At 42.9% G+C, this 140,879-nt stretch overlaps 1 protein-coding gene across 1 annotated transcript; it reads left to right on the top strand.

Moving 5' to 3' along the window:
• The first annotated feature begins 51,566 nt into the window (after nt 1-51,566).
• On the top strand, nt 51,567-128,747 carry LOC137881511 (spondin-1-like). The gene is made up of 16 exons (XM_068723488.1): nt 51,567-52,126; nt 52,956-53,062; nt 63,110-63,243; nt 78,911-78,984; nt 79,903-80,025; nt 81,280-81,428; nt 112,958-113,022; nt 115,669-115,870; nt 117,726-117,866; nt 118,657-118,732; nt 120,874-121,056; nt 124,229-124,399; nt 124,739-124,906; nt 126,410-126,568; nt 128,212-128,493; nt 128,565-128,747. The coding sequence occupies exons 1-16, from the start codon at nt 51,901-51,903 to the stop codon at nt 128,726-128,728; spliced, it is 2,424 nt and encodes an 807-aa protein (XP_068579589.1). The 5' UTR covers nt 51,567-51,900; the 3' UTR covers nt 128,729-128,747.
• Nucleotides 128,748-140,879: the final 12,132 nt, after the last annotated feature.

Raw genomic sequence — 140,879 nt, 5'->3', positions numbered from 1 at the left:
GTGACCGTGGTATTTAACTGTGACACTATTGTACTTTTTAACACACGACTTTAGTATTTAACTGTGACACTATTGTAGTTTTTAACACGTGACTGTGGTATTTAACTGTGACACTATTGTACTTTTTAACACACGACTTTAGTATTTAACTGTGACACTATTGTAGTTTTTAACACGTGACTGTGGTATTTAACTGTGACACTATTGTAGTTTTTAACACACGACTTTAGTATTTAACTGTGACACTATTTGTAGTTTTTAACACGTGACTGTAGTATTTAACTGTGTGAAACTATTTCAGTTTTAAATGTGACTTTTCTATGAAACATTATGAACGTTGAGGCAGCTTTAACCTTTTAAACACTTGACCGGTGAAACAGTCAAAGCTTTAAACACGTGGTTTCTCACTGTTGCTCATCGCTGTTTACTTCCCCACATGCTCACACACTTATTGATTTGCCCACTTTCTTACAAAAGCCCTTCACAGTTCACTTCCTATTTAATGCAGCTTTCCTCACATACTCTTTTACTTTCTTACTTACTTTTCTATCAACTCACTGCCACAAACACTCACTTCTGTGCCTACTTACCATATTTACCTTCTAAACAGCGGGTTTATTTACTTCCTGAAGTTAAAGCTTGTGTGACAGAATTTGCAAAACAAAGGGAACGTCACATTGTCTGAGCGTTGTTTCCCTTGTGACACAGTCTTTTTTCCTAATGACATTTACTCACTGGCATACATTAAGGCAGACGATGTTAACGTTGGGTGAGAATATAGCGATGGAGCGTTGACGCTGGTGGAGCTCAGCTGGAGGTGGAGCGAAGGAGCAAGCAGAAATGAGGCGACAAGATGACTGCATTTAACAGAAGCAGCAAGTAGGTAATTGTTTCTAAAGAAAGCATGACAATGTGAACAGGATAATAGAACCCTGAAATGAAAAACCCTGAGAAAATGAGCGGGTAGCAGCAGTCATCTAATTAAATTTCACTGTGGCTTCATTTCCACCACAACACAGTGGTGCCTTGTTAAAAGAAAGAAAAAAAGAAGCAGGAAGACGGGCTGCTGAGAGAACAAGACACAACAGAAATCTGGCCTTTTAATTTTTCAAGAGTTGAGTGGCTTGGATTCATTTCCCTCTCTGCTGCTTCAAAAGCTTATTAGCGCTGCCATCTCTGCAGCTTTTCACAAGAGGAAACAGAGAGTTGCTCTGCGGGGACCATGAATACGATACTCAGAGTTTTAATCTCACTGTAGTGAATAAACCACATAACAGAATAGTTGCCTCCACATGGATGAGTATGAATATATGATTGAATAGAATAGTGTAGAAAATGTGAAAGATTAGTAGGTTAGACTACAAGCTTCTCCTTCCGTCTTAAACTAAGTTTCTTCTAATATAGATGACCCAAACAGTAATATAAGTTCTATCAGCCAGCAAGGAAAGGAAGGATGAGTGAGCATGCGTGAGGAGTGATTGGCAGATGTATGAGAACGACAACGGGCTTAAGCATGCAAGAGTATCGTCTTCCTGACTGAACTTACGCTAGAGCTTCATATACATTAACACTTATCGCTTTCGGACGCATAGCTGTTTTGGAAACGCACAGTTGTCCGGTCCAACAAAAACCCAGCAACTTCAGTCCCAAAGCCGTTTCCCCGGCGCTGCCCTCCACTGCATCGTGGAAACCTCAGGCGGGTACGTATTCACATACAAGTCAGCACCAGGTATTCACAGGGCTGCTTCCAGGCAGGAGAAGGACACATTTCTTTTCTCTGTGAAAAAGTGAGCCAGAGGATCAAAGGTGAAGCTCGAGGTGAAGTAGGCTGAAGAATGAATATGAATAGGATGGAGGGAATAAGGAGGAACATGTATTCAGCTGCATCTCGCTCAGCAGTTTTCATGAAAACCTTTCTCCTGCCTCATTTCCGTAGACAAGTGACTTTTTATTTCATCCGGCATGATTTATGTGCACTGCAGACTTTACCGTCAGGCGATCATGCCATCAGCTGCTAGAAGGTCAGATTCAAGAATGGAATTCGACTCCTTTTTTTTTCTCCATTCGCTATTTCTTATTTACTAGCGTTTTTAACAGTTTTTCTCAGAGGGCTAATGCAGCCAAATGGAGAAAAATGATCGTCCTGCTGGTCATTGAGTGAATAAATCACATAGCATAGCCTTGGGTTTTTTGCTTCCTTACTTTTTGCGCTGTGTGTGTGTGTGTGTGTGAGTGTGAGTGTGTGTATAAAGTCAATAGACAACAACTTCATAGTGAATACTTTGTGGGACGCCTTTAGTTATTCATGTCTAAAGATGAAATACTGAGTGAAAGGATGTGTCGTTTTGCTCTGAGGTTATCACTTCTCGATAATCCCCAGGAACACTTTCATCATGTTTAACAGCAGCGGCCGCCGAACAAACATCAAACAGTGATGTAAATGTCAAGGTCTGCCGTCTGTCCCCCACAATCAAAGTCTATGAAGATGTTCGTAGTCCATCACAGAGGAGAGGGAAAATAGCCTCACCACCCACAATGCAATGCAGCCTGAAGACATATTGTGGTCCGTGTTCGCAATCAAGTTGGAGTGCATATTTACATTATAACGCACCCAACTTTGAATGAAACTCGGGCTAATTAGAGGTTGCCAAAAGACATTGTGGGAAATGTAGGAAGTTGGGATGTTTCCTTTGTGCAAGTTTCAGGTCATTTCTGCCAAATGAATCATGGCATGTAAACTGTTGATTTTGTGTTTTTACTGATGAATGAATTATTTTCTTGATCCCTCTGTAAACTGTTCTTGAACCAGGGACGTTGTGGTTATGTACAACCTCAAAACTTGTATTATTCAGTAAAACTTCATTTCAAAAGCTTACTCTTCGAGGAAAGATCCCGGGAAGTGCAATATGACTTAGTACTAATTATAGGGACAAGGAGGATGAGCAGTCTGAATTTGTACGCTTCCAATTAATTCCAACGTATTGTCAGTGTAGCACCAAACTCAAGCTGCCACATCGCCGTAAAGTTGTGAAAGGCCCTCTCTAGAGCCGGTGTTTGGTTTGTCCGTTCTGGGCTTCTGTTGAAACACGGCGGTGCAACATGACAGACGAAAAACAAAAAAATTATTCTTGAAAGTGATAAAAGTTCATATTATATTCCATGTCTGCCAATAAATCCTCCTAAATCATACACATAAAAAAAAGAAAAAGAAAAAAAGAATTGAGAAAAATGTTTGTATTGAAACACGCTTATTGACAAAAGCGCTGTAAAAGTAGCATAAAGGTATGTTTACCGTGGTTCCAAAGTTTACCCGTTCATGTCCTCCTGTCCTGTCCATGTCCATTCAATTACTGATAGAACTACTGGCTCGCTCCTTGCATGTTTTACTCGCTCAATGTTTCTAGCAAGTCATATCAAAAGAGTGCTGTGCAGGACCTTCACTCAACATCAGCATCCATCTGTCAGGTGATTGACATAAAGCACAGTGTAATGTGATTTAGCGCGTACATGAAAACACGCAGAACTAGATGGGAAAACCTGACAAAGGTGTCATGTTTTGTGATCTCTCACTTTCATCAGGTACATCAGGTACCACCTGGACTACTGTGTGATCGAGGGGGAGCAGGACATGACTGCTGTACAATAATCACGGATGCCGTTAAGATCAGTGACCTGTTGTTGTTGTCTGCATATTTCGGAATATAATTGTGGTTGTCAGCGATAATGATGGATGACGGCAGATGCTCGGACAATGACTTGTGACAGCTCTAGTTGATTTAGCGTGGTAATTACATAGTTCATGTTAGCATTTGTTCAGTGTTATGCTAGCATGCTGAAATTAGCTGATTGGCACTGAACACAGAACAGCTGTGGCTGACGAGACTGTCATTAGTTTTGCAGGTATTTGGTGATGAACCAAAGTATGGAACAAAGGGAAATGTGTGACCGACTGATGAAAGTGGGGTTTTTTTTCTTGTTTTTTTTAAGCCAGGGGTTCATAAAAGTCATAACAATTCATATTTAGGGGGACATGCATATGTGTGCTACATGTCATGGTAATATCCACACGGCTCTCCAGACACCATGTGAATCAATACACGGGGTGTGACGGTGAACAAAGGTTCGGTTTGTACCTCAGTTTTGGGGATTTCGGTACAGCAGCGAAAACAAACGTAACAGCCTAATGATAAATACCCTTTTTCATTTATTTAAAACATTTAAACATTTAACAGTGGATCATTAGCCATAATTCTTACCGTTACAGTTCGGCAAATACATGCATATTGTCAATAAGAAAAATTAATATCACAAATGTCTGTGAAGTAAATGTGATGCTCCATAATAAGGCTCTGGTCTATTGTTAATGCTTGAACAGCATACATTTGACTTTTGATTATTTGCAGATTATTATTATTGCAGATTTTCCGTAGCAAACACAAGTTTATGACACGTAATGTTTTGTTCATCGAGATACTTTTTTAATGTGTGAATACAATCGTGATACGTGAAAAGCTAACGTTACAAACGCTTAGAAATCACAAAAAAACACATAAAAGCTTCAAACTTCTCCAAAGGGGTATTTATTGATGTGTTCCATGTCATCGAATAAAATGTGATGAATAAGCTTGTGTTAACCACAGACCTTATTTCAGGCATTTAACCAAAAAAAACATTTAAAAAACCCATTGACTTTGACTTTGAGCTCTGGGGAGCATGATTGTTAACTTCATGTCAAACTGCTGACTACATTTACATAATTCTTTAATAAAATCATGTAAAATTGACCTTATGGTAGCACTCAGAAGACCATGTATAATACACACACATTATCTTGGAAACTTTGACTGGCAGTGGTCAAAAGGCCAGCGAGTCACCAAGATGATCCACCTCAGGGGACAATGAATACACATCGAAAATCAGCCCAGCTGATGCTGAGATATGTTTCTCTGGACCCAATCATTGGATAGATTGATCGACAGATCAGACCTCACCATAAAATCCCTGCCGGCAACGAGGCAAAATAGCCCCGTTGCTTCCTCCCTCTCTGAGGTAATTTGAGCTACGGCTGTGATATCAGTCGTATTTCAGCCAAAGTCAAAGCTCAGAGCATCCATCCTCTGTATCAGTGCAGCCTTACCTCAGTGGGCTCACTCTCACGCAGTAAGGCCTCGATCCGACAGAGCGCGTTTTACTTTTTGCACTTGTTTTCAACGAGAGAGAAGAGTTTTGCGCTCTGCTTTTGCGTTGTGTTTTACCACACACCCCCGAACGCTTTGAGTTGACAGGAGTTCAACGCAGAGCATAAAAAGCGCTCGACGGCATTAGAAGTTTTTGTCATTGTGGTGACTTTGGCTGGATACCCAGAGCTATATGGCTTTACCAACCGTAGTTAAGATCAGGGCCATCAAAGCACTATTAGTGATGCTGGCTGGTTTCTGGCTGGCTTTACTCGCTCAGCAGCGTTTCAGCAGATTCAAATGAAAAAGGACTCGGCAAGCTGCTGCGGCCTCTATAATTACGACAGTAATTATTTGAATCGTTCAGTGGCTGCAGAAACGCGTTCACACTTTCCATACGGATACAGAGCTGGGTGTTAGTGGCTACAGGCTAAGGAATTTTGAAAAATGGTCAAACCCAGCCCCCCGTGCAGCAGTCTTGCATAATTTATGGTGTTTTGTGGTGCTGGTAATTTAATTTAAGGCATTGTATGGAAGAAATGGTAAATGTACACTATGTGCCTCAAGACACGGACACAATTGTTTACACACCAGAAAAGGCCTCGTATGTGCGTATTACATTATTTTAAAAGATTATATCTGTGCAATTACTATCTGGTGACAGTGTTCTTTAAAAGCTGAAGAAGAAACTTGCAGAAAGCAATCATTTAACCCCCAGGGCAGGTGCCGCTACCCATTCACCTTACTGTGGCTATTACTTTTCTGTGCGGGCTTCGCATCAGCTCAGAAACAAGCAGCTTCTACCCGGTCCTTACTGCCTTTGAGGGCTGGTTCAATACAAATTAATTTGGTCATGTCATTTGGAGTTTAGCTCGGGGTTGAGTTGTGCATCAGAATGACACTTCTGTTTTGAGAATAATAAGACTTCTTACTGGGAGCGAAAGAGATTTTTCTTGTGAGATCTTCCATAGTCAACGACTAGCAGCAACAAATCCAGAACAAACAGACGATACCTTCGTAACAAGACAGTTTTAGGAGATGCCCACTCACTGCACTTTCAAAAGATGGAAAATCAATCAGTGTTAAGACTTAGCAGCTGACACACACATTTGAAGTGAGAATGTTTGTGACAGCAATGATGTTCATGTGATCTTAGTTGTGTCAACTGTCATTTTGTCCACTGTAATTTCATTAAAAAAAACAGTAATCACACAAGAGAGATTAAGCAGCCTTGCCGTTTCTTACAGCTACGCTAATTAATATGAGTAATCAGTCATGTGACAATGTAAAACTTAGTGGCAGCTTAATAATTTGGTTTTCCAGCATGCAACGTTACAGTAACTTTACTGTTGTTACTGACCTCACCTCACTTGCCCAGCATCTAACGCAGGGAAGTACACTTAGCCACTAGCTAGTGTTGGTGAACATAGCATCTAGCAAGCTATCAATCCAGATACATTACTCAGGAGTTGATCAAGACCAAAACAGAGCTAAAAGGAGAGTGAGTATTGGACTTACATGTGTCAAGTCCAACTCATTCTAACACCAAAGCATCAAATAACGCAGCTTGTTCAGTGGCGCTAAGCTTCAAGCTAACTACGTATTCTGCTAGCGCTGGTTTTGGACGTCTTACGCCTTCACAGGTTTGGGCAATTAAAACCACTTAGGTTTAGGAAAAGAGGGTGTTGGCGTTAACTTGACTGACTAGCGAGTGACATACGGGTCAGGTGAATGAAGTGACTTTACTTTTAAACACAGGACACCAAGAGCCATCTCCTTGACGAAAATAATATGTCAAATGTGTGGATCTGGAGTTCTGCCCCCAAGTGGCCCAAAAAAAACGAATGCAGCTTTAATAACTTCTCAATTACACATGTCGCTACTGCCGAAAACATTTTTGTATAATTTTTTAATATGCAAAAAACCTTTATAGAAAATCATATCATGTGTATTTGAGTGAGAGAAAACAGCTGTGCTAACTGTATTTTTAGAACTCGTATAATTGAGGTAATCCACAGGTATCAGGTATTCTGACAGGAATTACAAAGGCTGTTACAAACAATATTTAATTTAAATGATCATATCATATAAACCAGCATTAGATGGTTATGAAGCACATTTATGAGTTTGTAAAGGTTCAGATTTATTTTTTTGTTCCTTAGATAACCAGCCATGAAAAAGATGAAATATATTTCACTGTAAAAATTTAACGTGAAGTGAACAAGTTACTGCATTTGATCACTGTTGGAAGTATTACTTTATTAACCACAAATAATCTCACTAAAACCTCCTGAGAGGCCCACACTGCATGTGGAGAACTTGCTCTTCCACAGTTCCACAGCCTGTGCTAGTTGACTTTTTAACATCTGCAGGCAACAACAAGCGGACGTCTCTACAGAGAGGCACACAGACACACAGCCAGAGGGGAGAAAAGTCCATTAGCATGACATGATATGAACCACTGCACTTTACTGGCTCATCACACAACCAAGTGTGTGTGTTTGCACTTTGAATGCCTTGTGCAGTGAGTCACAATAGAGCGTGAGCATGTCAGTGCAAAACTCCTCTTCGCGGCGTGTTGATCAATACGGTAGCTTTGTGGTCTTCATCGGAACCGGGAGTCGGTTTGCTCTCTCCCTCTTCTTCGCAGAGTCAACTCGAAGGAGATAGTTGCAGGGAAGGATGAATGTTTTAACTGAGTTGACACAGTTTGCTTAACAATCTGTAAAGCAGGACGATCTGAATAAGAAATGACTTGGAAAGTTGTACACAGTTAAAGACGGATTGAACATGGTTATTGCTCTGTCAGACTGTACTTTCTCCACATTCTTATCTTTAATTCAACAATCATTGACTTCATGAGGAATCATTTCCCCTTTCAGTAGTGTTTGTCCCATATAGAGGCAAATACATGTTTAGATGTTGATGATTAAGCATATCTGAGTAGCTTGTACTGCATGAATAGCATATACTGCCTAATGCCAGTAACCTCTAAATGAAGAATCCCACTCTAAAGCAGATTTGGAACATTTCTGACATCTTGAAAAGAGGTGTAGATTACTACCTAAATGTGATATGTAGATCTACATATATTTGAATACTAAAGGTTCTATAATGTGGGTCAGTGACCTCATAAAATCCCCTCTGTAATTTCAGTCGGTAGTACATGTTCAGTGTAATCACTTCCAGTTCAACGTGAAAAAAAATGATTTATTATATCTGGCACTGTGACAGCTAACAACAACAAACTGCAATCTATCAGCCCTGAGTACCCTGGGTAAGGTAATACATGTCAAAACAAGCTCGTACATTATTTTGTATGGGTGTGTTATATTGGAGAAAGTAGGGAAATAACAGATGTGAAAAATGACCAAAGAGGTAAAGTGCAATGTCTATTTTCTAATCTGTTTGGGATTGAAAATGTAATCCTTGAGCTCAGCTAAGGCACTCTGTTTCAACAGGACTCCAGAGGATGAGCGGCCTTTTCAGTCTTGTGAGGAGATGCTAGGGCCTCCGCGGAGGTGCTGGGGCCTCTTATGGCTCTTAAGGAGGTGGAGGGGCCTATGGAGGCTCTTTAAGAGGAGCTGGGACCTCCTCGGGAGATGTTCGGGGCTCTGTGTCCTTCTGAAGAGGTTCTGGGGCTTCTGGGGGCACCTGAGGAGGTGGAGGGGCATATGGAGGCTCTTGAGAAACTGCGATCTCCAACTGATCCCTCCATCACAGGGCTTTTATAGATCTGTGAGCTGTCAGTTCCCCATCTGTTGTTAGGCGACGCTTGAACCTCTTCATTCAGAAAATCATTCTCTTCATGTTGCACAATTGGCAAGGTCTTGTGATAAAAGTTCATCCGACAGTTCACGTTGAATCAAGGATGGGGTCAGTGCAGACGTAGACGGGTTATCCTTTGTGTATCCTTCTCTGAGCGAGATGTATATATAGTATATTCTATGTCTTCCTCTCAACTCTTGTTCATTGCACGATTGCAATATCTTCCCACAGACAGCTTTTAGGCCTCTCCTCTGGACATCCACCTTCAGTCATTCCTTAGCACCCAGTGAAATGGCCTCAGGCATTATGAATTTTGAGAGTGACTCTCTGACCAGGACCGCCATCTCCACATACAGCATACTGGCTTTTTATTTGTGCTCAAGCTATTTCAGGAATCCCTGAGAGGTTGGATAGCTATAAAAGAAGAACAAATTCATTTTTTTTATGCTAGTTCAATAAAAATAACTGTGAACAAGTTGATCAGGGCTGTCAACTCGTCAAACTCTGAGAACAGAGCGGAGATCCTTGCCTTGGACGAGGTGTGTGTTTGTACATAAACGGCAATTGGTGGAAAAAGTTAATGGCGAGAAACACTGCGAGCACTCCTAAAGTTTCACCAGGGCCCACATGCAGCATGTGGCATGGGAAATTGGACAGATTTTTGTGACTATTCTAAAGTATCAATAAGTACTGTTCTACGCTATTGCAATAATAAGACCAGTAAACCAATCATACCACCTTGTTTGCTACCATCCCACAGACCATTCACTGAGCTGGGTTCAACCACTTCAACCACTGTTGTTCAGAAAAGTCGATGATTTTAATCATAAAGAAATGGTCATTGCTTTAGATGAAACTCCTCGCTGGGTGACAAGATAACAGGGGAACCGATGTGCAGTTTGTACACAACAATCCAGTAGATCATGAATTCAGCTTACAGGATCATAGCAGATCCAGTGCACCCTCTAAGGCCTGAACATGCACTTTAATCTCTGGGACAATGTGAAGGCCGTAGTCACCACTGAGGCCACAACTCAAGACCAGGACAGTTTACTGGAAGAGGTTCGGTTCACAGGTAGGCAATCAGTTCAGGTAAACAAATCCAAAACAAGGGTGAGGCAGAAAAGCAAGTAAAGCTGATCTGGGCGGGGAAAGGTAATCACACTGGCAGGAAACACACATGGGCAGGAAGTAAAGTTATCTTAGACAAGAGGAAAGGGAGTGTCAAAATAAAACAGGAAACTCAAAAAGGACATTTCAAAACAAGGAGAACATAAGTTAGGGAATGGCGAGGTGTTACAGACTCAGGTATAGCATGCCCAGGGAGTAACCTAAAAGAGGCTGAACATCCTTTGTCCCTCGCAACATTCAGCCTCTTAACAAGCTTTGAACATGTGGCCTGAACATCTTTCAAAATTGCATCGGAGGTCCTCTATCGATTTCCCAAACGATTTATGTCATGTCACATGTTTGTTGACGTTCTCTTGGTGTTCTTTCTGATATTCTCACGCTCTTCGTGTAAAGCAAACCCCCCTGGGGGCAATAACGGTTTCATTCATCCGTTCATCATTACGACGTTCAACACCCAGGCCTTGTTCTTCTGATGTTGGTGAGTGCCTCGATCAAAGTTGAAACCTCAATCATGTATATAACTGGTCTTACCTGTATTTATGTTGCTTGTGACTCCACAGTCTTCTTGCCCCTCAACACTGCACAGTTGTCCACTAGAAAAATGATGACTTGCTTCCAATTCATACCATTAGTTTCTGGTCTTCTAGTTCTCCTAGTTCCAGCACAAGGGCTGATGCATCAGCAATATTTACTTTCCTGCTGGCTAGATGCTGTGTTATAACTCTGCCCAGCTCATCATCATAAAATCGAAGCAGAACATTAAGGATTCTATCCAGGTTCAGGCCTGTAGACTCATCAGCATTCAAGGAAAGCATTCCTTTTTCTTTTTTTTTTTTTCTTTTTTTTAAACCTATCAGATAAGCAGTGGCTGCATTGATGGGCGATACCGTGGCTGTTAACACAGCATAGGGTGTTGTTGTTCGCTGGGTTTTCCCCTTTGCTTCAGGCACTTGGTCGGCGGAGCTGAGACCTCGACACTGACGCGGCTCACCTGATTAGGCTGGGCTAAGTAGGCTACACAAAGCAGACCTGCAAGATATTCTTGGCCTCTTCCCTTGGCCTGCCTACTGAGATCGTCATCTGTTTTGTGCTTTGAGTTTCACACTCATGCATGACAGACATACTTACTTAATAGTATCACTTAGACTGTGTGTGGTCTCCCTCTCTTGTCACATACTTTTGAGCACATGCTAAGTAAAGTTATTGTTGCAGTCACAACAACTAACACAATTAAACATTGTTGAGAGATTGTAGAAAAGTATGAAAGCATAAAAGTATAACCATCATAACCTGTAACCTTTTTGATTCAAAGTATAACCATTAAAACATATACACTTTTTAAAATTTTTGATAGATGTGATTAAACCATATAAACTGCATATGTGCCTTATATAAAGTAGTCACTCAAAGACTTATACAATTCTTCCTCTTTAGAAGAGGATCAAACCAGTTGCATTCTGTGTCTGCTCGGAAAACAGGAGGACTCATGTGTGAGTGACATAGGAACCTGAAGGAGGTTCCAGCCTTAGAACAGAATAAAAGCAGCAGAGCAGACATTTAGAAGAGGAGGGGGAGATACCAGGAGAGACTTGGATTATGGACCTGGATTTGCTATGCTATAGCATAGCAAATCAGTGAAAAGTGAGTAGAAGAACGACACCTTCAGAGTAGGAGTGTTAGACTTAGTTCTTGTAGCACAGAAACTGTTTCATTGACTTGAAATTGTTATATGTGACTGTTGTGTGAAAAACTTGAATAAAAACACAGCCTTACCATTTGTAAGTGTCTGAAGCCAAACAAAGTATTCTGGTTCTTTAAAACAATTTAACCCTCTTCCCCTGTCTGTTAATGGTGTGAAAAGAAGTGACGACTGAAACATGCAGAGGAGCTTAAGGTAAGTTCCCTGGGTGAAGACTTGGCTAGTTAGTCATAAAATGGTGAGATGTTCACAATAGGCAATAGTAAAGTACAGACGAAGTACATAACTATTACATACAGGGTGCTAAGGTTGCATCCCATTAAGAGCGCCTAGGGCTTTGCCGTAAGAGACTCTTAAGAAGACAATAATTCTGAAATCCTAACGATTTAGCCACGACACCAGAGAGAGGAACCTAATCCTTGCCGGTGGGACAGCCGACGGAGTGACCATCGTGTTAGGTGCAAAAGACTTCCCCGCTTAGACACGGGGCAGGAGCCGCTCGCGCTTCAACATGCTAGCAAAAAAGAAATGATACGAAAATCATCCCAAACCACCAAATAGAATTAAGCAAGTTTAATCTTGTTAAGTCTCTGTGTGATTTATAAGTTTAGGTCAGAGAAAACAGTTTTTAAAAAAAAGACAAACCATCGCAAATCATGACATTTATAGAATTTCTTGAGCGTTGGTGACCGCACGTCACGTAGATCCCTCGATGGTGACTGTATCACTTGTCGCACCCGCGTTGGTGACCGCACGTCAAGAACAAGAGCAAGAACAACTCCACAAAATAATTTTTGTTACAAAGTGTTTCTTGGGAAGATGAACACAAGAGAGACCTTCTTCCAAGGCGTACAGGTGTCTTTACAGTAACAATAAGAGATGTTTAAACATAAAACATAAAAATGTCTGATATGACACAACTCTCTAGTGGGCAAGAAACAGGACAAAGTCATAAATTTGTTACCAAGTGTTTCTTGGGAAGATGAACACTAGAGAGACCTTCTTCCAAGGCGTACAGGTGTCTTTACAGAAACAATAACAGATATTTAAACATAAAAACACACCAATATTTGAATAAAGGGAGAACTGTCACTTTTTTCCACTTCAAGCACTGAATATAACAAAATAACAATAAAAGAAAATCAAAGAGGAAAAACTTACCCCAATAGGTGTGTGTACCTGTGAGAGAGGAGAGAGAGAGACCTATACCTACCGTACACCTGTTGCAAGACTTGAACTAATCTTTACAGCTAAGCTAACCAACAAAAGCTATTCATGAAAGTCATTAAACGCCAGTCATAAAGAAAAGTGGCGTCGTCTTCTCCTTCCACGAACGATGGACATTTCACGATGTTTCTTGATGATCCACTGGTATCAGAAAGTTAGGTATAATGAGAAAAAACTCTAAGTGGTACCTCTAATCCCATCAGCTCCAGAAAGTATTTCTAGAGAGGCAGACGGCTCGAGCGCCGTTAAATTAAGAAACATTACAGTAAACAGTGAATTTGACACAAAACTCTTGCCTCCCTTTAACAAAAAGCAGATGGCTTCACAAGTGTAGAAGCCATTTGCATCTCTCTCTGGTTCTGCTCAGTGGTTTTGTTCATCGCTACTCTCAAATGTTTATGAGGACAAAAACGTCTAGTCGGTATTAATATAGACTCTTCAAAAGGCAAACGTTAAAGCGCTTCGCCATGGGAGTCCACCATTGAATGACATGGAAGGACTCGTTGTTATGGATACCAGATTGAATGTTTTTGTTTATGTTTGAATATAGTGATTTCTGATCTATATGTTTATGTTTGAATATAATGATTTCTGATCCATAAAATATGGAAAAGAATAAAATAGAAAACATATTTCTATTTTATTTCTCAACCTTTTAAAAACTTTTCTTTCTTCTGATCGAGGCCATAGTTTCAACAACCTTCTGTACCCGAGAGCCCCCACCGGCGGGGGCACAAGCGTTCATCCAAAAATTCACCCGCTCATAATGCCAAACAAGTGCACTCATCAGTAACGAATATAATGATGTCGCATAGCTGCTCAAACTGCAGCTCCTGCTCTACAAAGTCATCTCAGCTGTTTGTACAAACTCCAAACACAACTCTATGTATATTACCAAATATCAAAATCCATATAGCGCCCCCTAAGCAGGCCCACTCGCCACATTTATGCCAATAACTTTTTGAAAATGAATTCAATGCTAACAGATTAAAAGATCGCTAGCAACCTGACGATCGCAGCCATATTGATCATATTCCGCTACGACACAGCATTGCCGAGTTACTTACAAAAACAAAGCCATCATCACAATCCACATGATCGACTCACATCAACAACAACACCTGTTATCAGTTCTCCATGTTGAATTAACCTGCTAGTCGATCGGTAATCACCGCTCCTACAACCAGAATGTATAGTTCACACACCTCAGCACTTTATGCAAACCTTCCTGTCTGGCTGCTACTGTTGATTTCAGGTTGTTTAGGCATCCTGTAATATATCTAAAAGCAAAACTACAGGCTACAAATATCACAGGAAGTCACTTTAAGTATTCACACTATGGGTCCATTTACAAAGGTACCACCTGAACCCTCCAATGTTACAGTTATTATTGGAGTGTTACAGGGCTGCTATAGAAGATGCATAGACCAAGTATAATCATATAACGATAAAATCTCAACATGCTTATGAACGAGGCAGAAGGCTAAAACATGCTTAAAGAAAGAATAAATGAAGTAGAGAGATAGTAAAAGATAGCTGAAACCGGCCAGTACACACACCAACATTTGAATAAAGGGAGAACTGTCACTTTTTTTCCACTTCAAGCACTGAATATAACAAAATAACAATAAAAGAAAATCAAAGAAAAAATGTTACTTACCCCAATAGGTGTGTGTACCTGTGAGAGAGAGAGAGACCTATACCTACCGTATACCTGCTGCAAGACTTGAACTAATCTTCGTTCTTCTCCTTCCACATACGATGGACATTTCCCGTTGTTTCTTGATGATCCACTGGTATCAGAAAGTTAGGTATAATGAGAAAAAACTCATTTTTACTACAAAAAAGTAGTACCTCTAATCCCATCAGCTCCACTGTGTGACTGCCAAGTGGTTTGTCCAATATGTAGAGAATGTGTAGAGAATTCTAGAGTGACGTCACTGACATCTTGAGTGACAGGACTCCGCATAAATTAGAACACGGAACAATTGTCACACACATACACACACACACACACACACACATATACACATATACATACACAAAACTTCAGATACAATAGCCAATCATACATATAATAATCATACATGTATGTATACACATATGTATATATGTGTATATATATATATATATATATATATATATATATATATATATCTATTGTAAAAAATACAGTGCCTAAATAAAATATATATATATATATATTTTATTGTTGAAGTTTTGCTAAAAAATAGATACTATTAAGTTAAAAGTTTATTCCATTGGTGAACTAATTTACTGAGTTTCTTCAAATGGCACTAAAATAATGTTATGAGTTTAAGATTGAGAATAAGTAGCCTGACTGTTACAACCAGAGCCTCCTCATTACACTCACTTGTATTGACATGTTGGCCGTGTCATAACATTGAAAAGGTCTTTGTTTGGTCATGTGGTATTTGCTTTTTGAGGAAAAGGAGAGGAACGTGGTCGGTCATTAATCTGTATGTAACTGTCCGCATTTGTGGAATGTGCATAATGACGCATTTAGTCCTGGCTATATCTCAGCATTATACACAGTTCAATGTGAACCATAGGCAGTATTGAACACGGTTCACTCAAATAAAAGTGGAAAATCTGTGATTAAAATAGACATCTGGTCGTGAACAATTACAAAGTGTCATCAAATTATTTCGTGTGAAGATGAACACTAGAGAGACCTTCTTCCAAGGCTTACAGGTGTCTTTACAGTGACGATAACAGATTTCCTCATCTAAAAACACAACATAAAATTCATTATATTACATTCACTATATCACCACTCTCCAGTGGGCAACTAAATACTCCCAAACATCCTTTTGGTCAGACACTCTCCAGTGGACCAGAAGTTTGGCCAGTGTGGTTGAAACTTGCATCACCTTCATTCAAGAAAAGTCTCTCGGGGCCATGCTCTAAACCATACCGGAAGTCGGCAATGATTTAGATTTTTGTGTCATTTTTTTGATAGATTTTTGTCCATTTGTAGTCGCTATACTTTAACAAACTCCTCCTAGGGAATTTGTCTGATCCTCTTCAAATGTGGTCAGTAGCCTACAATCTGAGAACCTTTGTGATTACAAATGAGTAAAAGCTTTACGTTGGGCGGCTGCTTTACGTGATTCCCCATCAAAAAAGCTGATGTAACTTGTTCCAAACGCTCCTAAACTTCCCATGCTTGATAAAACTCATGGCCTGAGGATGTCTACAAGCTAATTTTCACTAATACTCACAGCACCACCTGCTGGCGAAAGGAAATCTGCGTTTCTTTGACAACCGGCATCTACATGACTTTTACACGATGTCGTCTGCAGTTGTTATAGAGCAACGTAATACATGCTTGCGCATGTTCTGTAGCGCCACACAGCGGATTCAGGAAGCGGTGGACTATTTGCAAAAGCATCATTTCCTGCGTCACGTGGTCCAAGCAGAAAAAGAAGCATCGGACTGATAGACGCATCATCCAACTGTCGCAGACGTTCTCAGTCCCACCAGCACCCCCAACGTGTGGGAGGATGCGAGGGCCCGCTCATCGCTGCTCGCAGCTTTAATTTGAGCTGATTTTCCCTTAAATTTTCTAAAGCATTGCAGAGTAAAATAACTGTTTTTACAAACATTAAAACGTTCAGCATACCTCTGAAGGAAAACGTCTATTCGTTTAATTCATGAGAGTTTAAAAATTGGACAATTTCACTGTTACAATATTTTGAGCGCAAATCTATCGCACTTCTCAGCAAACCCAGAATGGAAACGTTATGTTTTTTATCATATAAGGACTTTTTTGGTGACGTTACATTTTCACGCTTTGCTGATGTTATCGGCTATAAATCTGTTTTTCAGTAAATTGAGAGTGTGTGAAAAGTGTCAATTCCACGAAAGTTAGCAGCCCTGCAATTACTCCTACCACACACATGCAGGCGGCGTTTCGCTGTGACGTCATGACATTTTTTTAATCGTCATTTTTGTTGCCAAGCTGCCGATGATCAACGCACGTTTGATCAGTCTGCTTCTTTTCTAGCATCCAATATGTCAAGCGGCGATAACGGTCTCCCGCCGCGCGGGCCTTATCTGGATCACTACGGATCGAAAGTTTAAAAAGGGGCAGCCCTCACTGCGAGACAAAGACAATCAATTTCTGTCCCAACCGCAGATAAGATTCACATCCGAGGTGAGGTATTCAAAGTTTGCGTAGCGGCGGGCTCACGTCCCGATTATGTGTTTTTCTGTCCAGAGATAGTGAAGTGGTTAAATGTCCTGCATCATTCTTCCGTCCATGACTTCCTCTCCTCTGTCTCCCACTCGATTGTCCCCACTCGATTGTCCCAGGTCTGAATGAGGAACTCTTTATGGACAAAATGAGCCACTTGATTATAAAATGGCACCAGAGCAGAATACGAAATAGGATTGCAGTAATCTGACGAAAAAGGGCTGACTGCTTGTGTTTCTGTCTCGCTCGGACCAGTATTATGCCTGAGACCGTAGGTTAACCGTTACGTCTTTCTTGAAGCATTTAGACCGTGGTTTACCTTTGAGGCTGAAATAAAATCATAAGCTGCACTTACGGGGAGTAATTTGTGACGTGATGCGAGTGCTAATGTCCTTTGATGTGGAGATGTTTGTCTGAGCATTAGATCAGGATGATCCCTCAAACCATCACACACATCTACATTACACGCACACAAACATTGCATCATCTTTATTTATTTTTTGACAGTCAATTATAGCGCAATCAAGCCATCTACACTTTTTTTTAATGAAAAATAATTGCTACTTTCTATGCAAAGTTGTTTCTGTTCGATGCCAGAATGATAGTAAATTCCGGCCCTTAAAAATGAATAAGAGCCTTTGAATCTGTTGAGGAGTTAAAACGGAGGACAAATATCCAAAAAGAGAAAAGAAATTAAAGAGGCGTAAAAGTGTGAGAACACTGTCCACGAGCAAGGCAGCGTGGACGTAATGCCAAATGAATCCATCTACCGCCGTCCTGAAGAGATGAAAGACTGCTGTGCTCATCAAAAAAATCTCTCTTCTTACCATCTCAAACCTCCTTCTTCCTCTATCCCTCCGTTTGTGTCTCCCTCTCTTTGCAGGTTGCGTTAACGCTCATCGGCTTCAATGTCCCCCACAAGGCCAAGAAATGTCCCACGATGAGAGACTCAAAGTTACACACGTGAAAATACATTTATGCGCAACGATTCACGCTCTTTGGAGATGTTCTGCCTTGGAAGCATTTTTTTCTCTCTTAGATTGCAACCAGAACGTTTTTTCCTCTTACAAGCAGCTTTACGTATCGTATGTTTTGTGACTACTTGGAAGAGGAGAAAGAGGAAAAATGCAATAAAATGGAAAGCTTCTTCTAACATTCATTATACAGTCTATTACAGTCAAATGATGCTTAAAGGGAAAAGGCAGCTGAATGTATTTGTCATAACTTGGCTGATTTCCAAGCGCTCTCCTCTAAGTTCCACAGTCCGGTTAAAGCAATAGCTTGAGTGTTTTGAAGTGGTTGCATGAGGTTCTTATCCATAGTCTGTGCAGGAGATGACAGAAGTACCACCATGCAAGCAAAGCACTATATTGCTGTGAATGGGGGCGGCAGCAAAATGTATTTTAGACCTTCAGGGCAAGTGGAATTGTGTGCCAAATTTTGAAGAAATTCACTCCAAGCATTCGTGGGATATTATGAGAACCAAAAACTGATCAGCTCAATCTTTATTCCAGGTGGGCGCTTGTGCCAAAACTTGAAGATATTTCCTCCAGGCGTTCCTTTGAGTTTGTGTTTCCTTGCAGAACATGGGAGTTGCTGGTCTACGCAGCGGCGTGGTAACAGGATCACTTCCCTATTGGAAACATTGACTGTGTAGCTGTCTAATGGTAAAGTAAATAGGTGAAAATATCAGCTGTCTAAAGGATGTTTTGCGTCCCACAGTAGTACATTGCTTTGCTCCCCTGCTGTCCTTGATGAACCTCATACTTCAAAACATCCGAACCATCCCTTTAAATGCAGTTTAGCAAACAACTGAAGATGTAGTTTGTCTGTGATGCCAGGCCTTTTCTTAGCATTTAGAGGATTGGAACGGATCTTTTCTGACAGATCTTCGTCACGGTCCTACATCTGCGGAGACGTGTTTGTTTGTGGGCATAAGTTTGCATGTATATCTTGGCATCAAAACTCTCCCTAAGTGCCTGAGCGGCCTTTTACACCACTCTCAGACACTAACTACGCCCCAGATGTTGCAACAGCTGTGCCACACTGTGCTTTTTTTTCCATGTTCATATATATATTTGCCAGCATTTATGACTCAAAGCATCTCTATGTTACAGACCTTTTTCAGACACAGGTATAAGCAATAAGATTAAGAGGACTCTGAGCCAGGGTCCTGCTATTGTGCGTGATGGCTCGCGGCCACGACTGGCTGGCACACCTGAATGGAACAGAGCCATGGACGTTACTGCTTAACAGATGTGCTTTTTCCTGCAATGACATGTCAAAATATCCAGAGTGAGAAAGGTTTGTTCTGCGTGTTCGATGTGAAGGCAATTCATTCCAGCTGGTCAGACCGTTGTGATTTCCCAGCTGGGATTGTGATAAGACCTCAGGAGAGAGGAGTTTAAAATAATGTGAATATAATTCTGGATAAAAGTTATCCAAAAATGTTCAATATCAGATAAGACTTTTTTTTTGCTTTGAAAGGTTCCTAACTAAAGTGGCAGCCATGAAAAGAGCTGTTCCAATCCTCTCAATGCTAAGGAAAGGTGCTTTACTGCCTCCTTTCTCATCTCCTTTAGCACAGCATACATCCTTTACGAAAAGGAAAGAAGATAATTCCGTCCCAATGTAAACATTGTTGTTGCTGAAAATTGCTTTCAAACGATCAATTTGTTTTGCTTATTTCTTAATTTTGAGCGTAATGTCAGTCTTCAGGAATATCATTCACTTATTACACGTCAATCACCGATGCCTTGATAAAAGCAAGAGTTACAGTGGATCAGCTCTTCAGTGGGAGGGGGATTGCGGGTACATCAGGTTGGGAGTAAGTAGACCTATCTTTTTTGGGGTAAAAATGTTGCTATCATGAATGGGTACGGTCTCCACTGTGTTAATAGATTACAGCCCGCTAGCACAGGTACAACAGTATTGAGGCAACAGCAGCTGCTTGGTTGAGGTTGGATGTCATCAGCCCCCCACCCTTGCTGCCTCATGCTCAGTGTCAAACAATGGCCAGACTGCATCCTACAGAGTTCGTAATGTCCCTCCTGTCTCACACAGACAGACATTGAAAAAGAGTCCATGCCCTCCACCTCCTTCCAGGCACCCACTGAGAGGAGCAGGATCCGGGTAGACCGGTTACCGTCTATTCATTGAATTCAATCCATTTACCTTTTTTTTTTACGGAAGGGAGCATTTCTTAGATTATTCAATATCAATGGATAGAAGCTCTTCAATACAAATGTAAGTATTTGAATAAAAAGATGCATGCTCTGACACACACAGCAATACATTCAAAAAGTGAGGCTTTTAACCAAAGAGCGTGGTTGAAGTCATGAGTTCTTTGAGAAGGACAGTTTCATAACTCTTCATCAGTCTTCAGCAGATGTTGGATAAGTGGATGCCAGATGACAGCTGAGGGAGCGAAGACAGGTTTCAGGTTTGCTTAAGGTGTACACACAAAAGCCTCACTTTCTGCTTCAAATTAGGTTGGACGTTGAATGCTGAATATGTAGGCAACGGGGCAAGAATTTGGTCTCGGAAGGCTTGTTGTTTCCTCATTGTACGGCGAGCAGTATTGACCGATCACTTGATTTGAGACGGCTTTGGTTGCGTCCAGGTCGAAGAGGGCAGAACGCATTGGCCGATATGCAAGCTTTTGATTTGCATTGAAACATAAAACTATGTGTTTGTAGACACCCTTCATGACGTCTCTGATACGAACACACTGTTCGAGAGGCAGTGATGGTTGCATAAGATCGCCGTCTAATGCGATGCATAAAATGATCACTTTTAGTGGGCCTTGGGTTTCTTTCTGCAGAGACAGGAACGCACAATTGGTTAAAAGTGTCCTTGAGTGCACTAATGCATCGATCTGTTTGGGACTGTGGATAATCCACAACTAGGAAGTCGTCTAAATGTACGCTAATTGATAATGCAGCTTTGACGCTATAAAAAAACACGATAATGTTGACATGCACGTTTCTACGGAAGTTTATAGGAAATATTTGGTTCAGAAACTTTGATATTTAACGTATCCGTGGTTTGCGGAAACGTACGAAACCGACATTTTCTTCTGCCGACTGGGTTGAAACGAAAGGTCATGAATCTGAATTATTGCCAAAGTGGAAAGAAAAGATTTTCCATTCTTGCAGCATGAGTCAGAACCTGCTCAAATATGCCACACTGTTGTCAAAGGACAACATTCCAAAAACACAAGGTAGATAGACTTGAAGGACAAACCTTTGTTGGAGAAGTATATAAATACAGCTGCAGAAATGGAAATGTGAGGAAGTCATTAAATTAGACGTGCACACGGTATATAGTAACCTACAAACAACTTTGCAATTTACACAAGTTGTCATTATCAGTATATTGTAAGGAATGAAATTAATTGAAAGGCTTATACACTTTAATGTTAAAGCTATAATTAATATGTCAACACAAAAGTAAAAGTGGTTGCCTGTCATAATGAACCGACAGGACACTACCACCCACATCTGCAGCGCTCCTCAGCTCTACCAAGCTTTATGGCGTAATAAATGTAAACTATCCCTTCGCAGACAGCGTGGGTTTCTATTTCCATATTAGCCGTCCAATCAGCCAGGTATTGAAAATGACAGAAAACTCTTCTTTATTCCAGTCTGGTCTCATTGCATCGTCCTGTCAGTGCCCTGTCGGTGGTCTGTCACAACAGTTAGTTACGGCTGCGGTGCAATACAAACCAGCGAGCGCATCGCATGTCATGTTGACTGCTTTGTAGAGATACCTTGTTGCATAGAGTGCTAATTAGCTGCTTACTTTGGCATCAAGATGGATAATAAACTGGCAAACTTGGGTTTAAACAAGCAAGAGATGTAAGAAAGAAGAAGAAGAAAGAAATGTATTATATTGTCATATACATTTACACATATACGAAATGTTGCTTCTGCTTTTAACCCATCACCAGCTTATTGGGAGCAGCGGGCTGCCGAGAAGCGACCCGGGGAGCGGTTAGGGGTCACATGACACGTGCCAGCCGAGGATCGAACCGACGACCCTCTTGACCCAGTGAGCCCACGGTCGCCCCTCAGGGCCTTGACTTTTAAGTTCAGGAAACAGCAACACAATTACAGTTAAAGGGATCACTGCAATTCACCTCCTGCACCCTCGGATAGTCCGACTACCGTGACCCAGCCTTCCTTTTGTGAGACTAGTAGCTTTGGCAGAGGTTTAATCACGGTGCAATGTAGTGGTGGTGGTGGTCACACAAAGGAACAGACATCAAAAGTGCGTTGAAGGTGAGTTTGCCCACGCGTCCTTTGTCAGTCGGCATTGTTGCTTTCCGTCCTGTTGATTCCATTTTGCCATTTAAGTGGTTTAAACGTTGGAGTCCCCGTGTGTTTGACTCTACGCTAGCCGCACAATGCCGTCGGATGATTGACCGTAGAAACGTTTTTTGGGTTGAAGTATTGCGATAATGAGGAGTGAGGAGTTTGACTCTGCTGCACACTGAAGCCATGCAGCCATTATTGGTCACTTAAACAGAACACTTTCACGCCTGTAGTTTGGTTCAGTTGGTCGGGGACAAAAAGGGATAAAATGATACATTGTTGCTTTTAAGTTCTAGTTCACTTCCTGTTCATTCTGACAACGAACGAACCAAGAGGAGTAAACGTGAATCGTACTGCGTTGATTGGACAGTTTTGGTGATTGTCATTGGCATCGTCAGGACTTGGGGAAATTGTATTTGAAAAACTGACCGAAATGAATGCAGCACCTTAATGCTTCTAATGTGTAGATATATATATGTTCTTTGATTTATAACTGATTATAAGCATTATTAGTATTCTGAGACTGCGAATCGACCACATGTTCTGATAAATAGTGGTAGAGACAGGACTGGTGCGAACCCATATTGCGAAAAATCGGGACTGCGGGATTGCTGTCACCAACTTTTGAATGGGGGAGCTTTCGACCTTTAAATCATGGAAGATACTGGCGACGACGTGCTCATATTTATTGTCCTTAATACAGATAAATCACAAGATCGTTTCCTGAACAAATTAATTTATTGACTCTTCAAATCGTGCTTAAATCCCATAGCTGCTATCATCAAATCCTTTATTTGCTTTCAGACCACAAGCGAACCACGCCCCAGTACATTACAGTCATTTTTTTTTTTTTTTAACAGACGTTGTTAACAGATGCTTTTATCCAAAGCAACTTACAATTCCGTAGACGCAGCAACGGGAGCAATTTTGGGGTTAAGTGTCTTACTCAAGGACACGTTGACATGAGACTAGGAGAGCAGGAGCCGGGGATTGAACCGCCAACCCTCTGACTGAAAGGCGGCCCTGCTCTCCACTTAGCCACGGTCACCCACCCCAGTCCGCCCTTTTAGACGGTCTCAGTCAGGTTGTTTGGTTTGTGCCACAACCAAACCACACAAACCGAGCAAACTGACCCGAGTTTGTTATTGAACTGAAACCAAACCGGTTAGTTGTGAAAGCACCCTTGGATGCACAATATCATAGATACAAAGTTGCATTTCTCCAAATTCACAGATGTGATCTCTTCATGATCTGATAAAACGTCCTCCTCAGGCTGCAACAGGAAACTGAGATTTACCATTATTGCCTTGCGGAAAGGGAGGTAAACAAACCAACAAAAAAAAGGGACCAGACATAGCTGACATTTTATCGTTATCACCGCTTTCATTGGAACATCAGGCTGAATTAATCTGACGCTAGCCTTCAGTCAGATACTCCAACCGAGCTTTAATGATAGAAATCAGTCCAAAAGGTCTGAGCCGGGCCGAGGTAATAGCCAAGGTAACAGTCCGAATGAGGAGCAAGAGTGTGGGATATATGAAGTCGTCGGTGCAGGAAGGAGGACATCCTTTCACCTGAACATTTGGGCTCATACTTGGTATTTATGGTGATTATCTATCGACTCAGATAAAGAAGAGCCTATGAACAAGACACTGATGTCATTCCAGCACTTTGACTGCTGTTTTATAGCTCGCTGTCTCCGAAACCTTCTCAGCCAGCGGTGTAATGAATGATGGTACGTTTGAATCATGTTGTGACTCGTTCACGGCTCATTGCTTTTGGGCTACATCGCTTTTCACTGCAAAAAAATACAGTGCTTGGATTTCTTGAAAGGAGAACGGCTGGATTAAAGACCACCTCGAGTCTTTGATTACGAAACAGAAAAAGGAATATGATGAGAAATGACGTGAGCGATATTAATAGCGATATTAATGTAATAGCGTTCTGCAGGGATGACGTAGTTTTGTAAACACCGAAGTTAGCATCGCACTGATTCCCTCCACGAAAAGGCCAGTGAGATTTTTCCATTGGACTTTAGACAAACGTCTCTGATACTGTGAACGTTTTGTTCTGCAAGATTATCTTCAAAAATAAACACCACTTTTACGACTTTTGAAGTGTAAATCTTACCACCAGAAGTGAAAAGCGAACATTAGCTGTAAACGAGCACCACGGTCGCATGAGCTCCAGCACCAGGCCGTTTTTAAGACGCCTAAGATCAAAACGTGAACATCTCGTGTTAACCTCAAACCTTATTTCAGGCTTCTAACCAAATTCAGCCCATTCAAAGGACCCGATGACTTCGAGAAGAGGAATCCAGATGGGCATTTCTGACTTGACACTTGAAGGGAAACTTCACTTTGTGACGCGACAACTGCTGCTGAAAGGGCACCGCGGCGTCACGTTGGGCCTTTAAATGAAAGCAACTGCTTTGCTTTGCGCTCCAGATGAGGCTGAACAAGCTCAAACATTGGCACACTTTGCTCAAAATGAAGTGCGTATTGTGCCGTGCACCATTAGCCCCCTGTCATTACAAACATCTGGCCGATCCACTATTTTCAAAAACAAAAGGATTCATGATTTCCATTCAGTTAATGTCCGCCGAACACTTGGGAAATCATTCATTCTCTCATAATAACTCCCAAAAATGAACAGATGAACATTAATCTGTCTGGAAACTAATGTACAGCCGGTTTAGGGGGGGAAAAATGAACAAGTCCTTTGCTTGATAAATACTAATAACAATAAGACGAAAGCTCCAAAAGATAAATCCCAAGTACTTTGCCTTCCACCTGTCACTTTTCACATGTCGCTGTTGAGCAGTCGAGTAATTTGGAAGATCAGAGCGTGGATCGGGGAAAGTGCTTCACAGGTTATCGACACACAAACACGTGACGCCCCGCGGAATGATCAAACGTGGCGCCTTCGCGTCGCAAGATGATTTTCGGAAATGCCTTTTCTACCAGACTTCAAAATGACATCATCAGATGACGAGATGGGAACGGAAATATTGTGCATATCGTCTCTTTAACTGAGGCACATTTCACTGTTAGCACCATGTTGTGTGTGTGTGTGTGTGTGTTGCAGCTTTGGTCGGCTGCATGGAGCAAAACCCCCAGTGCAATCAGTTCGTTAATTTCCCTGAAATCAAAATTACATGGAAGGGCAACATCCGGAGCGCTGGACTATGGGCCACTCGTCCTGGAGGTTGTAGATGGACTCTGGGGTGCGCCGACGTGGAAGTGCACGGGCTCTGTGCTTTTCAACGTATGACCACATGCATGCGTGTGCGTGCAACGAACATCCAACAGTCAAATCAGCCACACCAGAAGCAGTCCGAATATCGACATGCGTAATAATTTGACGGAAAACTAACGTTGATAGCAACACACCAACCCTGCAGCAGTGTGCTGACTGTTTTCTGTAAACCTCTCACAGCGCTGTGCTGAATTAATTAGGTCATTGATATAAAAAACGAACTATTAGCAGGCGATGCCGTGCTCCATAATGTGTATCGATCTGCTACGGCGAGCTTATGCACGCTCTACTCAAAGTTGCTTCTCCCACTGCAGCAAAGTGGGGCACTGGATTCTAACGGAGTGCTTTGCGTATCGATATCGGGGCTCTTTTGCGGTTCGCTCCGTCACCTAACGTGTTTGTCCAACCAACCTGACCCGGCCCGGTATCATGGCAGGTTGTCAATCTAGTGCAAGTCTAGCAATGAAGTGCAATCTATTGGTTTTGTGTACATTGGACGAGAATAGTCCCATAGTTTCCCCATGTCGCTCAGGACAAAAACGAAGCCAATAGAAAGTCAATTAGGAGACTTTCTTTTTTTTTAGGCGGACACATGAATTACACATCCAATGGTCAGACCAAGTGACGGAGCGTTAACTATCGATAAAGAACGCTTATGGTGGGCGGATCGGGTGGTGGAAGGGTCCAACAAACACAGAACCTTCACCCACGAGACCGGTGTTGGACGTCGCGTGTCCCAAAGCATTGCTGCGGTTTTGTTGCCTAAACTTTCTGTTAAGCCCAACCATGATGTTTGTCCTATATCTAACTTCGTAATGTCGGAAAAACCTCATGGCTGGGCTTTGACTTCATGGAACACTATTGGTGTTGAACACTGGTCCCAAACACCGGTCTCTGGGTTGACCACCCACCATAAGTAGTCTTTAGGGATGCCCCCCCCCCCCCCCCCCCCCCCGAAACCCGGTTGTAAATGGGAACCGACAAGACAGTGGTAAATATCCGGGGTGTCGATCAGGTTAACAGCTACTGGGAAGGTTACGCAGGAGAGGCTGTCATGGAGGAGTGTCATATTTGAAATCCGTGTCATAAATAGTCAAATTTCAATCCAATACATGAAACATAAAGAATAAAAATGGGCTACAATAATCACTATAAGTGGCTTCCACTGTAGGAAAGCCTTAAAAGCAAAACCTGAACGATGCAAATGGTAGGTTTAGTGAGGACAGCAGACCCTTCCAAATTACCCGTATAGTCAAAGGTTCTATTGTTCTTTGAAAAAATATTGATTTGTTTAGCTTTAAGGATTGTAATTTACTAACCCCATAAACTGAGGTAGCATTTCACAATGCACCTCTTCTGTAAGTACTTTCACTGCATCTGTCACATAAAATGCTGACTTCTGTTTAACGAGACCTACAGAGCTCTAACACGTCAGATCAAAGCCCCGACACGGCCCACGAGTTCCCGTCTCACATTTGTTTTATTCTTGAAATGAAAGGTTTTGTAACTATTGAGAGAAAAAAAAAGGTCAAATCGTTCACATTCACTGCAGAGGGATGGTCTTTGCTCTCTAGTTTCCAGAGCTGATGAGGCTTTTAAGGGAGCGCCGTACATCACCCGAGAGCTTCATTAGGCGTTAAGACCCGCTCCCTACCTCGGATCACAGTGAAGCATAATGTTCATTTAACGAACGAGTGCATGTTTGTGGAAAGGAGGACAAAAGCGATCGAGTTAAAGAAGTTCTGAGAGGAGGTTTAAATCAATCAGCGTGTGCTCTGTGAGCAGATCCAAAGGAGACAGCTGACGAATGAATTAGGACCAAGATGTGTTCAGTGTGGGGGGGGGGGGGTTTTGTGTGTACGCCGTTTTAACCAAATCCCTCTGGCACACGCTCCGCCTGAGGGATTTGGTTCAACATTTAGGCTGTGACTTGCTTTGAACCCGGGGGAATTTTCATGCCATTCATCCTGGGCTCGGAGAAAAGCTTTTAATAACAATAATGAAAAGAAAATGTGTTTAATTGGCCTATAGGTTTCTGAGCTTAACAAAGCCACTGTCTGGGATTATTGGAGGACATAAAGGAAACTCTCTTATCCCCACGCAAAAGGCTGCGAGGCCACGAAAAAAACGCCTCGTCTTGGAAATTAAACTTTGTCGCGCAAATGAAATTCTCGTGACGGTATTTAGCGGCGTCGATGCTGAAGGCCGTGCAGACTGACGTCGCTTTCCGCTGTGATCGCAAAGGAACTCAAAGTCAAGTCCTGCATGCCTGTGAGAAATACAATCACAAGCTATGGAAAAAAACTCACACCTCACCTTCTCTTGTTACTCAGAAATAAAGTAATATTCTCTACCACTTTTAAAAAAAAAGGCATAACCGTTATTACGCGCAGGTTTTGTTTTCACCACAGCAAAATGTGAAACTTCACAGGTGTGCAGTTGAGATGTCCGGAGGTAGGAGGTAGGAGGTAGGAGGTAGTGAAGGGGCCATTGGCTTTACTTCCCCGGCCCGATTTAGTGTCGCATCTGGTTCGATCCCATCCGTTGATGCTCCCCAGGTTTACATAACGCCATCAATCCAGAATACAATTATTGCTTCAGCAGGCATGACAAAACATATTGCAATAACATCTGTGTGAATTCACCTTTTCCTTTCAAATCGTTTTAATCAAGGGGCAACTTTGGAAATCCGTCACCTGACATCGTAACACCTTTGATTATAAATCAGCTGTTAATACGCCGATTATAACAGCTGTCATAGGGCCTGTTGAATGCGTTCAGGGCTCCGGTCTGCAGTCTGAAAATCCACGACCAGCTGAGGAGGAACAAATTGTAGCAAACCAAGCTATGAAACAGTTAGTGCTGCACTAATGCGCAGTCACTTTGTGAACAAATGCCGTGAGCTTAAAAACAAACAAGATTAGATAGTTTAAACCAAATGCTTACAAGGAAAAACTCATTATGAGTGCTGCAAAGCCGCTCCTTTATTGCAGGGTAACTACAGCAGCGCTGACGATGGGCTCCACAAATACATTTGTCGATCAAACAGAACATAAGTGAGTGTGAGCTCGGCAAACACCTGCTTTCTCTCTGACAATACGAGCACCTGCGTTGGGTGCTTCACTCTTCGCCAAGATTTCAGGGTTTTTTTCCGCTAATTACATTTATGCGGCTCCATATTGCAACACGGATAAACACATTGAAGATTGAAAAAATCCCCACCTGTTCTCAGCAGAGCGGGTCCGACGCAATATCGGTTCCGGCATCGTGTTATCATGAGGACGTGTGCTGTGTGGGCCCAGAGCCTACAGGACTATAGAGGTGGGGGTTCGACAGGTGGGTCGGACCGATTGTTGTTTTATTCATTTAACAGCAGTGTTATTTATTAATATTCTCAGCTCTATTTCAACCTAACAAAGACTGTAACACGTTTCCCCTCTAATATTAAACGGCTCAATGTTTATATTTAACATTATATTCCGGATGGGTCAACAATCTGCTCTGTACAAAACCTATATAAAAAGGTAGTTTTTCATTTGTGCCTTCCAAAATGCATATGACCATTAAAAAAAAATATTCATAGGACTTTCTTCTGATCTACCACCATTGTACGCCATGTTTTACGACAAAAATGTATGTTTTCCGTGTTTTACATGTACACGTTGTACACGTTAAAACACGTAAAACATGTAAAACGTGTACAACGTGTTTTACATGTTTTACGTGTTTTATGACAAAAACTACAGGAACAATCATTGTTACAACAGACCAACATTGCTTGAGACCTTCTGCAGCACTGACATCTAGCTGCTTCAGATGATGCATAATTGTATCATAGGTCACACTAAGCATTTGAACCAACACATTTAAATCTAGTCCCGGGAAATGCCTTGCTAATCTGACTGTAGCCCTTTCTGTAGCTAGCTTAACTAATTGCACAGCAATAAGTGTGCCAAATGACCTCTTTCACAGCCATTGGTTATGCCACCAGTTATTTATTCTTTTTACCATCCGCATTCCACGAAGACACGCCCTACTATGCCTCTGATTGGCTGTAACCTGTTGCCTTTTTTTGCAGAATTTGTTTAGTCTATTGTTGCTGAACATGTCAGGTGGAAGTTTGGGAGGGTTTATGATTTGCATGTTTTTATAAGGATGTACTTCTTGTATAGTGCTTTCATGACCACAAAGAAATCTCTGCCAGGTGTGTCTGCAATGACCACTGCTGTCCTGTGTGATTGATGACTACAACCCACAGTTGGCTAACCCCCCGTCTACACACCGATGGGCTGTGAGGTGTCGTAAAAACACTTTAAACACTTTAAACAAGCGGAAATGCATGCAAGCACTCGACTTGAAGTCTTCTTGCCAAACTCACCAAGCTGCCCGCTCACGTATACCAGCAGCGGAGTTGCTGCGAGGTATAGCAGTGTGTGCACTGGTAGTTGTGTTAAACACCTTCCAAATGAAGATAAAAAAGCAAACTCTTTTTCCCCACAGTGTCGCCGGGCACAGAGTAATGCACTCAGCCGCGTTGTGCCGTTAAACTCAGTGAGTGAGCGGTCGTCAAGCGGTCGATGGCAGCATAAAACAGGCAATAAAATGTGTTTTGAGAAGGTGTGAGTCACCGCAACCATGAGCGGTCCATGAGCATTGCGGCCACGAATGGCCACCAAAAAGTATTAAGCAGTTTGCAGCAGCAGAATGCGAGATTAGCCGTGGACAGACACACGAGTGCACACTCACTTGCGGATGTACGCACGCAAACGATCGCATGATCCTCGTGGCGAGGTAACAATAACAATAACAATAACAATGTCCTGACAATGGGAGGAAAATGGATTTTACAAATGTCGCTGTGCGCAGACAATTTTGTTGTGCTGTCATAATTAAACTTAACCTCAATGTTCATACGACTCTCTGATTAAAAGGAACACTTCAGTTGTAGTCCACTGGCTTAGAGGCAGTTTCGCTCCTTCAACATATCAGCAGTAGCCAGGGAGGGTTGAGAATGACAACCTGCTGACAAATAGAAGATGCATGACTGAAGTTTCCAATTTGTCTCTTGTCTTCCCTATGACTATGTGAGCTTGAGTGAGTGTGTGTGTGTGTGTGTGTGTGTGTGTGTACAATATGTCAATCCTCAAAGCAATCCCTGACTGAAACAACACGATGACAAGAAAACAAGAAAACCCTGAAGGGTTCATGAAGGACTTGCGTTAAAATGTCCTGCGCCCAGATTTATTCCAGCAAGGCATCATCCATGTCTGATTTTCACCTGGCATTAGCATGCATCACCACTGTCTACCATGAAATCAGATTGCTCTTCCTCAATAAAATGCAAATAACTACCTCCAGCTTTACACACTCCTCTCATGTTTGATGCAAATTTAATTTCTTTGCCTGGCCTTTTGCAAAGATCTTGTAATCAGAGTAGGGATGGAACACAGCGTGCAGTTTCCTTAAAGTTGTCTCACTGATTAGAACGCTGCAGGTAATAATCTGGCCGCTCACGCGTTTTTTTTTTCAATTTGACTGTCTGAGTAATAACAGTTGATTTTGATGTTTGAAAAGTATCGGTAATAAAACATTTCTTGTCAGCCTTCAGAGGTGGTCGATGGGATGAATGTAATCTCAGTTTATTAATGCATGTCCAGACATTCATGGTTCCCAGACAATAAGTTCGATCCCCTGACGGGTCCTTGAGCACCGCCCTGACATTTGGGGCTTTTAATGAGATACCTTGAAAACTATTGGATGGATAACAGTGAAATGTGGTGCACACGTTCATAGAGGATGAATTAAGAAAACGTTGATCTTTGACACATAAACGGCTAAAAGAGATCATACAAAGATAAGAACAAAGGGGACACAAATAAACTGAGCAACACATCATGGATTCAAACTGATGGGTTTGTAGTTGGTAGCAGTACATTGCTTTGTGCCCGTTCTGGTACTGTGTTCTGTTTCCCCATCATGCTGACCGCTATCTGAAGAATGAGGCCAATGGGGGGGATGTGCTAAAAACTGCAGTTCCTCAAATGGCCACTTGAGGGTGGCTCCAAACATATGTCAACCTCCGCAGACTCCCATATTAAAATAGCCAACTTTGCAGCATAATGACACGTTTACAGCCTGTTATAAAACACATTTCGGTCTCTACAGTAAATATCCTCATCCATTACAATAGTGCAAGGGATCAATTTCTATATAACGCACCAGTTAAGGTTATACCAAGGCTTAAAGTTGTACATGTTGACAGGTGGGCTAGGCTTTCTCGTCATTGCCACAACAGCTCTTCAGAAAACGGTGGTTGACGTCACGGAGACTATATCCCAAAAAATATTGGACATTGGCCGGAATTTGTCTGTCGCCATCTTGTTTTTTTGCAACCAGTGACCAGAAGTGACCATATCTGGACTGTGGAGGAGAGCTGTAGAGACGCCGTATACGGCTCTGGTAGCAACCTGTCAATGACAAAGTAGTCCCGCCCTAAAGCATCCCCTGATTTATGGTCTGTCTTTCTCTAAATGGGGCCATCATTTACTGAATGAACATCAAGAAGACTTGAAAGTAAAGATGGAGACCATAAACTCATGTTTACAATGTTTACTGAGGTAATAAATCAAGAGAGAATTGTAATTTTCTCATAAATTTCTATACAATCAGACTTCTTTTTGCAATCAGAGGAGTCGCCCCCTGATGGCCATTAGAGAGAATGCAAGTTTAAAGCTCTTCAGCATTGCTTCACTTTACAGAACCGGAGGTTGCCGCCCAATACAACCCCACTTTGAAACATCTAAACTATCCCTTTAAAGGAAATCTCAACACACACACACACACACACACACACACACACACACACTATGGCAGTGTTCCCACTGAGGCCGCTGGCTACTGTCACACATGGTTCATTATCTTGAAGGATCATCTTTATTCTCCCTGTGGTTACAGTACAGGCTGCCTCCCTCAGCAGATGCGTATGTGCATGTGTTTATCTGCCCATGTGTGAGAGAAAAAGTTGGCAATATTAACATGATTCATTACACCTCTCATTCCAACTTGTGTTCAGCAGGCAAGAAACAAGTCGCTCTTGAACGCCTCTTTTGTTTCGGGCCCTTAAGGTGCAGTTTGCTCCCGCAGCACCAATCGGAAACATCTGCTGGGCTCACGTACACAGAGGAGCACCCCCACTCCAAGACCATCAAGACTGTCCCTGATCATTCAAGACACACAATTCACTTTTACTTCATCAGCACTCCGTGATGCCATAAAAATCATTTTGAATAGAGGAGATTCATTCATAATGGATAACGAACCCTCCCACTGTCCCTCTCCCATCCTCTGTCTTTCTTTCCTCTCCTTTCTTTTTTTTTTTCCATAAAGGATTAAACACGGTTGGGATGAATATTTGTAGCGTTATCCTTGTTTTATTGAGCAGAAACGGTGGAGATGGGCAAGAATTGTGCTGCCTCAGCTCCGAGCAACGCGGTGTGTAAATCAGAGCGTACAGCGGGAGGAGGCTCATTAATGTGGATGGAGTGGGACAGATGCGATACGCGAGGCCTGGGTGAGCGAGGTGGAGATTACTTCCTGAAGGTGGACAAAGAATCCTCGACAAGTTCAACAAATCAGTGCACCGAGGGGCGATTTCACAAAGAATACGGCTGCTGATAGCGCCGCGAATTGCGCATCATTTGCAACCGCTATTTACCCTCTCTTGGTCTCCTGATCTCCTGGTCTCCTGGTCTCCTGATCTCCTGGTCTCCTGATCTCCTGGTCTCTTGGTCTCCTGATCTCCTGGTCTCCTGATCTCCTGGTCTCTTGGTCTCCTGATCTCCTGGTCTCTTGGTCTCCTGATCTCCTGATCTCCTGGTCTCCTGGTCTCCTGGTCCGATTCACAAAAGATATTACAGGGCAAACACACCCACACAGAGTTCAATGAGCCTGTTTTTTGCATCTGATTGCAAATACTCATGTGGCAAACGTAGAAATAAGCTTGAGGCACAATTCGGTGGAGCGTTCACCTCCAACCTTATTTATGCATATTTTGACCACTTGGGGTGGATTATCAGCCTTATACTGTGGGCATTTGCAACACAATAATGTTCAAATTATCATCCAATTTTAAAATAAGTTTGTTATCAGTACTATAGTCCCGCTAGCTTCAATAATGAGCATTAAGTATGCTTTAATACTCAAGATGTCCTAATAAATGAAAATAAAGGATGGTATGCACATATTTCAAACTTTTCAAGTGTGTTTTAGACATTTTCAAACGGCAGCAATTGTCATGGAGCAACGTTAGCATTTCTTTTGGAGCCATGTCAGCGAATGAACCGTGAGGTCCAATACTCGCTGTACCTTTAGCTTAGTTTCGGTCTCCGTAACATTTTGAGGGAAACGTTTGCTCCTTCAGTGTTCCACGGTGTTCTCCGGCTGCAGTTGCTAACTTTGTCTTCCGTTCATTTACAGTGACTTTTTACAAGCTTTTGCACTGAATTTTGCCTGAATTATAATATTCAATATTTATCTAAACACGCCATGACTGATTGAAAAGAGGACCAAGTCTAAACTGCAATGAACGCTGCTATAAGCTGCTGCTTCAGCTGTTGCGATTGATCCAACCTGGCAACCGCGTATACAGGCACATGAAGCTTCACAAAAGTCCTATTAGCATATTCCCGTTATAGAGTTTTTGATGTGACAGACCCTTTATGAGAACGGACCGCTGGACGTCCGCTCGACTGCCAGCATCCCGCCGCCGTAACCTAGCAACACTGGGCTCGATCGACTGCTTTTCTGAGAGATTTGTGAAGGGCTTTGAAACTTTGCCAAATTCCCATGTGAGCGTACAGAACGGAGAACAGTTGGACGATTGGCTGACATTACCACACGTTTAAAAAGACATTCAAGCCACGCAGCTATGTGCTCAAGTATTCAGGGGTTTGGGTGACACCCTGTTAAAATAAATACATGCTGTAGAAACACAGAATCGCTTTTGTAAAAAACCAAGGCTGTTTTAAATATACTGTAGGTCTTAAACCATGCAATACAACACTTCCTCTTCCTAACACAATCAATCTGGTTTAACAAGCCAAGCTACATTGCCTGTAGCCTGAATATTATGTTACTGCTGCACCCTAAAAAGCATCATTAAAGAATGGCAAAAATAACAATGGATAGGAGGCAATGCGTCTTATTATTCCACTGACAGACCACTGATTGGGGATTAGGTTTATGTTAGTGTGTGTGTGTGTGTGTGTGTGTGTTCATGACTGCTTTTATGAGAAGCAAAAATAATTGCAGCTGTAATTGGTTTTTTTTGGGTCTACTTTGATAGGAATACGCACCGTGGGTCAGGTATGAGACAATGACAAACAGTGTTTTGTTGTTTACAGCGATGCCAAAGTATCGTTTTGCTTTAATGCATTCGTCAAGTGCTTTATGTGGAATATTGTACCACGAAAGCTTTTCTAATAAATGCTTTTCTCTGGTTTGGTTTGCAAGATCTCATTTATTCCACCGTTGTTTTGGAGGTTATCTGCAGCGCGCCGTGTTCCTCGACACCATCGCCCTTCCAAATGCGCTCCCTGGAGAGGAAAAAGAAAACATGAATATGCCTCAGGAAACTTGTCATGGTGATTGTTGTACATTATGGCGATTCGAGGGCCTAATTTACCCGCTCAGCCGCACACATGTCGCCCTCGAATGTCAGGTGCTGAGGTAAGGCAAACACCTTGTCACTGCGGCAATTTTTTACATTTGTTATGGAGCTAATTGGAGTGACCCGGTGTGACTTTCACACGCGTAGAATATGAGCCATTATTCACTTACCGGATGGCAATGGCAGCCAATTAAAAGCATTGCTTTGCATATCACTCAAGGCACAGAAATGGGGAAACGATGACACAATGGGGCTGTGTATCAGCCTCACTCTCCCTCCCTCTGTGATCTTGATGTCTCATCTTCTCTGTATCTCTTCGGGGGTTTCTTGCTGTTCAGATCAAGGCATCACCATTTCCTTAAAATAATTGTGGCATGATATTGTTTAATTGTCTCTCATGTTTCTTAAACTTGGCTCATTTCAGTTGAGTCTCTCCTGGCTGTAATGTTTGGGGTCACTCATGTTGGTCATTGCCAGAATCCCTTCATTTCTTTCAAGGCTTTTTCGTGAAGGGGAGGGGAGGACAAGATAATTTATAATTTTTCTGGGTAAAACAATTGACACTTGATAGGCAAATCAAGGCTTAAGGCCGCACACGTCCACATAGAAAAGTTTCAAGATACAATTTCATGAATTAAAACCTTTTGCCTCCTCTATGAGTAGAAATAGAGTCTGTATAGTAAGACAGTTGGGGCAAAGGAAGAGCAGGAAACAGTCCTTTGTCATTAACAAAACGTGATGCCAGCCTGCTCTGTTGGATGATGAGTGCGTCGAGCGATCATCCGAACAACGAGCATCATAACCAAGCAGCGCTGAAATCAAGCCTTTTGTACGGGGATAGAGGAAGTTCATATCTAAAGACACCCATCTGTAGCAGCAGATATCCAAATCTTAGTCAAACACGCATTTGCCGAAGCTTTTGAAGCGATGCGCCAAACAACAGCTGTGCGGCAGGATATGAAGCAGTGTGTAAAGACAAGGGTTATTTAAAAGGGATTGTGGGGAAAAGAACATTCTACTTAATGGTGCTGGTCGCTCATAAACAATCACTTAATCAAGCCGATTTCATTTCCTGCCACATGCTTCTTTTTTCTTGCCGGCTCTTTTTTTTTCTTCCCTTTTTCTCCTGCGGCATTTGACACTAATTAAAAAGAAAGCATTTGGCACAGAGCTCATACATTTCAAACTAGTCGAACTTTCTCCCATGCCTCGAGGGGATTGCTGTGTAATCAAATACAGGATCAACGATCTTAAAGGGTTACTTGTTTATTAGAACTTGGGTCGTATTTTTGTAATTGCAATGTGAGAATCTGGGAACATGTTTTAACGGTTTGGCCTACAAGATAGAATACATCAGTAGATACCCCTCTCATGAATGTTAAAGCTCTGCTGTGGCTAAATTAGACTACATTATGTCGTCAGGCTGACTAGTTCCATCCATCCATCCATTTTCCTCCGCTCATCCGGGGTCGGGTCGCTGACCCAGACTTCCCTCTCCCCCGCAACATTTTCCAGCTCATACTGGGGGGGGGGGTCCCGAGGCGTTCCCAGGCCAGCTGGGAGATTTAATCCCTCCAGCGTGTTCTGGGTCTTCCCCGGGGTCTCCTCCCAGTTGGGCGTGCCCGGGAAACCTCCAGTGGGAGGCGCCCAGGAGGCATCCTGATTAGATGCCCGAACCACCTCAGCTGACTCCTTTCGACTTGAAGGAGCAGCGCCTCATCTCCTAGTTCCCTCCTGAAGTCCGAGCTCCTCACCCTGTCTCTGAGGCCGAGCCCGGCCACCCTACGGAGGAAACCCCACGACGTTCACCAGCTGGTCACTTCCTGTCTCTGTCTACTGGACCCTCTACGAACAGAGAGGGCGGACTAAAACAGTTGAGGGCTGGACAACTAAATTATGATTAGAGAGCTGTTATAAAGAGCAGAGCGTATACATTTTCACATCACAGTGATGTATTAAGACATGTACTTTGCATGCAAAGCATGTATCACTTTGGAGACTATGTACAACAGGAAATGTGCAAAATCATTTTAGCTTTCCTTGTGTCCCAGGTCAAAACACATGTCCACTTTGAAATACTGAAATAAAAACCTGCATCTTTAATTACTAAAAATTCAAAAATCATTGAAAAATGCAAATACAAGTAAAATAGTGAGAAACTGGGAGTGTGTCTGCTTTCTATATTTGTCAGAGCATTAAAGAGACACAGATATAATAGAGACAGAGACAATGATAGGATCTGATGAGACGCCTTCAGGTGTCACAGCAGCTCAAGGACACGATAAGTAGAGACACACAGAATACATTACAAATAAAAATGACTGTACACATGATCAGTGCTTAGACTAACGGTGCAGTTTTGTTCCAAGTAAAGTGACAGTGGTGGTGCGTGATATGCAAACATAAAATAGATTATAAATAGTATGTCATATAGTATACGGTGATGTAGTAGTATACAACAATATGAAATACAGCACATTATTTGGATTAATAGTCTTGGTCAAGCAGTGGACAATTGGACCCTTGTAGGACAACCACCTTAAAAACAAGAGCCTCACTCTCACACATTTCATCGCCCACATCTAGAAATGTTTGGACTATTTGGGTTTTCGTAATAATGGGCTGTCAGAACAATGGGCAGTCCCCGCCCAAAGCCATTAAAAAGACATTAAAAGACAATACGCACCCTGCTGCCGTCTGGAAAGCAACACAGTATCCGCTTGTCGTACCTCCGACTTCTCAACTCATCCTCCAAACTCCACCATAAATGGTCTTTTACTTGCGTAGCATAAATGTGCCGCAATTTGCATTTCGTTTGCGACACCCTGTGTCGCAGGTAGAGCGACAATAAATTAACCTTGAGTTGGTAGCCTGAGGACACTATTGAAAAGTGTCACATTAAGTCTGCATCCCATCTGAACGTGTGAAGTGACAAAGCCCGGTCGCTCTACTCCTGGCGATAACAAGTTTCCCCGGAAAAAACTTTTTTTCCCGTATGGAGCGGTAAGGCGACGTTACGCTTAGCCGGCGTTATGCAAAGTGTGTCAGGTGTCAGTCACGAAGAAGACTCACACTCCAACAAAACACACGTCTATCCGCAGCCATTCAACACGGTCACCAAACAGAAAAAAAGCCACACATTGCCTCGGGCAGTTAGCGTTTGGACAAAGCCTGTTGCTTGCGAATGCTGAGGAATGAGAAAAGCTGTCTTAAGGAAAGCTTCAGAGCGGTGTGGGCAGACACGCCTTGAAAGGGGAATCTCTTGGGACAGTGAGGTTCATTCAGGGCCTCTGGTCTTTAAACTCCCCTGCTGCTGAGGGTGTGTGTTTTGCTGAGACAGTGATTCATTAACATACATATGAGGGACGTCTGCTCACCAGAGAATTTAGAAGATTTTAGGCTTCAGCAGATCTGTGTGTGTGTGTGTGTGTGTGTGTGTGTGTGTGTGTGTGTGTGTGTGGACGAGCATGTGTGTATGGGTTCTTGAGGCCATACCGAAAGTGTTCACGGACATTAGAAGAAGGGGGTCTTGGTGTGTCCTTGATGCTTCATTTCCACAGAAAGTGGTCAATTAGTTCCAAAAGTGTATCGGGTAGATTCTTTTTTTTTTGAAATATGATAATACATGCAGCAAAATGGATGAGTTTGTTCAGGGACGTCGCCAAGCAATTTAGGGCTGAACAGCTATTGTAACAGCCTTAAGCCTGGAAGGCCTCGGGTCCTTTACAGAGGTAATAACAGACAGACAATATGCTGCAGCATTTCAGCCTCACACACACACACACACACACACACACACACACACACACACACACTACAACGCAGGTACTTAGCTGTGAGGATTTAAATGGGATCTTCAAGGACATTAATGTCCCCGCAAAACTTTAAAAACATTATTATCTGATGATATTACCTTGCAACAAAACACCTTGGGGTATAAAAAAGATCCTGTCACAAGTGGAGGAGTTTATTTGTGGCATTCCTCAAGGACGCGGCACCCGCTAAATGATTAGCAGGGACATTTTGACATATTTGACATTTGACATCTACTTTTCAAGGGTCACGGTAAAGGCTTGGAGACGCTTAACACGTGTTTACAAGAGGGATGAAATTGGTTTGAAATCAAACGAGCATTAAACAGATTCAGGTTAACAGTGAATCCATTGGATCATGTCTCATTCCTCATTACAGCTCCAATGGTGTTGTGTTGTATAAAGTGACTGTATGAATGAAAGCAGAAGTAGCTGGAGAAGGTTATTTGTGTCTGAGGTGAATGAGTCATGCCTCCTTCTTCATGAGTCTACAGCCCCGCCAGCACCTCCACTGTGGCTGCACCAAACCACGGTGGAGTTTTTAAAATCATGTCGTTGTGCTTGAATCTATCTATTAAGTACAGTAGATAGTGAGATATTTTTACTGGGCTAGGGGAAACTTTGACCTGCTTGTGACAATAGATCAAAACTTGGGATCTCCAGAAGTCACAAAGACTCAACCTCTGGGCGCCATGGACAATTCATGGCTGTCGATCTGGTAGCTCAGGTTAGCAGTTGGCCTAAACTTCCCAAGAGCCACACTACAAGACATTGCTGCCAACTTTTCAGTTTAGTTTGGAGTGACATTTACCATCAACTGTAGAAGAAGTGGACATAGTCGCCGTGACGACATCTATTGGTTTGTGGACTGCCGATTTGAAACCTCGAGTTCGGCGCTTTGGCCATCGGCTATAGTCTCCATCTTGGCTTTTTGCAACAAAAGAACAGTAGTGACCATATTTGGACTGCCAAAGAATGACTTGGAGGCGACGTACAGGGCTCTGGTAGCGGCAGCGACCTGTCAATCACAGTAAGCCCCGCCCCTAAAGCATCCCCTGCTTTATGTTCTGTTTGACTCTTGAATGGACCATAATGTACTAAATTAACATCATGCTGTATTGAAGATATTTTTCTCATAGACTTCCACACAATTGGACTTCTTTTTGCAACCGGAGGAGTTGTTTAAAAATTTTTTATCAGGTCATGAATAAACTGATAATTAAATATATTTGTAATAACAAATAACTTCTGCGTACAATGTCCAGAATGAAGAATGCAGTCTATTTCTACCAGGTTGATTCATATTAAATGTTTGATTTCTGTCTACAAAAAAGCTGACACGCCCAATTCATTAGCCACAACAGCAGGAGCAAAAGCCCCAAACATGCCACCATCTGCTGCCACTACAAGCTCTTCACCTGTAGGCAATGCCGGGCTGCCGGTTGCGAACAGTTTAATGAAGGTGAAGGACTGCCAATTAAACAGCCTTGTGAAACTATAATGGGCAACAGGGAGAGGGGCAACAGCTGGTGCAACAGTGAGACAAGGCTAACACCTTGCTGCAGCTCCTACAAGCTGTAATGTTCATTAGAGAAAACAATATGAAATTGAACAAACAACGTACTGAGAAATTATGTGATTTATGATGGTATGGATCATTAAAACAATGACAGGTTTATTCTCATGGGAACACACGACAAACACTCGTACTATCTCTTTTATGTACCCGGAATATATCTGGAAAGGATCTTTAAAGTAACGAGTTTCAATGTGAACTTCACAGCGCTATTTGTGGTCTACTCAGATTAGGACCAGTCTGCACCAGTATTCCCTTTTCAATGCTTTTAGAAATGTAACAACGTCAAAGGATTTCAACCCAGTCCTCAGACAAAAGTTGTCCCTAATGGACAATCCTGAAAACCTCAGAATACATCCAATGTCAATGTTTTGCTCACTGCAATGTCTTCGCATGGAGGATACAACAGGGGTTAACATGAGGGAACGTGTTATTTGCAGGTGTGTAACAGGATGGGAACACAGAGTCACACAGAGACACATTACATTGGTCAAAGTAACACAGCTAGCTTCCATGTGTCGTCGGCGTAGAGTTCATGTAATCTGTGGCTTTGTGCCACTAGTGACCCATTATCGCCCCCTCGAGGTACAAGCGGTAACAACACAGGCTGGGGCTGGGGCTAGCTGGTTAGCATGCTGATTTCTATTGCTATCTCTGCAACACAATACAAAGACTCTTTGACACGGTAACCTCTTCATTCTCCTTGATTATTTCACTTCATTTTATGAACGTTATGAGCTAACATTCTGGCTAGATCGTACAAATTGCACCTTTTAAATTCCAATGCACATCATCATTTTGGGGTTATCAAAACACACAAAATGCAATCCTCGTACAAACTAATATGACATATACTGTAGTGTACATATACAGTAATACTCTATACTATCTATATTTATCTACATGTATCTACATACCCATTGACCCCACAGCACCTCCGCCTGATACCTCGTCCTTTTTCTCTAATGGGCGCAAGAGAGAAACTTCCAGCTTGAGAAAGTTTACTGACTCATCTCACAGATTGCTGACTCAGTCCTTTTTCAAATTATTTCCAAGCATGGCTCTCCAGAACCTGCCCCCCCCCCCCCTCCCCCCCTCGGGACGATGCTGCTGCAACACATGTCTGATAAAGAGGCTCAGCCTGCCTACCAAAGCAAGAAATATGAATGGAGACATCCGTAACAGCTTAGTGTTGTTGATAAAACACAATAATCCACAATGAGGAGGGAGCAGTTTATTGTTTTATGACATACAGTGCCTCTCACGGAGTACAAAATACAACTGACGCACGTACACAGTATGTTCTTCAGAGACACCACTACAAATATATTCAAATAAGCTTCTGCTTCTATGTTTTTGCAACTTTTAGTTTTTCGCGTGGGGGGGTTTTCTGTTCCATTCATCATGCGACAATCCCAGCCAGGTTGAGGGCATTTGTTTGCTATTCCTGGTTCCAAGCTGTAATGTGAACTATTCAACCGAACTGCGGCAAACGCTACCCAGAAACCAATTATGTGCTGTTAGTTGCAAAAAATCTTTACATTCATTCTTGCAGGAAATGTAGATTAGAAAATCATGACCAGGCAAAAAGAAATGCAATGTGTGAGTGAGAGAGAGAGAGAGAGAGAGAGAGAGAGAGAGAGTGAAACGGTGCTACAAATGTTTGTGCGTCCACGTGTCTGGTTCTGTGTGTGCGTGTATTAGTGTGTGTGTGTGTGTGTGTCAGCTGTAGTTCTGCTGATGAAGTACACGCTCCGTGTTCCCCCTGGATGAACTCAGCAGCACTCTGCGATGTAGACGAACCCAAGAACTCCAGAGACGCTGACCCACCCGGTGAACAGCTTCATCTCTACCTCTCAATCATCCGTGCTATTCTTTCACGCGGCACTAAGAACAAAAGGTCCATCCAATGCCCTGAAGCACGTTGGCGACAAATACAATCAAAAAAAAAAAAAAAAAAAAGTCAGCACGGCCATCGGCATGCAGCTGACTTCGTCCCAGCTTTCTTCTGGGGTCAAGAACACTTATGACGAACAATAGTTAGGGATGAATGAAAAACCTTTTGGACACAAATGCAGTTGAGAAATCACGTGTCTATAAGCCAATTGACATCAGCTGGTTCATGCATGTTCTGCATCATTTAACTAAACATCATTGGCTGTTTGGCTGCCAATCGCATTCATCCAGGTGTGCAGCGCAGACAACAAGACCCTTGTTGCTAGGGGAGACCCTGAATCTGATCAAAGGAGCCCAATTCATCAATCTCACAGTCCAATAGTCACAGCAGCTGAAACATGTGCTTACGTAGCAAAGGATCATACTATGATGGCTGTATTACTGAATATCTGGTTTCTCCCAATAAATCATAACGTAGCCCTGTTTGGTACGAATATCACCCTGTCACCATGTAGACCAGGTTTGACCATCGGAGCGCCATCTTGGCAATAACATAAGAAAGGCTAAAGAAGGCTCCTCTTTTAAAATCAAAGAATAAATGTACGAATAAAAGCCCTCGCATATGAATTAAGCACTATCAGAGCGCTTAATATTTTCTGAATTTATGAACGACCTACACCGTCGCAGTAATGACCACTTTACTTTTATGGTATGCCATACCTTAATTTACATGAGAACTCTTTCTGCAGGGGCCAGGAGAATTACATTTCATAAAGGGTCAGTTTACCCAAGTTACCAAAAACATAACTTACTCCTGGTCTCCTCCAGCTTATTGTTCCTCTTACTTGTGTTGTGAGACCCTGTGTCGCAGGTAGAATGACAATAGATTAACCTTGAGTCGGTAGCCTGAGGATACTATTGACAAGTGTCACATTATGTCTGTGTCCATCTGAATGTGTGAAAGCCGGTTGCATCAGTGCATCCGGGTATTCTGGGTAATCCTTATCTATAGAGCTCGCTGTGTTCCATTGTCAATGGAAATACTGTTTACTGAATTAAATCTGAAATTGTTGCAAATTGCTGCTTTCCCCCATTTTGTTTAGGCCGACTAGATGAACACAGAATTATTTTTGTTTAATACAGCTTTGAATGGATCTCAGAAGATCTCATTAGATCTAACTAACGAGGTGAAAAATACCATATCCTTAAAGAAGAATGGAGAGTAAGGTCTTCCTTAGAAAGCAAAAGAACATTTCCATTTGACTGACTCTGTTATGATGTAAAATCTCACCAGAATGAAAAGGCGAACGCAACGTTCCAGACACGGCTGCACCGTATTATAAGTTGTGTTCAGAATTGAGCAGCAGTGGTACTCAGCGCCACAGAGACTGACACAGTGGAGAAGACACTAGAGAGAAGAAGACACTAGAGACTAGAGACAATGGCACTTGTCAACGATGGGAAGCAATTTCTGCAGAAAGACGCTCCACGTGTCCGTCAGCCCGCTCTTCCAGAGCTAAACGGGAGTTAAGGTGTTAAATGGGCGGCATTAATTCCAAACTATAACTTCTCCAACATGTCACTGAGATGAGCTCTGGTCTTATACACAAAGCATGGTTCCACATGTGGGAAACCTTTTTTGCTTTGTTGAGAAGCTGTACGGTTATCGTGTTCCGCATCTCTCTTTAGCAATGCTAACGGTATGGCTCCAGGGATGGCAATGCTTGCCGGTCAACCTGTCCGCCATTTTTGGTCCAGCCGGAGCTATCGATCTGACTGCTATTGGAGGCATGACCGTGACATTATGTACACACGTTCGTGGTCTCAGAGGATGTCTCCTGACATTTATTTCTACACCACCATGGGGTTGACATTTGTGGTTTTGAGTGAAATATGACTCAATAACTGTTATTACGCTTTCATGTGGCCCCATCATCAGGTCAAAATATTCACAATGTGTCCATATATGGGTTTAGTGCCAATTGGTAAATGTTAGCATGCTACACCAAACAGTAAAACGGTAAACAGTACACCTCTACAATACTGGGGACTGCTCATTGTTCCAACTGTCTCTTATTCCAAAACCCTAATAGTCTAAAAAAAAATGTCCCATTGGACCTAAAGCCCATCCGTCTGACGGCCCAGTAGCACCGAAAATAAGCGTCCTTTATTCAGAAGGCCCATTGTTCAAACCATACACACTAATAATAAATAAATGTTCCTCTCATTTCAAGTAAATAAGGGTCTGGATTAAAGAATAAAATACAAAACAGAAAGCTTTTGAAAAATGTTAAAATAAATGACTTCATTAAAAACAAAATGTTTCACTGAATCGCTCTGCAGCTTTAAATTCAGTTCATTCAGATGTAAAGGGCAGCGACTTTATCTGTGGTTATTAAACCACTCTTTCCTGCTCTAGTCGCTCAGTTGACATCATTGTGCTTTGTCTCATAGTGGCGCTTCACATTGCTGCTTTTAATAATCCTCACGGTCTCCCATGGTGGTCCACCAAAAGGTGCAGGACTTTGCCTCTCAGTTGGACCAAATAAATGGAACCACATACGTCACCCTCATGGTGGCACGACTTGTGAAGTCAGGGATCAGCGAAGTCACTGCTATTCACCCTCTGGATTCATGAATCGGATTGGTCAAAAAAAAAAAATCGGACAGATATTTCAGTCCGGACCAAAGTGGATGGACAGATCGACCGGCACTGCTGTCCATATGGCCACACTTAATAAGTGCATTTTAACAGAAGAGCGAGGCGAGGCGAGGGAGAGGACGCCAAAGTGGAAGAAAAGAGGAAAAAAAGAGAGAGAATCTCATTCGCTTAGAATGCGTTAATAGGAGTGCAGTTTAGTCCAAGGTAAAGGTGCAGCAGACAGAACACAGAGGAGCTGATCGCCTGCTTCCTCTCCAAATGTCAGCTCAATTATTCCATCCTGCTGTGGATTTGCAGGACCGACACCGTTTCAAGATTTGATGAGGTCGAAGTACATTTGAAACATTGCGTTTCCTTCTCATTAGGAGAGTGAGCTGGATGATTATTTTCTCCACCCCAACTTAGCATTTCTTCCAGCACAGTGACTCGACTGTGTGGTACTTTGCTCCTGGCTGCCCCCCCCTTAATTGGCGATCAGAAGACTTGGACAACCTGAAGTGAAACCTTCGGCGCCGTAGATGCAGAATGTAAGCAGCTGGGTGTCATTATGCGCCGCTCCACCTGCCGGTACTTTAATTCTCTGTGGCTCCTCTGAATCTGAAATCTCTTTACTTCCACTCTGGTTCTGAGAGGCTGCAACTACCCTCCCCAACCCCCACCCCCACCCCGACACCGCCTCCCTCCATCTACAGCTTGTTAAATTTGATTGACAGAACCAGAGTAGTGAGGGGTTTAGAAATGGAACAGAGATGTCCATGCATGGCGACTGCATGAAAGCAATATTGTGCTTTCGCACCGTTATATCTCCACCAATTTGTCATGAATGATTCATTTAGCTTCAGGGGATGTGAGTGCATGTAAATTATGCCTCGTACTTTAAAATAATTTTGGTTAAGTGCAGCAGACTGACACTTTGTTATAGATGTTCAGTCCCTATAATGTGTTGGCAGACACACTGTTGCATGGCCGTCAGGCGTTTCGGGGTGGTGATTTCCTCCAGTTGGAAGAGACCAACAGAAAAGACACGGACTCTAACGTTAACATCACTTTAACACCGCGTCAAATTAGGCTGCACACAAACGGTCAGTGTTTTCTAGCCTCCATCGACGTTACACTCGTCTGTCCTACTTGTCTGCCGTTATTGTACGGCGTGGTTTGTACCCCTGACTTTAGAGTTTCATATTGTCCAGTCGTGGTTACTCTAGATCGCCGATTGGCGATCTGATCGGCAGGGAGTGTTGGCGTGGCTCAAGAAAACTCAACTCAAGAAAATAACCATTAACATAAAAGTTGGCTACTTACAGTAATCGTCTGTCTCACTGGATGTTCGTCCGATATTGATTCTCCTTGTAGCTCTGTTTTGGTCTCTCATTAAGGTCTTTGTCATTCTCACATTTTGACTTTAGAGTACTGTCTAATTACAACAGAGTCACATGTAAGTGCACAGACAGATACACTTGCACTACGTTCACGTAAGAACATTTTGCCAAAATCCGATTTATCCGCTCGTCATGTGACACATATAGGAATTTCGTGATGTGGACATATAAATCAGAATTTGTCCATGTGCATCACTGGCCAAACGGTCGCTTTGAGGACCGTCATTAATTAAGATTTGTGTTGAACAGAAGAGTTATTCACTTTACATGGAGCTAAGAATTAATTAGGAATTATGTTTAATCGTGTTGGCTGAATGAGTCGGTGTGTTTATGCCTCTAAAAAAAAAAAAATCCTAAATCAATTCATAAGGAGCGGATGTTAACAATACGTTAAATTAGGAAACAATTGAGGACTTTACCTTTTCTTTTGAAATGCAAATTAACTTATCAAACTTTTTTACAATGTGTCATGTTTCACAAAGCACAACTCTGATTTAATGAATCACACGTTATAATAATTGTGTCAGGTGAATGGATCGTTGCAGCAAAGTAGAGGCGCTCTCTAACACGCATTGAAAGACATTTGTGACCAGAATTTGAGAGCAATGAGCCCTTTTGTGTGATTACATAAAGTCTTGGATATTTTATTTCAACTCGTGAAAAAGGGAACAGTGTTAAAGGAACAGTGCGTAACATCTAGTAGCTCACTGCCCCTCTGCTCCTCCCTTCCATTTCCAAGTGTGTTTGAGAACTACGGTGGCCTTCAGGTGGAGAGAGTCATCTGTAGGATTATCAATACTTCTACCCAACAATACTTACCTTTAAAAACATATACAATTCATGAACAAATAACCCTGCCCATATATATATATGTATATATACATATGTATATGTATATATAACATGTAATATTCTTTCTAGAGCAGCAACAGTTCCTTCGGTACACCGCTCTTCAATCATTTAGCACCAGGGCTTGTTTAATGCCGGGTTTCGGAGCGCCTCCCTCCCTTCAGATAAATTAAAACACAAAAGTGTCCTCTCTGGGCCTCTGTAGAAACACGGCGGGCTCCCTGTGAATAAAGGGATTTTTCTAAGCTAAACGAAAACACTGCAATTCTTAGTTTCACGTCATACACTAATGATAACGTAGTTATCAATATTGTCACAAACTGGGCCGAACGGCCATGGCAAAAAAAGGGAGATGCACACAACCAAGCAAATTAACAAATGACTAACTTAAGGCAACGTAAACAGTAGCATGTGAAGTCAGTCATTTCAACAGCGTAGGTGAGTGCATTTGGGACCAATGTGCAGTCCCCCATGTGTGCAACATTGTTGGTTGCAACATGTCAGATGTGGCTCACTTGAAACGTGCACGTTAGCGGTCTAGGCCCAGCTTCAATACTCACAAACTGTCCCTTTGAGTCCTCTAATGCGGACGTAGCTTTAGACGCACACACACACACACACACACACACACACACAAAACAATCTGTTGTGATTATGTTTGGTAGTCAGCAATGATTGCACCTGGCTTCATGCTCTCTTATCTGTGCAGTGATACAATCAACCATCATCATTCGCCGGTATGCTGGTGTAGTGTTTGTGTGTGTGTGTGTGTGTGTGTGTGTGTGTGTGTGTGTGTGTGCTGTCCTTAAGGAGACACAAACGCCCGACGGACGTCTCCTCAACAGAGCAGAGAGGAGAGTCAAAAGGTTTCAGCTAATAAGACAAGATATCCAATATACATACACCTTCCTCAGCTTTTGGGTATTTTAACCCACTTCAACTTTTGCCTTCACTATTGGATACAGTGAATTTCATCACATGCTTTAATTTGGCATATAGATCTCATTTGTCTCTGTTGACTATCTGGCTCTGAGCCCCCCACTGTTAAACGGATAACGTAGCGAGCCTTCTGTGTATTACAGAGAGGAAAGTCATCGTAAAACTTGGTTCAAAGTTCAACCGGCTCCTTGCACTCCTTTAAACGCTTCCCGCCGTGATATGACTACGTGCTCCTGCGTGTGACCAGATATTATATTTCAGCATAATGGCTTAAAGGTGTTCAGGTCGATTCACTCAGTTTGGAGCATTAATATAGCTGCAAAAACTAGTTGCTATATAGATATGTGGTGGAGGAATGTCGACCCGGACAGAGAATAAAGTCAGATTCCCTCTGTGTGTGTTGTAGTCAGAGCTTCTCTATGCTTTGTGTATGTAGCCGCTCCGGCCTGCGTGCATGTGCATGTTAGTGCATGTGCATGTGCATGTCAGTGCATGTGCATGTTAGTGCATGTGCATGTCAGTGCATGTGCATGTGCATGTCAGTGCATGTGCATGTTGCAGGAAGTTGGTGTAAGTGAGCCAGTATGCTCAATATCAGTACCGTCGTGCTACCGGTGCGTCTGTGAGTGAGTGTGCACCTCTGCGTCTGTCCGCGGCCAATCTCGCATTCTGCTGCAGCAAACTGCGTAATATTTTGGGTCGGCCAGTTTAGAGTCTTAGAGGTTTAGACGGATGGGATTCAAACAGACAAACCATCCAGCAGTAGCGCCGCCACAACGTTCCAGTCACTAATCGTGGGATAGATAGGGCAGCTCTAATCGTTAAGGGGTCAAAGGTTAAAGCCCCTTCCTCACACAACCTGCACATTAATGCGTGAAATCTATTTCCATTACGGTAGAAAAAAAAGGACCTAAATAAAGCAAACGCCTTCTATGAGGAGAATGAAACAAAACGCTTCGTAAAATGATTAGAATTTCTATTACACACTGGAGCACAATGTTGAAGGCTTTTTCAGGGCCCTGGGAGTCCATTAGAGGAAATGACTTCCACACACTGAGATCAGTGCAATCTCCATATTTAATACACCTGCGCTTCCTGCTTCACAACCTTATTACCCTCATGAAAGTTTGATTCAAGCAGGCGAGTTGACAAAAGACAAATGCAGATGTTATTAGGGTTGCGGCAAGACTTTGGAAAAGCAGGCATTTTATTCAAAGAGACGGCATTTTACGCCCATCTCTTCAGACATTAATACTGATACTGAGGTGAGCATACAGGTAGTATTATTATTGCTTGAGATGTAGGTACAAATACGCCGTCAAAAGTAACCAATATCTCCCCATGTTTATTATTAACAGCACAGACAGAACACATGCAACCTTAGTCCAGGTTTACTGTCGATGAACTCTCACAGGCAAAGAGCATTAGACAATGAAACAGAAATGAATAAAAAGATAATATATTAAATTAATAAGACTCGATAATAAACCATACAATAAAAACATGACTTCAGTTGTTCAGTGGGGGAAGCTAGAAGATTTCACAGCAACGCTGCTTTCCCCAAACGGAGCTGGAGGAATGTTACTGGCTGCTGTGCCAACAGGTTGTTTTCATCCTGATCTTCCAGTGGGTCGTTTTTTTGACGCCACTTCTCAGCCGAGGGTGTAAGCAACAGACGTCAGCCATCCGTCAGAAGGTTTATAGTGCAGAGTCACTCCAGATGGGATCCATCACGCGGAGACATCCAGGCTGTTTGCTTTAACCATCTCCAGCTCTCTTGCTTTCAGTTGGGTAACACTCCTCAGGTTCACACACACACACACACACACACACACACACACACACACACACACACACGCACGCACACACACACGTTTGGCATTTGGACGAAAAGCCCCGTAAACGTGAGCGAATCGGTTTCGGTGCAAAGTTGATTTGATCCTGCTCATTTCCATGAGGTTTTATTCTTCACAAACACACCAACATGTGATAGTACTGTAAATATACAAACGAAGGTAATACGTTTGTTTTTTTTCCATGCTTGTATTTCAGACAGAATAAAGGAGGATACAAAAATGTCACAAAGGAGCAAAAATAAATTACAAAAAGGAAACGGATTTTAAAAAAAAATAAACTTGAAGTTATTGCTTCAGCTGATTCAAAACTACACATTAAATATGAAACCTTAAACCCTCCATTTCCATAATCCCTCGCGCTGTAATACAACTTGAGGAGATGGGAGAGTAGGGTGCAGTGATGAGGAGAGTGACACATTTACTAAGTATCTCTGGAGGACCCGAAGGCGCAAAGATGCTGTTGCGACCCCTAGTGGCCGCGAGACTCTGTCCTGTTGTAGTGTAATGATGTCTTGTGAAAGTGTTCACGAGAGATGTGTTGTCAGCCCGCGAGGAAAAAGCGTTGTTACACCAGATGTCCAAACAGAAAAGTGTGCATTTAATCCACAAGAAAACAAACAACGTGACAGCAGCTTATAACGGAGTTTATGTCCAAACACCTTACGGTTCATTACAATTCAGTTCATTAAATCACGTGTTTCTGCGTTAATCAGAGGGGCACGCGGCTCATACTGTACTCTGGTGTATTTGTAACTTCAGAGCATTGAACAGTACTGCGTTTTGTGTGATACTAAGTGATGCTCATTGCTCGTTTGGTCATTAAAAACACGTTAAACTCTCGTGAGAGCGACACCGATAATGCGTAAATACGCACGGGACAGTACGGTAAAAAGATATTTCGGTACAACGATGTTGCTCTAAAAAAAAAAATCTGCTGTCGGACATGGGTATGTCTCCCCAGTAGGCGCGTGAGAGAGATGCACACAGATAGACACACAGACAGACAGCGCGTGTACTGTACGCGTGTGTGTTTGTGTGTGCGGGGAGGGCTGGCTCCAGTTTTGGACCTTCCCTCGCCTAAAAATCAAGGAGACAGCCGCGTGCACCCGCGCTCGGTTATTTGGCTGCCCCCCCACCCCGCTGCTTCCCAGGCTCTCCGTCAACGCAGCACACTGATCCGGGAACAGCAGCAGCAGCTCCTCTCTCACACCCGCTCAGCTGCGCTTCAACGTGGTGCGCCCTCACGCGCTCTCTCTCTCTCTCTCTCTCTCTCTCTCTCTCTAGTTCAGGATGGACTCGTCTCCTTCTCTTCACCTTTACCGCTGACTGTGACGCCGCTGTACTGAGGTTTGGAGTTCCTGTGGAGGGGGGCTGGAGCTGATCCTCTGCCCGCTGTGTCGCCGTTCCACTGTTTTCTTTTTATTTATTTGTGTATTGTTTGGTTGAACACACTCATCTCCGGACTCCGAGATGGGAATGTATCTCCATGTGCTGTTTTTGCACTGCTATTTCGTCTCGAGTTTCCTGTGCAACGCCGTCGCCTTCGTGGAGGAGCCCGCCGGCGGCAGGTTGGACGGTTACTGCGGCCGGATCCTCCGGGCGCAGACCCAGGGGACCCGGCGGGACGGGCACCACGAGTTCAGGCTCAGAGTGGAGGGGGACCCGGAAACCTATCAGCCGGGCAGCACCTATAGAGGTAGACTTTGTTTTCCTGTTACCAGTCCGTCTGCGCAATCAGTGCGTAAAGCTGCGCCACATTAAGTGGAGTGTTTGTGAAGTTGGTAAACAGGGCATATGTACTCTAACATTCACAGTATTCTTCCCTGTCCTGCCTGGTGCATTTTATTTGTCCTCATTAAAAAAAAAAACTACAACTTTGGTCTACTCACAGGTTCTCTTTGGTAAGATCAGAAGTTAACAAGCAGTTTTCAACAACCAGCAACAATCAAACACAACTTTTTAGAATCCAAACTTTGTTCATAGAAATAAAAAACCCAGTGATGTGAGGAGAGGAGGGGGTTACAAGAACATTCTACAGTTTGACAGCTTTGACACAGAACTAAGAGAAAACCCAACGGTCTCCTCACTGACATCATTTTCCATATCAATCATATCAATCAAAGGTTACGTTCTAATCAGCTATCAGAGACCTGTGGAGGACAACACAAATAGAAGTTATTACACAGCCTTCAAATAAGTTCACTTAAAAAACCCCAAATGCTGGATAAGGTTGAAAATATTGACATCTTCCCCGTCAGATGTTAAGATAAATGGGCTGGTATGAACATTCAAGGTTAGGGCTGTGAGCCGAATAGAACCCTTCCCGGCCTGTCTCCCCCCCCCCCCCCCTCACTTCACTTATTAAAGTGTGGGATGCTAAAGCTCTGTTCATGCGGGCCCCTCACTCATCCACATCACACCGATGCTCACGGGGGTGCATGCTTTTAATGTTGTGTTCATGTTGTGCCCCTTTTACTGTCTACTGTGGAGTTCAACACACCGCACCCGCTCCTCTACTTTAACAGTGATCCTCCTGGCAACCAGCCCCGCGTATTTCCGGGGTTTCACCCTCATCGCGCTGAAGGAGGGCAGAGAGGGCATCGCGGACGACGACTACACCGGCCAGTTCCAGGTGAGGATGTTTTTTTTTTTTTTCTTATGAAAGTCCGCCAAACAGATGACCTCATTTGCATGCAAGCGGGAGGGCTACTTAGCCGCTCCCCCTGCCGTCTTGTGATATGGAGGTCGAAGGAGGCGTTGCTGACGGACATAAACCAAGCCCCGGGTGAAGCTAGAAAACTGAGCTCCCCTGTGGAGGAGAAGAGAAAGGCGTGGTTGCCTCCTTGGTGCGGCTGTTCTCGGGAGCAGGGTCAGGCATGGCATATTTCCTTGCTGAGAGTTGAACTACCCCCCCCCCCCCCCCCCAGCAGGAGAAGCAGAGAGGGAAGGAGAAGGCGGAAGAGGGCAGAAGAGAGGAAGAGAGGCATGTGAGGACAGAGATAAACAGAGAGAGTTGAGGGAGAAAGCAGGAGGGAGATGTGAGATGTTTGGCTCAGTAGTAACACGGCTCCCGCTGAGCGGCGGAGAGCTCCCGAGGAGAGAGCCAGACTTCCTCAATTACCTCCAGCTCAGTGTAAACAGAAACACACATCCGTGGCTGTGTCTCGACACGCTGATGCTAACCAGACTCTCGCCAAAAATGGAGCAGAAGGCTGGCTTTAACGGCGGGAACGTTTCCACCGCTCTGTTTCCACGAAGCCCACCTACTTCGTCACAATGTTGGTCGAGATCTTGTAGGAGTTGTCGCGGACGCATGCGGTGTGTCTGTCGGTTAACGCCGGCAGGGTTTCCGCGTGACGCAGAGTACGAAGCGCGAAGTATGGCGTTATAGCTGTGAACTTGCTGAGTCAAGGGGGTTAGCCCCAGTAGTCAGCAACGACTCCCGCCAAGGCTCACTTGAGGTGGGCTGACCTTTTAAAGTGGACCGGCAGTTCGCATTTTAGTGACGAGTCACTCCTCGTTACTTATCGGTACCCTGTGGAGTTTTTTGACCTCCGGTAGGCGCTATTGAGCAATGTTTTTAAAATGATCATAAATAAACCTTTCTACTGACGGTTTTGCACTGTTCCGCAGTTGGATGGTTGGCACCGGCAACCACGACCTTTTCTTAAACCTGACCAAGTTGTTGGAACATACCTATTTGAAGCCAAACCATGATCTTTTCCTAAACCTAGCCATGTAGTTTGGTTGTCTACACAGGTTGTGCACTGCACGGGCTTGCCCGGGAGAACGCACAAAACAACATTATTACCAGTTACGTAAGAGACACAAACCGTCCTATGAGGATATGTTGTAATTTTAGCAGTGTGCACCTAATAAACTGGCAACTGAGTGACGTGCACATATTCCACCCTTCTATTCTATGATCTATCAGCCACTAAAGTTGGGTGATAAGGCCTGGCTCCCAGTCGCCTTTCCATTCATTCCTACCAGTTCTTCTGAAACAAACCGGTAAAGTTCTTTATGGACTTTGTACACATCATGTTAAACAGGAAACGGCTGCTACAAAGTTGCAACAAGCTTAATTTCAGTCTAAACTATCGTATGCAAATACCATCAATTTTAGATTCAAAGCACAGAATAGATGGTTTTTTTTCAATAAAATGTGGAGCAAATTTCGATAAAATTTTGAACATTTTTAACTGTGGGCAACGCGATTAGTGAATCCGAAAGTTCTTATCGTATTTCTTTGATTGCAAAATGGGCAATTTCTTAACTCTTTTTAACGATTTCTCATAAGTTAGTGCTTTTGAAAACATTACACATGTGTTCCTCGATTATCCATCACCATGTGCATTTTCATGCATTTGCTCATGGTGGCGCTGGAGGGAACAATGTTATGTGATAATATTTCATGGCAGTAGATCCCGCAGTTGTTGAGCTATTTCTGTCTGGACCAGAATAGCAGACAGACAGAAGAGAACAACTTTTACAGGTTTACAGGAAAAATAGTCAGGAATAACTGTAACAAAGGTACTAATTTTACATACAATTTAATCCAAACCACCTCAACCTAACAAGTAGTTGTGTTGCCTAAACAGGTTCTGCACTGCATTTGCCACAAAGTTGCATTCATACTTTTGTATAAATATCGTTGTTTGCTAATATCGTCGGTTTTAGATTCGAGGCATAGATTTTTGTTATGAATATAATATGGAGCACATTTAAATAACATTTAGTGGAAGATTCAGCCGTGAATCATTTAGGGTATCGGGACGTTATTATAGGATTTCCTTATTTGCAAAATGGGCAATTTTGAACTCTTGGGCAGTTTTCTCATATTGCTTTGTATCCCATGATTATCTATCATCATGCGTCTTTTTATGCAAATTCAACTGCACTTTCAAAATATTTTCTTGAATCCAAAATAAATCACAAAGGATTTTGCAGTCTCTGCAGACTTATTGTCTCTTTCCAGATCGTTTCTTCATTCGCTGTCAATCGTCCCGTCCCTGAGAGCTTGGTTGGCTGCCTCTGAGTTTCTAACGTTCCCAAACACTAAATTATCAAGTTTTTCCAACTGCTTTACAAATTTATAAATAAATAACAGCCACCGGATGAAAAGAAGCGAAAAATAAGGCATCAGTAAAAAAAAAGAGAGTTTTTTTACTTGGAGTTTGGTGCTGGCACTTCAGTGTGGTCCCTCTTATCAGTTCTCACAAACCAGAACAGGGGAACCTCGTTGTTTTTCTAGCTCACAGTAGAACTTTGGTTTGGTCTGAATTGAGACAAAGGTGATTTTGAAACACCCACTCCGTGTAGCCGCATCTCGCTCATTTTGATTTAAACGGTTCAAACGCAAACATCTCATCTCTGCCTGCTCTATTTGGTTTTCGCTCCCCGCACAATAAATACCTCCTAGTCTCGACCTCGGAGTCCCGGCAGAGTCTGGAGTGAGGCAGAGAGCGGGGAGTACAAGGCGGCGAGCAGAAACTGGAGCCGTGTGGGAGCCTGAACGAAATTAAAGTTGACATCATGGCTTTTGCAAGCTGTTTATTAAATATTGGCAAATCCTTCAGATCCTTTTTGTCGTGTAATCGACAGTTGTGGTTGACACTTTTATTCACATGTGGAAAAATAATAAAGCCCTCTAGAGATGAGCTGCAGCCAAGTGTTTTGAAGTGTAACTTCACCCCCAATGCGTTCTGCCTCTTTTGTTCTCCACATGGACTGTTTACCTGCATTCCACCGAAGCCTGCTCTAACAGAATTGGTCAATACTACTCGGACTGCTGCGGAATCCAGAACACTTCCGATACCAACGTCTTTACCAGCTGCCGACAGAGTCTACATATGACACGTGTTTAAAAAGATGACCTCCCGTACGCCGATAGCCTGGAGGCACAGTCGACAAATACGACAGCTACAGTAGCTCGGAGAATAGCGATATGGCATGGGGCACTGAATTGGATGACTCCCCTTTAGCTGGGAGTCTTACGGCCCTGCACAACACCCGAGCCTCCATCTTTGGAGTGTCCGTTGTGCAGCATAGTGTAACGTTAGCATGAAACCATGGGGAAATTGGCAAGCTATTCGTTAGCTGGCGCTAGCCAGCCGCTAAATGGAAACAAATTAAACAACTTAACGCTTCATCTACTCACTCTTGCCACAGTATAGGAAAGCACATCGCTGTCGCCAGATAATCAGTCTTTAACACTGATTCACCAGATTCTGTGACGTGCCGTCGGCTTAATTCCCGGCACACAACGGGTGCTGTTATTGTAATGCCACACAGTGGTTATGAAAGTAGTAGAAAAGGATAAACGGCGTGGGGAGAGGCGAGGAGAGGGGGACGGATTAGAGGCCGTTTACATTCTTTTACTTCATGGTTTAGATGAGTCTCAAATTGTCGACTCTAGCTCAGAATTGGCCTTGAAGATCAGGGCCGATTTAAATCACTCGATGGTATTTTCAGCCGTGAAAGGCCAAGCTTTATACATTTGTTAAGAAATGTCAATTGAATTTCATCACAGTGCAGTTATTTTAATAGTTTAAAAAAAACATTTTAAGTGCACAGTTACTCTTTAAAGAATATTTAGGATTCGAAGAAGTTGACTACACGAGATAACATGTGTCCTGCATGACGTTATCGTTGTTCTAAGGACGCTACGTTACATCAGTGGAAACCCTGGATGGATGTAGTGACAGAAATTCATTTCAGTATGATTGCTTTTTAGTAAATATGCGGTTCTTTATGTGCCGGGTCACATTAGCGGGCCGACAAGAGAAGATGCAGCGTGGCAGCGAGACTGACTTTTTTTTTTTCTTTTTTTTTTTATCTAAACGACCTTAATCCATCAAACTCTGCTTCTCTTCGTCCGAGCGGTTTACATAATACTACTTCTAATAAATCTACACAGCAATTCATATTCCTGACAGTTTATTCTCTGCAAGTTAATTACGCGTCTACTTCTGCAATGTCATTGATGTTATTGTGTCGTGGAACGGGGGCCAAATGAACACGGTTTGCGGTTCCCCGTGCGCTCCCTTCGCTCTCTGGTTGTTTCTGGCAGCTGCCCTGGAATGTGCCCGCCTGCTGTTTCACTAAAACGCCACAACCGAGAGTCGCTGCTCATTGTTGCTTTTTTCCTTAAGCAATAATCTGCTCTCTGTCCCCCATTACCGCCATTAAAGGACTTCTGTCTTAATGTGTCAGACCTTCGCGCGACTCAGTATCCCACCGAGTCTGCGGCCTTTGTCCACATGGAAATGTATGCCAAATGGCATATATATATATATATATATATATATATATATATATATATATATATGTGTGGGTCTGCATGTGTGTTTTTCCCAGCCCTCCTTGCGTTAGCGTGGGACGTGGGTCATATTTATCTAGGCCAGCGACGTGTTATTGCTCGGGGAGACAAACATGGGCTTGTTTGGATAAGGGGAGAGATGAGCAGACATGAGATATTATCTTCTTTCTTTTTTTTTCTTCTCCTGCACGGATTATCTAGGGTTCTGAGTTTAGCTGTGGATAAACAAACCCAATCAGTTTAAAGTGTCAGAGCCAAGTCATAGGTTTTCAGATAGAGGCAATTACATAAGCCAAGAAGTGCTTAGAGGGCTCTGGAGACAAGGATGTGTGCGGAGTTGGAAATGATGGCGACCTGATATGTAGCATAACCACAAACCCAAAGTCATTATTGCCTCTCTAAGTACCCGAGTCTCCCAGTTTTTCTTATTAACACGATTTTACAAGAACAACTACACTATGTCCTTGTTTGCTTCAAGGACCCTCAGAGAAGGAAGTCTACACATCTTTATTTATAATGCTTGACAGGCTGGTTGGTTCTGATGCTTGAGGTTCGTATAAATGATGTCGTGCTCTGCACTGATTATGGCTTATTAAATACATAATGCATCAAGACTAGGAGCATCACGACACTCTTTCTTACTAACTGCACTTATGTGATTCACGAGGGATTCAGCTTTGGCTCTGAGAGAAATGAGTTTGCATAAGGAGGTGACAAATCTACTTTAATATATATATATATATATATATTCATTTTTGAATATATACCCAAAGCTTTCACAATTGCTCTTCTTAACACTTTAGTGAGCGCTGCCCGGGAAGTGATTTCACATTTCCAACAGCAGAAGAGAGTGTGTTTTTTCACGAGCAGTGACATACACTGACACTGACCAAAACTTCAGAAACAGAAAACGGGTTCATGCTGTCACCAAAAGGTCCCACCACCCCCGAGAAGTCATCCCAAACAACAAGCTGACGTCACAAATGTAGCAACGGGGACCTGATCCCTCCCTGACTTCCCCCCACAGGTACCGCGTTCAATGGGCCGCAAGCTGGAGGCATCATAACTGACGATGAGACCTCCATTATAGGGAATGTATAATCACCCCAAGATCTTCAATCTATGAATACAAAAAAGAAATACAAAAATAAATAAACTGTATTTTCTGAAATTATAGTACAATATGCACCCCTGGAACAATAGGTCAAGCCTATTTTAATGTGTAAGGGCCATTCTGCTACACAGGGTTGCACAACAGAGTGGAAGTCGTGGTCCCTTTATGCTGCACTAGAGAAACAGAGAGAGAACCTGCTGGTGGTAGTACCAGGGTAGTGCACAAACCTAGAGTGTATATAAGAAGTGGACGTAGTCATCGTGACCCATTGGTTTGTGGCTGCCGTTTTATTAAAGCCTTGAGTTTGGCAATTTTGCCGTGGCCATCTTGAAATACCCTAGCCCCGAACCGGAGGAGTCGCCCCCTGCTGGTCAGTAGAGTGAATGCAAGTTTTAAGACACTTCCGCATTGGCTTTTCTTGATAGAAAGCGGAGGTTTGCCGCCTGTGAAATAAAACACGCCAGTTTGTAACAAAAATGTAAACTTCATAGAAAATGTCACCGCTTCATTTTGAGGACGACTGCCGTCGTCTCAACAGCTCTGTGACTCAACCTTGATCTGAGCAGGAGCCCGTCTAGGTTATTCATGCTGTTTCTCATTGACAATAGGCTAAACAAACTGAGCGGGCAAAGGGTAGGCACACACACACACACACACACACACACACACACACACACACACAAAGTTAACCCTGTTCATACGCACATGCACACGCATTCACAATGGCTGAGTTTCCTTGTCCAGAATGATAACGACCCCACAGTGTATGAATGAATAAATGAATAACTTCAACCCAGACATCTTTCTTTCTGATTTGGTAAAAAATAATAGTTTGTAAGACCCAGCCCAATTTCATAAAAAAGACTTTTCCCTTTGCGTGTCATTTAGTCTGCTCAGCGAGTCTGCTCTTTAGTCAAGGTGACAGACTAGTCTTGTTTTTGTCAGAGCTTTTCACACCAAAGCCCCGATAACGTCAGAGCTTCCGCACAAGAAAAAAAAAGAGATGAGAAAAGGACAGGACAGAAATCATTTGAGTAGCATTGAGAGAGTCCATTCATGTGTCTAGTCTGCGTGAACACAAAGAAGACACAAACACTCCTTAGTTCGATATGGCAGCATTACAGCTCATAAAAACCTTTGAAATTGCTGTTAAACTGACCTCTGAAGCATCGATGGCACTAAAATGTGGATATAGCTGTAAGGAAAGGGGATTTTAAAGAGAGCTTTGGGGTCATTTTTGTATTAAACAGACTCAATAAACAATGCGCTCCCCTCTCCTCCAATGTTGTTTTGTGTAATTGAACGCCAAAAGCCAAAGAACGGCTTCCATTTGCTAGGAAATAAACTCTTCACACACACACACACACACGCACAGTCAGTTTTTCACAGAGGAGATGTTTGGATATGTGACACCGCCGCCTCGGTTGGGTGGCTCAGACACAAAATGTAATATGATGCAATATTTGTGATAGCCCCGAGATCTCGGCGGCGTCCTGCGGTAAATGGCGCGGCTTTGATTGATGGAAAGCTCGAGGCGAAATGTCGGGCGCCTTCGAGGTCTTCATCGAGCAGAAGAACTTCGTTACTCTTCTGAAAATAAGCTCATCTTCAAGCATCGACGTGACATTTCAATCTGTCTGCCTGCCTTGTGTTTTTTTTTTTTTTCCCTCCAATGAAAAGTTTCATCTCTGCACCGAAGGTCCCAGAGGTTTTAACTGTATTCACTGCTTTGTAACTGCTGTGCATTTAATTACAAACCTGCAATGTGTGCTCACACACCGACCGACAAACACACAGCCTTACATCACTCTTATTGTCAGTTTTCTCCAGGGTTCTTTGGCTTGCATTGTCTGTCTCCCGCTCTCTGTCTCTTTGTGTGCGTGAGATGAGTGTGTGTGTGTGTGTGTGTGTGTGTGTGTGTGTGTGTGTGTTTGAACAGGGCTCTGCGTTTGCTTGTGCAGGCACTCTGAAGCATCTGTGTTTACCGTCTCAACAGAGAGAGAGAGATGGAGAGACAGAGAGAGAGAGAGAGAGAGAGAGAGAGAGAGAGAGATCGAGGTAGACAAACCGTGGACACACACAGACATGCCAGCCTCTGCAGTGAAAACAAACGCTCCTTTGCCAGTCTTCCCACACTCCCTCTCGTCCTCTCTTTGTCCGTCTCTCTTTCTGTCTGTCCCGCCATCACTCACGTATTCTCTGTTACCAGTGATGGAACAATAAGGCTTAAAGCTGTCTCTAGATTCTCTGTTTGAGTAAAAGTCTTGACAGCAATACCAATATATACTGTGTGTGTGTATATATATATATATATCAACTGAAGAAAGTTAAAAAAGGCCGTCAATGCAGTTTTGACTTTAACATCACTGACTCCTGACTTCCAGCCATTAGGCCTGAGTCTGATGACTTTATTAAACACTTGATCTAGCGTTAGCATAAAGTGGAGTAGTCTTGATTAATAGCATACTCAAAAGCAGAGCAGGCAAAGCTACTGCTCTCAAGCAGGAGGTTACCATTTTGAAAAGTCCACAACTCAGAATCCAAAGTCTAGGACCTTGGGACTTACATCTCTGTCTTGACCGAGGATGTGATTGTCTTAACTTTGACTTAAAACCAAAGATTCAGCCTTCGATACTTTGGACTTCTCTTGGCATCTCTTTACTTCAGTGTGGAATAGAAAGGACAGTTTGTGAAAGAAAGACGGAAAGAGCTGATGGTGACTTTGTGTCTCCCTCTTAATGTCCTATCAGCAGTTTGGGACGTGGTCTTAGGTCATTGTTGTTGTTGAGCTGAGGCAGCTGGGGAACACTGACCACAAGGTCATAGGCCATGTGTGCGTGTTGCTTATCTGTCTCAGTGTGTGTTTAGTCTTTAAAATGTCTGACCAGGTCCAAGTACCGAAGGGACTAGACACGTCTTGAATCTGTTATTATCCAAAGCCTCATTTAGGGAATTGAGAGAACTTTGCTTTTGGCTCGAGCTGGTGTAACTTGTGTGATTCAATGAAGAAAAAGGAATAATTGTCAAGGTTATCAAAGCAGAGTTAAAGCTTGGTTTTACTACTGCTACTCTGGGCAAACTCTGAGACGATGGACCCATGGGTACAGATATGCAAAAGGCCCCACCACCTTTCCTACATAGGAGCAAGATCAACATACTTTATAGATCCTTCGCCTCTTTTTGCCTGTGGTTGTTTTTCCCCTTGTTGTAGTTGTTTGGTGTTTCTCTGTGGACATTTGAGACTCTAGTCCTAATAGTCCTTACAGGTCTCTTTGTGGTCTCTTTGTCTCTTTGCAGCTGTTTTGCATCTCTTCGTAGTTGTTCCGGTCTCTGTATAGTCTTATTTTGTCTCTGTTGTGGTTTTAGGTTTCTTTGTGGTCATTTTGAGTGTCTCCCTGGATGGAACACGTCTCTTTGCGTGACATTTTGTAGGTGAAGGCAACGGGGACCCCTGACACTTTGAGTCCCTATGCCTTTGTCCGGTAGGCCTGTTAAAGTAACGTGTCCATGATGACTACTGATGTTTGTCTTAATATCTATAAAGAGTTGAATAATAAACTATGATAACAATTTTGATAAGCAAGCATTTCTGAGAGGCTGCAATGGTCATTGCAAAGACTGAAAGATAAATCAAAGTGATAGTTTTACTAGTTGAATCTGTGATATGATGATGATGCTGCCACAGTCGGGCATCCCCCAAGTTCTCTACCAAATTTCATAGCAATTCATCCAATAGTTGTTGCAAGATTTCACAAAAATACTAAAATGTCAACCTCATGGTGGCATGAGACAAAGCTGTCAAAGAACTCAGTAGGATTCATCCTCTGGGGATCATGATTGTCTGTACAAAAAGTCATGGCAGTCATTTGTGGAGATGTTTCAAGCTGGACCACAGAGCTTGACCGAACCAACTGAAATTGCCGATCCCGATCGTAAATTGAAATTGCCTCACCAAACAGACAACTTTTGGGAGTGTTTGAATGGCGTTCTAACTTTTGAACAAGTTGCAACTACATAGTGATTGAAAATGAATTTGGTGGATAGTTAGTCCTGTTTTGAAGCACACTGCCTCTGACCAATGATCTGGTGAGGTTTGAAGTTCATGTATGAGTGATGAAGAGAATTATCAGTTTTCTGTTTTACTTACTACCAGAAATGACCTCAGACTCATAATGAGCCTTGCCAGATCATGACGACTGCTTTTGAATATGTTTCTACTAAATCCTTCCTTCTTCTGTTTCTAGAACATTGATGAAGAGGACACACAGTTCATGACCAACTGTGCCCCTGCAGTGACGGAGAGCACACCTCGCAGACGCACCAGGATACAGGTCTTCTGGACGGCGCCGCCCACCGGGTCTGGCTGTGTTATACTGAAGTGAGTTTCATATTGGTCTTATTATGCTGTACCTTTACATAAGATTAAACTTTTCGACATTATGGTGCCGTTGTTGGAGGGTTTAGGGCTGCTTTCAAGTTGAAACATAACATTAATTACTGTGACTATTTTGAAAATTGTCCAAAATCCAATATTTCAAAGACAGCTCCCAAAACAACTTGCATTAATTGGCTATGTTGGCGGAAAACCGAAAAGAAAAACAATGAGCAAAATGATTTTGTGAATGTGTTTTCCTTTGGTATTAAACAGATGTTCAAAAGTGAGTCCAAATGAGTCCGTTCACTGATCTTGGTGTTTTGACAAAACAGAGAAGGGTTAACTGTGATAAATGACTTCACTCGAGCAAGTCTCAAGTCTCTGCAAGTTGATTTTCATGCTGTGACAAAATGTATGTAAATCAGTGGCTGTCTAAAGGAAAGTAATCAATCTAAAAGGCACATGGTGTGCTGTGGATAATTGAGAGTACTAATGGAAAGTAGTCTATTGCTCAAATTAAAAACCACCAGTATATCCATCAACTTATATAGTTCCACAACAGCAGGAGCACTTTATCTGCAGTTACTCATTGAATACTGTACGCTCATTGTTATTTTTTACAGATAGTCGTAATTTGGTTGTAGACAACGCATTAAGCAAGCTAATGCCAGGTGTTTCTCCAGAAGCCATGGCACACTGTGGCTTGTGTAAAGGGATTGGCTTTACAACAAAGAGACAGATGATGGTTACGGGGGGGCAATTTGTGGTTTGAAGCAGGTGTGACTCTAAACCTGCACTGTGTTATTTCAAGTGTGTGTGTGTGTGTGTGTGTGTGTGTGTGTAACCTAAGATTTTATGTGGCTGTGTGAGGTGGCAGCAACAACTCTGTTTCCCTGTGAAACATGATGGTGGGTTAACTGAAGCAGTGGGTGTGCTATGGATAGTAATGATAGTAAGCTCATGATTTAGGTTTTAAAGGAGATCTTTCGATAAATTGGTATTAATTGTCTGACAATGATAAATAAGAAATTGCACCGGAGAATTTAAAAGGAATGTTTGAAGTAATTTAGAAATTGTATTATCATTGTATGTTTATCCAACAGAGGCCACTGATTTGTAAAAGTGCAATAGTCCCCCCCGTAGTTTAGCTTTCTCGGTCTTGTAAGCTATTTTGGTGTTAAGCAATCTTGGAACCCAAGACGGCTATTGGTCTAAAGAATCCGTCTTTAGACCAATAGCCGTTGGGTTCCAAGGGGCTATATTTCTGGGGTTCAGGTATACCCAGCAGATATACAACTTCCTTTTCAGTGTGCGGAATTATTTACAATACAATTAGCAACTTTAGATGCGAGACTAGAGTCTAGAGACAACATCTACGACTGGATTGTTACACAAGGAGCCAGTTTAAAACCAATACAAATCTAAATCACGATAGCCAATAGGTTCCAAGATTTTGGTATTTTGGCCAATGCATTCCGCCTCATTTGCTCTCCACACGGACTGTTTACCTTCATTCAACCAAAGACCGGTCGACGTGATAAGTCAATACCACTCGGACTGCAAAATCTTGTCCCGTTGCCAACAGATTCATATGAATGGAGAATCTGTTTAAAACGGGTATGCGTTAAGCAATATGTCAATTGTCACTTTTCATAATGTCTTTGCATGAATCTAATGCATACTTTTTTACATCAGACCATATGTACATATACGCTAGAGTTGTTCCAGTACTGATCCCAGTATCGGCATCAGCTCAGTCATGCTACACAGGAATATCACGCGTCACTCGCGACCCAATCCATAGATCCTGTCCTGACGTCGGTACTCAACAGAGATGAGAAAGAAGGGAGATGGTTCACCAGTTGTCAGCCCGAGAAAGAAAATCCAAAATGTCATTCTAACTAAATGTCAATGTAGCGCCGTCTTTCTTCTTTCTCATCTCAAAGTTTAACGTTAGCCGAAGCTAGCAAGATGTCAGCAATTTGGCAGTAGCTTTAACTAGAAAATACCATGAGTAAAACAGTGACGTGTACAGTGCGAAAGGCTTTAATTGATTTATTAGTTCATGTTTTACAAAGGCTTTAACCTGAGCTAGGCCGTGCTGCAGTCATATCTCATCCATACCAGGTTAGATGTATACAGCTGTTAAACATAAATAAAGTATTTTCTGTTTCACAATATTCCCTGATTAAAAGTCATTGGTGCATTACATTTACAGAGGCTATAATCGCATCCAGAGTTGCTTATTTCTGTTTAGCGTATGCACCGTCACCTCAGAAGTTTAGCCCCTGGACTACAACACTTTGACGTTCACGTCATGATGAAGTTATTCGATCTTAATCTCGTTCTTACAAGAGCCACAGGCTGTTGTGGAATCAAGAAAAAAACATTTGGTAGAAAACAAGAGAGAACAAGAATGCACGAGACTTCAGAGAAAGAAATAAGGAATTGAGATTTACAAAGAAGAAAAAAAGATTTATGAAAAACAGCCGATAACTTGGAGAGAACACGCCTGTCTGCCTCGCTCCCTCTTTCTCCACAGTCCTGCTTTCTTCCCCTCTCTCTCTCTCTCGTTTCCTTCTCCTCATCCAACTTCCCGAGGGGAATAACTCCCCGACATGCATCTCTTCCTCCTCTGAGCGAGATGCTATAACTTGCCCTTACCTCCACAGTGTACTCACAGCTGCTACTTTTAATTTATCTGCTGCTGCCATGTGACAGATGGCACATTGCCACCCCAGTGTTTGCTAGTCCAATAAATCTAGTCCTGCGTGGGGAACATCTGCTATGCAAATTCACCTCGTATTACTGTCGCTTTTGTCTGTCAGCGGTGAGATAGAGATTTAGCGTTACCTCATCTTACGTGTACGGCTTTATATCTCACTCTGTCTCCTTCCTTAACTGTCCTCTCTCTGCTGTTGTAACTTGCTTGTCACTTTGTCTTTGTTGACAACGTTCTTCTGTTTTTCCCATGGTGCTGCTGGCACAGTCTTCAGAAGCAAGTTCACATCAGTCTGGGAGGAGATACTTTATATGCTATAAAACATAACTTTAGTGGACAACATTAGCAATCTCCTGTGAATCATGTCTCTGCCATACTAGCCAGTGTTACATGGACACATTACAGAACGGGCCTAAGGGAACTGGCACTCAAAGAGACAAGTAGCAACAGTAGAAGAGACTCCAAACGACCAAAAAGAAATATTACATGACTACAAATAGTCACAAAAATACTGCAAAGAGACCAAAACAACTACAAAGAGATGCAAAATAGCTGCAACACAAAGATATTCACAAAGAGACTCACAAAGACTATGGTTATGGGCAAAATACCCACTAAGAGACAAAAATGATCTCAAAGAGAGGCAAAACAACTACAAAGAGATGCGAAGCAACCTCAAAATGACTACAAAGAGACACAAAACAGCTACAAAGAAAAGCAAAATGACTTCAAGAGATGCAAAGCAACCTCAAAAAGACTCAATATGACTACTAAGAGACACAAAACAACTACAAAGAGAAGCAATATGACTACAAAAAGGGGCAAAGCAACTACAGACAAAAATGATCCGCAAAAAGACCAAGACAACTTTCAAGACACAAGACACAAAACCACATTAAGATGTGAAACACACAATTGAGACACAAAACAACAACAAAAAGAGGCTTTACCACTATAAAGTATGTGGGGTGAGTTCACAAAAGGATTGTGCAGCTTTTGCTCAAAACCTGTGCGAATAAGTCAAAAGGAAACTGTAAGCGTAGAATGCACCTTTGCCAAGTAATTATTGTCTTGGTGCTCATTGTTTGTGGAAAATAATCTTTTTAACCTCTCTGTGAGAAATAACTCTTAAAATGTCAAAAAGTATTTATTGAACAGACACGTAATTCAGCTGAATGGATAGAGCTCTTTCCCCACAGATGGTTCGGAGGTCTAACAACAAAGAAAGGTTTCCCCCCTCCCCTTCACAGGCGTCCTCCTCTGTCCGCCGAGGCATCCACCAAGGCCAAGGTCTCAGCCTTGGTATTGTCTTCATGTGAAGAGGGTTACGTGGTGAGATCAGGATGACACTACAGCAAGCCAAACATGAAAATACCTTCGATATGATAACATTTATTATTTGGGTTTGGATGAGTTCAGATGGCCTCGTCTGCATAAGTTCAGGTTTAAGAGATGCCAGTTACATATAAAAGAACAACATGATAAATTGCCACAATACTCATATTTGAATGAGGCAATATGCATTTCTATGCAGATGACATCATTGCAAAAACTCACAAATTCACAAAGATCCATGCAAATAGCCACATGCACTTACAGTGAAATTATTACCATCTTTAGAGACTTGATGGTCACTGAGGCGCATTTATAAAGGCTGTCCACTCAAAGTGTATTTCTGGATGCCTTAGCCTCAAGTGCATTTATAGTTTGCCACATGGATAATGGAAATCAGATGCAAAAAAGGCAAATTGCACTCAGCTGCAAAACTTTATGGCCGTGTTTGCGCTGTAATATCATTAGCGCCACATCTTTTGAAAAGTGGACCTCGAGACGGGGAAGATAGTGGTTGCAAATGACGCGCAATTCAGGGTGCAGTCAGCAGCCACAATCCATTCTTTGTGAATTTGCCCCATGCTTCTCGCTCCATGTCTAGGAATGGTGGTGGGGCCTTTTGCATGTATGTGCCCAAAAGAGAGAAAAAAAGAAACTTCAGCTGTGAAGCTTCACACCAAAGCTCTCACATTTTCACTACGTTCCCACATCATCCAGTATCAATGGAAAGTTTCGCCACGACTGGGAATGCTTATTCTTCCCCAGTCTCTACTCTGTTATAGACTATATGTTGCCAGTCCAGGACCTCAAACGAATCGTCTCTCAGCTCATTCCAAGAAGCTTCAAATACAACTCTTTACAGTTGGGAGCGATCCAGCACGTTTTTCCTCTACTGTAAAAATCTCATGTGTCCCTTCAATACGCACGTTTTTTTAATACGATTCCAACTTCAACATCTGCTATATCAACATCAATGCAATTATTTTTTTAGGAGGAGGGGTAACTAAGCTGTTAGGACGGCTGTAGCACTTAAAAAGATGAACTGATTCTATAACCTGCTTTTCTAGAGATTTAGGCGTTTTTACACAACTACTAAGACCCCTTTTTAATGAAAAGGAAAGGGAATAGTGACATATTGGGAAATATACTTATGCTTTTTTCTTTCTGAGAGTTAAGAAGATTGACACCAGTCTCTGTAAGGCTGTAGACCTGCAACCAGTTAGCTTAGCTTTGCATAAATTCCGTAAACGGGGAGATTCAGCTAACAGCAAGGCATTATGGCTGCCTTAAAGTAGTTCAAATAGTGTTTAAATAATCCTCAATCCTATTTTTAAAGGAATCTGCAAATGAATCGCTTATGAATATAACAGCCGTGTACAAGACAATGCTACTCTTTCTTTATCACAAGCCGTGAGACTCCACTTGTTCACCCTCAGTTAAACGATGTGCGAGCTGAACACCTGAAAGAAGTCAGCTGTTCCCGACGCGCTCATCCGTTTCTTGGCAAGCGGAGCATGTCGGCAGCTTTGAAAGAAAGCCCTCTCCATCATGCGCTATCTCTGCTCGTCTCGGCCGTTTACTGGCACAGGAACTAACAACTGCTTCAAGAAAACAACGTGTAACTTTTCTCCTCGAGGCAGGACGTGTACCGTCAGGCCTGCCCTCCTCCCCCGCAGTTGGTCCAGTTTTTTGCCCCGGCTCTTGTCATTCATCCTACGGAGCCGTTTGCCTCCAAACAACATGTAGCTGGAGGCGGAGGGAACCGGCGAATGAGAAGCCTCCGCAGGCGCTGAAGAAGTCCGTGCTTGTTGTGTTAACCGTGTTCTTAACTTTCCTCTCCTCCTCCGTTCCTGCTGTTCTTGTTCTTCTTTACCTATTTTTGTGTATGTACTACTTATTGTTAAATATGATTCCATCATCCGAGTTTTATTGAGCTTTTACCAGAGTCATTACCTCAGGCAAAAAGTGAAGCTGGTGTTCAACTTTTTAAAATATTATATGTGTGTTTGAAGTCATATCAACCCATGATTGATTTGGTTTATCTAATACAAATCCAGTATTAAATCTGCTCTTCTAGTCAAATCCCTTATTGGATCAAATGAAGTTTTAGCTTTCAACATGCAAAAGAAACTACATTTAGAAATAACCCAAAGATTCAATTTAGATTTGTAATTGGTTCTTTTTGACAGCCTAATTAGTGTTCACAACATGCATCTGCAACCTGAACTTGAGATATGTTGATTACGTAACAGAAATAATGGGTGCAGCTGATTAACATTTCTACGCCAAAAGTTGACCATTTTTCATCAGTGATTTGTTGGTTCTGGTGAAAGCTTGATTAGGCCGGCTGAAAATGAGAAGCCTGCTGATGTTACGTTGCTCTTCGCTTGTAAAAATGAGCCGGGAAGTTGTTGCTTTGTAAGCCTTGACGCTTAATGAATCTGTGCATTTTTTCCAACTGGGAACCGTTCCCAACACGTAAACGGCTGCAAATGTACTGATGTAGCACATAACAGATGTTGTGTTCCACTGGTTAGTTTCTCATCAATGCTGTTAAACAGAACTTTGTTTGAAGGTCACCCCATGAGCCAACTATATATAGTATTTCCTGTAGTAATGGTTTTATTTAAACTAAAATATATTGCACATTACATGTGCATCAATGCTGTTAAATGTGTTAATGGTTTCACCATATAGTGCACATCCTGGAAGCCACTTGGGGGGAGGGAGCAGAACCATATTAACGACAAATTGTCACCTTATAAAGTTCTTGCGATGCGTTTGTAATTTGTTAACAAATTGAGCAATACTACGTCTACTATTCCAACCCCTGTCTTCTAAAAATGGCGTTCCCATTCAACTAAACTGCATTCTCAATTACGTTCCTAGGGAAACGTATTTCTCTCGGATTGTTAAGTTGTTTAAAGTTAAGATCTTGCATTTTGTGTTGATTTTTGGCGCTCCCTGACGACCCGAGTCCCTTTAGAAAACCTCTTATTTCACTGCAGCAGAGTCTGACAGTCTCAGGTTTGACAACCTCTGTAGATGAAAACAGTTGAAAGTTTGGTTTATATCTTGAGACTGTATGGTTAAAAAAAACAACCTGATTACACTTCTTCTTCATGGGGGAAACTGTCAAATCTTCCCAGACTGCTTTAATAATGGTGAGTCGTCCCCCCTACACACACACACACACACACACACAACTTCCCTCTCCTTTCTCCATCTTCAAAGCATCATCCAGCGTCAACTTCTGCATGCTATGAGGAGCATTTTCAGCAGAAGCGCTTAAATTATATTTCTTCCTTGTTTTGACTCTTTTTCTTCTCTTTCGCAAGCATGGCGTGCCCGTATACACGAGCGCCAATGCGTGAGCTTGTGAGTGTGAAGGGTGTGCATTTGTTATTTTGTGATTTCCACCCCAGGTCACCAAGGTCCCTCTGGTAGCACTGATGAGCTCAGCCTAAATCTATACTTTAGTCTCCAGAAAGTCCTGGAAAAAGTTCCATCCGGAGCCAAAAAGAGACAGACAGAAGGATGAGAGAAAAGTGAGTGTCCGCGAGTAGAAAGAGGGTGAGGTTCTGCCGTCCCGTTGATCACTCCTCATCTCGTTATCTAGCTCCCACTTAACGTTCCTCCTCTCGCTCCGTCGCTGCCCTCCGGCCGTCTGTTCCATCACGTCTTCGCCTCACGCCGACCTTCCAGCTGGTTCTTCCCATCAGTATTCTGCCGCTGTTACTTTGGAGCGCTCCGGGACGAGGAAGAGGCCACCAGTCGTCTGTTCGCTCGGTGACAACACAAGTTTAACTGAGAGACTCCGGGAAAGATGCTTGACAGCGTGATCTAAACTGTTGTGTCTTGACGCAGTCGCAGGCAGAGACGAGCCTTTTTGTATCGATCACAGGGACTAGATTATTTCAAGTGTGCTCAGCTGTCGGAAAGCCGGCTGCCTGGGCTGCTGTTTGATGTCAACTGTGAAGACCCACGAATAAGGAATACAGAAGTAAACTCGAGCTGATATGAATCCATTCTCTCTGCATCCCTTATTGTTTTGTGGGACAGCGAGTTTGTCAGTTTGACGCTTCGATGCCTAGTTGCATCGAGATTCATGCACCCAGAGGATGATTGTTAATGACTTTTATGAGCTCTTGACTAGGCCTGGTGAATATAGCGATGTAATATCGATATCACGATATGAGACTATGTATGGTCTTAGATTTTTGATATCGTAATATTGGAATAAGTGTTGTCTTTTCCTGGTTTTGAAGAGGCTGCATTACACTAAAGGGATGCCATGTTCTGAACGTACCAGTTGCTTCTACAAACTTGATTAATGAATATTCATCAAAGATCTCATTGTGTAAATATTTAGTAAAATCACCAGCGGTGAACCCGACATTATTGTTGGAACTGTTGATTTCAAGGTGTTTGATCACAAATATTGTGATATTTGATTTTCTCCGTATCGTCCAGCCCAACCTTTGACAAGCAGTGGTGAAATGTGAGCATTCGACTTCTATCTAACCTCCACCCTGAGCTAAAAACATGGTTCACAATGCAGCTTTCAGCCATCAAAAAAGCCTCCTACGCTACATTTTAGCAATGCTAATGCCATTAATGCAGCGATCATGGTCCCCAGAGAATGAATCATAATTTCTTTTACTCTTACTGACTTTAATGCCGCCCGTAGTATGAATTGTTATAACTTTGTAATTAGGCGTGTACAATTAAGTTTCACGATATTATGATTTGTGATACTGTCAAAAACTATAAATTTTAAATAAATGTTTTACATGCAAAGATTGGTATCAGACAGGGGCTCAGATTGCACAAAAAGTATTGATATGATGTGGCATGTTACAATGATAAATGCAAATTTCTTTATATTATAAATATATCAAATAAGGTTTAAACAAATTGCAATATGTGGCCTTACTTTTGATTTTGTTTCATTGAAGTAGTTGTAACTATGTTCTAAAGTGTATCAACTCGTCCTCTGTTGCTGCCGTTTGAACAGGTCGTCATTATAAATGAGAATTGATTCTCAGTTGATTAAAATAAAATAAATGTAATATGGTATTGCAATATATCGCAATATATTAGCCCCTGTATCATGATATTGTATCGCAGATTCTTGCCAATACACATCCCCAATTGTAAGACCTTTACATCTAGTAACATTACCATTTTTTAATTGTGCTATACTTTGATTTATGACCTAATACCTGGAAAACTAAAGACCTTCTCATCATCCTCATACTGGACTTTGGGTGGACTATGTCGGTAATTAGCAAATAGTAGCACGCTAACACGCTAAATTTCTTACTGCATTAGCAGGGCCATCCAACTGGCATTGGTACCACCGATTGTAGAGCCCTGCCACATGCTTTTCATCCAGTATTTCCCAATTTAGAGTGGGAACGGGAAGGTTCATTTGGACTTTTTTGGTCAATCGTGTTTCAGAATATAATTAGATTTAAAATGAGAGGTAATATTTTTCCCAAAATGTTTTTTTTTATTCATTGAAGACCTTCTCCACTGGTGTCGAGTCAAAATGTCCCCTTGAACTAAAATGAATACGCTATTCACCAAGTTTTAAGGCCACAGATATTCAGACAGCGGATGTTAAAGTCATGTTTTAGCAAACGTCAAAGTCTAAGGAGAGACTTTAAATAAGCACAGAGTGCAATGGAAGAATCATATCATAATTATACTCAAAAATGGAATGACATTGGCGGTATTTATTAAAATGTGAACCGTACTTAAAGACCATGTCTTTTAATAAACATTACAGCTGAATATATCCTTATTTTACTCATGTTGGCATTTACCCATGAAATCCCCAAGCTTACCTTTTTTCGTTTTATAAACTTTATGCTTTTAATTCCTAACATATATAAGTATCAGGAGGAATTGATTTCTGTCTTTGTAATTGATTTTTTACAAACTTGTAATATTTATTCATATTCTACAGACCCTTTCTGGCCAAATTTATAATTTGGATAAAGAGGAGCAACTTTATAGAAATCATTTTTTCATTTAGCGAGGAATTCTGTGTCCTTACCAATCAATTAACAATTAGTGTTTTGGTTGTCTTGTACGGTCTACACACTCATTTTCTTTGTATATATGGAAATAAATAACCACATAATAAAAGAAAGTGGGATCTTTTTAGTTTTTCTTTACAGTAACTTGAAGTGGGAACTTGAAGTCGGGGTTTCTCCTCTTTGGTGTTTACCGTTGCAGTCAGGAGCACTTGACATGGAGAGAAAACATGATTGTATGAACAGTCACATGGATGCATTTGTTGGCGTTCCCGTCTGGATCCAAACAGCATGGAAGTGCCATCCAGGCCCCTCAGGGTACACAGAAGAGAAGGCAGCCGACATGTGGATATATATATATATATATATATATATATATATATATATATATATATATATATATATATATATATAATGCATGAGGCGAGAGATGCTAACAGAGAGACGTTTAATAAAAGAAACTGAACAGAGGGAGGGGGGTAGCAGTATGGCAGGTCGGTCAAAGATGGGTAAATATAGATATGGAGGAATTAATATTCTTTGTTTAAAGTGCGTCTAGATTAGCGTTTATCACCAATACATGTTTTCTGTCGTTTCGTTATTTCAATGTTTATTCAGAGTACAGCGCCGTCTTAGAGGCATCTGGTTTACACGGGGCTGCCAAACATTTACTGAACATCAGCAAGTGCCGGTGGCAACATCGCCACCGCAGCTGGACGGGTGTGCTGCTTGAATGAACGGTCGTAGAGAGAGAGAGAGAGAGAGAGAGAGAGAGAGAGAGAGGACGTCGCCTACGAGAGGGTTGGCTCACTCAATGCGAGAGTCCAGATCTAAAGGGAGACGCCTGGTGCCGACTCCCACGATCAAGAGGGGAAATGGCAAAGGAAACGGCAGCGAGCGAATCTCATCGTCGGGGAGATTTTGACATTGGATGTCAAGGAGGGAGAGCTGCAGGCGAGACGCTGCTCTCTGTGATGAAGTCAAGTAGCTTGGTTGAACTGTCTTTTATGATTTATAAGTTGTTGGAGTTAAACACGGTTTAATGTGTGGCCATCAGCAGAACCATACTGATAAATACAGGATGGGACAAGGGACATAGGAGGGGAAACACTATTAACAAGAAGCGTATCGCCCACTCTCCGGCTCCCCCTCAGGTGAATACTGGTAGCTCTGCCAGCACTGTTGCCATTGTTCGCACTGTTAGCACCGTTAGCCTCTAGCCGCCGGCTCAGCCGTTGCCATGTTGAAAGCCGCGCAGAGGCAATCCTTCAATCATAGACATACTCTGAATTTAAAATTGACAATTTAAAAAAAATTGGGCTCCATAGCTAATCTCCCCATTCATGACAGCCATTCATAACGGCCACTGCACTAGTAGTAAATGAAGCCCACAGAGAACGATTACCCAACTCTGCAGTTCCCCCTCACCTCTACAGACAGTGTGTGTGTCTTTCAGCTTGTTGTTTTGGTTTTACAGCCCTCAACTTTATTGTTTTGGTCAGAAAAAGTCATATAAAGCCACGATGCACTACCTGCCCAGCATCAAGCGGCACAAAGACAACGACATACTGGAGCGCTTAGCGGGTAAAGAACCAGATGCTTTTCTCAGGAGTTGGTAGAGACTGTAAATGAATTATCTGTGCCTGCTGGATCTGTAAATAAACAGATTTTCTAACGCATTGCAAACTATATAAGGCGATGAAATGTCAGTCTTAGTTTTGCAACGAGCTCCACTGCCTCAAAGTGGCCTTAATAAAAAGTCAAATGAAAAGTCAATAATTGCCAAGTTTTAAACTTTCACAGACTGTTTAGAGTAGACGTTTAAATGTGGAATTCTGAAAAATTGTAATTTAATTAATTCAAGTTGATGCCTGGTTTAAAACACATTTGTATAGGCTCAGGCATCTTAAACAGGCTTTGGTTAAACTAATTTTAAATTATGACTTAAGTGGAAAATGAATAATGTGAGTTAGCAACTCGACACCGAAGATTTTTAAGATTAATGGGAAGTAAACACATTTTAGACTCTAGCTCCATTGCTATATATAAATATATATTAGTAATCTATGACCTCTTTAGGACCAGAGGGAAATGCAGCAGCGCTGTTAGAACTTGTTCCCTCCCACACACATCTCTATTACTGGCTGCCTTCTCTGAGGTGCAATGGCCTGTAATTGACACATTTTCAAAATAGAGCCGAGAAGACTCGCTTAAGTGATGCACAGATTGAACAGACAGGTCTGGTGAAGAGGGGCTATCTTAAATAGAGACAGGCAGGAGGTGTAACTGTAGGTGTGAATCATATTTCACTCAAATCTCACAGTGAACAGATGGAAAAACGTCTTTCAAAATGGCCAGATGTATCGTTGGATTTATTGATGGATTTATTTGACGGATAAACCACTTGACCAATGGCCTCATTGAAACTATTAAAAAAACTTATTTAGCTCTATAATTCTGTTTCGTTCCCTTTTGTTTTTCAATTTCATGCCCAAGCAGTCAACCCATGTTGCGGGGTATATTGCACTATTCAGTCTGTGTAGGATTTATAGGAGCAATATAACAGATAACTCCTACTTAATGGCGGCAGTCCCTCCTCCCTCCTCTGCCTCCACAGTCAGTGTTGTTCAGCTCACTTTCATATCACGTCTCTGAGAGACGAGAGCTGACTGCTGTGACACAAAGACTGCATTTAGAAAAAATAGCAGTGATGCAATTGCTACATACTTCAATTTATGTAATACAAATATATATTATACAGTATTTTGATGACATTATTTTAGATATTCATATAATATAAGCCTTGCGTATCCTTAGACTTTTCAACTGCTGTCCACAAACTTTGCTTCTACTGAAGATTCAATTCAATTTATTTTGTACAGCCCAAAATCACAAATTGACCTCAGAGGGCAAGATAGAAATTCTCAAATGTAATTTGGGGACAGAGAAATTAATTGTTACATTACATCTAGAATTATCAACTCAAAATGAATATTACCTGAAGCTACTGTAAGATATGAGGATACCACAAATCTCGTCTAATTTCTTCTTCCAGGCCTACTTCAGCATGTTTTCATTTATAATTATTCAGTCAGGCTACGTTCAGGGTTGAGTGAACATAGGGCTGATGGAACATAAGGTTGATGGAACGTAGGGTTGAAGGAACAAAGGGCTGAAGGAACGTAGGGTTGACGGAAAATTTGATTTAGGGAACATAGGGTTGAGTGAACATAGGGCTCATGGAACATATGGCGAGGAAACATAGGGTTGAGTGAACATAGGGTTGAAGGAACATAGGGCGAGGAAACACTGTTGAGTGAACATAGTGCTCATGGGCGAGGAAACATAGGGTTGAAGGAACATAGGGCGTGGAAACATAGGGTTGAGTGAACATAGGGTTGAAGGAACATAGGGTTGAAGGAACATAGGGTTGAGTGAACATAGGGGTGAAGGAACATAGGGTTGAGTGAACATAAGGTTGAAGGAACATAGGGTTGAGTGAACATAGGGGTGAAGGAACATAGGGTTGAAGGAACATAGGGGTGAAGGAACATAGGGTTGAAGGAACATAGGGGTGAAGGAACATAGGGTTGAAGGAACATAGGGTTGAGTGAACATAGGGGTGAAGGAACATAGGGTTGAAGGAACATAGGGGTGAAGGAACATAGGGTTGAAGGAACATAAGCTTGAGTGAACATAGGGCTGAAGGAACATAGGGCGTGGAAACATAGGGTTGAGTGAACATAGGGGTGAAGGAACATAGGGTTGAAGGAACATAGGGCTGAAGGAACGTAGGGTTGACGGAACATTTGATTTAGGGAACATAGGGTTGAGTGAACATAGTGCTCATGGAACATAGGGCGAGGAAACATAGGGTTGAGTGAACATAGGGTTGAAGGAACATAGGGTTGAGTGAACATAGGGGTGAAGGAACATAGGGTTGAAGGAACATAGGGCTGAAGGAACATAGGGTTGAAGGAACATAGGGCTGAAGGAACGTAGGGTTGACGGAACATTTGATTTAGGGAACATAGGGTTGAGTGAACATAGTGCTCATGGAACATAGGGCGAGGAAACATAGGGTTGAAGGAACATAGAGCTGATGGAACATATGGTTGAGTGAACATAGGGTTGAAGGAACATAGAGCTGATGGAACATAGAGCTGATGGAACATAGGGTTGAGTGAACATAAACTTGCTCCCCTCTAGGGTAGGGTAGTCTCGGGTAGTTTTTCCTGGCCACAAAGCCTATAAGACTCTTATAGTGGCTCTCCGTTGCACCAGCATCTGTTTATATTGGCAACCATTTGTTACATGGACATTTTTATCCACGTATTTCTCCTTTGCATGCATTCTTATCTCTTTGTTTATTTATTCATTTTTTTCTGGTTATCACAACTTGAACTACAACAACTATAACAATTTGAAGCCAATAATCAAACATAACTGAACATAAAATTTTATACATATGCACATACATGCATTAATACATACATAAATAGATATAATATATATTTACAGCCTATTTAACAAGTAAATAACAAATAAATAAAACAAGATCCAGTACCAGCCTGTGATATAATCAGCAGTGCTGCAGCATACACACACCCATAACCCTGTCACTGCCTTGCATATATAAAGGTTAAGAGACTGTATTTCAGCCTGCCGTCCACCTTCAGACAGGAAAGATCCTGAACCGTTTCAGGCTCTCTGCAGATCTTTTTTTTTCCGTTGCTGCAGTGGACCATATCACAGGGCCATAGTCCACGTGTCAGAAGCAAGACCTGTACAACAAGTCATGTCAGAACCTAAATATAAACCAAGATAGGTGCTGTTTTCCCCAGCAGAGCAAACTAACAGGTGATGTTAGTTCTGAAATGTAAAACAAGGTTTGTGACAGAGGTGAGGTATTTCATCTGAGGAAAATGTAGGTGCAAACTTACAGAACTTTTTTAAAAGGGAATGTAAAAGTACTGGGATTGTTTGTAAAACTATTGCAAACGTATTGTTAAAGTGTTGCAAGGCCTTATTGTTGCCCTGACAATTTTTACATCTTCCTTTTCACCTCAGAATTTCCATAGGAGTGGCATCACACCGCTTTACAGCTCTGTCTGCGCAATATGAGAAATGTATTTCATTTTTTTACTGAAGAGGAATGTAACTGCCTTTTGGTAAAACAACCTATTTTCGTTAGTACGGTTTCCTTTCCAGTCAATATTACTTCATAAGTTACAATTGGGGTCTGTGTAAAGATCTATATTCCAGCGCTGTCTCTCCTGCATGTCCGTGGGCATGATCGCTCTGTTACATTTAGTACTGCCGCAGTGTGATTGAGTCATGAGGTCCTGTGAATGCGGCGCTGTTTCTGTGGAAAAGATGTGGACTTCGTGTCCACTATGAAACATCAGGGAACTCATTACCTTCTCCTCTCACCGAGGATTACATGGATCAGATGTTGGGAAAAAAAAAAAACACACACCACAGTATTATCCATCTAATACACTTTTTGCACCTCTCTTACTATCCAATTCATAATGTATTTTTCTTCCTCCTGCCCACTCTGTCTCTCCAGGGCCAGTATTGTCCAGAAGAGAATCATTTATTTCCAGGATGAAGGCTCTCTCACCATTCGACTGTGTGAGAAAGGTAATGACAGCTGCCCGTCATCTTCTCTTTTCGCCCATTATGGTGCCATTATCCCTTGTTCCATCTGCTGTTACACACCCCCCCCCCCCCCCCCTTTGGAGCAGAACAGCTCCCAGCCTTTCATACCTTGTTTAAAAAAAAAAATATGAAGCCAACAGAGACAGTAGGGAAAACTGTGAGAACAATGAATCATGGATGTCCTGGGAGTCAATGTATTTAAATATACCTTCCACAGCTTTTATGTTACCTGTGGTTTCGCTGCAGAGAAAAGTGCCACGCCAGATTTGGGGAGCTGTCCGCCCGTCAAATGAACGCCAGTGAGACAGCAAGGCGACAGGACTCTTTCAGCTCCGAAGCTCACGTTTACTGTGCAATAAAAAAAAAAGCCTGGACGTGTGTTTCAAACTTCATCTCAGGGGATTTTGACTCATTAAATCTTCCTCTCCTCTCCCAAATCTAATTTCCATGCTATTATGCAAGCCAATCAAGCCACCTTGTCTCCATACGTGAGGCGCCTCCGATGTTTGACTCATCCCGCTATAACTTAGATGTCAAGTGAGGATTTTCTTCCGAATAATTTGGCGACTCATAAATATTCAAGTACTCCCCTTGACCTATCTTTGCAAAACATTGGTCGGGACCAATATTTGAATATGTATGAGTCTGCGTCAAAGCTAATGTGTCATTTAAATACCAGTTTATTCCAGGGATGTTTGTTTTTGTGACACTCACTGGGTCCAAATTGTAGTCATTTCACTGGTAATTTATGCAGGTGTTCATTAATGTCAAAGCTTGCACACTGGCGGATCTCTGTTGGCCTGTTAGCTCCTGAACTCTGCTTTCTATCATTTATTTGGCTCGTGCATTGTCTATCCTGAAAGTTGTGTTTGTTCATGTTCACGTCCCGTCTCCCTGCAGAGCGTGTGTTCGGCGAGGCCACGGAAGCTCCGGCTATGGAGTGCTGCGCCTGCGGAACAGCCAAGTACAGACTCACCTTCTTCGGCAACTGGTCAGAGAAAGTACATCCCAAAGACTACCCGAGTGAGTTCAAACCGTTGGCCACCACCGGTCAAAGAAGTCTGGAATGCGCCACTGGGTTGTAGAAAACAACAAAGTCGTCTTACTGAAATACCAACGTGTACAAACATTGTTTGACATTTTGAACATACAGTCAGCAGCTGGTTAGTTAGCTTAGCATAACGACTGGAAACAAATCATGATCGACCACCTGCAGGGAAAGCGACGTAACAGGATGTGACGCACATTTTAGTTGACAAAATATTAAAACATTTTTTTTATTTTCAGCGACACAGTATCGCCTCAAACTCCAAGATAATTGGTGTTCCCGTTGAAAGATTGTCCACTGTGCAAAAATAACCATTATTTATTTACATTTTTTGAGTTACCTCTTCGTGTGGACGCTGGTAGATGCATACGTTAATAAACGATGACGTAGACGCCCGCTTCGGTACTTGATTGGTTCTTGGCAGTCACGACGTGTCCTTCCCTGATCTATCACGTGACCCTTACCCAGAAGCTCACAAACAACAGCCTTGATTACCGATGGACTACCAGGTTAATTCAACATGGACAGCTGATTACAGGCGTTGCTGACCTTGTTGTCTTCACTAGCAGCTATTTTTCAGTTAAATTCCTTTTCTTATTCATGCTTATTTTGTTCTGCACAACTATTGTGAATTCCACACATAAACTATAAAGGAACAAAACATTGATTGCTCTCCAGTAGGGCAGAGACTTCAGCCTGCAGCAGACCTACGAGTGAGAACAGACAACAATGAAACGAGTGAGAGATGTGTGTTCACCACATTTATGGACCATAATCTAGTAAACCTTTATGTGTAAGTGTTGATTTTAAAGTAAGTTTGATGAGGGAGAGAGAGAAAGACCCGCAGCGCTGTAAGTCTGAAAAATAAAACTTCTAAAACTTTCCATGAACCGTCTGTTTGAGTTCATAGAGGAAGATTTTAGAGAAGATCTTAAGTATCAAACACGACCTTTCATTATTAAAGACTACTTTATTACTCTGTCCTATTTTTTTTAACTAAGCAACCGATCTACTTCCTGACACCCACCCGCATGCCCAGTGTACGTGAAGAGTCGTGTGATATTGGTTTTCAGGCGTGTTAGTCTGGACGGAGATCATTTCTAAAACACGGGTTGCCGACCCCTGAGCTAGCTGATCAGCTAATGTTCACCCCTTTCTTGACTTGCTTATCAGAATTCAAACCACTCAAAGCTGAATGACAAAACAACAACAAGTAAAATGTTTTTCAGGACGAGCCAACCACTGGTCGGCTCTGATCGGTGCGTCTCACTCCAGAGGCTACGTCCTCTGGGAGTACGGGGGCTACGCCAGCGAGGGCGTCCGTCAGGTCGCTGAGTTCGGCTCCCCCATCAAGATGGAGGAAGAGATTCGACAGAAGGTATCGGATGTCACTCCTTTTTATGATGTAACTGCACTATGTCCATGTCTTTCCACGTGTTTTCCTAGAGTCGTAATGGTTTAAACCCAAGAGCTAATGGGACGCACTAAAAAAAAAATTATAATATATACATACTTATACTCCAACCTTCATCAGCGCAGACAGAAGATACAGTATCATCATTATATACGCTCATTTGTCGGGGGCTATTACGACATACTGAGAGGTTAATGACAGGCTGAGGCAATAAGAATCCATGACGACACACAAACACACACAGTCATTTCTGTCAAAATGGCAGCTGATGAATGTGCAATATAGTGAAATTCTCATTTCCACATTGGGCAAAGCGTTCTCAAAGCAACGCGGGGGCGTCTTCATAGTCTCACCGTCCCGTTCTTCTTCTCATTAAAGCAGATGCACATTGACAGTGCTTGTTGCTGGATTGTGCTCCAAATCAGATTCCTTTGGAAAACATCAGCAGACTTACTTTTGAGCGAACTATGCCTTTAGGGGATCAGATGTTTTTGGAAGTGCATCCACTGGATATTACCCCGAGAGGACGGGCTGTTGCCTCAGTTGTGCGCGCATGAGAGGACACAGCATGTGTGCATGCAGGTGAGACAAATGCTTAGATGTCTATTGAAATCCTTAAAGGATTGGGTAACGTGATAACATGTACTGTGAGGAGATAGAAATTGGTCCAAAGTTATTTTGGGAAACCATTTATAGCATGCTACGAAGCTACTCCTTTAAGTTGAAGCTTGAACGCACCTCCTCCGAATGAACTAGAACTGATGTGAAAATAGTGTAGTTCACCATGTTACATAGTAGACGACTTGAAGTTCACTCACCGAGCCTCTGCTGTCTCCCTTGAGTGTTAAGCTGCTAATCTTACTGTACAGCAGTTGTACTTTAATCTTCCAAAATCTTCTGACATGTTAAATGTGTTTTGGTATCACAATCATCCAATCAATCGAGGGTGGCTCGTTTTCTCACAGATGCATTAAGGGAACGGGGGTATGCCATTGGTCAGACGGACATTTCTTTCCATAGTTTTTTGCAGTTTGAATTTTGAATAAAAAGAGAAAGGCTAGCTCTGACGCTATGTTGTTCCATTGTCCCTCTATCTTAAACCCTTTCTCCACCAGATGAGTTTCAGCCATGTGTTTCATGAATCTCCGTTTCAGCCATAGTGTGTATATGAAGTAACCGTGACGTCACCCATTGGTTTGTTTGGCCACACTTTTTTAGGCAACCAAAATGATTACGATTAACTTTCATAAACACATAAAAACCGACTGTGAAAGGGATAACGTTTTAAGACGAAAACAAGACTACCGTGGTAGAGACCTGTCAATCACAAGGTAGCCCCGTCCCTAAAGCATCCCCTGCTTTATGGTGTGTTTGACTCTAAATGGACCATAATGTACTAAATGAACATCATACTGTATTGAAGAAGACTGTAAACTAGAGATTGAGACCATAAACTCATGTTTACAATGTTTACTGAGGGAATAAATCAAGAGAGAAGTAGAGTCATTTTAGACTAGACTTCTATACAACCAGAGGAGTCGCCCCTGGTGGACACTAGAGAGAATGCAAGTTTAAGGAGCGACCAGCTAATACTGAGCTATAGTTGTACGCATGATGAATGGAATTAGTGATACATTAGCCCGTTGGAGGCAGTGTTGCATATCATTGTTATGTATCTACAATCAGTTTCTCAAATGATCACAGTGTAAAATAATATTGTGTTAGAAGATCCATGTGGACCAACCCTAATCTTTATGTGACATGTGTGCTGAGGCCACAGTGTGAGGTTGTCTCCGTGAGTCCTCTCGCTGCCACTCCGTCTCTCTCTATGTGAGCTCTGAAAGGTGTGTCTTGGCCATTTGCGAGGGAACAATAGCATGTTGTTAGTGGGCTGTCAGTATGGTGTGTGCCTGTCAGTTTAGGTTTGGGCTGTTGTGTGGAGACATTAGAGTCTGACGGACAGCCCTAACTCCTCTCATGGCTGGCTCTGTCTGTCTCTGGGGCTAACTACCCTGACACAATGGAAACTTCAGCCTGTAACATAGCAGAATGAGATGGCTTGATTGTGTACTGTAGACTGGAATGTTAGCTGTTGAGCTGTGGAATGAAACGGCTCGATTGTACACTGTACACTGGAATGTCAGCTATTGAGTTGTCAGACTTTGTAAGGGGGGTCTTTTTCCATTAATCCGTGAACTAAAAAGGTTTTGTGTCTTGCGCTTCGTCTCATTCACGTGGCAAAAGATGTGACTCTTCTTTTAACGCGACAGCTGTGTTTTCACTTAAAATTACTTTTTACTTAACAAGAAGTATGAACTCAAAAGTCCAAGAATACTGGAAAATAGAATAAAATCACATATGCCATCATTTAAAAGATGTTCCTTTATAAAAACACAAGACACACTAATAGTGTTGCAGCTTCAGCTCAAGGCCGAGTTTAGAATATTGGCCCGTAATCCATGTCCAGATCTTCTGCAGATCTAAATATAAAACTTGTCAGTGCATTCAAGAAGTTGGAAAATGTAAATAATTGTCAGTTGCTCAACTAAGACTTTCTGCACTGGAGGCCATTCATTGAAATTATTATTTAATATTTCTTGTACTGTGCAGTAAACTGGTATGTAGTATGCTGTCCATATCAATGATTTTAACATCATTAAAGGAATAGTTCTACAGCATGTGTTTTTGATAATAGTATTTTTAAATTTTTGTTAAAATGACAAACCTGTAATAATACTCTATGGCCTGAAAGTGTGGTTTTAGTGGTCGTTTGTAACATAACTGAAATGTGTATGCAGTAACATGACATAATCTAAGAACATCTCCACACTCACAATGTCAAGCCCCTTGAGAGTGGGAAAACGATAATGTGCACACACAACGCCTTTGGCACTGAAAGTGAATGGCACAAATTTGATGCCACATGCGGCTAGTTGCAGCTAGTTGCGGCTAGTTGCCTGTACAATTTCATCGGCTCATTGCCAAGTACTCTTGTGGTCATTTAATTGTAATCAAATCGTAATTGGCAGAAGGTAATATTTCTTGTAAAAACAAATAATAGCTGTGGTCACCATGAAGAGGGTTCAAGATCTTCGTGGTCACCATGAAGAGGGTTCAAGATCTTCGTGGTCACCATGAAGAGGGTTCAAGATCTTCGTGGTCACCATGAAAAGGGTTCAAGAGCTTCGTGGTCACCATGAAGAGGGTTCAAGAGCTTCGTGGTCACCATGAAGAGGGTTCAAGATCTTCTACAGCACACATTTGAAAGTCTGCCTGAAGAGAAACATGAGCCCAAACACCTCGGTGGCCACAAGCCGTGGGATAAACCAAATTTGGCAGAGAAAATGCTTTTTTTCCCCGTATTTTTCTGAGGTGATGGTAGACCTGGTAAAGAGCAGGCTTTCATGGTGTCTTTCTGAGAGGATTACAACAAAAATGGGTGCAGCAGGTCACGCAGAGGCTCATACAGACAGAGTGAGTCCAAAAGTATGTCACCGTGTGATCTTTAGATACTCCAGTGAGTTCGTGTTTGCCTTGATATCAGCTCTTTTCCCCATCTTCTTACGTTTGATTGTATCCTGTGAACATGAAGGCAGTGCATATAGATCCATAAGGATTGTTTATACCATGCATATTTATATCCTGTGTTGTGCTAAGCTAGGCTAATTCATCACAAAGCTGAGTGCGTGTATGAAAGTGGTGCTGATTTTCCGTGAGACAGAAAATAGGAAGATAAGATAAAGCGTTTAAATAATCTCAAAATATGTGCTCCCCTGAATGTTTGCAGATGTGCAGCTCTTACCATATCTGCGTCCTGTCACTTACTAATATTGATAATATCTATGAACTTTGTTTACAGAGCACATATAAATTGATGTGATTTAAACTACCTGTTTCGGATTAAAACTACTGGAATCACATGGAGACCTCATTCTCCTCTACAGTTGTTTAACTTGCTTTGTACGTACTTTCACATTGTATTTTCTGTCTTAATATTGTATACTGTACTTTAGAAATCATCTCAATTTGACGTACAATGTGAACTACTTAGAATATCAACTGTTCTGTCACTTGACAACCTTGAACACAGCAGGCTAGCCTCATGTTAGCTTCATTAGCTGAGTAGCTAACGTATCAAGAAAATGACCCTCTTACCAGTTCATCATTCTAGTTTCCTGCCTCCGCATAAAACAATCTACACAATATCATCATAGTTAACTATTCCCGCCTCCAGGTTTTACAAACATCTATCTTCACAGCCCTTTGACCGCAGTAAAAATATAGTTTTTGAAAGTCTAAAGGCCAACAAATATGGATTTTAGCAAGAGAACTTGGACTGCTGCACGCAATGTTTCTGTAACTTTTGTATTGTTAACATTTAAGTATCGATGTTATGAATGAAGCTTTAAAGAATGAAACTATGATTGCCCGACCCTTAGACGAAGGGTTCTGTGGTTAATTGGTGAAAGTTGGAGATGAGTCAGTTACCGGTTGGAGATGCCTCCGAGCGCGCCGGCTCGTCCTCCATGCTTATAGCAGGAGGCTCTTTCGCTAGCCGTGCACCATCTTCCTTTCGGTCCAAATATAACTTTTAAAGATGCCACCAATACCGATTACCGATCGTCAATGAGCCATATAGCTGATGCAGATGGTTTTGGTTCTTGTCTTGTTATTGCAGCTGGTAAAAGGGGTTCAGACTATTGTTTTCACCAAGATCAGACCTCTATCAGTCGAAGGTGTCAGAAATTCTAAATCTTATCCTTTTGCTTTGTTATAGTCATCTATACAGTTTTTTTTTTTTAAATGTAATAAAAGCAGCTTAGAGCTAGAGTTAGGAAGTTAAACAGGCCATAATTCCCTCTCTATCTATTTTATATTGCTGTGAAAACAACTGTATTTATTCAAGTGTCTCCACAAAAGTACATTTGACAACATTGCATTTGAACACGTCGTTATAACCGTATCATTTTTTCTTCACCCAATTCTCAATTTTTACTGAATCAAAGTTGAACGCACCATGAAGTAACCCAATGGACCTCAGTGTCTTAGCTGTTAGCACTGGTACTGTCAACGTTATAACAGTTCTGCGGATTTGTTGTTCACAATTCATTATCAGGAATCGGCGACTAGAAAGCATTAATGTCGATCACCCACCCGTATCATTTTTACTAAACATCCGCCGATAAAGGTCGGCAGTGCCATTTTTTTTCCACACCATGATGTAGTTGAGGTGTAATTGTGCGATTAATGACCAAGGAGACACTGTGCCAGCTGGCCTCTTGGAGTCAAATTACCTTCAGATCATCCACAGCCTGAGTCTAAGGTGATTTCTCAAAGGATTTTGTCACATAAATGGAAACAGACTACATGTATTATAAATGCTATATGTATTCACCAGCATGACGTTTTGTGTGTGTTCTCATGCACATGCATCGCCTTGCAGATGAAACCGTTTTCTATGGTTGTTGAAAGAGATATTGAAGTTATCTTTTCAAGGTTTTAGATACAAGCAAACTGAAGCACACACACACACACACACACACACACACACACACACACACACACACACACACACACACACACAACCCTCTGAGGGCATCTGAGTTCAGGCCGGGCGAACATCGAAGTGGCTGCTGTAAAGGTGGGAAGCCGACATGGGTCAGTAATCCCTGTCTTAGCTGAGAATCCCAACCATCCAGCGGAGCAATCAGCTGTGGTGATGTGTGGACAAAGCCTTAAGACCAACCCCTCTCGCCCCGGAGCCGACCTGCGCTCCCCTGACTAACGCGGGCCTGGGCTCGGCACACGGCAGGCGGGCGGGCGGACGGACAGACGAGGCCTGAGAGCTCTCACCGCGATGATGCGAGTACAAGCCAGAACATCTCTGTCAGAGAGGCGCCTCGTCAAACTTGTCAGCACTTTCGGAGGCTTCACATTGTTCAGAAAGTCATGAGGCAGCATTATGAGGCGTTGCTTGCCGCTACTTTCTGCGAGCAAATATTGAGCCGCTGAATGGGTGTTGACACAGCACCCTGCTCCATCTTACCAGTGTAAACCTAGAGAATTGAATTGCTGCTGCGTGCATCACTTAAAAAAATCAATCAAAAAATCCTGACCTAAATCTGTCGTCTCCCGCTTGTTTGTTTAAACTTGGACATCGGGCCCCTCCACGCATGTGAGCGCCGGAGGCCCGGCTGGACAGGGGCTCGACATGCATGAGCTTGTGGAAAATATGTGTGATGAAGGCCCATTTTAGAAAAAGGCTCCAGGCAAACAGTTTCTGTTCACACCACAGCACGCCAGCTGAGAGTCACGGCCCGGACTACTTTCTGGAAATAGACCCCCTCCAGATGCCGGCAACGTTGACGTAGCAGCGAGCAAGTTTGAACGCGCCTGCAATCCTGAGCTGCAGTTTCACCGAAGCTGTCAGAACAAGGTGCACGTCCTTTATTTTTTTTGGACAAATGACAGCATGAACTTTGGCGTTGCTGGTGGTTTTACGCAGCTTGGCTACCTGAGCTCATTTTGTGTCAGTAAGAAGAGACAGATTTGCGTCCCCTTTCGTCCAGAGGAACTAAAAGTATGTTTTTAATGTCACCTGCTAAAACTAAATTACACGGCACATTTAATCATCCACCGCTTGGAAATGTCACACGCGGCCGAGAGCGCCGTAGCGATCGCACGGCGAGCGGGAGGTTGGAAAAACTTGGAGGAGCTGCCGACCACCAAGTAAATCCGCAGAACCTTTTTTTTATTTGATGTCTCAGCACACTGACACAAAAGAACAAATGTGAAGCTGCCTAATTATTCGTATCTGTGAAATGCCAAACGCTCTCAACCAGGTGCGATCACACGGGAAGCAAAATGTCAAGAGCGGCTGACCAACTGGCCAATTGTATCAGCTCTAATGTGGAGAAGTGCGACGACGGGCCCCGTTTCATTATTAGGTATAATTACCTTTTAATGAAGCCGACGGAGCGCCTCGCCTCGATAGTGATTCGCGCATCCGCAAATCTCAAGGTCTACCGCAGCCGGCTGGCTCTGCAGTGCACTCTTGCTCGCCTCCAAAAAGGATTTGTCAGCTGGGTTCCTCTTCCTCCTTTCTTTCTTTTCCTTCCTTCTTTCAGGCGTCGCTCAGCGGGGGGGGGGGGGGGGGGGGGGGGGCGCTTCGTGGGGGGTTGCCGCCTGCCTGTCATGGCTATAGCTGTTGTGAAAAGCCATTTTGACGCGGGACTCTTTTGTGTGTAAGCTTAACTTGTTTTGAGGAAAAACTGCCTCAGCTTTTAACACTGTAGGGAGCAGTCAGAAGCTCACCTTTCTCCTTTTAAAAAACGGGGCGACAAAGGAGGCAGGAGGATAAAGACGGGTGGACCGAGCGTCGCCCCGAGCCATCGGCCTGACCGTATATATTGCCCCGGAGCTAGTACCCATCAGGCCTCTCTGGGGAACAGCTGCAGCCGGTAGCTCCTCCGTACAAAGCCGCTCTTTCTTTCCATCACAAAGTTTCAGGCTTGTGCGGTTTGACAAAAAAGAAATGTGAAATGTGTCACTGTGACCTTCTCTGTGCTGGGGGAAGAGAGATCGGTCGCGGCAGAAAGTGCATCTGTGGCTCTCTGAGGCTGTTGGGCCGAGGTCTGCCTCACTTATTCCGCCTTCCTCTCCAGAGAGATGCTAGTTTGCACTCAAGTGTGAGGCTTTGTTAAAGGCAGGGTTGTTCATTTTCTTCAAAAAACATTTTGGATGTTTTTGTTGAAATTCTTATTGCATCCCAACGAGCTATCAATGAATCAAATGCTCCGCCAAAAACAAGAAATATCTGGTATCTGTGGCTGTTGCAGTACTGTAATGAAGACAGTCCAATCAATTCATTCAGACAAAATGTCTTTATTTGATGGGCTACCTGCTTGTCTGTGAGCTATATCTATAGCTATATATGAGCCGGTCTATAGATGTGCTGCCTGTATGGAAAGACTAAGTCTTGGACTAAGACTAAGACGCTCTGTTTCTGATTGTGACGTCATTATTAAATAACCCAGAATATGATTATGGTTTCTCTTGAACGCTGGAATTAATATTATTAGGCTCCATGTTTCAGGTTAAACTTAAGTGATAAAACTCATCAAACAGACACTCAGCAATGATCAGCCTCACGTGACTGAATGAAAGGATGATCAATGATGTAGAAAGCTCTCTCTGACTTTAATTGTTTCCATAATAAAAGTTATTGAGGGAAATATCAGATCATGAAAAGACAAATCTTGTTAGTGGTCCATTGTTCAGACCTACAATGAACATATATTTGAACTAGATGATGATCAGAAAACATATCAAATATAAAGCTTGAGTTTAATCTGATCTGTCTTCACTCTGGTGTTAAACTCAAGTCAGTCAGTCGGATCAGCTGCAGCGTCCAATCACATCACTGATGAACAGAATATTTCCTGTTTTCATTCTTCCCTTCATCATTAGTTCATAAATCTGTTCCTCTACAGCGAACTCCCCTTCCCCTTTTCTCCCACTCGTCTTTCTTTCTTTTCCTGCATGCTCCTTCTCCTCCCTTCCTCCAAACACCTCACTGACTCACTGATTGACATCGCTCCAAGTAAACCCCAAAGTGTCTTCTTTCTCTTTTTTTCCTTTTCGCCTCTTTTTCTTGACAGACATTTTTCTTCTCTCTCTCTCTCTCTCTCTCTCTCTCTCTCACTGTTTTTTTTTTTATTTTTTATTCTCAGTTTTGAAAGCCCTTATTTCAGACAGATTGTCAGGAGAAGGGCGGAGGGTGAGGGGAAGGAGAGGAGTCAGGGTGGGAGAAGACGAGCAAGAAAGCTATCCTTCACTTTCATCGCTCTACTCAAAACACTTCACAGGAAATTGCGGCAGACGTGCTGCAGATAGACAGAGAGGCGGACAGACGCGCGCACACACACACACACACACACACACACACACACACACACACACACACACACACACAGCACTCCGTACATCTTTATTGCTTCTTGTAGAAGTCCGGATCGCACCACTAGAGTAGAGAAAGGAAACGGAGTCTCCCTCCCCTCCCATCCCTTTCACATGGCTGACACCTGTCAGATTAAGAGCGGAGGAAGCAATGCTAAGTGATTTAGTTCCTCTTAGCGCATCTCCACGTGCGTGTTCACAGAACCCGTCGGCGCTCTCCGAGACGTTTTTGTCAAGCCGTCAGCGGCGTCCACGCTCTGCCGGGAGGAATGCTTTTCGTGGCGCTGCTGGAAAATGCCTCAGCGGGGAAATTTTCTCGCCGTCGGTTTTGGTAGTTAGCCAGCGTTTTGTTTGACTTCGAGGGGAGTAGTAGTCAGCCTTCTATCTGCATTTCACACTCTACAGGGAAAGTCCTGTCAGTGACTGTTCTGTATTTCTTTAGTGTTTCTTTTTACCATGCAAAAACATCTGCATACAATAAAAAGCTATTTTTCAAACAACGTTGAAATGATGACTTTGCTCTCATTTTAAACACACTTCCCGTGTTCATTGTGGCACATGGTTTTGATTTAGTTTTGGTCTTCTTATTGAAGTACAAAATAGTTTGAAGTCAGACCTTACAAACACAGGACTTTCATCCAGGAGACTGCTGTTTGTGTCCCGTGCGAAACCAAAATTAAACGTTGACTTCACGCGTTTTACGAAAGTTTGCGTAGGTCACTTGTTATACATTTGTTTACGTTGCGTTGTTACGTTATTACGTTATTCTGTTAACACGAAGCATGACATTTTTTTCTTACCTTTACCAAGTACGTGTGTTGCCTGAAAATAACCTTTTTACGACGTTAACCGCATGTTAGCGTCACGCTAACACGACGTTAACCGCGTGTTAGCGTCACGCTAAAGTTCAGAAATGTCCACATTTAATGTTTCCCGAGGTTTGCAGAAACGTGCGATGCCAACATTTCTGCTGTTTTGGGTTTGGGTTTGGCGATGTTACGTTAACGTAGGATTACAGTTGTTGCTTATTAATGCAACAGCTCAAGCAGCGAAATCACCTTCTGAAGAAGACGTCATTTCTTTTGACCAATCAACACCATACAATGTATGATTCCACAAATACATGCATGGTGTTTAATAGCAGGATTAACGCATTCGTCCATCTTTCACATAATTGTTGAGTTTTTGAGTTGACGTGGCTTCATAGATTCTGTTTTTATCGGTTACTTTCTATTCCTGTTTTTGTCACAAGGTGAGGGCAGCAACACAATGTCGTTTTAATCTCTATGGACACACACTGTGTCACATCACGTCGGCCCTTTGGGAAACACGACCTTGTCAAGCTTTCATAAATAATGACACTGATGCCAACAACGTTCTCTTGATGAAAACACGGGGAAATCTTTTTTTCTGTGATATCTATTTGTTGGGGATGCCGTGATGAATTTATGCCGATACCTTACACCAACCCGACGCCTCGCACGTCTCCCTGCCTCAAGGCGTCTTCATTTTTAATCAGATACATATCATGTTTGGTAAAAACCGGGTAGAATATATTACCCTTTTAACCCCAAATCTGCTGCTCTATGGAGGACAATGCCTTGCTTGTTTATTTATTCAAATATAGTTTGCACTTTTTTTTTTTTTTCCGTACGCATGCATGTCCGTGCTGCTGTGCGCGCACGTCTCCGTCGGGCCTCGGAGTGATTTGGTTTTGTCGGGCTGCAATGAAGGGCGCTGTCAGCCGCACTATATTTGGACTTTGGCGAGAGGTGGGCGGATGAAATGCAAGACAGCTCAGCCCGCTGTGTGCATCTTTGTGTGTGCGAACGTGGGAGTAGAATTATGTAGTGCTGGTCTTGAGTTCTCGCTGTGAAAGAGTGAGAGGTAGTTAAGTCAGGGAGCAGCTGATGACAATGGGACGCACACACACACGCACACACACACACACACACACACACACACACACACACACACACACACACACATAGAGATACACACATCACGCTCACAGAATCGGCCCTGGGGGATTCTTTGGAAAGCTTTCGGCGGCTGACAGACGGACAGCGTCTCACAACTAACTCTTAATTGGCTGAGAGGAGGGAGACGACTGGACGAATGAAGCGGAGGATGAAGACGGTGACAGCCGGGATGCGTCCTCCCTTGTTTGAGAGATCATTTCATTTTATTTGTGCACCAATTATTGTCTATACCTCCATTATTACATTTTATTACCTTCTGCTCCGTCACTGTGGAATAGAAGTTTATGGGAACAGACGCGTCTAAGTAGCACGACTAGAGCAAGTGTAAAGTGCCTCGACTTGAGAGAAACATTTGCACTTATTTCAAAGCTGTTTGGAAAACGGCTGAAGTCCTGAAGAAAGTGTGAAAAAGACGGTTTCCCAACATTAGCAGGTGTTTAATGTTAAATTGTTGCTTTTAATCCAGCTCGTTCACACCTGGTTTTAGTTGCACATTGGTACGTACAACGTCCATGCTGGCACACACTCATCACCTTTGCATTGATTTGCTTTAAAACGAGTCGCCGTTTCGGTCACATGGACCTTCCTCGACACGTCATAAACAATCAGAAAGTGACACATTGCTTTAATAGCACAGCTCATAATTGCATGATAGTCCACAGCTTTGTTGGAGGTGTGTCCACGATCAAGTAGAAGTAAAAGTCAAAATAACTACTAACAACTAACAGACCTGCACACTACTGTCTGTTCTCCCAACGTTTTTGATTTGATTTGAATATGACTTGAATTATTTCAACCACAAAAAAAGTGACCATACACCTGTAATTATATTTGATGACATGACGAATCCTCATCTCCTCATTGGATAACCTGGCACATATACACCATAGTATGATTTTGCAAATCGTGTGCTCATGCACATTAGACTCTGTCATCATTTCTTGTCCTATGTCCCAGGTCCCATCGCAGACATGTCCTATGTCCCAGGTCCCATCGCAGACAGCCACCGATCACATCCGGGTCTCTCCAATCACATGAAGGCGATAGGATTAGAGACGTGGACAGATCAGTCTCTTATCTTTCTGAAATTCTCACATCAGATGACTCATTTAGGCTAATTAGGAAACAACGCTGTGGTGTTTTCATCATTAATTACCTAAATTAGATAGGTGTGTTCACTTCTTCACTTTGACCTTGAGAAGACCGTCTGTGGTTCAAACATTATTCCATTATTATTATTAAAGCAGGATGAATGCATCCAAATATAACGACGTTAAAGTAATGATTATTTTCCTCCCCAATCTACTCAACCAAGTATTAAAAAGTATGCTACGCTAACACCGATAGCTCTATCGTGACCGTTGCCGTTGTTCGCCCTGTTAGCAAATAATGACAACAACAGTACCAACCGGTGCTGAGCCCAACTTGGCATTCAATTTGTGCCATTTGCTTTCATTGCCAAAGGCTTTGGGCATGCATATCGTTGTTTTGCCAAATTCAGAGGTCTTGACATTGTGTATCAACACAACACCATTTTAAATGTTTTTTTATGGAATGAAAAGATTTATAGAGAAAATGTTGTTACCAGATATTTCTTTATTATTGAGTGACCTTATGAATGAATATCTCATAGCCATGATGACCAATTAGAAGCAGAAAAATATATTTTTTCTTTCAATTAATTCTTCCCTGTAAATGGCAGTGTGTTGAATCCAGCTAATGTCTAGGTGTGTTATCGCCCCAGTGTGGCTTCTCTGCAAAGTAGAAGGTTTCTTTCTTTTCTCTTTGACAAGGAATTGCAATGTTTGGCCTCTGTTCTTCTATTGGTCCTCATATAAACAGTGCATTGGTGTTTGACTTCAAACTAACTGTACTTATGTGAAGGGGAAAAAAGGAAATATGATGCTTGACGTCGAGTTGCGAAGGCTGCCTGCTATGAAATGAAAAGTCTGAAGAATCATAAATACAGCGTTATAGACCCAGCTTAATGATTGAAAGCACAGAGAAAACTGTTCTTGATCTTTTTTTATTTGCTGAGAAAGAAATTACAAAGTTAGCCATACACTATATCAAGCTTAGAAAATAATGTTGTAATCTCAAGTAAAAATGCACCCTTTTGAGGCGGAATCATTGAACTTCTTATCCAAATTAGCTCCAGGGATGGCAATGCTGTTCGGTTAGTGTTTTTCACTTCGGTCCAGATTGAAATATCTCAGCAACGTTTTGATTTGTATGAAATCTGGTACAGGTATCCAAGGTCCCCAGTGGATGAATTCTTAAGGTTTTCATCTAGCACCTCTAGCAGAGTTCTCACTTTTCCAGTGAAATATCTCAACATCCACCAAAATAAATCAATTCATCAAATGCATCGATCCACTAAATTAATCTGCACACAATTTTGTACATTCATGGTCCTCACAGGACAAATACCAATGACTTTTGTGTGCATGTGACGTTTCCTCAAGCACCACTGCAAAGTTGACATTTGCGGTTTTAGTGAAAAGGCACGACGGTTATTGGATGGATCGCAATAGAATTAGTTTCAGATCAGGTCATGTTCCCCTCAGGATACATTTTAATAACTTTGACGATCCCTTGACTTTCCATCTAGCACCATCATCAGGTTAAACATTTGTAATTGTCCAATACCTTATTTCATGGTCAAATACCTGCAAAACTAATAAGTCGATTCAGCTGTACTTTGTGTTTAGCATTATGTTAGCATTTAGCTCAAAGCTGTGCCTAAGTACGGCTCCATGGCATTGTTCCTACGGACCATTATTCCAAAACCCCCAATAGTACGAAAAATGTCCCTTTTGCACCGAAGACAGACTCTTATGGTTTCGAAGGCCCATTGCTCAAAAAATGTGCACGCTCCACGCCACATAAAATAGCTAATTGTTGTGCAAAGGTTGCAATATTTTTTTTCCTACCATGGCAAAGGCATGATCCGCCCAAATTGGCCTCTGGTTGGATTACCCTAATGTTCTTACCCCAAACCTAACTAATCTCACTCCTCATGCCTAAACATGTCTAACACAACCAACAGAGGCATTGAGTAATAAGAGAGAGTTGGTGTTTTCGGAGTAATGGGCCATCGGAACAATGGGAGTTTGTTTTTGGTGTAACGGACTGTTGGAAAAATGAGCTTTCAATCCAATGGGAAATATTTCCGACTATTAGGGTTTGGGAATAACAGGCCATTGGGCAGTTCCACCAAGTACTGCCTCACCGCGTTGCTGGCATGGCTGTAGACTTTTTTTCTATTGACTGAAAATGCTCTGTTTGGTGCCTGGTATGGAAGAGACAAATTCAAAGTTGAGAAGTCAAATGGAAACTGTCAGCTGTAAACACCAGTTAGCAGCACTCAGGAGACAGCCGGACTCACTGATATGAGATAATTCTCTCCTTCATGCTCTTTTGGTATAAAGCAGAACATATCAGCTAGGATGGTAGACATTAATGTGCAGTTTATGGACGTCAACACCCAGGGGGTTGTGGACTAAAATTGAAACTTGTTAGTTATCAGTATCCTCTTACTGCCATATGGAGCTTCCAACAAGAATCCTTAGACTACCCTGAGCAAATATATTTCTTGTTTTGAGAGATTAAAATGTAATCCAATCAGGATTTAACAGCAGGTTGTTGATAACAGTAGACTAAGTGGGTTTACAACTCAATTACATTCCTTTGTTAGACAGCATGACGACATCTCGGCATCTCATGCCTGTCTTTCTTTCGTCTAATGTTGAAAGACTTTAAAGCTTCGCTTTGTAGTGGGACTTCATTTAAGCTGAACGCTCAGACGCTCAGAGGATATTTCGCTGTCACTGTCATTGTTGTATCATCTCCTCTTTACTGTGAAGTCGGCTGCCGGCTCTAAATGGCCCTTTCTTCAATTAATTTCCCACATTTGAATTCCTTAATGCCTTGTGTGACACTTTAACTGTTGAATAGTCTGTTACCCAATATTATTAGCCGGGATGTTCTTTTTTGAATATATCTGATCCTACCGATTGTATAAATGGATGTTTTTGTTAAAGGACACAATGAAAGTCTGTCTGTGCGGATAATGTGGCGGCAGAGCCAAATGGATAAACCAGTGTATGAGCGATGAATTAGATTAATAGAATTGTGGTTGTAATAACTCTAGCCCAAGTCGTAAATGTTTAATATGGTATTGTGAAATGCAAGTTGCTGACAGAAAGCGTTGTCCGGGATGGATCATTTTTACTCGGAGCTAAAGATCCTCTGTCAGCAAATCAATGCAGGAGATTCAAGCTGTAGCAAGACAGTCTGTTAGGCTGGCTGACACCGTGGGGGCCTGTCTTGTCCTTGGCAATGTCTTACTTGGTTTTATTTTGTTTGGTCATTTTGATTCTCTGTCAGGGTTTTTTTTTTTTTTTAAGGGAAGGGTGGTAAGGGGATTTTGTCTAAGTCTGACTGAAAAGATAAAAATGGAAAATGATGAAGACGAGAGAATAGGCAAACAAAGGTCCCTGGATTTTTGAAAGTTGGTAGTTAGATGCTGAAGTGACCACAATCCTGCTTGACAGGAGTATAAACCTAAAGCCGACTTTTCTTGTAATACCCAAAGGACACTGGGCATACAGTTATTTCCACCGGGGATCGGGGTGGGGTTGGACATGTGGGGCTAGGTGCCTCATATCCTATAGGGCTGGGCGATAGATTACATTACATTACAGTCATTTAGCAGATGCTTTTATCCACTGCGACTTACAAGAAGTGTATTCATCATAGGTATTCAAGAGAACTACTTGTCACCAGAAGTCATAAGTGCATCTCCTTTTTTAAACAGGCATCTAAGAGCATGAAGCAGAGCATAAACTAGAGCCAAAGTACAGTGCAGAAACAAACTAATACGAATACAATAAGTGCAACAAACTAGTATGAATACAATAAGTGCTGAGTGGAAGGCTCAGGGTAGCACTTCTTGAAGAGGTGAGTTTTCAGCCTGATGAAAGATGGGCAGCGACTCTGCTGTCCTGATGTCAGTGGGAAGTTCATTCCACCACTGTGGGGGCAGGACAGAAAACAGCTGTGACCGGGTCGATCGGCCGCAGGCACCTCTGAGCGACGGGGCAACCGATCGCTCCGAGGCAGCAGAGCGAAGTGGTCGGGCGGGGGTGTAGGGCTTGACCGTGGCCTGGAGATACGAAGGAGCTGTTCCTTTCACTGCCCTGTAGGCTAGCACCAGAGTCTTAAACTGGATGCGAGCTCTTACAGGTAGCCAGTGTAGAGAACGGAGAAAGGAAGTTGTGTGGGAGAACTTGGGGCGATTGAAGCTCCAGAGGTCTGATGGCCGAGGCTCCGGCAAGTAGAGAGTGTCAGTAGTCCAGGCGGGAGATGACAAGAGCCTGGATGAGCACCTGCACCATCTCGTCAGTGAGGAAGGGACGAATCCTCCTGATGTTGTAGAGCAGGAATCTGCAGGAGCGTGTAACGGATGAAATGTTTGGTCCAGGGTCATACCCAGGTTCCTCGCAGTCCGAGTTGGCGTCACCACGGTATCATCAATGGTGATGGACAGGTCTCGGTCGAGGGTGGAGAGGAGGATCTGGTGGTTCACTGTGTCAAACGCCGCAGACAGGTCCAGGAGAATCAGGACAGAGGAGAAAGAGTCCGCTCTCGCGGCGTGAAGCGACTCTGTCACCACAAGGAGGGCCATCTCTGTCGAGGGACTCACCTTGAACCCGGACTGGTGGGGGTCCAAGAGGCGGTCCTAATGGAGATAGGAAGAGAATTGGTTAAAGACAGCACGTTCAAGTGTTTTGGATAGAAAGGGTAGAAGAGAAACCGGTCTGAACTTCTTGACATCAGAGGGGTCAAGTGATGGTTTCTTCAGAAGGGGGGTGACTCTGGCAGTCTTGAAAGCCGTGGGAAAGCATCCTGAAACAAGACATGTGTTGATGAGGCGGGTGAGGAAAAGATTGATCTAGAAGATGTTCACTGTAATACCTATGACTGTAGACCACACCATTTATTTTTGTATTTCAACCCATGTCACTATGTCAGTGTAAATGTTTGGTTTATTTGACTTGTAAAGTGTTGTCGCAGATCCCTGGGAACGGATTCATGCTTTAATGCAACACTTGTTAAAGAAAATAAGCCGAATAAAGCTGTCACTTATCTGGCGATATCAAGCCTTCACAACACCCACATTGCTTTCTTCACTTTGCTGGTTTATGGATACCATTGCCCGTGGTTGAGTTTGGTCAGGTACATTTCTTTGTTAGGTAAAGTTAGAGTTAGAGCTGGGGACTAATTGCGGATATGTTGTATGTAGGATGAAAAGCCTTTCTTGTGACGAAAAATAGGTGGACCTCAAGTTAAGATTTTGATCATGGCCCTTGTGGTAGATGAGTTTCTTCATTCTCCACATTATGACATTGAGATTTGAAACAGAGCGAATACGAGTTGAAACAGTGAACCTTACTCTAGGTCTGACACAGGCACAAGGTTGAGGTTATTACCGACAGAAAGTTCTGCCAGTGGCAGATACATACTGAGCACATCCTGATGCTCCATCGCTTTCCTACTGATTAAGCTCCGGAAGCACATTCTGCAGTAAGCTTGGCAGATACACTAAGACGATGCCAAAATGAAAGCTGCTGTGTTAAAAGCCTATGAGCCGGTGCCTGAAGCCTACTGTCAGCGTTTTCCACGTTGGAATAAAAATAATAGTGAAACCTATATGGAGTTACTCGTGGAGTGAGCTAACCAGTCACTTTAATCATTGGTGTTCTGCTTCCGGTGTCGATACCTTTGCTACGCTTTGTAACCTTGTGTTTCTCAAACAACTGAGAAGTTTCTTGCCTGAATTCGTTGCCTTGTATATAAATTATTACCAAGCATTCTTAGCAATAAGGTTGGGAAGCGGCAGCAGGTGCTTGGGAGACTTACGTCATTAATAAGTAGGGATAGTGCATTAATTAAGGAATTAACGGAGCATTTCACTTTGCTTTTGTTGGACTTACATTTAATGGAGAGTAGAGCTGAAATATGTTGAGTGATCAACTAGTCCCTCGACAGAAGTGGCAGCTAATTTGATAATTGATTCATTATTGAAGTAAAGCAAAAATAGCATTAAAATGTACCAATGTGAGGGATATACTGCTTTTCTTTTTCTTATGGGATTGTAAAGGGACTAACTGTGCATAAACACGTAGGGGGCACTGACCAAGCCTTGTTTTTTCGACGAACTGGGAGCGAGAACGTGTTGAAATGGCATATGGTGACATTTTTAAACTTTTAAACCAAAATCAATGATAAGTCCTTAAAGTGTTCAGATTAGTGCATGACAAGTCATAAACGACAACTGGGTTTATGACTGAAGAATACCACTGAAAGCTCCGGACAAGCAACTAAATGGACTTAGTGGTGAGGTTGTTTTGTGCGTTTCTAAGGTCTAGAACAAACATTCAATTGGTTTCATTGTGTCCCCTCCTCTTCTGAAGCCATATCTACACGTTTTCGTGGTTAAGTTATTATCTGTATTCTCCATAGCAAACAATAAAATGACTGCATACCTTCACTCCCCCTTAGTTAATCAAACACATCTTTGCATTTCCACTGGGAACACTATTGCATTAATCCAGCTGACACTTTATATGTTTGCATCTGCAGCGCCTGTGTGTGTGTGGGTGGGTGTGTGCGTTCGTGCCTCCGTCCTCTCTCTAATTGGGAATTTGTATTCATTAAATGCCCTGGATGAGCACTAAGATGCAAGTCCACACCTGTTGTTTGTGTCTCTGTTGGAGGCGGGTCAGAATTAACAGCGGCCAACCGTCCCCACTTCGCTCTCATCAATAATCACAATCACATCGTGAATCCCCAATTATCTCCCAAGCTGCTGCCCTCGGGCGAGATCCGAGTCGTCTTTCTAGTTTTCGAAATAATGAAAAGACTCTTTTTTTTTTTTAAGCTAGTACCGCGCATCCTGCCATAGATTTCCATCCTAATTATTATTTCCCCCCCCCCCCCCCCCCCCCAGTGTATCTCATTAGAGTGGAGAGGAAAGATTAAGTTTTGATCAAAAGGGGTGTGTTTGGGTTTCTTGCAGGCACGGAGACGGTGAGATCAGTCTATGCTAGTCGCAGGAATTCACAGTTGACTGACAGCGGATGGGGGGGATGCACGGTAGCTTGTTAGCCTCACATGCCTACTAGGTAACAATATGTCGGGAGCTTGATAAAGACGCGGCTTCTTTCATGTGGACCGAAGCTTTAATCCCCAACACATCACAGCAGCGAGACATATGGTAGACGGTGCATTGTTTGTCACCTATGCACGCCTTATCTCTTTGGTACGTTTCATTATGATTCTCTATACTTCCCCTCTGAAATTGATCCATCTGCTCCTTTCTTGCTGCGCCTCTCTTTTCTTTCTTTTTGCTGTCAGTCCTCCCTCCACTCCTCCCTTGCTTTGTTTTTCCCTATTTTCCTCCCTCCCTCATTTTAATATGCCTCTGCACCAGATACAGCCATGGCCAGCTTATGTTTTTGGGTCGTCCGTCTGTCTGGTCGATTCTCATCAATGTAACATCTCAGGAACGCCTGGAGGCATTTCCATCAAGTTTGGCACCAACGTCCACCTGGACTAAAGAATGAACTGATTCAATTCTAGTGAAAAAAAGGTCGCTGTCACCTCACATCCCACCCATTCTTGTCAACTAGACATCTCATCTCACAAACACCCACTTGACCTCGAGGTTGAACTGATTAAGATTTGGCTAATTATGAAAATTTCGATGACATTTTGGACAGACATGGATGTAAACTGCAACAAGACTGGTTGGCGGAGGGATACAACCGCAAGGCGGTAATTTTAGTTTACAGCCAACCATGCCAGTTGACATCAGCAGTATTTCAACCTTTTCAGCTTCCTCATTCCGTCCTTCATTTGGCGTTAAACTCCAAATGAAAATTATCACCCAGATTATCAGTTTCAAACAAAACAACTTAAGGTTTCAGGCAACAGAACTACGTGGGGAAAGATTGTGGTTTGGGTCAAAATAAGCACGGCAGTACATTTGTAGCAAAAGTATGGTAGAAAACCTTTTGTTTTTCACGCTGGACACTAATAGCTGTCTCCTGGGTGAAAGTCCACCGCCAAACTCATTTTGTCACCCTTTATACTGAGTCACCTAACTTCTGACAAAATGGCTCCTGACACTAGACGTAGGTGTTGTCTTCAACCGTGTAAATAGATAGTAACGGCCTTCTGAACCTACGAGTATGTAGCAGGATCCTTCCAACCCAGAGGAGGAGGCTGGTAATGTCCGCTCAACCTGCTGATAACGTCTGAAGAAGTTCTGCACTTTGCTTCGACTGCTGCTGTGTGAGCTGCTCAGCAGAACTTGTCAACATTTCCTTACAGCCTTGTTCATCGCCCATACTCACCTACTGCAGGCCTGCTTTCATTTAAATGTGTTTATTGCATTCAGGGTGCTTAGAAATTATTTCTAACTCACTAAGACTAAGGACCAGAATTACTAAGGCAATCCATTCAGTCTTTGTTGAGATAATTCAGTCAGGACTGACATCGCCATCCACAGAGCCACTTATTTATCACTTACCAATTATCACTGTCGCAAAGCTCCACACAACGATGTAAACGGCAAAACACGGACCTGGACTTCACATGAGTGGTGTTTGGTCGCTTGCTTGCGTGCACCGTATGCAGTCTGAGAACACACAAATACTTTTTTTAAACTTGTTTTTCTTCCCTTCTCGACACACACACACACACACACACACACACACACACACACACACACATTTTGCATAACATCTCCATGCTGTCTTTTGTCCCCGCTGTCGTTTCTTCCTCCCTTCATTCCCTTCTTGGTTTCCTCTGCTTCGTGGTCTCCTTGTCACTCCATCGCCGTACAACACTCACACAATCAGCCGGATATTGGGTGATGAGGTGTAATCAGACCCCCCCCCACCCTACCACCACCACCACCACCACCACCATCTCAACCCCAGTGCCTGTGTCAGCGCTGACATGTGGGTTGGCATTTACTGCGTGACAGCAGCTTGACACCAGTTCACATCCCTCTTCATTAGGGGAACTGCAGCCAGTTATATTTCTGCGCCGATCAGCCTCGGCGTAATCAGTCGGGTCCAACACACCAATCCAGCCCTGTGACAAGATAATTACAGCGGGTTCCCGAGGGAGACGCGTAGTGGAGGAGGAGCGCAGAACTAAAGTAGAAGTCGGAAGTGGAGTTGGACCATTAGTACAGTGGAACTTGTGCATTTTTTGCATTTTGGGTTCCTTCATCTCCAAGTCAATGGGTTTTTGGAATGTGTTTTTGATTCGATGCCTGAAATAAGTCTGTGGTTGAAGCGAGCTTTAACATTTTGACTTTTTGCGCTACGGTGTAAAACAGGTAGGTAACAAAGAAAGGTCGTTCAGCCAGGAAAACCGCTGTTCCTTCCCCGCGTGGAAGTTTTAGTTTTTTAACCAAAACCATGATCTTTATCGTTGTTTCCTTTGGCTAAACCTGAAGACGGAAGCTTATTTTGAAAAGACCGTACGTATCTAAAGAGCGGAATTTGACTGGCTTCCGTAGTAAAACGCAGGAAAAATGATGAGTAACACTTTTCTTAAGATATCATAAAATGGAATTCAATTTAATATAAGGGGCGCTGTCACTGCAAAAAAACATTTAATTCAACCTTCTTTTAATTCAACAAAGATATCGAGTTCTTAGCACAACTTTTACTCAGTTTCAGGATCAAAACATTCCTTCCACATCTGGAAATATGTGACATAATTATTTTAGCTGGCCAAGGCAGATTGAAAAATGAAAGATCATTTTTCAGCGGGTTACATGGTGAAAGCCATTTCAGAATATGACATATTTTCCTGTAGCTGCTATGTGCCTTATGAAAGTTTAATGAGCGGGGGGGGGGGGGGGGGGGGGGGGGGACCTGTTAATGCATTCTTTGCTGCAGGACTCCGGAGCTGCTGCTGCGCCCTAACAAAGAGGAGCACAAGAGCAGCAGTGTCTGAGCGCTTCTTCTCTCTCCGAGTCCCTTTTCTTCCAGTGTTCAGTCTATCAGCGGTCATAAACGTCATCCGTCTGACAGGTCAAACAGTCCGTCTGCCCAAACTTTTGCAAATATCTCTGCTTGCAGCCTCTCTCTCTCTCTCTCTCTCTCTCTCTCGTTTCTCTTTTCTTTAAGCGTCTCCACCAGTCTACCTTTTCCATTTACCCGTCTCCCTGGGCGGCTGTGAAACCCGCCCAGACTCTGCTGTCCTCCCTCCGTGTTTTTTCTTCTTCCAAGTGGTCATAAACAAGAATCCCTGCGAGCGGTGGCATTATTCCCGCGACGGGGCCGAGGGCCTGGAATTCATCACTCACTTTGACTGAGTTACACCTCGCCCGGGCTCAAGGTCAACGCAATTACTGGACTTTCACTCCCCACCCTGACCTCCCTCTTCTCCCTTTTTCTCGACTCTCCTCTCCACAAAACTCTACTTCTCCTTCTCCCCCTGACCCGGCTTCCCTTCTGCCACTTTCCCTTTTCTTTTACTCTGCGGTTCTTTTCTTTACCCAACTTTGTCACCTCACTCGCCTCTTTGCTTCCTCCCTCCATCATGTTTTTGTGGCCGACGCATGTCGCACACATAATAGCTCGCTTTTTTCCCTTCTTCTTGAGAGTTTTTATTATTTTTGTCTTGCACCGTGAAGTATGCCTTGAATTGTCGACTATTTGAAGTTGCTACCAACTTGTCTGTTGCTATTTTGTTTTTATCCCACCCGACGATATCCCACAGAATCATTTCATATGGCAACAACGTAATCGTGAAACTATAAAGGCCGCAAAAGCACGAAGGAAAGAGAGGTGGATGGGTCCAACAAAGACGGATCGACAGGAGACCGCGGTTTGTTCCCCGTCTGAAAGGAGAAGGCGGCGTTGGTTCGTTTGTCATCAGCGTAGTTATTTGAACCCAAACTACGATCTTTTCCTGAAACTAACTAAAGTCCTCGACGGCTGTCCTCGCCCGGTGCGTTCATCCATGACTGCAGCGATCGGCTGTAGTCCTCTGGCTCGGAAAAAGAGCCGATCATAGATGGGTATCAGACCATACAAAAACTAAATACTCTACAGATCTTTCCCCCAGGAGAGCTGTTTGTTCCCCGTGTGAAACGATCGAGAAGTCAACGTTGATGTCACTTCTGTAGTCATTTCAACCCAAACAACAACTTCTTCCTAAAACTAGCTCAGTACTTTCTTTGCTTGAACCTAAACTAAGAATTTCATGATCTTTTCCTAAAACTTACGAAATAGTTTTTCATGCATGGATCAATCTGGAGATTGTGGAATATTTTTCAGTTTAGTGGAAAGAACATTTTTACTACTTAGTCTATTTGCGTCTTCAGAGTACGGCAAAATTGGAGGATACAGTAGAAGAAGAGCTTGTTGCGTTCCTCCTTTTAGAGACATTTTAACATCGAGTCATCAGATCTGTTTCTCTTGCTTTGTATTTCTTTCACATAGAGATGTTCTTAGATAAGCCTGTCTACTGCACCGTAGCAGAAAATGAAACCGCCAGAGGCAATTTCAAAATCAGCACCTCAGCTTGCCAGAGGCAAAGAACCAGTTCTCAGTTGAGCACGTAAATGACCTTTGTGTTCTTCAAATTACAACTGAGGAACGCCTGCAGCATCCGTAGCCTGCTGTAGAAAGAGCCTACATTCATGTCCTCGAGGAACAGAGATTACAGGAACCTTCTTTTTCCTCCCCAAACGACTGAATAACCAATCATTTGAGGTTCACCTGACGTGAGTGATTGCAAACGGATGGCAAGAAAATCAGAGTCACCGCTGGCTCCGAATTACACAGAACAGGACGGGGGGGGGGGAGTGAACGGACAAGAAACCCCCCCAATGGTACAAGGCCCTCATTACAGGAGACAAGGCACTAAATTACACGGGTTAACACAACCATCCACCCCTCACTCTCCTCTTCTCTCACACGCTCCGGAAGATCTTGATGAGGATGATGTTTCAGATCCAAATCCAAAGTGCCTGGTCCAAAAGCCTTTGAGGTGCCATCATCTCCATTTTCCACTTCAAACGCAAATTCAAAAGGATTTCTGCTGAAGCGTCCACATTTTATATATTAAAAACCTCCGTTTTCAAAGGGCTTTTTTGGCAGTTGATTTATTTTCATTCTAATGACAACATTTCTTATATCTCAGCTTGAAATTTCTTTATTTTCTTGTTTTTTCTCATCTGTCACAACATAATTTTGTTCATATTTTCCACTTTCTTTCTTTTTTTACATTTACGCTACTGATGAAAATGACTTCTTTGCTCATTCAGCGGAGTCATCCATTTTTTCCGGACTACCCTGAAATGGCTCTGTACACAGATAAACAGATCAGCGAGTTGAGCCAGCAAAGAGGACTTTATTAGGACTTTAAAATGGGATGATCTGCCTCACATAAATACAAATATTCATGCATATACAGGCCTGCACCACAGAGTTCTGGGCAAGGATGCATTTCGCGCTACAAAATAAAATAATCATAACTTTGCCTCATTCTTCAGCTGTTATTAATTGCAGCTGTTTGGTTCTTTGTAACAACCGGGAGAGGAGAAGTCTGCCAAGACGGAGCGCAGCAGTGAACCATGCTGACTAATGTGACAGCGTTTCCTCAGGTGAATGTGTCACACATTACACCTGACACCGGTGTGATGGATTACCGAGCCCCCGGGTTATAATATCTTGGAAGGGACGCACACAGAGATACGCGCACACTCGGAAAATCATTGTGTCGCAGAAACACACAGCAGCAGCGAAGTGCACAAAAAAAAAGGTGCATATGAAACACTACGCTAGCAGAACGCAAGCTAATGTAATGTGTGCAGGTGTGTCAACACATGTAAGAAACACATGCATTGTTTGAATCAACAATGGGGTCCTACTCAAACTGTCTTTTGCCAAAGATAACTTACAACATCTTGGGAATTTGCCTTTTTTTGGCAATTGACTACGTCCAGTTCTTACATACAGTCTATGGCTGCAGCCTTCAATAGACGCAGCATGGCAGGCTTCACTTTACTGCCGCTCTGGTGGGTTTTCAGCGCTAGTGTTTCACTTTCAACTGGTGTTTTGGGTCTTTCAACATTAGACACCCTCATCCAGGAGACCCAGCTCGGGATCGTAGCTTGTCCAAGTAGCGCTTATTGTCCGTGGCTCACCCCTGTGGATCCACAGCCATCTTGACACTTTTTTTTGCGGCATCAGTGATGTTCCTGATGACACTCTCCTGTGCTGTCCTGTTGGTGCCAAGGAGCCAAGGACACGGATTGCGCATTGCGTCCTTGGCTCAGGGACCAGGTTCAAATTCATGGCTCCGTCTCTCTTGGAGGCTTCCTCCATCTGGTCTTCCCAGAGGACATTGAATGATAGCAGGACCAAGGTCATGGTGTCTAGCAGCTTGCATCTCTAGGTCAACCCTCAGCTGGCCAGTCCCGAGCTGCGTCAAGACGCCATCTTGATCTTGGGTGACGATACGGCTTTCCCCCTTTCCTTGACGAGGCCAATTGCCTTCTTTGTTTAGGCAATCCCTGTGCAGATGTACACTTACTGTTGCACCCAGCACCTGAGGGATGCCACCAGTAACGTCCTTTTCCAGTGGCCTTTGGACAGCAACTCAGACCACAGTGGAAAAGGTTGGATGAGCTGTGGAGGATGTCTTAAACCAGCTGGATCAAGAACTTGGGAGTATCTCTGACCAAGTGATCTTGCCGCTGATGGCTTACTCCCATGCGTGTACTTACTTGCTCCACCCATTCTCGTATCTCTTCATGGATCCTGTTAAACCTCTCCTTCCCTTGGGTTCTCTCAAGGCCTCAGGCCACCCTTTTAACCAGCACACAGTGCCAAAACCAGGATTCCGCCTAGACAACCGCTTCCTGTGGCCTCCACTTCCTGACCCATGAATGAATACAACGTTGTAGAGAAATACACTACTTAGGTAAACCAGGTTTTCTGGGGCTTTAATGAGGATTGGGTTAAAAAACATTGTCTGTTGTGTCTGCTGTTGTAGCAGATAATCCAAAACCATCAGGGAATGCTTCTTCTTCACAAACGCCGGGCCTTTAATTGGCTACATTTAATGAAACACCATGTTTTTACTCCCTGGTATTAAAGTATTTGCCTTTAGCGTCATTGCTGCCGTCGTTACGATCGGAAACACAGTCGTCAAAGTCTCATAAAAATGTGGTTCTGATGTGGGCTGCGGTGCCGCATTGTTTTCAACACTGGAGCTCTGAGCGTGGGTTTATTGTGCCGTATTAAAAATGTTGACGCAGATTGCTGGAATATGAGCTATGATTGGTAACAGTACATGCAGACAGGAAGGAATCCACTCATATCTCCAGCAGACGCAGTGAAGAATTATCAAGTTATTACTCGAATTAGAAACATTTCAAACGGCAATCTTTTCACTGTCAGAGTTAATCAGATGCCTTGAAAAAGAATCGCATTAAATGTTCCATCATTAAATATTGAATTGTGATTTGCAACTAGCGAGCCTGCAGGGGAAAGAAGATGTGGGCTCTGTTCATTTCAAATCCATCGTGTCGCTACAGGGGAACTCAGGTTGTTATTTTCTATTGTACAATTACAGCAGCTAGCTTGAGGGACGAGTAAATGACAATGTAATTGGACAGATGATACAGCGTGGCTCTTGGCTTCATATCCATGTCACAGGTGGTTGATAAATAACCTGCTGAGCTGAAATTGTTGCGCGCGTGTCTCTGTGAAATTACATTTGACAAATGATCGGAGACATCTCGCTAGACGAGGGGAATAACACTTTATTTCCACAAGGACGGGTTGTTTCATCAGCTAGTCACCTTTAGATAAAACGACGTGTGTGTTCTCAGTGCGACAGGAAGTGAGAACTTACATGCGTGAGCGCATACATGTGGATGTGCGTCGCCGATCGAAGCTGTGAATTTGATCCGACCGAGTTGCAACACAGCGGACAGTCATCCGTCTGTTCCGCCTCCCTGATGAAATTGTAATTGCATTAGTGCGGTGTTGATTTTTTTTATTAGACACCTTTTCCCCTTAGTCCCCAGGCTCATTTTCCTTTATTAGGCCGACTCTGGAAGGACAACACCACAGCCCCACGCTGCCTCGCGTAGAGTCCCTCCAGGCAAAACTTCATTCCAACGCGAGCGAGTGATAAAACGGCAGCAGTGAGACAACTGAGGGGATTTGGGAAAGGAGTAGTCTCTGTTTTAAGCCTGTCCACACAGGTATGTTTCTATCCAGCCGTCAAGAAAAAGTCTGGAGATATCACACAAAAAGCTCCACGATGGAATGCTTCCATTGCGCAAGTAAACCACCTGCAATCGCAAAACACAAGAGTCAATTTGGAAATACTAAATTAAGCGTTTTTTCAGTTTTTCTGTCAATCTGAAGATAAGCAACAGTAAGATGTATTGTGACCGAAGCAAAAGCTGGTTTGTCAGAATACCTATCAAATCCCTGCTTATTTCATAATCGGTAGCTGAATAAGCTGTGGATTAAAACCCAGCTGCAGCTTGGGTCGGTTTTCATCTCTGTTTTTTGATGGTTTTCCGTCCTCTCTGTCGTTTACATTGTCACCACTTCCCTTTCCTACATGGACAGCCATGAGTCACGGCGCTCTTAAACTCAGGCCTTCAACATCAGCGCCGTGTACCTGAGTGTTGGCCGGCAGTGTCACTTACTAATCTGTGCAACTTCTTTTCAGAGACTTGCCCTTGGACGATGTGCAGCTCTCTGCACATCGTTTTCTCCACTGTCGCACCAGCTGATTTAGTGTCTGACGGAACATGAAGGTCCAGCAGATCTCTGACAGAGAGTCACACACCTGAGACGCTCACCACCCACTGTAACAGGAGCTCATTTGGTGTGTGTGTGTGTGTGTGTGTGGATCGCTGGTTAAGTTTTGAAGTTAATGCAAATCTATTGGGTTAGGGTTAGGACGGGGGTAACATTAGCATGCTAGCGGTGTGATTCGCGTCACTTTGGTCCACACTGAAACATCTCAGCTATTGGATGGATTGATGTGACTTTTTTTCCAATCCTACTGACTTTGGGGATCTTCTCTAGCGCCACCATGAGGTCGACATTTGGGGGGGTTTTTTGGAGTGAAATGTTGGGGCAACTATTGGATGGATTGCCATGAAATGCGGGGCACACATTGGTGTCCCACTCAGGAGATCCCTTAACTTGGTTGGGTCCAAAACGTTTGAAATCAAAACTCAGGAGGATCCCATGAGTCTCAGCTGTGTTTCTGTGTTTAGAGCTAATTAGCAAAGGTCAGCGTGTTAAAATGCCAAACATTTGGTGGTGAGCATGGTAATTATTACACCTGCTAAACATCTGCGCCTCATTGTCGTAGCATTTAGCTCAAAGAACCATGACCGAAGTGCAGCCTCACAGAGCAGCGGCCCCTTTCTCGTTAACTGCTTGGCACTAACTTCCACAACTGATTCAAATGTGATGGGCAAAGGCCGCGACTCAGGAATTCATATGCTGATAATGACAATTTCACACAAATGTCTTACAGAATAAATTAGCCTTTCTCCGACGGTACCGCAAAGGAGGATGCAACGTGGTCTACATGGTGATCTGTTCACGCACACAAAAAGAGATTAACGAGTTATTTTCTTTAACAGTATTAATATTGGGCTGGTATTTATACTTAACATGTGGCTATGTATTATGATTTATTGGAAGAAACAAAGCAATTCTATGTAAAATCTCAAATTCAACACCGCAATGAAAGGATCCTTTTTATCATAACCTCATTTTTCCATCACTGCAGCGACTGGACTGTGAACCAGGCTCCTTTTTTACATTTTTCTTGTGTAGCATAAAGGGAGTTAAACTGCACATCATTGTGAAACCCTGCATGTTGTAGAATGACAATACATGAAGCTTGGACCTTGAAGGGGACGGAGGGAGGGAAGTATGGAACAAAGGAGCAAGAGTGAAGGAAGTGTTATCATGCTAGGGAGTGTGTGAGTGAATGTAAAGTTATGTGAACTGGATCACTGTCTCTGTGGGTCAGTTGTGACCCCCTGCTCTTCTCCTCTCCTCCTTTTTTAACCTCTCTCTTTTATCAGACTTTCATCCCCTCCTTTCAGTGCATCGCTGCCGTTTCCTCTCTTTTCCCTCTCAGCTGGGTCCTCCCTTGTTAATCCACCTCGGTCCCATTCTCCTGCTCTCCTGCTCTGTCTTCATTTGAACTTGTTGCTGTCTTCCTCATCCCTCTCTCCTCTTTTCTCTCCATCCTCACTCTCTTCCTCTGTATCACTTTTCTTGTCCCCACCCTCTCCTCCTCCTCGCCTCACTTTTGTATAATCACACTTCTTCGTCTTGTCCAAAATGATATCCTCCGTATCTAACTCCACCTCCCTCTCCTCCCGTTCCACTCTTTCTTCTCTCCTTGTAAACTTTTGTGAAAATGTGATGTGCTTTTAAACGCGCGTAAATCACAGTCATTTTGTGCCATTACCGTGATTACCACAAACAAACAAGACCATTACAGGGAGATTTTGCATCTCCTGCCGACCTCCACGGAGCATTTTGTATGACATGTTGCAGGTTGAGGGCTGCCAAAGAAATGCACACAAGAATAGGATGCTATTGCTAGTAGCCTAAATTGAAGCAGAGCGTGGAGAGTTTCTGGTAATGGCAGAGGGAATGACAATTACCTTCAGCATGTTTATCTAGAAAGTGAGAAACATGTAATCATTGATTTCCTTGCAGTTTAGATACCGAGGTAGGAAAAACATGACGTAGATCCTTAAATGGCCACTTGAGGCTGATTGGGGAAGCTAGTCCATCCCCATAGACCCCCATGTTTAAACTTTACAGCTGAAAGAAACCTGGCAACCTCTGGGTCTGAAAAGTGAAGCCGATAGTGTCTTCAATTTGCATTCTCTCTACTGACCAGCAGGGGGAGACTTATCTGGTTGCAAAAAGATGTCCGGTTGTATAGAAGTCTATGAGAAAATGATTACTTTGCACTTGATTTATTATCTCAGTAAACATTGTTAATGTGGTCTCTCTCCCTAGTTTCAAGTCTTCTTCAATACAGCATGATGTTCATTTAGTAAACTATGATTCCATTTAGAGGAAAAAGGACCATAAAAGTGGAGTATACTTAAGGGCGGGGCTACCATGTGATTGACAGGTTGCTACCCTACCAGAGCTGTACATGGCATCAGTCTTCCGCCATCCAAATATGGTCACTTAACCCAAATCCAAGATGGCGACGGCCAAAACGACGACCTCTCAAACCAGTGTGTGTTTTCAGCTTATGAAAGTTAATTGTAACGTTTGTACTTAACTCCTCCCTCTCATGTCCAAACACCAATGGGTGACATGATGGTGAGTTTGTCCACTTCTCAAATACAGTCTATGGTGAACATTGGTCATTTTAGATCTTTGAAAAAAAATGCATCTATGTATTTTGAAATAAACATTTTGTGACATTTTCAAATCTTAGAAATGTTCCAGAGCCATAATCTGCTTGACGTCCATTTTCATGCCTTGAGTCATTTCCTGTCTAGCATAGAATTGGGACAAAGCTCCTCCCACACTAGTAGTACTGGTTTAACTGGCTTTATGGAATCAGTATACTGATATTGACTTTTTTTTCCACCCTTCCTGTCTGGATATTCACCCGTTGCTCCATTGGTCTTTCTTGGCTTAATGCCAGCTTGTGTGTTTCCTCTGGCTGTCTATACTCACACACACACACACACACACACACACACACACACACACACACACACACACACACACACACACCTATCTGTGTGTGTGTCCATCTATGTGTGTTTTATGTGTTTGTGAGAAGACGGAGTGAGGTCTGAGGCCTCTCCGGGCTGCTACAAAAAAGAAGGATGGGCGCTGACTTGTAAACACACACACACACACACACACACACACACACACACACACACACACACACTCATGCACTTGTTTTCTCCACACTGCCCCAGGGAAGAGGGGAGGCTTTGAGACCTTCAGTCAACCAGAGAATAAAAGGCCTTTTTCTTTTGGGCATATCCCAAAAGGATGCATGCAGACTTTCTCATTCCGTTGTAATCAGCTGCAGCGCCGCACTAAATCCATCACTTCTCTCGCCGCTCCCTGCCAAATAACAAGGCTTTGTCCGATGCCTTATGATAGATAATGTGTTGTGCAGTTCATAAAGTGGTGGTAATTCTGCGGAGCGACGGGTGGGAGTGCGGCTCCCCGCTACAATAACACCACAGCGCGGAGCCATTTTGTCCCAATAATTGATGAGAGGCTCGCAAGCCTCCGAGAAGTGGAGCGCACTTTGCTGTCCTTGGATGAGAGTACTCACCCTCTGTCATGTCAAATTGACAATTTTGTTCTTTTCTCTGTCAATGTCTCTCTCACTTCATAGTCGTCCATTTTGAGACAAATTGCCTCATGAATCCCTTTCTCTGTCTCTTCCTCTTCGCAGGGAGATGAAGTGCTTACTGTCATTAAGACGAAGGCTCAGTGGCCGGCGTGGCAGCCGCTCAACCTGTAAGTATCACTCAATGTCAGTTTCACTGGATGGGAGAGGAATAACGGGAATCAACCGTAAACTGAAATCAACATTCATTTTCTTTGCTATGATTTTAGCACTATATATATCTCCTCGGTGCCTGTTTCGATTTGTGTACTATTTGGTCCCACTTAGAAAATAAGTAATATAAGTTTGATTTACTTTTTGGCAAAGTTTCAGCTCTTTACTTGATACAGTCGTTTCAAAATCAAGTTCCATAAAGGAAACATTTGGTTTCGGAAAAAGATTGTGAAATACATAATTAGGTTTGGACAACAAAACTACGGGAGCCTGAAATTAATTAATTAATTAATTAATTAAATACATTGATGATATAATGAATCATTACATACAAATAATTCAGCGTTTGCGCCCATTAGCAGTTTGTTCTTGTTCAATTGTGGGAAAGTGGCAGAAATATGACTTTATGACAGTTATATATTGTGTTCATTATTTATAATATTTGTTTCTTTAATTTATCTCTCCATAAAAAAAGAAAAGGCGTAACTTTTCCTTTGAAGCCGAGCACATTTACATGAACACAAGTAGACCAATGACATTACGTAATAATACAACACTGACATTATGTTCATTATGCAACGTGAACAATGGAAAATGATTTATGCTTCGTGCACCGACCTTACAGCATATATTTACACATTTCTTGTAGCATATATTCACAATACAGAGGGAGAGTTTGAATCCTCTCTCTGACCAATGGAAGTCACTACATCACGTCTCTTGATGGACGTCTCCCTAATGTGTTCACCCTCGTTTTCAGCACGATTGTGCTTCACAATCTCTGTTATGGAAAGCTGTTAGAAACATAGTTTGGTGTCTTAACTTAAGTGTAGAGAATTGTATGACCTATCAAATGTTTTGGTCCGGTGGCAAAGCTAAAAAAAACACAAAGCTGCTTTTCATTTTTGGGGCCCACAAACCAAGCTGCCCAACTTTCCTTCAAAACAAGATTAACATAACATAATCTGTTCTGTGGACGAAGACACACAGAATTCGTGCTCAGTGATCCGTACATTACATTTCATCGCAAATACCGCATCTACATAATTTAAGCCCGTGCCGAATGATCAATGGAAACAATATGTGACGACATGTTGCAGAAATCTTTAAGATGACCTTTCCATGAATCACATCTTCATTATGAGCGATATCAAATGTTCATTAGCTGGATAAGTTCTTCAAAGTTTAAAAAAAAACAACATTGGGGGTTAGTGGGCTCAAGCCAAAGGGAGTCCACAACATAGCACTCCTATTAAATCCAACCGCTGTGAGGAAGAGAGACAGTCTATTGAATAGTTTTCAATAGACTTTTCATATCACTCTACTACTTTTTTTTATACCCTGTACTGTTTTTATACATTCCTGTTTATACTCTGAACATAATGTGTTTGTATGTAAGAACGTATGTATAGTTGAGAAACTATAAGAGAGTAACATTCTTTTGTTTTGGCTCCTCAACATTTCAGCCTGATAGCAATAAAACGGCATAACATGGTAATAAAATACAGTTACAAACGATGTGCACACGGTGTGTATAACACTGTAATGTGATTTATGTGGATACAGTGCGCAAATACTTGTGTGAGCCTGATGAAAACAGCTGCCTAGCATCTCATTTGCCCAGAGGCTGCGGTACCGCTTGCCAGGCGGCAGCAGCCGAAGGGGTTCGGGGTGACTGGGGGTCTCTGGTAATCCGGTGGGATTTACTGCCACAACAATCGCTCTAAATGTCCTGAATGGCGAGCAGCTCACCGCTCTTGATCTTGAACAATTACAAAATGATTCTTAATTGTTTTATGATGTCTTCTTTTATGCAGCTCTTAAAAAGCCAGGCTGAATAATCACACTCTCTGGCATCCTGCGCACTCTTTGGAACTAGCTCAAGAGCAATTAGAAACCTATCACAATTCTGGCCCCCAGCACTGCACACACACACACACACACACACACACGCACACACACACACACACACACACACACACACACACACACACTCACACACACTAATGTACCGTATCTTTCACCAAACATCTGTTTAATTAACCCTCCTAGCGTTGTCTGTCATTCGCGATACATTGTGCCGCTATTATTTTTACTAATGAGAATCTTCGCGCGCACACACACACACACACACACACACACACACACACACACACACACACACACTCACTCCATGTGAGCATGAAATATGAGCTCATTTTGTTCAATTTTGCATGCAAAGTTATGAAGTTGTTCAAAAAAAAAGTTGTGTTTGTACTTGCAGTATGTGTCGGTTAAGACGTGATAATTAAGATACCAGGGACTGTTTGTCATACAGAAACTACCCTATTATCATCTTTGAGTGATTTATTATAGTCTGTCGATTTTTAGACATTGAGAGGGAACATTTCATTGTGAGCTATTTTCTGCCGCTAATTGGACATTTCAGAGGTTCAATTATCCAGCAATTAGAAGAGGTTGAGTCGGGTCAGAGGTCTTGACATCGCAGCCTTTTACCAATTCAACAAAAAGATGCTGACTTAGAGCTTTCTCATCATACTATTCAATTATCTGGAGATTAACTTTTGTTTGTTTCCCTTTTCTTTGCCCGCCCGTGTCACCAGGCGTGCAGCTCCATCGGCTGAGTTTTCCGTGGACCGAACCCGTCACCTGATGTCCTTCCTCACCATGCTGGGGCCTAGCCCAGACTGGAATGTGGGGCTGTCGGGAGAGGACCTCTGCACCAAGGAGTGTGGCTGGGTCCAGAGGCTGGAGACGGACCTCATTCCCTGGGATGCAGGCACTGACAATGGTGTCACATACGAGGTAATGTAGCTTAATGTCACTGCTTAGTTCAGAGGTAGGGGCAATGGTAGAAACCTGAGAGCTGTAGCATCCAATAGAGGCTGGCCGTTGTCGTGACATCACACACTGGTTTGTGGACTGCGGTTTTGAAGCCTTGAGTTGGGCATTTTGGCCATCGCCATTTTGGATTTTGACCATCGCCATCTTGTTTTTTGCAACTGGTGTCACGGGACACATGTACATCAGTAAATGACAGTACATCAATGACTGTACATCAATGACTGTACATCAATGACTGTACATCAGTAAATGACTGTACATCAATGACTGTACATCAATGACTGTACATCAGTAAATGACTGACAACAGTACAACACAACTATGTGACTCTGCACTGCTTAAACATTGCATTTGTTTCCTTGGTCCTGGAATGTCACTAAAACCAAGCAGATGATGCACCATTACTCTGGAAACACATTGTGTAGGTTCACCATTAGATAATGCATGCGTCCTACCGTACAGCAGGCATTGAATCACTGCCACCTACGGGCAGAATCGTGGAAACACAAGTCGTCTTGTTCAACTTTGCACAAAGCAAAGACTAAACTAAATTTGTGGCGTGCTAATGTCTCCCATGTGATGTCTTCCCGACCAAAGATCATGCGGAGTGAGTTCATTAGGTTGAGGTTGATGTTTGTTCCCAAATCAAAGTGTCTTAAGTTACCGTTACAGCGCTGCAGATGAGAACGTGACTTCATATCTCATTGTCATACTTCCTTTGTGGATGTCTGATTTAGTACTCCTGCGTATGTTAAGTTGGTTTGAAACTTGAAACAGCACAGAGTTCACCTGTAAGAACAAAGAGAATGATTCATGTTTCAGGAAAAGAGAAGAAGAGGACATCTACCTACCTTACCCTTTTAGGTCAGACCGGGGAATAAAATGAATGCACCCATTACAGTGTTATTACTTTTTATTAATTCCTGTTTGTATACTTAAATTACCGGCGCTCCACTGTTCCCTTCCCCTCTAGAGAAATCATGTTGTTCTCCTTCTAAAAGCCTGTTTCACAGACACTGTACGCTGCTATTGGGTTAGTATTCTTGTCCCACAAATAATTCCCATGTCCTACATTTTTGGCTGTTTAACTTTGATTACTCTTACCATTGCCCAGTGGAAGACTCCGACTGCCCTCCCTCGGGTTGTATTTCACACTCGGTACACGGTACAAGAGCAGATGTTCTCCTCTAGGACGCCAACCGTTCCAACACCAATGCTAATGTGAGAGGGTGGGGAATACTCTCCCTTCAAATCATTGTCATCTTTATTGGTAGCATCTTATTATTTGCGCTTGTTTTCAGGAGGAGTCACTGGGGGCTTGACGTGTTCCAGAGGCATGAGATATTTTGTATATAAGATACTTAAAGCTGCATTAATCGATTGCTTTTTATGGCCACCTGGGGGCAACTCAAGCAGCAGTGAACGCAGCTTTGACATATTATCGCCTTAAAGTTTAAAGCTATTATAACTGCGTTAGACACGTGGCGTTCTTTTACCTATCAAGCTGTCATTGAGCAACATTAGCATTCATTAGGGTTCTTGTTTGTGACCACTTGACAAATATAAGTCGGTTTTGGTCTCCAGTGGGAAATATCTTTAACTTTATCCGTCCGTTGTGGCATAAAGTCAGTTCACAGAGCTTCTTTGCCAGCCACTGTAGCTGGAAGACAGCGCTGATGAGGGCAGTAAGACCGAACCAAGACTGTGAAGTTGCAGATGGCAAAACCAAAACAATGAGCTGAAAGGCGCTAAAACATACTGAGTATAGCAGCTTTAACCTTTGAATATAATACTTTTTTGCTCACTTTATCCTCAGTCACCAAACAAGCCCACCATTCCTCAGGAGAAGATCCGACCCTTGACCAGTTTGGACCACCCCCAGAGCCCGTTCTACGACCCCGAGGGAGGGGCAATTACCTCTGTAGCCAAGCTGCTGGTGGAACGCATCGCTAGAAAGGTACAATGCAGTGTGTAAAAGTAGGTATGCGTATATAGAGTGTTTCTTGGCAAAAAAATGCCACGTATTAGCTTTTTACAAAACTTCCAATCATCTACAACCTTGTCGACAAAACCACTTTGTCGTTTTTTGCTTTAGTCTCCAACTGTCGTGGAATAGTTACTCAACTTCTTTGATAACTGGGAGAAATATCTGACAGTGATAGGACGTACAGCTCCAACGCTGTATTATGCAAGTAAAACGCCATTTTAAAACAACATTTGGAGCAAATTTGGGCTAACTTGCACGTGACCGTCTGCCAGCAAATGTACGCTGTAGCTGATAGCTCTGCGATGTAGATGCAAAAGTACTTGAAACTCATGTGGTCAAGTCTATTTATAGTGATTATATTAATTTCAAGTGTGCTACAAATTGAATAGCTTGCTAAATGTGAGCTACATCCGCTTTTGTGTGAAAATGTAAAAAAAAGATTTGTCATTTATGTACAATTAACACCGTAAGCAGGACTTCAACAACGAGCAACTGCGTCGAAGTATCTGATGAAACAAGACTGCTTTGTGAAGACGCTGTCTAACTATTTAAACTGTTGATCACACACACACACACACACACACACAGGCCTGGAGGTGAACTTAGAATATAATTACATTTCAATCATGTTGACACAACACACAGAATTCCTGAAATACTGTTGTCTCATACACATCCAATGGAGATCTATTGAGATAACAGAGACAACGGCGTAATCATCAAGGTTTCGTGCTGAAAGCGTTTTTCCTTGTGTGAGCAGGGAGAGCAGTGCAACGTGGTCCCGGACACCATAGACGACATCGTCGCTGATATTGGACAGGAGGAGAAGGAGGAAGGTAACAGTAAATGCTCACACCCTCACAAATAAAATGGGAGTAGGGCAGACGTTGAACTGGTTTCTGTGGTACGAGAGGACTGTTGCTAGTCGTTATGGCGACGACACACGTCAGTGGGGCGGTAAAGTGTTTGAGAGAGCGGACGCAGCCCCGGAGGCGGACGGCTGGCTAGTTAGCTAGCTAGGCTGTAACCAGTGTAGCGTGAAAGGTGTGGTGGAATTAGCTAGCTAACTGGCCAACTGTCCGCTAACGAAGCATTAAGTTGTTTGTCTGTTTGATTTATACGGAAGTCAGCCCGCTACAACGGTCACAGTGCAACGGTACACATAAAATGGCCGCAGCTCTGGTCATCCTGCTACGTTCATTTGGTTGGAAAATGTCCTTTTACTCTGATTTGATTACTATAAACACACCTTTTCTCGATTACAGTTCTTCAGGGAAAGACCCTAACAAGGTATAATGGATGCACTTTAAGGGCTTGATGGAGCGTTTTATTCAGACCCTGTCATTACGCGATATTGCATTCCTTTATGCATTCTTTGAACTCTTCAATTCACTATGTGTGCGCAAAACATTCACGTTAACCATCCACTTACGGACCGAGCGGATACCGTGGCGCTCCAGGACACACACACACACACACACACACACACACACACACACACACACACACACACACACACACACACACACACTCGTTACAGACTCAACCGGTGTAGATAGAGTCACAGATGGGCTCAGGTCAGGTGATCAGAACACAGAGAGAACCTGTCCTGTACCGATCGACCACACTTCATGTCCCGCCATGCATCACAGATCCTGTCACGAAAGCAGTATACAATGTATACATGCAAAATGTTCACTGTTATAGTATTTCATTATATAACATATATTGTATATTGATTTAAGATTTATACCACTTTTCATGAATGTGAATGAAAATGTCAGCCCTAGTCTCCTAAAGCGAACGTTCCCATACAACAAATTGTTTTGTTTTTCCTCAAAAACGTTTGTACTCATACTCTGCGGGGGTCTGCGTAGGGAAGAGTGTCAAACAAACACGTCAGGACTTTCACCCAGGAGACCTCTGGTCATGTCCTGTGTGAAATAAAAAGCCAACGTTTACTTATTTTAAGTAATGTACGAAGCTTAAATTCGGTGACAAACATACCTATTTCAAGTTTTTTTTTACTAAACATAACCAAGTAGTGTTTCTCTTTTGCTTGAATTTACAAAGTTAACCACATGTTCAAAACTGCGACCATGAAGAAAAAATACGTACGGAAAAAACAGGTAGAAACACGATTGACTTCCAACGTGGTCGGACAACACGTCACACAAGTTCAGCGCTGTGACCTTAAACCTAGGAAACGAGCCGTCCCCTGCCGGCTTGTTAACCAGCAGATGGGCTGAACGAGACGGACCAGTGCATGCCGCTGTTTGTGGAGTACATTGGCGCTTAGAGACTATTTTAAGTGGCCTCGGGAAAGGGGGGCAGCGTTTTGTCCACGCTGCAGAATTTCTTAACAAGAATCTCCCGCCGGCTAATAAATGTCTTCCTCAGTCAGTCATAGACCATTTCCCTCCTCTCTTACTCTTGCCTGTCCTCTCCTTCTCCGCCATCTCCCGTCTTCTCTGTGTGAGACGACACTACCGAGACGAGGCCGGCCCCTTTTCCTTCCACTGCTTTCACTTACGCTTCAGCCCCGTCTGTCCTCTTCCCTTCCTCTCTGCGTCTCCGGCTCCTTCGTTCCCTCATTCTGCTCCGTCATTACACGTTATCCCGGAGAATTGCACCCGCTCAAGGTTCGTCCCCGAGGCCCGACGGTATATTCTCTCTCGCGTCTCTCTCTCTCTCCCTCATTTTCCCTGGCTCTCTGAGCCCCTTAGAGAGCACTTTTAATTGAAGCCGGTCCCCCTGCTACTTCTTGGAGCTCCAGCTACCGCTGATAATTGGGCAAGACATTCACAAATCACACTCTGCTCTCCCCCTCCAACCCTTCAGATGTCACTCGGTGGCCTCTTGTGGTCCGGTACCTGCGGTAATCACCTGTGGGTACGATGTAAAATAATCAGTGTCAGCCCAAAGGACATCTCACAATGCCTCTCTTTCTCTGTCGGCTCCCGTGTTTCTCACTCAGACGACACACCAGAGACGTGCATCTACTCGGGCTGGTCTCCCTGGTCGGCCTGTAGCAGCGCGACATGCGAAAAGGGTCGCAGGATGAGGCAGAGGATGCTGAAGGCCCAGCTGGACCTCAGCGTGCCGTGTCCCCACACCCAAGATTTCCAGCCCTGCATGGGGCCGGGGTGCAGCATTGAGGGTAAAAAACACACACACACACACACACACACACACACACACACACACACACAGGTGTACAGTTCAGTGTCCTTATCAGAAGTAAAGGTGGGACAGGCTGGGGGGTGTAGTCGTTAATCACTGCACTTACTGGGAAAATGTAGGTAGGGAAGTCCTTGAGCAAGGCACTCTATTGTAGGTGCTACGGAAGTGATCAGCGGCGCTTGTTCTGCGTTGATTTATTATGATATATGATTAATTTAAAATGGATTAGACGGATTAGAGCTGCACAATATTGGGGAAAAATACATATATATATAGATGTACATATATATCTATATATATGTATGTCTATACTGTATATATATTTATTTATATTATCACACACAACCTTCCTTTCACGTCGTGAATACTGCGAGCTTCAGTAGTAGAAAACAATTGAAGATCTCATTTAGCATCATTTCATGCTGAATCAGATGCTCATTTACATCTGTAATGTCAGTGAATACTATTCTAAAGTGAAAGAAATGTTGCAGCCCGGACATGATTAGCGGCAGGCTCACCAGATGTCCTCCATTGTCTTGTTCTTAATAGCGTACAGGACACACATCAGCGGCGTGACTTTTCCACTCGGCCCTAGCTTTGGCCCCATACGGCGCTGCAGGTAGCTCCCTGTACTGTATTTTGTAAATGAAAACAGAAGTATTTTGAAAGTATTTCTCATGTCGGGGGGGAAACCACTGAGACTGAATGTTGTCATTTGATCATCCCCGGCTCTCTGAAGCTCTGCACTTTGCACTCGGCGGTGTGTCGGCAGGACTCGGGTCCCCGGGGACCGCTGGTAGACATCAGACTGGTGTTTTTTTAGGTTCATAGAATGTCCCGGAATTCACGAATATGTAGGATATTACTACAGACGGGGGCGCCCAATCTTTCACTGATGTTCGGCGTGAACCAGGAATATCCAAATACTTTACAAACGTACCGGCGTCGGGCGGGGAGCAGTGTGCCCCTTCAGCACACAGACAAAGTTCTCATGAGTTCATCGCGTTCCTGTAACAATGGGAGAGCAAGCTTTTCATTAAAATGTGTATTTCACAATTGGAATCGCAGGTTGTGAATACACTAGATGTATCATCACACAAACACAAACTTTTGTGGCACACTTTAAACGATATGCTGAAAAACAATTATTTTTCACCTCCAAACTTTATCACAAACACAATGGTATTATTGTCTTCTGTCGCACTTCATCGCACAAATTAGCATTAAAAAAACCCAACAAAGACTGCATTCCTTTGTTGCTGTAATCCTTGTTTTCCTTTGATCAGTGAGCCCTCAAAATAATAGGCAGATTAAAGCTCAGGTCTTCATCTTGTCATGACTAAAACCCACAGTGGATGGTTGATTTTGGCTGATCTGCAGGTGGAAACACAAAGCCGCTGCCTCATTTATATTTCACGGCCTAGCGCCGTTGTTTGTGTAGCCGCTGCGAAGAAACGGGTGAAACAGAAGGAGCCGGGAGCTGACTGGGAACGTCGGTGAAGCCCACACGCACCTGAAGTCGATACGGTTACTTTGAGAGGATCTGTCACGAAACACAAATCCCTAATCACACAGTGTAAACATCGGTGATTTGGAAACCCTAATTACTTCACTGAAACACACGATTATGCGCATCAGCCGTTTGCGCTGAGCGTCCTCCTGCATCCCGAAAACCAGGATTTAAATGTGCTTACCTTTAGACTTTAAAGAAATGGACCCACCGTGTCGTTATGGTGGAGATGACAGGGACAACTCCAGGACTGTGTGTTCGTTAAGATGCAGAAACAAAGTGGAGCAGCGAAGACATGAACAACGACGACGACAAAGCAGAGAGTCGCTGGAATCCAAGAATCAAAATTGGACTAATCTCTTCCTGCCTCTCTCGCTGTTGTCGGAGGAGAAACTTTTCTTGATTTCCGTCTAAGATGTCAGTTTGATGCTCTCTCACTCCCCCCCCCCCCCAAAACCTACACACTCATAAACAAAACCCCAGGAGATGACTTTTGTCCAATTTCCAGATGTCAGTTTTTGAAAAGAAATGCTTAGAGGCAGCGCCCGTCTTCCCCTCGCTCAGAGCTTCTCACACACACACACACACACACACACACACACACACACACACACTCCGGCCTGTTCTTATCGATATATCAGACAGCAATGGCTTTTTGCTACAGAGCGCCTCCTTTGTTTTCATTCAGAGCACCGTTGGCGTGCGGCGGAGGATTTGATAATTGCGGGCTCCACAGATTGATTGATATTATTAAGAAACACTCTGGCTCTCTGGAGGCCTCATTCACGTATCTTTTATCAATACTTCGCTCAGTTCTGCTTTATTAGGCCACAGCCGGTAAGCAATGCCGCTTTCTGTTGATTTCTCAATACAATTTGATTTACACGTGGCCTGCTTCAAAGCGCGGTCAGACTCCTCTAGTGAGGGGAGGGATAGGGAGGGATAGGGAGATCTGGAAGCGCTGTGCTGGCTAATAGTGATGAAATACACCAAAGTGGAGCCTCGTTAAAGCCAGAGAAGCTGCAGTTCACTTTTCAGCTGACATACCAGCCGGGGGTCATACATATTGACTTCCACTCCCTCAGGCCCTCGCTGTGAAGAGGACTGTCCTTCAGGCAACTTGCCTTATTAAAAAAGAGAGCCAAAGCAGATTCGGAGGAAGAGCTTTCTCTGAAAGTGGCGGCTTTGAGACGATTCAACAGACTGAAATCCGAGAAGCTGTTAGAGGGGAGTCTGGTGTGGCATGAAGGAAGACTGCCCCGTAACCGGAGGACCTGGGCTCAACCAAGTCCCCAAGTCACTGAGAAAGCTGATCCCTCCTGGCTTCTCCTACACGTACCAGGATGCATTGCGAGCGTAGATTTAGCTGCTTCTGATAGATAAACAAAACAAGCTAATACAGTTTCACTGAAGCGGCTATTCTCACACCTGCACCAAGAAACATAACAATACGCCTATCGACAGACTGAGAATATAATGTCCTCAGGTGAGGGAACCGATCGTGAAACAGAAAGGTTTTGTTGTACAAACCCAGAACCTTTTCTAATAATAAAGCAGCAAAGAGAAAAGAAATGGAACTAAAATGTCCGGATGCTCTCCTGAAAGCGTCTCTCGCTGCTCTTCTTTTCCCGGTGGACAGAGCCCTCGACGTGTATGATGTCGGAGTGGATCAGCTGGTCGGCCTGCAGCGTGTCCTGCGGGATGGGGATGAGGTCTAGAGAGCGCTATGTCAAACAGTATCCTGAGGACGGCTCGCTCTGCCAGCTCCAGACTGAGGAGACGGAGAAGTGTGTCGTCAACGATGAATGCTGTGAGGCCTTTGTCTATTGTATTGCTGTGTGACTGTGTCTGTGTTGAGAATTTAAAAAAAAGTATAATAATAATTGAATATAGTAGAATGTTCTTCCACGATGTAGTGACTTTGATTTGTTACCGTCTTTTCACATATATGAGTTGTGTATATGTGTGTACACTATTTAAATGTTCTTGTTCTGTCGGTTCAGGTGTACAAGCTCCCAAAATGGAATTTAGCACTCTTACGCTAAGTTTAGCAGTCGATCCCCAAAACTGGACATCTCTGTGGCGGGAACGTCGGCGAACAGCGAAATACTAAATGTGTGTTTTTGGTGTTTTGTGTTCTTCTCCGCAGCACCCAGCAGCTGTGTGGTCACCGAGTGGGCAGAGTGGGACCCCTGCAGCGTCACCTGCGGCTTGGGCATGAGAAGACGCGAGCGCATGGTGAAGATGCCCCCTATAGACGGATCAATGTGCAAGACCGAGGTGGCAGAAGTGGAGAAATGCATGATGCCAGAGTGCCGTAAGTAAAATGTATTTTTCTTTCATTTCTTTGGTTTTTTATGCCTCAGAGGTGAACGTGAACATGAGATCTCAGGAACTTAATTATGTCTGGCACAAACACCCACTTGTGGCACGTTTTGACCAAGCAGTCCGGTTCAGTTTGGTTTGTTACGCATGTCAGCAAAAGTTGTGGATCGTACCAATAGATCCCCTCTGCGCTCGGTACCACCTCGGTTCAGGTTCCAAGCCTGAAGAAGGTGGAGTTAAAACACTGCATTAGTCAGAGAGAACCGTCACTAGCGCGACACCAGACATACCAGCAATATTTCATTCTCTTGACCAATCTTCTTTAACATCACATTACATTCATTTAGCAGACGCTTTTATCCAAAGCAACTTACAATTCAGTATCTATCTGCACACCGTAGACGCAGCTACGGGAGCCATTTTGGAGTTAACTGTCTTGCTCAAGGACACATTGACATGAGACTAGCGGAGCAGGAGCAGGGGATCGAACCACCGACCCTCTGATTGAAAGGCGGCCCTGCTCTCCACTTAGCCACGGCCATTTAAATTGGCAGCTCGCAAAACAGCTCGCAAAACTACGTGCGTTACACTTTACGATTGACAAAATGCAAACGTTTCCAACGTCTCCAATGGGGGTTGAAATGATGTCGCTACGGCAATCAGCCGAGAACTCCACCCACACCGAGGAGACCCTAACATTAGAAACACGGCTTTGGTTTGTGGACTGCCGTTGTGAAACCTCCAGTTCGGCGATTTTGCTGTCGCCATGTTGGATTACGGCCTTCGCCATGTTGGTTTTTTTTCCGCAAGCGATAAACTGAAGTTTCCATATTTGGAATGAAGAGGAGTGACGTAGAGACTCTGTATACGTCTCTGATAGAGGCAGCAACCTGTCAATCACAGTAAGCCCCGCCCCTAAATCATCCCCTCTTTATGGTCTGTTTGACTCTAAATGTTCCATAATGTACTAAATGAACATCATGCTGTATTGAAGAAGACTGTAAACTAGAGATTGAGACCATAAACTCATGTTTACAATGTTTACTGAGGGAATAAATCAAGAGAGAAGTAGAGTCATTTTAGACTAGACTTCTATACGACCAGAGGAGTCGCCCCCTGGTGGACACTAGAGAGAATGCAAGTTTTAAGACGCTTCTGTATTGACGTCACTGTGACCTCACAAAACACGGTTATGACCAGAACTCTTGAATTCATATGCTAATGATGACAATTTAACACAAATGTGTAATAGGATAAAATAATGAAGCGATGGCCTTATGGACAGACATGGATGTAAACTGCTACTTGACTGGTTTGCCGAGGCTCACGACCACGAGGCGGTACTTCTAGTTCTAGTTCACTGTCGTAAAAGAGCCAACTGATGACAGAGATACTGCACAGGAGCACCAATTAGCTTCCAGCTTCATTACGTAATTAGCACTAATTAGCCCACTGAACTGCAGCACGCGTGCTCGCCTACCTGTATTGTTTGCAGACAGCATCCCCTGCATGCTGTCGCCCTGGTCCGACTGGAGCGAGTGCAGCGTGACGTGCGGGCGGGGCTCGCGAACGCGCCAGAGGATGCTGAAGTCGGATCCCGCGGGGTGCTCCGAGGAGCTGGAGCAGACGGAGAAGTGCATGCTTCCCGAGTGCCGTGAGTACCTGAAGCACTGAGCTGCTGCTGCTGCTGCTGCTGCTGCCGCCGCCGCCCCAGAGAGGAGAGGTCCAGAGAGGCGGCCTCGAACAACTTACTGCGCTGTGCTTTCAGAATGATAGAAACTATGAAGGTAGATTTGTGTCTTTATTACGCAAACAAAAAAATATGTTTTGAAAGCAAATTTCTCGCACTGCAATCAAAAATCAAGTTTGTAAGTTAAAATATATAAACTGAGAATAAATTATTTGTTAGTTTTGCTTATGAAACTATAATTTTTGGTTGCAAAACAAAAACCTTTGCTTTCAAAACCAAAAGCTACGGTTTCAAAACCAAAACCAAAACATAAAGCTACGAGTTGAGTTTGGACGTAGTGGGCGGGGCATACACTGCTGAATGAGCCAGGAGTTTCTATTGGTGGGTTGGACTTACGTCACATGCACGCAGAAAGTGAAGCTTCATGTCAACAACACCTCATGTCGTTCTTTAAAGAAAGAGACTCTACGACACTAACAACATGAAAACAAAGTGAAGTGCTACCAGAGCAATAGAATGTCAACTTACCTCCATGCCGCTCATCACAGTAACCTCTACAGTGGAAGTAGATGCCGGGATCCAAGTCGAACCCACCAATAGAAACTCCTGGCTCATTCAGCAGCGTATGCCCCGCCCACTACGTCCAAACTCAACTCGTAGCTTTACGTTTTGGTTTTGGTTTTGAAACCGTAGCTTTTGGTTTTGAAAGCAAAGGTTTTGTTTGCGTAATAAAGACACAAATCTACCTTCATAGAAACGGGCATTTTTTTTAGCTTTTTAAACTTTAACTTGTTTCCACAAACTGATTGATATACCATCGCCCTGATACCTGCTTGCTTCCCGAGGTGTGGTTTGCGTTTGTAAGGTTTTGTTTCATATGTATTCTTCTCACGCGTGTTCATTTGGAGGTGTCATTTCTCATTTATCGTCAGGTCGTCTGTCCGTCCCGTTCCTGTGAACGCGATATCTCTGGAACGTCTGGAGGGAATTTCTTTGAATTTGGCACCAACGTCCACCTGGACTCAAAACATGTATTTGGCCCTAACTCAACAATTGATATGCTAATCATGACAATTTCACACAAATGTCTCGTAGGATAAAATGACGAGGCATTTTCTTTTGTTCATCTTTCCATTCATAGCAGTAACGCTGCCTGTTTCGCTTCTTGCCGGCATTATTGAGGACGAGACCGTCTTGTTTGAATAAACTTTATTGGAATTGCCAATGGACAAAACCGACCGCGGGTTTCCTGCACAAAGGACCATTAATGTAGTTACGTAGTGTGGATTAACACAAATGTGGTCTCACGTTGTCCAGAGGTTACTTATAATTCATTACAGTGTACTGCATTCTGGGTAAGATAAATGCACGTGACTCCTACATCTCACACTAGTTCACTTGAGCTTTCAGTGAAATGGAATGACACCTCGAGGGACGGGCAGAGGAACAGTTACAATTGGAACATACATACTGACAAACATGAGCTTTTCAATCACGAGAAGAAATACGCCACGAAATGTTTCCTGTGCTTGTATTTGTTCCTTGACATGGAATTGTCTGGCCTCCTTTTCTCTCGTTCTCCGTTCCTTTTGCGTTCTTCCTTCCAGCCGTCGACTGCATGGTCTCCGAGTGGTCCGAATGGTCCGAGTGCAACAAGTCCTGCGGCAAAGGACACACCATTCGGACCCGTATGGTCAAACTGGAGCCGCAGTTCGGAGGCAGCGCTTGTCCCGAGACCATCCAGAGGAAGAAGTGCAAGATCAGGAAGTGCCGGACGAAAGCAAAGGAGGAGAGAGGAGGTGGGGGTGGTGGAGGCGGAGGTGCAGGAGCGGGAAAGAGAAGGAGACGGGGCAAACAGGGAAGAGACGCGGCGGCCGAGGAGCAGCCAGGTTGGTTGGGAACGATCTGTTACGTCAGCTTGGCTACAGGAGACCCAGAGTTGAGACGCCTTCTGTTTCAGGTTGCAGGATGCAGCCGTGGACCGCCTGGACGGACTGCACCAAACCGTGCGAGGGGGGGATCCAGGAGCGCTTCATGGCGGCAAAGAAAAGAGCTAATGGCGCCCTGACGGCTGGTTGCAAGGACCGGAAGGAGATCCGCGCCTGTAACGTTCATCCCTGCTAGGAGGGGGGGGGGAGGTACTGCTGAGCTACAAAGGAGGAGGGGGGGGGGGGGGCGGGACAGGTCAAAAATATGTTTGTTTGATGAAGATGATGGGGAAGCGTTTTGTGTACAGGGAGGGGAGGTGACGGGGGAGATGATGAGCTAGTTTGACACTTTTGGAGACGAGATATGAGTTTCGGTAAGAAGAGGCGATAATGTGCTGTTTAGTAAAGCCATTGTAGGCATTTAGTTACCAGGGCTGACATTTACTTTAGACCACAATGGAAGTATTAGAGAGTCACGTCTGTGTCCTGCAAAAAAAAACTACAACAAACAACAACAAAGAAACAGGTTTACAGCAGTTCTGCCATTGAGGGTAAGGGGGCAAAATCTGCTTCGCTTTATTGGTGTGTGTGTGTGTGTATATATATATACACACACACACACACACACACACACACACACATATATATATATAGGATCTTTTACTCAAGTCAAGAGGCGATACTGCAATATAAATATACTCCATTACAAAATCAAGCCCAAGCATTGAAAAAATGTTTTAAAGTTTGGATTATTATTTAAGATATAAACATCATTAAGGCACAACAAGGACCTGAACACATTTTCTGATGCAGTAATCACAGAAATAATTTGAATCAAAATTCAACACGATCACTTCACACTAGTCGGGTTGATTGTACAGTTTATGTATTCTGTTATTGTTATGAATTGAATATAATGTGAAAGATCCATAATATGTGTCACTAAGTCAGGGTGATCCGTTTTACTCAATGATAAGAGGAGAAGGTTGGAAGTCATCGGCTTAATCAATAGCTGAGCGTCATATTCATAAACCCGCTATAAGTCAGAAAGGAACAAATGGTATTGGAACGCCTCCCAAATCAAAGATAGTTCACTACAGATCATCCACTACAGAGCATTTCTATGACAAAGAGTACTCGTTGTAAAGTCCCTTTCAACCGCAGTCTGGATCATTTTAAGTTGCAAACAAAAAGAAAAACTGAAGATGTGGATTTTAATTTTTTTTGCGAGACACAGACGCTCACACAGGAAGTCTGTAAAGACTGTTGTCTTGATGGATGTACTGTTTATCTCCTATCTAACCAACACTTATACATTACACTACTATGTAAGTACTAAAACAAAACACATTCCCTAATAGGCAGACATTGTTTGAATAGAGATGTTTTATACCGTTAAAGTTAGTCTTTATATACTGTACTGCTGTTGATCTTGTCGTTTTCAGCTGATGTAGCATTAAACCCGCGATAGCGCTCACTCTCGTCGGAAGATCCTCCGTTTAGCATGTGGTGTGTGCTTTCCGTTTGGTTTTGGACGTCATACTTTCTGCCGTAGATGTTGTCTTAAAACGCGTTGCTGAAATGACGTCTGTCTGAAAGAACGCACACAGACGGAGACGAAACCTGTGTGTTCTGGCTGCGAAAGAGGCTGTGTGGAAAACGTTGCAGTAGACTGTTACCGGGGCCTTGGTCACAACATACGATGTTTTCACGTGTTGCCGTTTTTTTTTTTTTAATCGCGCTTTCCATCGTGTCGCCACGATAAGAGTGATCTGTTTCTTGTTTCCGTTTTATTAAGAATGTCATCACCAAAGTTCTATTTTCTGTCGATGTTCTCTTGACTTTCTTGCCTTCACTCTGTTTTCAAGCCTCTTTCTTGATTTCTTTGCCTCTGTATCACGTGACTATTTTCTAAGAAACCACCTTTACAATAAAAAAAAGAAATAAAAAAAATGTAAATGTAAAAAATCACAACGTCATTTGACTCTTTTTGATCAGCCCTTATGTTCTGTTGGGGGTAATAATAACCGGGCTGCTCTTTAACAGCTCAACTTATCAGAGCTGCTTATGAATGTGACTTTTGATGACATGTTTCAGAAGATGAGATGAGATAATGAGGTTCAATAAACACAGGGTTAGAGGGATCATCGATCTTAAAATGATTCAAAGGCAGATATTGTCTGAGACCACGTTCCAGTGGCATTCATTGATTCTTGATGGAAAATGATGACCGCATGGCCGTTCTAGTGTTCAGCCCTAACAGCTTCCTCAGCGCTGTGTTTACAATTTCACTCCACTAGATGGAGGTAGAGGAATACAGAATCATATTACCCATGAGGCATGGTCAGGATGATACTGATAGAGCAGCATGAATAGACGTTTTTTAACTCAAACACTTTTAGTGGTTTGATAATCAAGCCTATGATTCCTTTTTTAAATTTTACTCACATTGTTCCTTCAGTTTTGTAACTGTTATTTCCTGTCAGTTTCTAACATTAACATAAAAAGACGTTTAACATTAGGATGGATGAAACCTTTACGAGGAGCAATCATCCATCAACTTGCACTTCAGTAACCCTTACTATCGGATCATGCTTTCTACACTACATGTCCCATAATGCAACTCTGGTAAATGGCAAGTCTTACAAACTCCACACCCCTAGTTGGTATTGCAGGCTTTCTGTCATACAGCTGAAGGCCCAATCCTAAAGCCTCCCCCAGGTCTTAAACCACAACCCCTCAGTTTACTGACACCACCTTACTGACACCTTACATCAGCTTACTGACGGTACCTGTTGAATGGTTGAGTGAGACCGTATTTACTTATTTTGGTCAAAACAGCTTCAATGACTAAATTGAATATTTGATGAATAAATAAATAAAAATTCTCTGATTTCATGTGTTTTTATATTCCATATATTCCATTTTTGCTTCCACTGGTAACCCCGTGTTTAACATCACATTGCTATGAATTGTGGGTAAATTCCTTGGGCAAAGTCTGCACTTAATGCTGACTTACGGAAACATGTCCATAAAGGGCTCAAACTGTCTGCGAGAGACACTCAACGATTTGACAGTGGGACAGAACTAAACCCTCAGACTTTATGGGAGCGCACCTCAAAGTCCGCGAGTCTGTGAGTGTGAAGATTGGGATTGGGCCAAAGTCTCCAAGCTCACGCCGAGATAACCCTGATGACATCACGATGACATCAGGGCTATTTATGTCAGACGTGACAAAGTTCTCTTAGAGCCACAGAAGCGTTTTTTACAGCTATGAGTTGTATTCACTCATTCAGAATCAGAAACGATTCAGAAACGATTTATTGCAGAGTATGTTTCCACATACAAGGAACAATAGTGTCAAGACATAATTAAACCTAACTAGCGAATTGATATGTAATATCAGTGGATTGCCTCTTTAACAATCAAAAGGCAAAAACATGAGGATAAGGTTCTGCTTAGCGGTGTTGTGCCATGGCATTGTATAAATGATGGCATCTACCTAAACGACAAAAAATGGTACACGTTGCTACGTACGTTTAAATGACTGCAACAAAAGTACTTTATTATGTTCGGGCAACAAAAGTGCTTTATTATGTTCGGGCAACAAAAGTGCTTTATTATGTTCGGGCAACAAAAGTGCTTTATTATGTTCGGGCAACAAAAGTACTTTATTATGTTCGGGCAACAAAAGTGCTTTATTATGTTCAAGCCACAAAAGTGCTTTATTATGTTCAAGCCACAAATGTGCTTTATTATGTTCGGGCAACAAAAGTACTTTATTATGTTCGGGCAACAAAAGTACTTTATTATGTTCAAGCAACAAAAGTACTGTATTATGTTCAAGCAACAAAAGTACTTTATTATGTTCGGGCAACAAAAGTACTGTATTATGTTCAAGCAACAAAAGTACTTTATTATGTTCGGGCAACAAAAGTACTTTATTATGTTCGGGCAACAAAAGTACTTTATTATGTTCAAGCAACAAAAGTACTGTATTATGTTCAAGCAACAAAAGTACTTTATTATGTTCGGGCAACAAAAGTACTGTATTATGTTCAAGCAACAAAAGTACTTTATTATGTTCGGGCAACAAAAGTACTGTATTATGTTCGGGCAACAAAAGTACTTTATTATGTTCGGGCAACAAAAGTACTCGGTTCACACAGGACACAAGCAACAGTCTCCTGAGTAAGAGCCCCATGTTTGTGGTCCATCCACCACCCTGACCTCCCAACCTACGTAGACTTTCGTGGACTTATTTGAAACATATTTGTGATACGTCAAAAAGAACAACAAAATACATTTTCCTCTAAACGTTGAAGTGTCGTTGGACAGGCATCTATCTTTTAGGGCTGGAATCTAGCTAAAATGTTAGATGTTGACATTGTAAAGTGGATCATCCAGCGTGAGGTGTGTGTGAGTGCAAAGTATTATGTCTAGTATTACTACTCATGTAGTACTTATAGGCTATTGCATTGGAAAAGTAGAGCGGTCAAAAAGAAAGCTGCCTGGACTAGCTACCGTGTGTTACTTTGTCTTGTCACATGACCAAATAGAGACTTGTACAACATCAACTTACATATTACCCAGCAATCATTACATTACATTACAGTCATTTAGCAGATGCTTTTATCCAAAGCGACTTACAATAAGTGCATCAACATTGGTAATCAAAAGAACTACTAGTCACCAGAAGTCATAAGTACATTTCCTTTTCCAAACAAGCATCTAAGAGCCTGAAGCAGAGCATAACTCAGAGCCAAAGTACAGTGCAGAAACAAGAAAAACAGTTAGTGCAATAAGTAATACGAATACAATAAGTGCAACAAGCTAGTATGAAAACAATAAGTGCTAAGTGGAAGGCTCAGGGTAGCACTTCCTGAAGAGGTGGGTTTTCAGCCTGATGAAAGATGGCCAGCGACTCCGCTGTCCTGACGTCAGTGGGAAGTTCATTCCACCACTGTGGGGCCAGGACAGAAAACAGCCGTGACCGGGTCGATCGGCCGCCAGGACCTCTGAGCGACGGGGCGACCAATCGCCCCGAGGCAGCAGAGCAAAGTGGTCGGGCGGGGGTGTAGGGCTTGACCATGGCCTGGAGATAGGAAGGAGCTGTTCCTTTCACTGCCCTGTAGGCTAGCACCAGAGTCTTAAACTGGATGAGCTCTTACAGGTAACCAGTGTAGAGAACGGAGAAAGGAAGTTGTGTGGGAGAACTTGGGGCGATTGAACACCAGGTGAGCTGCGGCTTTCTGGACAAGCTCCAGAGGTCTGATGGCTGACGCCGGGGCGCCGGGGCGAGTAGAGAGTGTCAGTAGTCCAGGCGGGAGATGACAAGAGCCTGGATGAGAACCTACGCCGTCTCGTCAGTGAGGAAGGGACGAATCCTCCTGATGTTGTAGAGCAGGAATCTGCAGGAGCGTGTAACGGATGAAATGTTTGCCGAGAATGACAGTTGGTCGTCCAGGGTCACACCCAGGTTCCTCGCGGTCCGAGTCGGCGTCACCACGGTATCATCGATGGTGATGGACAGGTCCCGGTGCGGGCAACCCTTCCCCGGGAGGAACAGTAGCTCGGTTTTGTCCAGGTTGAGCTTGAGGTGGTGTGTCGTCATCCACTTCGAGATGTCAGCCAAACACGCAGCGATGCGCGTCTCCACTTGGGTGTCACCGGGGAGAAATGACAAGACCAGCTGGGTGTCATCGGCATAACAATGGTAGGAGAAGTCATGCGAGCGAATAACAGAACCCAGAGATGTTGTGTAGAGCGAATCAGCATTGCATATCTGTTTTTGACAAAAAATATCTAAGAAATAAAGGAATTATTCTTTGTTTTTGTAGTTTAATGATAGATTTTAGGTTATTAATTTGTTTTAATAGTCTCTTTAGAGTAAGCATATCATTTTGTTATAAATTGACCTGTAACCTAGTGGAAAAAATGATGTCGCCACTAAAGCCACTAGAGGGCGCTGTACTCCAGAGAAAGATAGCGGGCTAACTGGTCCGATGTTTACAGATTCATCAACATGTGCTGAGCGGTCATGAAAGAACTACAAAGCTAATAACATTTAGCATTTTAAGACCATCCTACAGGTATACATTCTGTTGTCATTCATGTTCGAGAACATTTAATGCGTGTGTACTGTACTGAAAATAATGTTTGTTTTTGTTGTGTAGTGCTAGCACAAAGATCAAATATACATTGAGATGTACTGCATCATTTCTCTTCTGTGTGGTATTGTTTGTTTTATTGTATTTTTGTATGAACAGAAGAGCTACCACTACAGTTATGTATGCATTAAATGGATGCACTGATTGTTTGCACTGAGCTACAGAGTTTAAGGCACAATTAGTTTAGGATTGAAGTCATTTTATCAGATCGGTTGATGCACTTCATAGACATGTGAAACATGTCTCGGGATGATTCATTTCTCAATAATGCTTGTTGCACCAGTCACTGTCCATCACTCTTTTCTTTTATTGTCCGTCATTTTTGTTTATTTGTCTTTTTCGGCATTGTATATTTATCGTTGGTAAATCAGTTGTATGCCCAGGCTGCAAAGTGCCATCTATAGAAAATGAACTTGTTGTTGGTTTGATCCACTGGTGTGTATTTTGACTTGTGATGCATCTATTTATAAAAAATAATATAATGGAATTTGTGTTTATTGTCGGTACAGTTTATCTGACCTACTTTTTTACTTTTATAAAGGTAAAATTGGATGCAAGTACTTTTACTTTAGTAACATGTATTTACAGTAACTGTACTTTTACTGGAGTATGACAGTCTAGTACTCTTTCCCTGAACTTCAGCGTTCTATTTTGTTTGCTCAACTTGCACATCTACTGTGGTGAACTTGTTGCACCTTTGCACTGAAATTCCGGCCGCCTGTTTAAGTGAACTGTGCAATACAATGAGGCATTAAGCGTTGTGAAGTCAGCCCGCATATCACGGGTAAAGGATGCTCATGAATAATAGATGCCAGATGAAGTACACTAGCTTTTTATCTGCCAATGATCAATATTGAATGATGTTTTTGCAGCAGTTGGGTTGTGGGCATCGTGCTTCAGCCCATACAGAGACGGCACCGACTCGACTCGACTCCGGCATCAAACCGAGTATCACTGTCACGATAACGGACACGTTCAGTTTCCTTTCAAACCACCTGAAGCAGCGAACAGTTCCGATGTTTAACAATTTAACATCTCCCCACAGATTGATGATGCTTGACCCAGCGGCATTCTTTTTCAAATAAACCAAATACAAAACATATGTTGTGTGCTTCAGCGTGATAATAAATGACGTCAAAACATCAAAACACTGCACTACTAAAAAAGCACCAGTAGCTTTAGGGCTTATCAATGCTCCAGTCATTTCATTTTAATTCCGGGTTTTGGAGCTTAACGCGAACGGCTCTTGCTATGTGTGTCACATCTGGAAAGACCCTGATGTTCTGGGTAACACATGTAAACACACACACACACACACACTCACACATACACGCATATGCACACACACACGTTACTCTGCTGACTGACCCCTGACCTCCTAATTGTCTCTCAAACGATCCTAACTGCCTGATCAAAATCAGTCTTTAGGCAATCAAACATACTTCTTTAAATTATCATGTGCATGCATACATTTTTTTACATAAATATATTTAAATTTAAACATGTCAAAAAGCTAGAGTGACCAGTCCGTGGCACTGTGTCCTGTGCAGCTTTGCTTCACTCCCAAACAAAAGGTCACACCCACTTCATGCCCTCATTTCATTGGACACAGACATGTCTGGTAATCATATATTATATATATATATATATATATATATATATATATATAAAACATTATGTATACATAAAACATTGTTTTATTCCTGCTATGGCAAGGAAGCATCTGCAATTTAGCATCTAGACCAATTGTTGTGAATAAAATCATTTCAGGTGGTTTAGCAACTCAAAGTCAACTCAAAGAGGATTTGTTGACCTCTTAACTTAACTCTTCGCAGGCACCTCTTGTCACCAATATCACTGATGCTCAGTAGATGGTGTCAATGACGATCAGGGCGGTTTTAGAGCCCTCCTGTCCTGATCCCACGCCAGTTTGTAATGTTTCCAGCCAGGAAGCTTTCTATTGCTCCTCTATAAAAGTTGAATCTTGCCTTCTTAAGTTTCCTTCAGAAATACGTCCGTTTATGAGCTTTCTTCACCAGGATGGAGACGTGTGAGGACCATGACAGCTTGTTTGCGATGCTGATTGATTCCCAGGTCTCTCGGTTAGGAAATAGTTGGAACAGTAGACATTTTAGACATTTCAATGTGGAAGTTATTTTATACTTTTACCATACATTGACATCGATGTTGTCATCTAAAGATATTTTCACAGAACATTTCATATAAATGGGGCCATTCTTTTTTAATATGTTGTCAAGGGTTAAAGTTGACAGCTAATAGAGACGGTTCATCCACTGGGGACCATCAAAATCCACATTGTTGCCCTGATGATACCAGACAAAAAGCTCAGGCGTTCACCAAGATCATGAACTATCCATCATCTTTTTACGAGCTAATATACACTGTTGTGATGCTCTATTTGATTAAATCCGATAAACAATTTGAAGTGTTATATAACACGTCGTGTCCAAGGGGAGTTTCACTGAAATACTGGAATCCTCCCGTGTGTTCCACGTCCTCCGAGTCTCTCTGTCCTCTATCACCATGATTCCTTCACATTCCTGCGGTCCCGGGGCTAACGAGATGCAGCCTCTGCATACTAAACTGCGCTACAAGGACTTTTACGGGGAATACAAAGAGCAGAATCAAAGAAAATGAAGCCTTGGATCAGTATCCCTGCAGAGAAGTGAGAGGGGAAGATAGCTGTAACTGCACATGTAAATATCATCTGCATTCCTGCACATGCATGCGCGCTGATGTCCAAGCATTGCATCCATTTGACTGTATACACAACCCACCCCTTCAACAACTCCTCAAAGAAACAGATATTACATATTTTGTCTTTTGTGCCCATTCTGCTGGACATCAGGACATGTAGTGACCCTAACCCAGAGCACTGCAAACATAAATCATTTCACATAAATCATTTCAAAGGCACGTCTTCGAGTCCTCAGATGCCGACATGAGCTCCCTGGATTAGCTTTGGTAGCTAGCTGCGTGGGGATGTACATGGTGACAGCAAAGCAAGCTCATCAACCGACTGCCATGATGTGAACACACAAAACACACATCATTTATTCATGCTACTTATAACCCTTGAGTGACCTCAAGAATATCCAGATCAAGTTAAAGAAAACCTACAAATGACAATTACGTCAATACAATCAGTAAGGTGTGCTGCCTTTGTGTTTCTCAGAAACGTGCCAATTTAAAAAATAAACACAATATGTACACAATATGTAACTGTAAGATTTGTATTATGTCGTGGTACTCTGTCCTAACTGGCCAGTCAGAGGATCGGCGGTTCAACCCTCAGCTCCGTTAATTTGTGTCGACGTGTCCTTGGGCAAGACACTTAACCCCACATAGTTAGAGTCCTGGTGGGCAGGTGGCTCCTGCCATCAGTGTATGAATGGGTGTGAATGGGTGAATGATGATGTAGGTGCCAAATGTTTCCATCAAATGCCCATTCCTCTATATGTACACTGGGTGGCGCTGTTCTTGGGTCCTGTGCTAACCTATATAAGCAATTAGGTAATTATTGTCATCAGGTGTTGGACCCCGGAAAGGGAAAGGGTTTTGACCGCTGTCGCGGTAAGAGTGAGTTTGCTCCACTGTGCAGAAAAGAGTATGTGTACCACTGCACGACCGAATAAACTAATATTCATACCAAGTGAACGTGTCGGTGGATTATGTCTGCAATCAAAAGATGAACGCGGAGGTAATCGAGGCTGACAGAACAGCGCGTCAGACAGATCGATCCGGAAGAAAACAGCACCTCAGTAGCCCAAGTAATGGACCGGGCTCCTTTAATAGATGACATGAAGCGTTGAAGCGCTTTGAGTGGTCGGAAGACTAGAAAAGAACTATATAAGAACAGTCCATATTTGAATCTGTTCTTTTGTAGAAAAAAAGTTTATATAGATTAGTTTTTGTAAGTTATGAATCAATTCACAATCTTAGAAGAAAAGAGTCTTAATTATATTATTTATTTATTTAAGTTGATTACCTTGAATGAATTGTGATCTGGTGACACATAAGTGACACATCGTGACACATAGTGACACATCGTGACACATAGTGACACATAAGTGACACACAGTGACACATAGTGACACATAGTGACACATATGTGACACATAGTGACACATAGTGACACATAAGTGACACATAGTGACACATAAGTGACACATAGTGACACATAGTGACACATAGTGACACACAGTGACACATAGTGACACATAGTGACACACAGTGACACATATGTGACACATAGTGACACATAGTGACACATAAGTGACACATAGTGACACATAGTGACACATGTGACACATAGTGACACATGTGACACATAGTGACACATGTGACACATAGTGACACATAGTGACACATAGTGACACATAGTGACACATAAGTGACACATAGTGACACATAAGTGACACATGTGACACATAAGTGACACATAGTGACACATAGTGACACATAAGTGACACATAGTGACACATAGTGACACATAAGTGACACATAGTGACACATAGTGACACATAAGTGACACATGTGACACATAAGTGACACATAGTGACACATAGTGACACATAAGTGACACATAGTGACACATAGTGACACATAGTGACACATAAGTGACACATAAGTGACACATGTGACACATAAGTGACACATAGTGACACATAGTGACACATAGTGACACATAAGTGACACATAAGTGACACATGTGACACATAAGTGACACATAGTGACACACAGTGACACATAAGTGACACACAGTGACACATAGTGACACACAGTGACACATAGTAATGTAGCGTAAGTTTATAACCTTTTCCATGATCCTGGTTCAAACCAGACACAGCCCATCCTACTGCCAAAAATCTCGCGATCATCCACTAAAATCTGAGAGGTTACAATCAGAATTCCTTTACCGAGTATTCCCAGCCGCTTACGAAAAATAAACTTTTATGTAATAAAGAAACTTATTTGTAGGATCTCATCACATCTCTCCGGCACACTGCTGTGTCAACCGAGCGTACGGCTGAATTGCTTCCAGTTACGTGTTGTTACGTTATGTCAGCCCCTAGGTAACATTTATTTTTTGGGGGTTGATCTAAAACAAATGTTGGTATCTTAGAAAATATCCGAACATATTTCTCAACGTGTTTTTCTGGAAGCTACGGCCGTACACCACTTTACAGCCCCCTGCAACACGTTCTGACAAAGAAATACTGTTAAATAGAGACAGAAAATCAATACTGTCAAAACACAGTCAATAATTGATAACGCTGAACCACAGGAAGAGTAGAATACAGACCCAGAATGAACTTTATTCATACAATAATGTTCTACCCACAACACAGACCTGCAGGCCCAGAGACCGGGGTAGCAGCCGGGGGGGGGGGGCTTCAGCCAGACATGTCCTGGTCCGTTGTCTGTTACAGAGTACATGCTGGACAGTAGAAGTCCTGCTCCGATGGTGGTTTCACACACCGCATGATGGACCCCTAGAATAAAAAGCTAGAGTACTCACCCTCTAGCTTCCCTCTGGTGGCCAGGTGCTGCAGGTCTGTGCCAAAAGATCTTGTATGGTCCAACTTTGCTCACCAGCAGACCAGAGGTCAGCTATTGCTGAGGATTAGAAGACAGCCAAGGCCTCATTTGTAATTTCATGCAGCCATCGATTTCCAAAAGTTCACCCAAACCGTCACTAACCTGAAATTGTATTGATCCTTACATTCATCTGAGGCAACTTAAGGGTTTACGGGCGGTCACGTTACATGACTGGAATACTGGAATACCAGGGCTCTGATTGTGGACTCTGTGAAACCCTAAGGCGCCTCAATGGGCTGCAGTGCTGGAGGAGGGAAAGCAGCGGAGATCCATTTGGCATTCTTGGCTGTGCTTCCACATATTTTTTTAGATGGTCAATTCTTTCCATGTGGCTTCCTGTTGGTGTTTTTAGATCTGGAACTGAATGGACCCAATACATCAGCTTTTCATTTCCTTTGTTGGCCCCTAACCACAAAGCTCTTCCCCCTTTGATAACTTCCTCTTTCGCATTCTTTCTGGTCCATCTGCAATACTGGCCCCCACTTCAGCCTACGCGTCTTTGAGGTTTGTAGTTTGGATGCATACGTCCTCATTTCCAGTTAGTACATCGATGTG

Source organism: Cebidichthys violaceus, unplaced genomic scaffold (assembly GCF_023349555.1).
Source record: "Cebidichthys violaceus isolate CVI_PGR_0920_01 unplaced genomic scaffold, fCebVio1.0.p SCAF_3, whole genome shotgun sequence".
Lineage (NCBI taxonomy): Eukaryota > Metazoa > Chordata > Actinopteri > Perciformes > Stichaeidae > Cebidichthys > Cebidichthys violaceus.
Note: the sequence above shows the minus strand (reverse complement) of the source record. Positions and strands in the feature narration are given on the sequence as shown.

What these genes read in the sequence shown, in the direction of transcription:
- LOC137881511 (XM_068723488.1), top strand. Translation starts at nt 51,901, where the DNA reads ATGGGAATGTATCTCCATGTGCTGTTTTTGCACTGCTATTTCGTCTCG. An exon ending in GCGTGGCAGCCGCTCAACCT is followed by an intron (nt 113,023 to 115,668) that starts GTAAGTATCACT and finishes CCGTGTCACCAG; the next exon opens with GCGTGCAGCTCCATCGGCTG. An exon ending in GCCGGGGTGCAGCATTGAGG is followed by an intron (nt 121,057 to 124,228) that starts GTAAAAAACACA and finishes CCCGGTGGACAG; the next exon opens with AGCCCTCGACGTGTATGATG.